This window comes from Pleurodeles waltl, chromosome 2_2 (assembly GCF_031143425.1).
Source record: "Pleurodeles waltl isolate 20211129_DDA chromosome 2_2, aPleWal1.hap1.20221129, whole genome shotgun sequence".
Lineage (NCBI taxonomy): Eukaryota > Metazoa > Chordata > Amphibia > Caudata > Salamandridae > Pleurodeles > Pleurodeles waltl.
Genome location: NC_090439.1, coordinates 243,850,557 through 243,994,735, shown reverse-complemented (window position 1 = coordinate 243,994,735; position 144,179 = coordinate 243,850,557). Strand labels below are relative to the sequence as shown.

At 45.5% G+C, this 144,179-nt stretch overlaps 1 protein-coding gene across 2 annotated transcripts; it reads right to left on the bottom strand.

The window, feature by feature from the left end:
* Nucleotides 1-51,092: 51,092 nt before the first annotated feature.
* On the bottom strand, nucleotides 51,093-129,829 carry MED10 (mediator complex subunit 10). 2 transcript variants are annotated; one of them, XM_069219706.1, is made up of 5 exons: nucleotides 129,610-129,829; nucleotides 104,729-104,812; nucleotides 104,123-104,225; nucleotides 74,243-74,336; nucleotides 51,093-51,694 (listed from the first exon to the last, which is right to left on the bottom strand). In XM_069219706.1, the coding sequence occupies exons 1-4, from the start codon at nucleotides 129,762-129,764 to the stop codon at nucleotides 74,244-74,246; spliced, it is 435 nt and encodes a 144-aa protein (XP_069075807.1). In that variant the 5' UTR covers nucleotides 129,765-129,829; the 3' UTR covers nucleotides 51,093-51,694; nucleotide 74,243. The 2 variants fall into 2 exon arrangements, with proteins under 2 accessions (XP_069075807.1, XP_069075806.1); XM_069219705.1 differs by lacking the exons at nucleotides 51,093-51,694; nucleotides 74,243-74,336 and adding an exon at nucleotides 74,364-74,965 and having other exon boundaries at nucleotides 129,610-129,827.
* Between the last annotated feature and the right edge of the window lie 14,350 nt (nucleotides 129,830-144,179).

Sequence of the window (144,179 nt, the reverse complement as noted above, 5' to 3'; positions counted from 1 at the left end):
TCCGCAGCTTCCAGAGTGTAACATGGCATAAGATGTTTTGATGAAAGTGGCACAAATAATTGGAGATTTTCTAAAAACAAGGGGTTTTGAAAGAAGTGTTGAGCAGTCCATGTAATTCACTGATAATGGGCTTGAAGAAGCCGTGTGGGAAAGTGCACATTGTGCAAGATTTGCAAAAAGTGAATGACATGGTGGTCAAGTGTTGTCCTGTAGTGCCGAACCCAGCAGTAATATTGTTTCAGATTCCATGCGATGCAGAGGGGTTCACAGTGGTTGATTTGTCACAAGCTTTCTTTTCTGTCCCTCTTCATGAGGATAGTCAGTTTCTTTTTAGTTTCAAATTCCTAGACAGAGTCTACAGCTGGTGCAGGCTTCCACAAGAGTATACGGAGTCACCGTCTCTGTTCAATCAGATCTTGAAAAAGAATCTGGAGTCGTTGGAACTACCGTACCAATCGACTCTAGTGCAGTACATTGATGATTTGCTCATTGCATCCAAGACAAGGGATGGGTGTCAGTATGACTCGATTGCCCTGTTGAACCAATTGGGAAAATTCTGACATAAGGTGTCACCTTTGAAATTGCAGTACTGTCAGAAATCAGTAAAATACGTGGGACACCAAATTGAGAAGGAGTCAAGGAGGATTTCCAAAGAAAGAATTACAATGATGTTGCAGAGAAGTCCACCAACTTCACAGAGAGATGTCAGAATGTTTCTCGGAATGGTAGGTTATTGTTGTCAGTGGATTCCAAATGTTGCTGAGATTGCTAAACCATTGCAGCAGCTGACACATAAGGAGGTTACAGATCCCATGACACTAGATTAGGACCAGATGAAAGCGTTTACTGAGTTGAGAGAGAGTTTGTGCAGAGATCCAGCGTTGGGAATGCCTGATTATACAAAGCCATTCACATTGTTTTGTCATGAACGTGATGCTTGTTCTTTGTCTGTTTTGACACAGGTCCATGGAGATGATTATCGCCCAGTAGCTTATTTTTCAGCTACCTTGGACCCAGTCGCAGCAGCCTTACCAGGATGTCTGCGTGCCGTTGCCGCAGTTGGTCAAAGCCTTTCTCAATGTGAGGAAGTAGTGATGGGATACCCTCTAACGGTAATGGTTCCTCACTCTGTTGAGATCATACTGACAAGGACAAAAACAGAGTTTTACTGGTGCCAGACTGACAAGGTATGAGGCGAGCATTCTAGGTGCTCCAAATGTAACATTGAAAAGCTGTACAGTGCTGAACCCAACAACATTACTTCCAAGTGATACTGTTGAAATTGAAAAAGAGGAAGACATTGAGCATGGTTGTCTCAAGGTAACTGAACTGTGTACAAAACCAAGGCCAGACATCAGAGATTCACGATTGGAAGAAAATGACCAAAATGTCTTTATTGATGGTTCTTGTCTCAGAGATGGTACAGGAACATTGAGAGCAGGATATGCTGTATGCACAATTACAGGGACATTAGAAGCTTCTTGGCTTTGAGGTGTATATTCTGCACAAGTGGCAGAATTGGTAGCTCTTACTAGAGTGCGCCATGTTTCTGCAAGATTGAGAGTCACAACCTATACTGACAGCCAATATGGATTTGGAGTTGTTCATGAGTTTGGTCAATTGTTGGCACAAAGAGGTTCCCTGACCTCTACTGGTTTACCAGTAAGAAATGGCGACAGAATAAAGGAATTGCTGTATGCAATACAGTTGCCTGAAGAAATTGCTGTGGTAAAATGCAGTGCACATCAAAAGACACAAGACTACATCTTACTTGGAAATGTATATGCGGATCAAGTCGCAAGGTTCTGCGCATTGAACTGTATATTATTTAAAGATAAGTGGGAATTGATGCCAGAAGAAGATGACCCATGTACAAGTTTTGCATTGAAAGTGATCGATACTTTAGAAGAATTAAAAACATTGCAAAGTAATGTTGACAAGGAAGAGAATCGACTCTGGTCCAAATTAAAATGTGTCCAACATCCTGATAAGATTTGGGTTTCTGTGGAGGGTCAGATGGTCCTGCCCAATAGTTTATTGTCACAAATGGCCCGTTATTATCATGGCCAGGCACACATTGGGAGGGATGCCATGGTTCGTTTGTTCAAGATCGACTGGTTTAATCCCAAGTTTAGACAGGCAGCAGAGGCAGTATGTCATCGCTGTATAATTTGTCAGCACCTAACTGTGGGAAAAGGGACAGTGAATTTGAGCCACATTGGAAGACCAGGAGGTCCATTCAGCAGAATGCAATTGGATTTCATTGAAATGCCTGCATGTGGAGGTTTGAAGTAATTGTTGGTGATTGTGTGCATTTTTTGTCACTGGAATGAAGCATACCCTACAAGAAGGAATGACAGTCTCACAGTAGCAAAGTTGTTACTTAGGGAGTTGATACCACTTTTCGGGTTTCTGATCTCTTTAGAATCAGATAGGGGAACTCACTTCAACAACAAGGTGATTAAACTCTTATGTGTAGCACTAAACATCGAGCAAAAGTTGCATTGTAGCTATCGCCCTGAAGCATCAGGACTAGTGGAACAGATGAAAGGTACCTTGAAATCAAGAATTGCAAAGATGTGTGCAGCAATGAATCTGAAATAGCCAGATGCATTGGCTTTGGTGCTGATGTCGATGAGAAATACACCTGACAGGAAGACAGGGCTGTCGCCCCATGAGATCCTCATGGGCAGAGCAATGAGATTACCAGCAGTTCCAACCAATGCACTTGTAAACATTACAGATTATATGGTGTTGGACTACTGCAAGGGTCTGGCTGATGTGGTTCGCTCTTTCTCTCAGCAAGTGCAGGCACCACCCCGCCACCCATCCACGATTCAGGGCACAATCTGAGAGCCGGAGACTGGGTCATTGTTGGAAAACATGTTTGCAAGATGTGTTTAGAGCCATGCAGGAGAGGTCCATTCCAGGTGGTCCTGACAACTACAGCAGCTGTGAAGTGTGCAGGACTCCCGAACTGGATACACGCGAGCCATACGAAGAGAGTGGTATGTCCGCAGGATCATGAAGAAGTGTTGTTGAGAGCACCAACAACAGCCAAACAGGTTGCCGCACCTGAACCACAAAAAGAGCCAAGACAGCCTGAAATTGAACCAGAGCTTGTGGAAGATGGCTCTATTACACCTGTAATAGACGAGAGTGAAGAATTACAGGAGGGTGCGAAAGAATCAATCTCAATTGATACAGCAGGAGAGTCTAGCTCAGTTGAGGTTCTCCCAGAAGCAGATGCTGCTGAAAAGCAGACGGAGCAAGTGCCAGACCTAGAGGGGGAAAGAGTTTAGATGGATCAAAGTCAAAGTGATCTGACTCCTCCTGAGCCCGTTGCAGGTCAATCAAAAGAAAACGAGAAAGAGAAGAAGAGTCCAATCCTGAGAAGAATATTGCCAAAGGATCAAGAAAAGGAGATAATTGGCCTGAGGCGCAGATAGGGAAGAGAAAGGAATTTGTCATAAATGAAACAATAGAGGAAGAAGTAGATATTACAAGAAAAGAAGAATTGAGTGAAGGAGAACTAAGTGGTGATCGAAAGTTGAAAAGAAAGAGAATAGCAAGTCGGCGTTACGCAGGTCCTGAATGGGCATATGCAACTACTAATGAATGGCAACATGAGTTTATGTCCTTTTGTTTTGATAGAGAAGTTCAGAGTCAGTACTTTGATGTAACCTAAAGGTGATCAAGAAGCTGATTTGTTGAGCTAATCTGGAGAAACCATAAAAAGACTGTTGAAAATAAACCTGGAAGAGACATTGATAATCTGATTTGACATTAAAAACCAGATGTGACAAGCTGCTAATCGATTTTTGACAAAGGAAAAGGGGTTCCTGAGTGTAAGACTGAACAGTGAGAGAAGAAGTTTTCTTTTTGATTTTTACTGCACTTTATATAAGAGTTACTTCTGCTTTCTGATTCTGTACAGATCATGGCTGAGTTAAATAATCAAGGTAGAAATGCTAGGCACTGTAGATATATGAGTGTTGGATTGACAATTATGTGTGGAATCTTGTTTATAGTGGTGATTGTGGGAATGTCTGTTCTTGATGCGAAAGGAGCCATTCATACTTCTGCTCCTGAGACTACTACACTAATGGTTTGAAGACCCACATGCTAATGCTAATCTGGATTAGGTAGGGTTCTTTTGGGTGACGCTGACAGTGACGAATGATTGACGAACGGATTGCTGGACTCTACTATTAATGTTGAGAAATTCATCTTTGTTGGCTTATGGTAAAGCATTAGAACATATGTTTGCTCAAGTTCTAATTAGATTATGTTATTGGTGGCCACTAATGAACTAATTCTGAGCTGATTGTATAAAGTTTGAATTAAACGTATGGATTAGTATTGTAACAAATAGGGAAATAAAAATTGTTAAAATGTATATTGAGTTGTGGTTATTCATGAAATGTTGTCACTATTGACTAATGATAAATGTTTTTTCTTAGTAGTTATTGATTTTTATATTGAATATCAATGATCATCAATTACTACATAGCTTGGATACTCCATGTGAATCAAAAGGTTCATCGGCCTATATGCGTCCCCTTGTAAGTTTACTTACTAAGGACCAGGCGCTCTAGCAGGTGTTTGGGACAAAATAAAAACAGATAGACTTGCGTCACTTGGGTCTGCTCTGCTGCCTTGCAACACAGCACATGAGGGTCTGTACTACCTGGACCTGTTTAGTGTTGATGCAAGGATAATGCACTGGAAACAACAAGAAGCGACTGTTGTCGAGTGTGAATTTACCTTTCAAACAAACGACATCAGGCAACTGGCAAACAGGAACAGTTCGTTAAACTTTATGGCCAGGAGAGCAGTTTCAGAACAGAGGTCTGAGGGCTGTCTCTCGATCTGCATACTTTTATACACTTCTCTGAATACCATCAAGCAATAAAAACATTCCTTTCTTGGTTAAAAATACACAGTTGTAATGGAGTTATAAATTCAGTTCCAGATAATTAATGTAGGTGGGTCTCGACCTTGCATGGACAAAATGTGGGTCAGTGAGTACATGACCAGTTGCCTGGCCTAGGGGACACATGGTTGCTGCGAGTGCTGTGTTCTGATTGGTTAAGTGTTCCTTACTACATGTGGCATCTAACTTCATGGCTTTTTTCGGAATGCACTCACCGCTCAGGCCATGTGTGTTTTATTGGGACAAATCTCTGGGGACTATTGTGGTGTTGTTGCACCTATCTGTGGGACCTGATCTACGTTTTCCTGTTTGTGTGTTTGTCTGCCGGCTAACTTTTATCCCACCTGTAATCTGTCAGTCGGTAACCACAGGCCTAGGTCTCAGAGTCTGCCTGACCACATACCTACGTGTCAGAATTGGCAGAGAGTTCACAACAAGGGAACCTGATGATGATGCAACTTTGTATATATGAATATATCGCTGTGTGCATCAACATTGGTTACTCTAATATTACCATTCTCCCCCTATAGTTGATTTTTCAATGACACCATCAAACACATGCATAATGACAGTCACATTGCTGGAAGCTTGTGGGGCAACTTGCCTTGTATCCTACCCAATTTGAGGACTGTGTTTTTAAAGCAGGAAATCCCCACTTGTAGGAAACCACACATAAACAGTAAAACTATGAAAAGGTGCAACAATGAGGTGCACCGATCGGTCAACTGCCAGGGGAGCCAGGAGTATCAGTTAATGAACCACTCCTGCTCAGTGCCACCTTCCTCTTCATGCATGTCTTTCTGTAGTCGGTGCAATGCTTGAAAGGCAAGAGTCAGGATTCCATTGTCTATGCCATTGCCAGGCATGAACGTACAGCAAGGTGCACCGATCTTTGTGTATACTCTACCCTTCATTGTGGTCATTAAGTCCAACATGTACCAATGTGGCATTATCATAAGGCAGATGGCCCTCAGTTCTTCCTTGATTGCTTTGAGGCAGAGCTCAGTACTGTTCATTATTATGAGATTTTCCACTTGGTTATTGGTAACCAGTGGGCATTTGCTTTTGTATGCAAGATGAAGAAGCGCATGGACCCTCCTTCTGATACTTGGGTGTCAGTGAACAGTCTAAATTCCCCTGCAATGTCCTTGTACTGAGCCCAGCCAAAATAATCAGCAGTTCTTCTGTCTCAAGCCTGATGCAACAGTGTTTTTTTTTTTCCTTAGTGGGTGTTGGTGCAGGTCTGACAGATCCCCTCGGGGGTTGAGGAAGGCTGGGGTATGTATGATGATGAGGGGCTGGGTGTAAGCAAAATCCCTGCTTTGCCAGTAGGTGTCCATAAGCGTGGAGGTGCCCTAATGCATGTCCGGAACATGCAGGATTGTACCAGAGTTTTAATTCGTGCCCAACCAAATTGTTCCTTTCCCTCTGCAACATGAGGAATACAGGGTGCGTTTCCTTTTAATTAGGGGTTTCCCCTTCCCTTCTATCCATTTTTACATACCTATCTCAATGTCCCAGATCTCCTGACAAAAGGTATCTACCCTATTTAACCCTCCCCTACAAGGCCCATTTCCCTTCATCTCATCAAGGTGAATGGCCCTGCACTGAAACTCTATGTCTGGGGTCCACTTGTTGTTTATGAAGACAGCCCCAGATACATTAAGGGCCATCCTGGGACCACAGATGGAAGCAGGAGCAGACGTGTGTGTGCACTGGTTAGGTGGTTTGGCTACCTTCAAGAATCTCTTCTCTGGGAAATCTTGGGGCCAAACAATACCCTCCCTATAGCTCCCTTTCTACACATTCTATCTAGCTCAGTTTGGATATTGCTAGAAGGTACAGCGTGGTTTGGGTTGGTCTCATAGAGAGTCATATTTACTACTACCCTGATCGTACATGGGAAGGGTCGGAAGGAGAAGGCCTTTTGCTTTTTCAGGGGATACCTCTTGGGATAAATAAAGCCTATCTGTGCCTATTGCATGTGGTATCAGCGAACAGGCATGACATGACCCGGCAGATGTCTGTGAATCCATGGTGGTCATGTGCTGATACCACGCGTTGTGTAAACGGTCGCTGTGTAGAGCATGTAGAATGCTAGTGTTGGGTGCTGTGTAATTATAGGTGAAGTGGGAAAGGTCCCTAAGCAAACGCTGTAGTGATTTTTTAATAGACTCCATTAGACAAGGACGCTTTTTGGAAATGCATGGATGGGGTAGCACCTCTAGTCAACAAGGGACGTATAAATGCAAAAACACACATAACTTGTGAAACATTGTAGGTCTTCAGATGGTTCCGGCGGAGAGGTCCGTAATCCTCTAGTGCGGAAAGTTTCTTGGGTGCAAATAGTTCGAAGAATACTTTGGAGCCAGATGTAGTTCGGTATCCTGTTGGGAATATTGATGTGGAAAGTTCTTAGAACAGTTTGTTTTTATTGATCCTGTTGGATTTGAAAGTTCTTGGAGCAGTTTGTGGTTCTCGATCCTGCTGGGGTACTGGTGCAGCTGCTGAGAAGGTGACGACCCACTGTAGATGTGGTGCACTTAATGGCTTGACTGCAGATCTGATAAATGAGAGCTATGTTTGGTTGTTATAAAAGGAAAAAAACATTATATCCTTGCATATCACTAATTATTCCTTAGGAATTCTTGTGTTTTCCATGATTTTAGTAAGGCGCCGGACGGTGGCCCCACTTGGGATGCCTAGTTTGAAAAAAAGGTTTATTGTTTAGGCACTTTGATTTTTATGGGTTGTTGGTCCTCCTCCCTCTCTGTGCCTGATTAAGTGTATGTCTGAAGGTATGCTTTACGGAGTGATTCTTGTGCATGTTGGAATTTTAATTTTTAGCTGGTGCTTTGCTGGCATTGCTAGCCCTCCAGTGCCCTAGTGTGTGCATGGGAATCAGTGTGAGCGGGGATGTGTAAAAGAGGAGGTGTGTGGCACTGAACGTTGGTCGGCGATCGCAACGTGCCCTGAGGTCACATGTGTACCCCTCTAGAGCTGGCATGTGCCTGCAACGTGACTCTCCCAAGTGGCGCCAGGTGTCTTGACTATGCCGTTTTATAGAGACTTCTTTATGGCTAGGTTTGAGATTCTTTTGTTTGGCCTTTGGGAACTTTCCTAGCCACTTGATCTTAACTGTTGTGAGCCGGAGGGGTTCAGAGATTTGCTCCACAGCCCCCATGTGCCTCTAATTTGTGCTGTTCAAAATTGGATTGCTGTTCCCTTCAGCTGGTGTGTATGATGCCTGGTGAGTTAGCTGATTGCTAGGCCTGATTCAGAGGTGAGCATTTAAATCTGCTCGGAGTTTTGATGGATATGTCAGACTCCTTTTTCCTTAGCAGCCCTCTCTCCCTCTGACCACATCTTATTTAGACCTGTGGTTCCCGGCAACTACTTGAAAAACTTTGATGGGAAGAAGGAGGCAGAAATGTCACTGTGTGGAGAGTCTGGGGCAAGGATTTGTTTAAGTTTGCCCGAACTGTGGGAGTAGACTGGGATGGCTGAATGTTGTAGTGGACCCCTACAATTGACTGGGTGCGATGCAGTGCTTTCCAATCTGCCAGAACTTGTGCTTGTACGGTGGGGATTATGGGGTCTTCGCTATCCCAACCGTGCAGGAAGCCTGGCTTCTGACACTGGAGGACAGCTTAGTTTTGAAACCAAAAAGGGAAGCTTCCATTTGGCTGAAGGCCATTAACTTTCTTGGGGCACTACTGCTGCTTTCTGGGGGCACTACATGACAAAGACATTTCAGTTCCGGCTGGGTGCTGAAGAATGGGGGCCTTTTGACTTGGACATTGAAACTCACACCAATTTGGCTTGTGGATACGAGGATCTGGGGCGCCGGCTATTTAAGCAGTGGTCAGAGAGCCGTCCAGCCCTCCTTTGTCAGACTGCCCTTCCCCTGGGTTGTGGCCAGCAGCAACGTGGGGCCTAAGCTCCTTCCTGCACCCTGAATGATGAACTCTAGTGAGGATACCTGATTGACAGCCACAGCAGTAATTCAGGTAGGGGAAATGGTACCACAGTTGTTATTGGGTGCAACCTTGCACAAGGTTGACAGGTGTTGATTCAGCTTTGGAAGGAACTATCAGCACCTCCTGCGAAGAGCCAGAGCAGTGTTTTGGAACTCTTTGGTCTGATGTGGCGTGGCTGTAGGCCCCAGAAACTTGGGTTTTGTCAAAACTAGCTGCATGATCAGCTATGAACTCAGACGGCTTTTGAAGATCAAAAGGTGTGACAAAGCTCCCACATTTGTTCAGGCGAATACCAGTGGAGGGAGGGGGCAAAATACTGCTTCAATATCTTGTGTTTCTTTTCTGACTTATAGGATGATTTGGACTGTGACAACGATTGGCATTTCGAATGGCTATGATGACTCCGGGAACTGGATCAAGCCTTCCCATCGGACCTCAGTTTGTAGTGGCCCCGGCAAATGCTCTTCTTATGCTTGGCAATGTAAATCTTCATCTCCTTGTCCCTGATGGCCTTCAGATTCATTGATGCACAGTCGCTGCAGGCCTTGGAGTCATGATTCCACCACAGGCGTACTTGGTGGGGATCTGTCAAAGACATTTGATTGTGACACACACTACAGGGCTTAAAACCTGTTGTGTTTTGGGGTGACATCCCTTGCACACTGAGAAAAAGTTAGGCAAATGTCTCTGAGAGACACAAAGGGAGCTTCGTATCTGTGTCTGGTGGCACAGAAAGAAAGAAACTGACCTCAGCGTGCAAGGGTGGCACCTATATTGGACCCGCATGCCATTCCTGGATCAGAACAGTGCCAGAGCACAGCAACACAGCACCATCTCATGGCGTGCTTAAGTACTGCTGAAAATTTCGGGATCTAGTCTGACACCTGGGGAATATTGTGGTAGAACTATCAAAACACATTTTTTACTCAATACACCTTTGCTAATAATCTGCCAAGATCTGTACCAGACCTTTCCCCTTCAATCTCTGCCCTGCTGCCGTAACTAGAACATTTTTGAGAGGTGGAGGAATTTCAAATCAATATTTCGAAATTGGAAGCCCTAGGTATTTTGGGCTAACCCAGCATATGAGTGGTGCTTATTATAACACTCCAACGAGATAGACAAATCTGTTAAATACCTCGGCATGCAGCTTTTCCTTTCTCGGCGGACTGTGTATGCATGTATACCTTTGATTTAACTGCTATATTAATTCACCCACCTTGTGCTATTAGTGATTGTTTATGTGCAGGAAGGGACACCTTCCCACACATAAACAATCAAACTCCTCAACGCAGACATCCTTGCACGACAGCGTTGGCGCTAGCAGCTAAACTTAGCGCGAATGCAGGGGACAACACAGGGGTGCGCCATATTCAATTAAATATGGTGCATCCCTGCGTTGTGAACATGACGGAGCACAGCGCTGCCAATTTTGGCGAAGCGTCATGCTCTGTCGTTTTCCCGTAAATATGGGCCTAGGCGTTCCACATCAATTGCAATATTATCAAGCCTCATTGTTTCCGCATATGGTGGAATGGGCCACAGATGCGTTGTGGTGCTTCACAGACCATATGCTAGCAGGGAGCCCATCTAGGAGGCACTCGTGGGTCCTCAAATTGCAACAACAGGTAAATGTACATGCCTCATGTGTCATGAGCACTACACTAAAGGTCTAGCATGCTTTCGGGGGCAACATCAGACAAGCCCCTTTCAGGCCACAATATAGCAACAAGGGCGTTAATCCTAGGTCTAAACAGAATAACCTTTAAAGCATTGACAGAAGGTGTCTGCACTGACTTGTGAAACTTTTTTTTGGCAAAGGTAACAAGCCATATATTTATATAAACCCATATATTTTGGAGTTGCCCACAGTTAGCGGGCACTTGAAAGGGCATTTGGATGATATAGAGACAAACCCTGAAACAATCATTTTAAGGGGACTGCTAAAGGGGACATACCACTTATATGAAGCAATAGAATAAGATGCCTCCCAATTAGTAATGGATTCCAAACAAATTATGCTTCACTTATGGGGCACATCTACTATACCTTTGCAAAACCCTTGGTTGCAAAGTATGCGGTCTCTTCTTTATTATGAAAAACTGCCCAGCGCAAAGACACAGTATACAGAAAAACAAACAAAGTCTTGGGGTTATTGATTTATGAGGCTGAACCTTGATGAAGCACATTTAGGTGAGAGCATCTTCCAATAAAACATTGGTATGCAATTTAATAATGCAGAAGGACGTGTTTTTTGGGGGGAGGGTGGAAGTGGGAGATGCAGTTTCCTTAAAAGATGGCAGACTTTGGTAATGCCTGACAGCTGTGTTCTTTTTCAAAATACTAATATACATTTGCTGAAAACTGAACTGAACTGAACACATTGACTGAGTTCTCAGGTAGGAACACTTTAACAAGACTACTATGAAAGTGAGTCTGCAAATACCTCAACACAACCAGCGCTGGTAAAGCCACCAGGTCTCGCCTGTTGGCTTTGCCAGTATGTTTTAGCCATGATGTACACCGGGGTGGTTGCTGTTCAGCATAGCGGAAAGTTAGTGGGGTAAAGGAGAGTGGCGTGGAGTGCCACAAAGTGGAGTAGAGTAGAGTGTTATTGAATGGCATGGCGTGGCTTAGAGTCGTGTGGTGTGAAGTGTTGTGGTGGGAGCAGAGTACAGTTGAGTGGAGTAGAGTGTCAGTGGAGTGGCATAGAGTGTCATGGAGTAATGTTGAGCAGAGAGGAGTGGAATACAGGCTGTTGCATAGAGTGGAGTACAGTGTCGTAGAGTAGAGTGGTGTAGAGCGGTTATAGATTATCAGAGAGTGGAATGGAATAGAGTTTCGTACTCTAGGAGATTGGAATGGCAGAGTGGAGTAGAGTGTTGTAGAGCTGAGTGGCATAAAGTGGTTTGTCACAGAGAATCAGGGTGGAGTAGCAGATAGTGGAGTGGAAAGGGTGGAGTGGAGTAGTGGCATTGGAGAGTGGCATTGTAGAATAGAGTGGAGTAAAGTGGCATGAGTAGCATGAAAGGAGCTGTGTAGGGCCTTCTAGTTGGAGTAGTGGTTGCAGAAATGCATAGAGGATTGTAGAATGGAGTGGCATGGCATAGAGTGCAGTAGAGTTTAATGGAGTAGGGCATCATAGAGTGGAGTATCAGAGTGTAGTGGAGTAGAGTGGCCTATAGTGAAGTGGCTTAAAGTGCAGAGATGCAGAGCAGATTGGAGAAGAGTGCAGTGGCGTAGAATGCATTTGTTTTGAGTACAGTGGTGTAGAGTGCAGTGACAGAGTTCAATGACAGAGTAGATTGGTGTATAGTGCAGTGGCATAGAGCAGAGTAGAGTGTGGTGGTGCAGAGTAGAGTGGTGTAGAATGGATTTTTCAGAGTAGAGTAAAGTAGAGTGGAGTGGATCAGGGTAGAGTGGCGTGGTACAGGATAGAGTGCAGAGGTGTAGAGTAGAGTGGTGTAGAGTGTAGAGGCATGGAGTGTAGTGATGTAGAACAGATTAGAGTGGTGTGGAGAGTGTAGGGGTGATGAGCATAGAGTAGAGTGGTACAGAGTAGAGTGCATTGGCCAAACTGCAGTGGCATAGAGTGCAGTGTTGCAGAATAGAGTTGCATAGACTGCCACAGAATGGAGTGGTGTAGAGTGCAGTGGTGAATTACGCAGTGGTGCATAGTAGAGTAGTGAAGGTAGAGTGCATTGGCATGAAGTATAGTGATGTAGAGAGGTATAGAGTGGAGCAGTGCAGAGTAGAGTTCAGTGGCGCACTGTGGTGTGAAGTAGTGCAGATTTGAGTGGAATATGCATGGTGTGGTAGGACAACATTTACAAACAACACTTCACCTATTGAAATGACCATTACATTAGTCCAGGCGTACAGTTTTAGTGATAAACATATACATCAAACAAACAATAATGAGGAGAAATGTCATCACATAGTGTACTGATTTGATTTAATCATATTAAAATCTTTGTTTCCACCACACCAGAATTACCATAAAACGTACTTCATTTGTGCTTTTCTAATTCATTTACAGATATTTAAATTTTGTTGTGTGCTAGAAAAAAAATAACATTGTACGTCCTTCTTCAAGCACTCCCCAGTAGCCAGCATGATTGTCACATAAATCCTATCACTCAGACAAAGAAAAGTAAACACCAAGTTACCTGGAAGACAGAGCTTGACATTTGAACCCTCTCTTTGAATGCAGAACAAAAGTGACAAGATAAGAACAAGAACTAAAGGCCTGTTTATGGAAATCCTGAACTGGTGGATGAATACAGTAAATAGGGTTTGGGCAAGGGAAGGGACAAACTCAAGCTGGACAGCCTAAAATAAAAACAGAACCAGCCAATAGAAGCAAGCAAATGTGAGTTTACAAAACGCAAAACCAATGGTAAGCAATGGGAGGAATGCATTCACAGGGAAGCTTTCAGAATGTCCCCAAGATGTCACTAGCAAACCATACAGCTGCGGTCTGGCAGGCTTCGACCTAAAAATAATACATCCATTAGGGAATAATTTACTGTTTTACATCCTTAGATAGTGTTTGAGATATTGTGTAGTCATTTATGATAACGTTGCCAAGGAAATTTCACTATACTGGCATATTTCAATCAACATTAATTTGTGAATTTAGACACAGATATGTTTGAATTTTACAACTGTGCGGAAGTTGGTCTATAAACATCTTTAAATTACTCTAAACTTGTCAGGGTTCGGGTTTAAAAATCAATTCTGAACTTTTCAAGAAGCAATTACAGGTTTTTTTTCCATACTTTAAATCAGGTAAATGGTAGAAAATCCAGTAGGACTAGTTTACAGTTATAAAATGGACCTATCGGCTTTGTCTAATCTACTGGGCATGCTGTCTGCAGGGGCTTGGCAGGCCCATTCAGGCACTCATTATGACATTGGCAGTAAGTCCCACCTACCGCCATGCCAACTGCCGCCAACATACCACGACCGCAGCGGTTTACCGCTACCCATATCATGACCCACACATAGCAATCCATCACTATACAGACACAAACACAAGTCCGCCAGCCCAAAGGTCAGTGATAAAATGGCAGTAGCAAAACCCACACCGTTACGCCAACAGAACTACGCCCACAGCATTATGACACACGAATCACCGTGGCGGACATTGAACTGCTGTAAACCATTTGCGGTACATATCGCCGTGCTCAAAATACACACACACATACAAAACAACACCACATTGGACAATTCAAACTACACACACCTGACACTCAGACACACACCACACCCACACCACTCTGAAACACACGCCCACATCTCTTTACGACTCAAAGAAATTGACAACTGAGAGAGAGAGGTACACCAAGAGCACCCACAGAACCAGAGCCACAGAACACCATCACCCATACACCATCCACGCACCTCACAGAACACACCCTTACACATCACCTCACACACACCACACACACTACGTCCATGACAGCACAAAGACACCTCAGGTTCTCCGAGGAGGAGCTAAGGGTCATGGTGGAGGAAATCATCCGGGTAGAGCCACAGCTATTCAGATCACAGGTGCAGCAGACATCCATTGAAAGGAAGATGGAGCTATGGTGGAGGATCGCGGACAGGGTCAACACCGTGGGACAGCACCCAAGAACAAGGAATGACATCAGGAAGAGGTGGAACGACCAACGGGGGAAGGTGCGTTCCATGGTTGCAAGACACCAGAAGCTGTACAGAGGACTGGCGGTGGACCCCCACCTCCTCCCCCAAAACTAACAACATGGGAGGAGCAAGTCTTGGCAATTCTGCATTGTGAGGGCCTGGCAGGAGTAGCAGAAGGATTGGACTCTGGTACGTCAACTCTTTACTACTTTCACCCCCCTCCCTGCATGCCATCACAAACCCCCACCCTTATCCTCACCTTCACTCCCATCATGCCACCACCTCCCAGACATCCCAAAATCACAACCCACCCATCCCAGTACCCAGCACTGCATGCACCACCAATGCATGGACACTACTCACAGACCTGCATGGACACCCATCACCACAGAATGCACACTAGAGAGAGTCACCTAGTCCACAAAATAACTACTCACACAAGGCAAAGCTCACAGGGCACTCACAACCATACAGGGCAGCACACTCATGCACAAGATTTCACACGCAGAAACAATAACACTGCATTTACATCCCCACAGGTCCCACACCCAACGTCACCGGAGAGGAGGTGCCAGCAACATCCAGTCCCCCCACAGAAGAGGCCCACAGTGATGAGAGCAGCTCTGGACGCCTGGATCAGGATGTCCAACCTGGCCCATCAAGAACCTACGGACAGTCGGTTACCCATCCACAGTCCCATACCACCACAGAGCCTCCCCCCTCAGGAAACACCACCACAGAAGCCACCCTGCAGGCCCATACCACTGTCTCCAGGACACATCAATCAGCAGTGTGTCCACCACCACAGGGACCCCAGGCAACCCCCCAAACACAGGACGATCAGGGACCTGGGGTCAGTGGCAGTGGGCACACGGTTCAGGGGACAGAGGAACAGGACAACAGGGAAGGTGGAAGGACTGCTGTGCGATAGGGGGAGGACAGGCCCAGGGAACCGACTCTCCACAAGGCACTCACCAACATCCTGGGAGCATACCACCATTCCCAGGAGACGATGGGCCAGATACTGGCCAAGCTGAAGGAGACCCAGCGGCTCGAGGAGGGACAGTACCTTGGGATTCAGGGAGGACCTGAGGGACATCCACACCACCCTGGTCACCATTGAAGGGGTGCTGGCAGACATGGCCAACACCATGAGGGAGGCAGTGGCACACCAACAGGCCTCTGACACTAGCCAAAATGATGAACAGCCCCCCACCTCCGCTCATGCTAGTGGACAGGAGGCCCCACCACAGGAGCAACAGGTCACCAGCACTCCTCTCCCTGCAGAAGGAGAACCACCCTGCAAACTGTCCCTGCGATCCAGGCAGAAGCCAGAGAACATTGCCAAGACCCCTGCCAGTTAATAAGACTCTCCTGAATGTCACCCTTGTGTCCCACTCTGTCACCCTGTCCACCTTGAACTGCCATTGCTCCACTTCCTATGCCCCCTTGGACAATGCACCTGTGATACCAAGAGACTGGACTCTATCCTGGACATTCCTCCACCATCACCCTAGCCCATCGCACATTCCTATTAAATTTTCAGCAAGTAAATAAACACCACTTAAAAAAATGCAAGTATGTAGTATGTCAAATGACTTAAGTATGTATTCCTTTTACAACCTGTAGACATTGCAAGTAGACTGTACAGCAATGTATACATAGGTGTGACTTGTATTGTGCTGCAGTCAATACACCAGGAGCCAGAGTAGGGCACAAATATCTGTGAATAGACATGACAAAGGGTACAGTAAGTGGCCATAGTAGTGGGAACAGCAGCCTGCCAGTGACAATTTACAACACAAAACTGAAATGGAAGATGAAGTTACATGTCTTACCTGTGTGTCACTGGAAGTACTGTTGAATGATAGATGTTCTGCTGTCCACATCCTCATCCTCTGCCTCCTCTTCGTCACTGTCCACAGGCTCTACCGCTGCCACACGCCCATCTCCAGCCTCATCTTCCTGCAGAAAAGGCACCTGGCGTCTCAAGGCAAGGTTGTGCAACATGCAACGATAATCTGGCACACCTTCTTGGGTGAGTAGCACAGGGATCCACCTGTTAGATGGAGGCACTGAAAACTGTCCTTCAGGAGGCCAAAGGTTTGCTCTATAATTCGTCTTGTTTGCCCATGTGCCTCATTGTAACGTTCCTCTGCCCTTGGTCTGGGATTCCTCACTGGGGTCAGTAGCCATGAGAGGTTGGGGTAACCAGAGTCACCTTTAAATATCGAGGGATACCTGTTAGCCAGACACTCACCTTTAGGGGCAACCCCACACCCATATACCAACATACACTGGGTGTGGACCATGGGCTCACCTATTAGCCACACCTGGTGCCTCTGGAGTTGAGCCATCACATATGGGATGCTGCTATTCCTCAGGATATAGGCATCATGCACAGACCCAGGATACTTTGCATTTACATGGGAGATGTACTGGTCCGCCAGGCACACTACCTGCAGATTCAGAATTAAAACTCTTTAGATTTCTGAACACCTGTCCATTTCTCCGGGAGGGGGGCTACAAAGGCAATATGTGTACCATCAATTACCCCAATAATGTTGGGGATATGTCCCATTGCATAGAAGTCAGCTTTCACTGTGGCCAAATCCTCCACTTGGGGGAAAACAATGTAGCTGTGCATGTGTTTCATCAGGACAGACAACACTCTGGTCAGCACGTTTGAGAACATTGGCTGGGACATTCCTGCTGCCATGGCCACTGTCACTTGGAAGGAGCCACTAGCCAAGAAATGGAGCACAGATAGGACTTGCACAAGAGGGGGAATCCCAGGTGGCTGACGGATAGCTGAGATCAGGTCTGGCTCCAATCGGGCACACAGCTCTTGTATTGTGGCCCTATCAAGTCCGGGGGCATACATTGATAACTTCGACATCTGTATGTTCCAGGAAACTTGGGCTACTGACAGCATGCATAGGCAGGGGTTTTGCTCTTTTTCTAAAAGAGCTAAACCGTCCCCCCTGGTAGAGCTGCTGGGGGCCTCATCACTTGGGTAAAAATGACGGAGGTGGGTGGGGTAAAGGCATTACAGGTAGATTCCCACAACATCTGGGCCATAATCATACAGCCAAACCCCGGTCCCCTTGTCCTGTGCTTAAATATTTACAACAAACTGGATTCCTCCCACCAGCAGTCTCCTACCATAGAGCTTCTGAACACCATTGCATTGAGTTTTCACCCAACGCACCATATTATTATAGCCGGGGACTTTAATGCTCCAATCGAGCCAAACTCTGCTTTTGCAGAGGTTACACAGATTGAAGATGCTATATGGAACATCCCTACCTATTCTCCTCAGACAAATCCCCCCAAAGCCAGTACTAGGGCCATGCAGATAATTGATCTTATGATACTCAACGGTCTTCGCCCTGGCAGTGGGTGTTTTCCTACTGATAACCCTGCAAGACCGACTTTCTTTAGGGGGCTTTATAGCAGTACATTGGATTTCATCCTTTTTGACCTAAGGGTCTGGCATCATATAAAAGATATGAAAGTGGGAAATCAGTATACTAGTGACCATGCTCCCCTTCTGATAGCATATGACAGACAATTCTCCTTAGGCACTGTGCCTCCCCCTGTTTCCGTATCCTTTGGAGCATTGAAGGTGTCCAGCAGTAGGCGTGTGGTGAGATGGGACTCCTTTCAGAATTCTAACAAATTGTGGGGCAAACTATGTATTTTAGTGTCTAGTCACCAGCTCTTATTTGATCATCTTTCACTTACCCCTACTGAGGTCATGTCTCTTCACTTGGACCTCTTTTCGACTCTTAAAAATGTGTTTTTTTAAATCTGCCAGGGTCGTAGTCCACTCATCTTTCCATCCCAGCAATAAGTGGCTTGACAAAAAATGTAGACAGGCCAAGAGTTCTTTGATAAAAAGCATTTAGAACAAAAGATAGAGAAGAAATTGTCAAAGCTAGACAAAACTATGCCTCCACATGTAAGTCTTTTAAAATGACTGGGAAGAGGAGCTATGGAGAGAACTGGCACAGGCCGCTAGGGTTTCCGACTCCAAACGTTTTTGGTCTCTGGTGGTCCGAAATGTTCAAAATCAGGCACCAAAACCAGAGTGTTACATTCCTCCTGAAGTTTGCCTTAACCACTTTAAGGAACTGTATGGATCACTATCCGACTGTGACTTTTTAAGTCCGGGCAGCCACTATCCCAAAATCTGGCCCTGTCTGTCCTGGCACCCTTCTCACTGAAAGAAACCGAGCTTGCCATTATTGGGCAAAAATCAGGGAAGGCTCCAGGGCCAGATGGCATCCCCTCTGATATGTATAAAGCTGACTTCAACAAATGGGCCCCGTACGTGAACAGGGTCTCAAATGCCGCTCTGGAAAACAGATCATATCCTCCATCTTGGAAAGAAGCAACCATTGTGCCTATACACAAAAAGGGAGAGAGAGGAATTCCAGGGAACTATAGACCCCATAAGTCTTTTAGATAATTTACAGAAATTGTTTTGCTATCAGCTCCTAAATAGATTTAAAAAATGGATAGTGGATAACCAACTGCTCAGCCATGTTCAGGCTGGGTTTAGAGATAAAGTGAGCACAATTGATCAGGTATTCCATTTCCTCTGTGTCAAATGGAAAACAGTTGATGTGAACTCAGGCCGTCTTTTTGTGGCATTTGTGGACCTGAAATCTGCTTTTGATCTTGTCCCACGTCAAAAGTTATGGGAAGTCATGAGCACCACAGGGGTCCCTGATTCCATGATAAACATAATTAAAGATCTTTACACCGATAATTGTGCTAGAATCCGTTGGGGCCCGAATGGTGAGTTAACATCTGAGTTTCCTACAAATTGTGGCATGAGGCAGGGCTGCGTCCTGGCTCCTACACTTTTTTTATTATTTATAAATGCTTGCATCACTTACCTTCTAGAATGCTCCAATGATGCCCCCAGACTGGGAGGGCAAAGGATCTCATGTCTGCTATTCGCTGACGACACATTGTTAATATCACAAACGGACACTGGTCTTTCCAATCTGCTTACGGCGTTCGTCGCTTTTTGTAAAGACCATGGCCTAGAAATTAACTCAAACAAAACTAAATATATGGTATTCGGGGATGCAAGGTACAAGATGAGGAGACACATTTGCCTGGAGGGTACCCTATTGGAAAGAGTGGAAGCCTTTGATTATCTAGGTTTAAAACTGGAAGATTCACATAAATGGCATGCCCGCCTCAAAAAATTAGCAATGTGCCTAAAACAAATTGCGGGTGGGATTGTGAGATTTGCAGCCGGGTCCCCCAGATTTGCAATTACTCCAGCTATAGAAATACACAAATCCCAAGCAAGCGGGGGGGGGCTCTTTATGGAGCCGAACTATGGGGTTACTGCAACCTGGAGGACCTGGAAAGAGTGGAAAACTCCTTTCTAAAGAAGCTATTAAGGGTTCCTCCTAGTACTCCATCTCTGCCAATTCGAATGGATCTAAATCTTCTTCTAATAAATCCGATTGCTGCCCTAAGGCCATTGTTGCACTGGATTCAGATCTGGACCTTGGATTCTCTTTTACCCTTACAGACTTGGGCTGAGAAACTTGGCAAAATTCTTCGAATCAATTTGGCCCTCCCGACTTGGAATTTTAAAAGGCAAACTTTAGCCATTGCCACAGAGAGCAGGCAATGTAACTATATAGCTGTGCAATATAATGCAGGACTAATTGTATAGACTAGACAATGTGTGCCCACACCTACTTATTTATTTAAACCTTTATGTACTTTGATTCGTTCCCTAAATTTTATTGTATTTTCAAGTTTTTTTCTCTTTTCTCTTTTAAAATAATAGATTTTATGTTTTATCTTCTTAAATGTTTTTTTTGTACTGTGCGTTTATGGTATATTGTTAGCGAAATAAAGCGGATGATGATGAAGAAGTCTGTAGGTGAGGCTAATGTGCCTGTCCTCCATTGTTGCCAAGTCCACCAAGGGCCTGTACACGCGGGGATGCCTCCATCCCCTATTCATCCTCAGCAGTTGTAATCTGGGGGGCAAAACGATGAGCATCTGTTCAGTTCTTAACATTTCCTCAATGTATATTGCATTGCATGTTGTGACAGAAACAGTATCTTTATGTTTATTGCCAAAATGTGCTTATGTCGGCTGTGATGCAGTTAGGTGCCGTGGCCTCCCCTCCGAAATGGTAGACGCCTGTCCTGTGTGGGGGGACAGGTGGAAATGAGGTAATGCTGCTGATGTTGTGTGCCGTTGCAGGAGGCGGTCGAGTACCGCCGTGCAACTCCTCATTGGTTATCATTGGGCCTTATGGGTTACAGTGGGCAATGGTGATGTACGCCGGTGGTGACGGTACGCACCGCCGCGGACGTGACTGACATTTTCTATCTGTTCACTCACTTGCTACCTGATCTTTAACAGGAGAGGACCTACACTGCAAGTGCTGCTGTGACGTGTGTCTGGAAGCAACCATAGCTCGAGTCACTAGGGAAAGGGCCCCTGCCTTCACTACTGCGGAGTTGGAGAAACTGATGGGTGGGGTCCTACCCCAGTACCGATTACTTTATGGGCCTCCAGACCAACAAGTGAGTACACTGTAGGCACGATCCATGGGGCATGAATACATGGTGTGATGTGTGCGAAGGCCTCATGTAAGGGGGGTCGGGGAGGGGTCCTGGGCAGTCTGCAGCATGTATGGTGGTCAATGTTTGTGTGTAAGGGGATGGGAGGGATATGGTGGGCCATGGGTGTAACAGGCTGGACGGTATGTCTGATCCCTTTTTCCATTTATATTTTTCTGCAGGTCAGCGCCCATCAGAAAAAGGGTATATGGCGTGCCATCACCAACGACGTGCGGACCCTGGGGGTCTACGGCAGGCGGAGCACCCACTGTCGGAAGGGAGCACCACAGCGGAGACAGGAGGGGACAGTTCTGACAGTGATACCTTCCCCGATGGAAGCTCCCTGCTGGTGGAGGACAGCTCTGTGGCCATCCCAAGTACAGGCACAGCTGCCACCCCCGTACCAGCACTGCCTTCCCAGCAGCCCCTCAGCGAGTTTCCCATGCCCGCTCACCCAGGAGGGTTGGCATCTCCTTCGCCCCAAGCACCTCAGGCCCTGCCCCAGTCACCCCTGCTTCCCTCAGTGAGGAGGCCATTGACCTCATCAGGTCCCTCACTGTTGGGAAGTCTACCATTTTGAATGCCATCCAGGATGTAGAAAGGCAGTTGCAACAAACAAATGCATTCCTGGAGGGCATTCATTCTGGTCAGGCGGCCCTTCAGCGAGCTCTTCAGACTCTGGCCTCAGCACTGATGGCAGCCATTGTACCTGTCTCTAGCCTCCCCTCTCCAACTTCCTCCACCCAGACCCAATCCCCTCTATCTCAGCCTATCCCAAGCACACCTTCAGATCAGCATGCACACACGTCAACACACAAGGGAAGCCCAGGGAAACATAAGCACCACACACCCCACAGGCACTCACGCAAGCATCACACACATGCAGACACACCAACATCCACTGCCTCCACTGTGTAGCCCTCCTCCTCCTCGTCCACCTCCCTCCCAGTAGCGTCTCGACTCACACCTGCATGCACTACATCCTCATCCTCTATCTCCATCACGCCGATCACTACACACCACTCACTGGTAGTCACCACCCCCACATCCATGCACACATCCCCTGTGTCCTCTCCCACTGTGTCTGTGGCCCCTCCTCCCAAAGTACACAAATGCAAGCACTCAGACACCCAACAGCCATCCATCTCACAACAGCATCCAGCCCATGCACCTGCACCTGCACCTGCACCCAAACACAGCAGACAGTCACCTCCTACAACCACTCCCTCTTCCTCCACTCCTTAGCCTTCAACCTCTTCCCACCCCGGTGTCCCTAAGAAGCTTTTCCTCTCCACCCTTGACCTCTTCCCTACCCATCCCCACCCCATCCTTCACTTCGGGCCAGGGTGGACAGAACCCAGGCCAGCACCTCAGCCACCCAGTCCACGGCCACTGTAGTTTCGGCAGCTACTGCAGGTGTGAACTGCTCCAAGGAGACACCCATCAGCACTGGCAGTGTGCCTGCACCTGCTGCCAGGGGCAAGGCCAAGGAACAACCACCAGCTACCAAGGGCAAGAAGGGACCACCAGCTGCCAAGGCCAAGGATGCACCACCAGTTGCCAAGGGCAAGAAGGCATCATCAGCTGCCAAGGCCAATGATGCACCACCAGCTGCCAAGGGCAAGGACGCACCACCAGCTGCCAAGGGCAAGGATGCACCACCAGCTGCAAAGGGCCTGGCCCTGCAGGCAGAAGGGACAGGAGGCCTGGTGTTGTGACAGGATCTGAGCCCCCACCACCAACCATGCGCTTCAGCCATCCATGACTGCAGGGGAAGGGCTGGAGCCTCCCCCACCACTGGCAGCAGACACCAGTACCGCCACCGGCACCTCCAGCAGCATCACCACTGGCACCGCCACCAGCACCACTGGCAGCAGCAGCCCCAGTGGGCAGCCGCCCGAGGCTCCAGGGAAAGGGTTGGAGCCTCCCCCCACCACTGGCAGCACCGACACCAGCACCGCCACCAGCACCAATCCTGCCTCCATGGAGTGTCATGCATCCCGCCCACAGCAAATCTCGTGGATCTGACATCCAGGTAAGAGACTGTGAGCTTGCACTCCCCATGTGCTGCATCACGGGGCAGAGAGCCCCCTCCAGAACCAGTGGAAGAAGGCATCCACTCACCCCCTCCTTGCCAGGATGAAGCACACTGGACAGAGAGCCCCCTCCAGAACCAGTGGAAGAAGGCATCCACTCACCCCCTCCTTGCCAGGATGAAGCACACTGGGCAGAGAGCCCCCTCCAGAACCAGTGGAAGAAGGCATTCACTCACCCCCTCCTTGCCAGGATGAAGCACACTGGGCACAGAGCCTCCTCCAGAACCAGTGGAAGAAGGCATCCACTCACCCCCTCCTTGCCAGGATGAAGCACACTGGGCACAGAGCCTCCTCCAGAACCAGTGGAGAAGCCATCCACTAGAGAGACTGTGATCTTGCACTCCCCAGGACCAAGCAGTGGGCAAACCACCCACCTGAGAGACTGTGACCTTGCACTCCCCAGGAACAAGCAGTGGGCAAACCACCCTATGTACTGATTCTGCCTTGCTTTGATGACGTTGGTACCGCCCCGGAAAAGGTGGCAGATTGGTGTGTCATAATACAGTAGGTGGGACCTTGTCTTCCACCTGGCTGTTGCCGGTTACCGCTGCGGTGCTTGTTGCTACTGCTGTGGCGGTCGGTGTGTTAAGGTGGCTGTCTGTGTTGGCGGTTTCCCCCATGGTCATAATTCAATTTTGTTTACTGCCGGCCTGTTGGCAGTATTACCTCTGCTTTATCTCCGACCACCAGGGTTGTAATGAGGGCCTCAGTCTTTTCGGCAGACAAAAAATTATATGGCTGCTAAGGACGCCAATAGAGCATTCTGCTAATTAAGACCAATAGAAGAACAACCCCTAGGGCATCCCAAGCAATTTGTTTTGCTGTAAAGTGAACCAATGTGAATAGTAGTGAACAAAATAACAAAAAAGATTACCCTTAATACACAGTGCATGTAAGAGAAAGAATTGAATGGAATACAAAAGTGTGATGACTTAGCAAACAGTTCAAATGTACACTAGCCACTCATGCATTCTAATAGAAGCAATACTTAGGAGGTGGATGGATACACCTAAAAAGTCAAGAGATCGACTGTGATTTAACCCTATAGGTGCATATGTTGGCCAAAGGCCCATAATCGGGAGGAATCTAATGGATCCTCCGGTGTGAGCACTGGCTGTAGGAGGCTGGCCTGGCTTATAGTGGGTATCTGATGGTACTTACACCTTGTGCCGGGTCCAGTTATTCCTTATTAGTAGATTAGTAGTATTCTAGCAGCTTAGGCTGATGGAGGTAGCTATAGCAAGTAGCTTAGGCTGAACTAGGAGACATGCAAAGCTCCTACTATACCACTTATATCATATAGGTACTTTATCATAAGAAACACAATACTCAGAGTTACTAAAAATAAAGGTACTTTATTTTAGTGACAATGTGCCAAAATATCTCAGAGTATATACTCCCTTAGGAGGTAAGCAAAATATACACACAATCCAAAATCAGGTAAGTAAACAGTTAGAAAAGTAGTGCAAACACTGTAGAATACAACAGGATGCAATTGGCCTAGGAGCAACACAAACCATATACTCTGAAAGTGGAATGCGAACCACAAATGGACCCCTAGTCTAGTGTAGTGTGTAGAGGGTGTCTGGGAGTGTAAGAAAACACTAAGATTGTCCAAGATACCCCACCCCAAAATCCTGAAAAGTAGGAGTAAAGTAATACTACTTTCCCAGAAACACACTAAATTTCTGATAGAGGATTCTGCAAAGACCACAACAGACTGCAAAGCACTGAAGACGGATTCCTGGACCTGAGGACCTGCAAAGGATGGGGACCCAGTCCAAGAGTCGTGAAAGTGTCCGGTGGGGGCAGGAGCCCACTAAACCCCGGATGAAGGTGCAAAATGGCTGCCTCCAGATGGAAGAAGCTGAAGATTCTGCAACAACGAAAGGTGCTAGGAACTTCTCCTTTGTGCAGAAGATGTCCCACAGAGTGCTGGAGGATGCAGAGTTGTTTCTTTAGAGAAAGACCGCAAACAAACCTTGCTAGCTGCAAAGGTTGCGGTTGAAGAAAAAGGGTGCTGCCCGGGCATTGGAAGGACCATGATGTCGCCACTTGGGAGAGGAGACAGAGGGTACCCTCAGCAACACAGAGAGCCCACGCACAAGAAGGCAACACCTGCAGAAGCCCTTGAACACGGGTTCAAGAAGACTGAGCACTACGGTCGTCTCAACACTACAAAGGAGGGTCCCACGAAGAAGGAGGTCAACTCAGGGAGTAGAGCAATGCAGGACGGAGTGCTGGGGACCTGGACTAGGCTGTGCAGGAAGGATTCCTTGCAAAAGTGCACAGAAGCCCTAGCAGCATCAGTCCACGTGGTGCCCTGGATTACTGTCTGGTGAGGGGAGGCAAGGACTTACCTCCTCCAAATTTGGACAGTTGGGCCACTGGACAGTCTGGGTCACTTGGGTCCACCACCTGTGTTCCAGGGGCCAAGCTCGTCAGGATGAGATGGGTCCCAGAGTACTAGTGACGCTGAAATTTGGTGCCTGCTGGAGTAGGGGGAAGATTCAGTCAACCCACAGGAGATTTCTTCGGGCTTCCAGCGCAGGATGAAGGCAGACAGCCCCCAAAGCATGCACCACCAGGAAACAGTCGAGAAAGCCGGCAGGATTAGGCACTACAATGTCACTGGTAGTCTTTTTGCTACTTTGCTGCAGTTTTGCAGGCGTCCTGGAGCAGTCAGCGGTCGATCCTTGGCAGAGGTCAAAAAGGGAGATGCAAAGGAACTCTGGTGAATTCTTGCAAGTCGTTATCTGAGGAAAAGCCCACTGGAGAGACCCTAAATAGCCCTCAGAGGAGGATTGGCCACCTAGTCAGGTAAGCACCTATCAGGAGGGGTCTCTGACATCACCTGCTGGTACTGGCCACTCAGAGACCTCCAGTGTGCCCTCATACCTCTGGATTCAAGATGGCAGAGGTCTGAGACACCCTGGAGGAGCTCTGGGCACCACCTCTGGGGTGGTGATGGACAGGGGAGTGGTCACTCCCCTTTCCTTTGTCCAGTTTCACGCCAGAGCAGGGACTGGGGGTTCCCTGAACCGGTGTAGACTGGCTTATGCAAGGAGGGCACCATCAGTGCCCTTCAAAGCATTTCCAGAGGCTGGGGGAGGCTACTCCTCCCCAGCCCTTAACACCTATTTCCAAAGGGAGAGGGTGTAACACCCTCTCTCAGAAGAAATTCTTTGTTCTGCCTTCCTGTGACTGGGTTGCCCAGACCCCAGGAGGACAGAACCCTGTCTGTTCAGTGGCAGCAGCGGTAGCTGCAGAGAAAACCCCAGAGAGCTGGTTTGGCAGTACCCAGGGTCCATAGTGGAGCCCCGGGGATGCATGGGTTTGGCACCCCAATACAAGATTTGGCATGGGGTACAATTCCATGATCTTAGACATGTTACATGGCCATATTCAGAGTTACCATTGTGAAGCTACATATAGGTATTGACCTATATGTTGTGCACACATGTAATGGTGTCCCCACACTCACAAAGTACGGGGAAATTGCCCTGAACTATGTGGGGGCACCTTTGTTAGTAACTTTGCACCTAACCTTCACTAAGTGAACTACATATTTCCCCCAAAAAATAAAAAATAAAATAAACAATGTAGGTAGGTGGTCGACCAACTTAGGGGGCCATAGATATGTGTGTGTGATATATATATGTTTATCCAAGTAAAGTGCCACATATCACAAGCACCAAAAACTTGCACTCCAAAGCATGGTTCTGTTGCAAAAACTTGGTGACGCGTTTTGATCTTACAAAGATCTTCCTCACTTTGAGGTGTGTTGCTATTAAAATTGAACCTAGTGATAGCACTGTTTCACGAGAAGCCCACCAGAGAATACAACTGTAGGGCTACTATATGATTGTGTGCTTCTTGAGATCAGAGGTACATTTAAAACTTTGGGTAAATACTTTTATACTGGCAAATGGGCAGCGGCTCCCCCAACAAAGTTCTACATAAGCCATGACAAATGTATGCTGTGATATTAGGTATCTGGCAAGATTAACAAATACTGTGTCTTTTTTATGTCTTTGGAGAGCCTTCAGTTTGAGGAAAGAAGATAAATTAACTTTGTGTTTATTTACTGTTGCACACATCTCTCACAAACACACACACACACCGACTGATTGATTTAGAACAATACTCCTGCCTTCTACGTAAGACAGTGTTTTAGAATTGTGGATATAGCCAGTCAGCAGAGAGAGCACCTTGGTGGATGACTGCTGCCAGACTCTAAAGCGTGTAATGGAGGATAGCTCTGAGGCAGGATCAGAGACTGAGAGAATAAAATGGAGCAAAATCTGGAAGTGATATTTCAGTGAATAAAGTTTAATCCGACAACTCATGTTCTAGCAATTCTGAGGGACATGATGATGCCAGTCGTGCTGTCCCTTCGCAAGCAAAGTCTATGAAGTGAAACGACCTTAGCATGTTAGACCAACCCAGAAAGGAGGCACATTCAGCAATAAGCACTCGGTGAATGCTCGCATGGCAGCCCCTCAATTTAGTTCTGCCCCAAGTTCCTCATTTCACTGGTGACACTGGATGTAGTCGATACAAAAAAAAAAATTGCCAATTGACTACGTCTATTTTTTTGGGGGGGATGTTGACTTACTTGAGCAAATTGCGCAGCAAATACATTTTTGTACCGAATAATTTCTGAGGGAGCATGGAGGCTCTCTAGGGCCTCATTCTAGGACACACAAATGGTCTTGCACTTCACTTGAAGAGCTGAAAATATTTTTGGGCCTTACACTCAAAATGGGGTCAGTGAACAAATCATCCTTGCAGTCCTTCTAGTCTACTCACACGGATAGGGTAACCCCCATCTTACCACCGTAAATGAGCAGAGATCATTGTTTGCCATTGCAGTGTACTGCTTTCAATGACAATTCTGCTGCATTGCCCCACGACCATCCACACCATGAGAGGTTGTTCAAAATTCAGCTTGCTGTGGTACATTTGTGAGATAGTATGCCTTGGATTTAACCTCCTGGAAAGGATATAGCCATTGAGGAGTATTTTATCCTGTACAAAATGTGCCTGCTGTTCAGGCAGTACATTGCAAGCAAAAGAGCTAGCTATGGCATCAGTTGTACACGCTGTGTGATTGCTATACTGGCTATGTGTACAACTGAAGTGAGTATACAAGGAAGAACTCTACTCTAAGCCTTGAAGGGTTGCCCTCCCATGCTAGGAGTCACAGGAAAGACTGCATGGCAGCTTGTCCAACCACTCCTTCACAAAGGATATAACTTTTGTGGACAATTTCTATACGGAGAAGAGTTGTTCAGTGAAATGTACAAAGCTGGCAATGTGGCATGTGGTAAAGTTTTTGTTGCCACAAAGGATCCCCACAGGAGCTTGTTTGTAAAAAGCTTCAGAAATTCCAGAGTACTGCGTTGTATTCCAACTGCTCATAGTCAAGTTGTCAGGCAGGCGTGATGTGTACATGTTCTTTACTACAATTCATGATGAGTGCACTTCCCCCCTGTCATTCTTCTAGGTCAGATGGCCAAAGTTAACAAGCCGACCTGCATCCTTGATTACAACAAGTACATGTGCAGAGTGGATAAGAATGACCAGATTCTTCAGTTTTACAATACGAGTTGTGAAACTCGCACTTGGTATGAGAAACTATTTATCCACCTGATCGAGATGGCAACACACTATGGCCCTCATTATAACATTGGCAGTCCAGCTCCACCATGCTGGCGGTGGCGGTAACACCGCCGACAGCGTGGCGGTGCTGTACTGCCAGATTATGACCACGAAGGTGAACAGGCTACAAAGCAGCCAGTTCACCGCCTGTACCGCCAGGGCAGTCAGAATGCCGGAGCGAAGGTGGACTACCTTTACCCCGGCGGTCCACCATAGACCACCAACAGTATTTGGAGTCCCCTTTCCGCCAGGGATTTACTGGTGGCACCACTGCCAGGAAATCCCTGGCAGAAAGGATACTGGTGACGGAAATTTACATTCCTGTTTCCAGTATGTGACTCCCTCCCAGCACCCACCCACACAGCCACAGTCCCCATAAGCCCGTAGAAACCCCCCCACCCGATCAAAGAATGCACGCACCACACACACACACGCTATCACACATTTACGCACTCATACAGACACACCTACACTCACACACACCCCCACCACCCCATATTCATTCACGCACTCACACAATCAAAATCACACACATACACTCACACAAACACCACCCCTCCAATCACACAAACACACACCCCCGTGCACGCACACACACCACTGATCACCCCCCCTCCCCTATCGGACGGGCACTTACCTTTTCTCAGTGGTCGTCCGAGAGGGGATGGGATCCTTGGGGCCTGCTACGCTGCAAGCACCCCACCACCACAACACCGCCACACCTATTACCAACTCATAATAGGTGTAGCGGTGATGTGATGAAGTGGAGGTGCAAGCGGAGGGGGCTCCACTGCACCGCCGACGGCCAGTGTGGCTGCTGGCAGCTCTCCACCCAAATTCTGGCGAAGAGCCACCAGCAGTCATAATATGGTGGTCTGAAGGCCACCATCCCTGGCGGTCTTGTGGCTGGTGGGACTTCGGCGGTCTACGTTATAGTCCGCCAAAGTCATAATGAGGCCCTATGTGTTAGAATTGGGGTCTCTAGTTGGTAGTCTGTTTGCACCCTGTCCAAGTATGGACCCTTACTCTAGTCAGGATAAGGGAGATACCCGCTCAGATAACCCCTGCTCAACCCCTTGGAAGCTTGGCACGAGCAGTCAGGGTGATCTCAGAAGCAATGTGTAAAGCATTTGCACATAACACACAGTAATACAGTGAAAACACTACAAAAGGACACCACACCAGTTTAGAAAAATAGCCAATATTTATCGGTGTAAAAAAAGACCAAAACGATAAAAATCCAACATACAGTGCTAAAGATATGAATGTTGTAATATGTATCTAAAAAATACAGTTCCTTGAAGTCTACAGCTCCGCTGGGGCTATCACGGCGTTGTGATCAACAAAACCAACTGTTCAGGCCAGCTGCCGTATTGCAGGCCAGCTACGGTGTCTGGAAGCCCCGCAAAACAGTACCTTTGGAATTGCAGGGTGTCGCGATCCTTGTGGTGAGCTCTGGAGAGCAGCATAACTGTCATCGCGGTGTCGGTTCCAGAGGTGGTGTGGGAGTCGTTGGGCCCTTGAAGTCACACACGTGTGGATCGAACTACGGGCTGATGAAGTCAGGAGCCCTTGCGTGGATGGCGTCGGGGCTGCAGTGTGAAGCGGGACGATGCAACATGTGGTGCCAACAGTTCATGGTGCAGGCAGTGACTTGGTGACGCGTCCAGCGGCGTTGGTGAGATCAGGGCTGCGGTGTGAAGCAGGGCGGTGAGACATGCGTTATCACCAGGTCACGGTGCACGCAGCGTCGTTGCTGAAGCGATGTTGTTGGTAGGCCAAGCCAGCGGTGCGAGACGGTGCTTCGTGACCCTTACGAGCAGTATCCACAGGCCACAGTGGAGGCAGGATGACTAGTGACGACACTGGAGTCGATAGTGCTGGCGTCGGTGGACCGGAGCTGCGTGTGGGACTGGATGGTGCTTTGTGTACCTCACAAGTGGTGTATACAGGCCACACTGCGGGTAGCAGCACTGGTGTCAGCAGGAGCGGCGGTGTTGAGGATGCCCAGACAGCGGTGTGAGCAGGCAATGCCGGAGTGCGGGGCCCACAAGTCACGGTGCTAGCAATGGCTCGGTGAAGTCATCCGATGACCGCATCGGTGAGACCAGGTTGTGGTTAGAAGCAGGGCAATGCAACTCTGTGCGGCGTTGGCAGGTCATGGTGCAGACCAGGGGTGTCGTTGGAGGCGGCGTGGTGGTTTCTCCTCTTGAGAAGCACAAAACACACAGTTCCCAGTGCCGCAGGTCGAGGAAACTGAAGTCTTTGGTGTCCCTGAGACTTCCAACGGGAGGCAAGCTCTACTCCAAGCCCTTGGAGAACTTTCTCAAGCAAGACACACAGCAAAGTTAATCGTTTGCCCTATTTTCAGGCAGAAGAAGCAACGGTAGGCCAGTCCAGCAAAGCAACACAGCAAAGCGACAGTACTCTTCCTCCAGCTCCTCAGCTCTTCTCCTGGGCAAAGGTTCCTCTTGATTCCACAAAGATTCTAAATGTCTGGGTTTTGGGCCTTCTTCTTATACCCCTTTCTGTCTTTGAAGTTGGCAAACTTCAAAGCAAAGTCTCAAGTGTATGTGACATCCTTCCTTGTCTAGGGCAGGGCCCAGACACACACCACAGGTTTGGAGACTGCATTGTGTAAGGGCAGGCACAGTCCTTTCAGGTGTGAACGACCACTCCTCCCTCCCCTCTAGCTCAGATGGCTCATCAGGATATGCAGGCTACACCCGCCCCCTTTATGTCACTGTCTAGAGAGGTGCAAAACAGCCCAACTGTCAAACTGACCGAGACAGACAATCCTCAAACAGGCAGTTACAGGATGGTCTAAGCAAGACAATGCCTACTTTATAAAAGTGGCATTTTCAAACAGATGTGTTTTTAAATTGTGAGTTCAGAGACCCTAAACTCCACATTTTTATCTACTCTCAAAGGGAATTTGCGCTTTAAGGATATTTAAAGGCAGCCCCCATGTTAACCTATGAGAGAGATAGGCCTTGCACAGTGAAAATCAAATCTGGCAGTATTTCACTGTTAGGCCATATAAAACACACTAGAATATGTCCTACCTTAAACATACACTGCACCCTGCCCCTAGGGCTACCTAGGGCCTAACATAGGGGTGCTTGACATGTAGTAAAAGGGAAGGTTTAGGCCTGGCAAGTGGGTACACTTGCAAAGTCGAATTGGTAGTTTAAAACTGCACACACAGACACTGCGGCAACAGGTCTGAGGTACGTTTACAGGGGTACTTATGTGGGTGGCACAATCAGTGCTGCAGGCCCACTAGTAGCATTTGATTTACAGGCCCTGGGCACCTCTAGTGCACTTTACTAGGGACTTACCAGTAAATCAAATACGTCAACCACAGATACACCAATGAACAGTACAATTTACACAGAAAGCATATGCACTTTAGCACTGTTTTATCAGTGGTAAAGTGCCCAGAGTCGTAAAGCCAACAAAAACTGGTCGGAAAACTTAGGAGGAAAGAGACAAAAAGACTGGGGTTGACCCTGCAAAAAGGGCCAGGTGCAACACTATGCATATCCCAAGAATCCACAGTTTCTAGGGAACTTTAGTCAGATGCCTTTTGTTCTGATGAGACCCAAAGACTAACTATAGGTTGGAACATCGACATGCCCTCCCTAAGTTGCTTTCAAAACATTTTATGATTTGCCAGGGGATACCATGTATGAACAGACAGAATCTCCGAATAGGACTTTTTGAAATACAATGCTATCAAACTTTGGGATCTGCTATATCTTGTTCTATATTGCTGTCTATAAACTTGTTCAATGTCTGAGCACTGCGTCGTCTGCACTAATTTGGATACATAATGATAAGTATATTGTCTTCATACTAAAGATGTGAAAAAAATCATCTTACAAGATATTGCGTCATGGGTCCTTGATTATGATACAAGTTACTAATTGAGTTTTCACACTTTCACAGTAGAAGTGTTAGTGAATGAGTCCCACAGGACATTTGTTTGGCTTATTGCTTCAGAGAACTTAGGCAGTATTCCCCATAATGTTTGCCTTTGTTTCAAAGGTAGATATGCCTACTCAGGTTGAGGAATGAGGCCTCCGAGGAATACTCGGACCACCCCCAACCTGCATCCACAAACTGGAAGGAGGTGGATTTAGCATAGCAAGTGTGCTGAAGGTGCATGAAAAATGTTTTCTTGAACTTCAAGTAGCTAGCGATGGAAGGTGTTAGCATAGGTTCACTTGACAAGTGTACAGAATTAGTTAGGACTCTGATGAGGACAGACATGAATGGGCAAGGAAAGGTTAGGCTCGGCGTGCTTTCACAGGGATATTGCATAGGTAGAAGAGCGATAGTAAGGGTAGTACAGATACGCAACATCACTTCATCACCTACGGATTCAAACCGATTGGTGCTGCACTCGCTCAGATACTGAATTACTCCTTCACTCAGCTAAGCAAATAACTCCAAACCATACAGAATGCAGCAGGCAGCCTCTCCTCCCTCAACATCCCAACATGCACATACCCGGCACCTGAAACAACTTCACTGACCCAAGCCACAGCACTAGACTATTGTGCAGTCTCTAAAATTAGTGCATTCTGCATGAAGCTGAACACTTGGCTCTTCAACTAGGTTACTTCATGGATCAGCCCTGACTGCTCTTGCATTAGTGGCCGACTACCCTCTTGGGTGAGAGTGTGTTTGAAAAAAGATCATAACATGACAGAGAACTCTGTACCCAATGCTACGTGCACGGGTAAAATGTTTTTCTTGCTTGCTGTGTTCATCCTCCATCAGGACTCAGTATATGTTCAATTTACTGTATGACATGTTCATTACCTCCTGTCCCTCCCTCCCCTTCCTTACCAATGAGGCCCCTTGCCTTTAACAGACACCTCCCTCTCCCCTCCTCCTGTTCTTTTTTGTCTCCATTGGACTTACCTTATTCCATCTTCTCCCTTCAAGGCGTGGCCTGGGGCTGCGTTATTGTCTTCCCTGCTGCGAGCGGAGCTCTGGGCAGTGATTTCCTGGCTGAGTGGTGCTTCCGGTCTTCTGCATGGCGGAGGTTGGAGCACTGCCTGCAGGAGTCATGACTGAATCCGGCAGCCCTGCTGTAGCTGGGGCTGCGTTTCACAGTTGGCGCCTTGCAGGATCTCCGTGCGTATCAGGAGCATAGTGAATGGGCGATAGGATGGGGTTGTGCCCGTTTTTCTTTCTTTGTTGTAATGTTTGCTGGCCTAATGGTTTGTGCGGTCTCTCGGTTGCCTCCAGGTCCCGCTTCTGGTCTTGCTGAGCTCCCCTATGGCCTCTTGCATGGCTGCCACATTTTAGAGTGCTATGGGTGACTTTTTCTTACTTTCAGTAGAATTCTGAGTGTTATTGTCGCAGGTGAGGTCTAGCGACGTAGACAGGGGTACTTTAGTATTCTCATCATTTATTGAGAATCCTCTAACTCACGCTGTTCCCCAGCGACACCTTGTGGCCTTTGTTACCAGCACTTCTCGGGGCTTACTTTGCTGAGTGTGGCCCTGGTACCCCGTTTGTCCACACTTTGGGATGCTGTTTATTTGAGTGTTTCTCTTGGGCATTGCGGTGAAGAGGGCAGATAGCCGGATATGCATTATTCTACTGCAAGATGTGTGACTTTTGGCAGAGCTATCCAGGGTTCAGGTCTCCGTACCTCACACTGCCAGTTGTAGATTCTGGTCCAGGGGTGTCCAATATCCTTTCTCTTCTGTGCTGTCTTTCGGAAACATGGCTGTTGCTTTCTTTCATGGAGGACTGTGTTTGGGTTCCTTTCTTTCACTTCTCTGCAGTTCTTCCCGCAGCTTCGTCCTTGTGCCTGCTTTCTGGCTTTGCATTTGGTGGTTGGCAGTTGCTTTCCCGGTAGCTGGAATGGTTTTGTGGCCGTTGGTTGGGCTTTGGGGGTTCAGTCCCGACCCTCGCACTGCAGCCTGTATGTTCATGTCTTCCGTCACACTGTGTGTTGTAAGTTCTCTTACTAGGGTCTGTGTGGTCCTTTCCCTTCTTTGCGGTGTGTCGGTTGTACGTTCCCTGCTCTTCAGTGGTGCGTACTGTCGCCGGCTTCTGGGTCGTTGAATGTGCTATTCCCCACATCCAGAGCTTGTCGCTCTCTGTGATTTGGATGGGTGCACCTCTTCTGTGGGTGAGTTGTTGCGGGTCCTGGTTTTGGTAGCTGGTGCCTTTGGGCAAGGCCAGCTGCAGAGGCCCTGACTCACACGGTGTGCCTATTCTATTACTGCTTCCCGGCTGCTGTTTTGGGGCACCCTCTACTTCTCGGTGCAGTAGTATGTTTCCTGTATGGCGTGGTGGACTCTTCTAGCACCTGTGTAGGTTTTCTTTTGGGTGTTCTGTCCTTTTTGGCAGCGAGGTATGGGGGCTCTGTTTTCCCGCTTTTCTCTGCTTGCTGGTTTCCCATGACCTTCTGGTTCCTGTTGGGTCCTGGTTCTGTTGATGGGGCAGGTTGTTACTATGCTTCCTTTTCAATCACTTTCTGCGGGTGGGGGGTGGTTACTCCTCTAAACTCTATTTTTGTCTTCCCCGGCTTGGCTGCCTTTGCTCCAGTATGCTGAGCCCTCTGCTGCCATTTTTGCACCGTTCACCTCTGGTTTTAGGGCTGGTACTGCTGGGACACTGGTTTTGTCTGTTCGTTTTTTCTCAGCAGCTTTACATCTCTACTTGGTGCTTGTCTTCGTTTTGCTGGCTGTGGCCTTTTAGGGTGGCTGTGGTGTGCTCTGCTCTGTTGGCTGCTGTGGTACAGTGTGCATGGTTGTTACTGCCATTTAGTTGGCTGGCTTCTTTCTTCCCTGGGGATACAGCTGAGGTCAGGGAGTGATTTTTTGGCTCAATGGTCAGCAGTCCTGTGGGTGGCTGCCTTGCTTTTTCTTCTGTTGTGGGTTGGGCGCTCTTGGTGGGCGAGCCCCTGCCCTGTTCTCCAGGGATTTTCGTGCATGTTTGCTTGACGTGTGTCTAGTCATTGGGTCTGGGTCATTGCGGCCCGTGACTAAGCTGTGGGTTTGGTCCTGTTCTCTCTTCTGTCGGCGGTCTCCGCTCTCCAGTTCTGGCAGCTGTGGCCCTTTAGTTGGCATTCGGGGGGTTGTGGAGATATGGGGACTTGTGTAATATCTGTTTTTGGTCTAGAGGTCAAGGCTTCTTTCCTCCCATTTCTGTGTCTATTGGTGTCTGCAACATTTTTGCCAGCCTGGGTTGTCACTTCTGTCGGTCCCTGGGGGTGTTCTGTGCTATTCTGTGCCACGCCTGAGATAGTATGCCTATACAACTTATAATTATACCGGGTGTTGTTTACATCTGTGGGTCTCTGACCGCTCTGCCCCTGCCTTTTCGCTGTTCCCTTTCTGCAGGAGCGCCGGCTTGCTTTAGGGGGTGGCATGCCTTTTTGGATTTATGTTCTTCCCTGTGGCCTCGACTGGTTACCGTTTGTATTTGTGTTGGTTCTGGCTTTTGTTTACATCAAGGGAATGTTCATTCTTCCCTTTGTCTGTGGTGTGTTAGGGCATTCCCTTTTTTGTACCCCTGTTGGGGGTGCCTATGATGGGGTCCTACAGGGTTTCTGTGGTTTCTTGTCTTGGGGCTCTGTCATCTTGGTTGATCCGTTCCAGCAGGCAGCTCCGGTCTGCAGGGTTCTGGTGAAACGCTGTTGGGGGATGGTGTGATTGTTCTTTCTCTTCCGCCTCTGGTGGTGGTGTCATTAGGTGCCGCTTTCTCTGTGATGGTGCCTTGTTTTGGGTCGATGCCTGTCCTGGAGTTCTGGGTTCCTTGGGCCGCTCGGAGGTCTTCAGCCCTGTGGGTGTTTGGGTCTGTTCTACTGGCTCAAGTTCATTTGTGGATAGGCCTGTGGGGTCCGGTGGTGCTGGTTCAGACAGATGGTCTGGTGCCACAATTTTTCGTCCTTTGGCACAGCGGGGCCTGTTCCACATTCCTTGGTGTGATTGCTCTGGGCTTTTTGTGCCTGTCCTCTGGACTTGGTTGTCTCAGATTGATGTTTCCCTTCGGAGGGTAGCCCTGTCTGGATTTTTTTTGGGGGGGGTACCTTTCCACTCTTGTATATATTTCTCCCTGCACTCCAGCCTGTTCGTTATGTTGGTCGGTGGTGGGGTGTTCTGTTGTTGGGCCTGCTTGATTCTATTGTGTTTGACACAAGGCTTTTGTTTGTTCCAGGGGCCCTTTCTCTCCAGCCAGGGTGCCGGCTACTGGCCTTGACCCTGACCTCGTGGTCAGATTTGACCTTTTACGCCTTCCCTGTTGGTCTGGCAGTTTCTTGTGCAGGGCTGTTTGTGGGGTTTGATGTTTTTGTTCTGCCCCATGGTGGATCTGGGGCAACTTTCACTCGCTTCCCTTCTCCAGTCTCCCCTCTTCTTTCCAGCTCTTCCTCTGGAGGGGGTAAGGGGGGGGGGGTGTGAATGGACCATAAAGCGGTTGGTGACTTAACGCTGCTTTATGGCTCACTTTCAGTAGTCTTGGTTTCGATATTCAGATACTTTGATAAGTATTTGTGTTTTGAAGCTACCTTTTCTGGAGGTGCTAAAACCAACCAGTGGTGGATTAACTTAAAAAAAAAAAATTAGTAGCAAGTTTATATCTGTGGCAATAAGGATTCTCCGTCACAATGGCAACATAGTATCCTTACCGTGAAGATAATAGTATGTCCACCGATATACATGTGGACGGAGCATTGGTGCGACTGTGGGGGAAGACTACTCCATCTGTGGCATGGCTGCACCCCTCCCATGTCCCGACTGAGTAAGGGCCATCTGCAGCTGACCTCTGGGTCTGTCCACCTAATTTAGATGTGCAGACATACAGGTCAGTTTTCACTGCCCGTCACCACCTGGAGAACCATTGTAGTAATGGGCACTGAAACCTGACTAATGCCCTTGTTGCCATAGGAGATAACTCACATGGTGAGACAGGGTTTTTTTTTTTCTAAAAAGAAAATCTGGCTTCTGGATTTTTAAATAACCTTTTTTTCTGAAAAATTGATATGGATGTCTCCATCACATTGATGGAGTAGCGCATTAAACGTATAAAAAGGCATTTACAGGAACCACCATTTTGGCAGCTCCTGTCAATGTTTTTTAATTGATTGCCAGCTTGGAGGTCATTTATAAATTTGGTGGGTGGAGTAGTCTCACCATGGCAGACGTTAAGCCAGGGCGACAGTCTTCTTTGCCAGCCAAAAAGTATATGTGGCACTCACTAATGTCTTTTTTTATGGGTAGCTGGATTTTTGGCCGTAGCTCAGTGGGCACCTACAGAGCAGCCCAACACACAAGTTTGGGGTGAAGCACAACAGGTTTTTGTGTTTATTTTGTCCTTGGGACAAGTAGCCCGAACCCCCTGCCGCACAAACCCTTTAACTCCTAATTTCCAGTATCACATTATGGAGCATGGAAGGGAGTTGTCTGCCGTTGGGGTAATATTTGTGTCCGTATGTCAATGCTGTTCAAACTTGAATTTTTATGGGTCATTAATGCAAAGCCTTTATTATTGGGCTAAGTGCTCTAAATAAAGGCTCAAAGCTCATATTTCACTATTGACAGTGGTTCCAATAAAAACATTGTGTACACACATTTGCAAAGTTTAACAATATAAGGCTCCATTAATGTTCCCCGAATGCTCTCAGATTAGAAGCAAATATTTGCAGAAGCTTGAATGAAAGACTAGTGCTTCTTTGCTCTCAAAATACAATGATCACAAAAATTGCAACTTGGAAAAAACATTTTGCTAAGCTGAGAAATTTTAGGTACCATTTCCTAGAAGCATCATTTAGTAAAATGTGTTGATGCATGCTAGTATTTCCAAAACAGTCATAATGGAAAATCAGTGTAACCAGTTCCAACAAGATTAGGCGAAACAAGAAAATATACAAGCATTGGCAAAGCCATTAGGTCTGACACTGATGGTCAGTCTTTCGGCTTTGCCAATGCAGGTCTTGTTTTGCCATGGTATAGGAAAGTGCCGCCTATGACATGGTTACTTTTACCTGGTACATGTGACTGCGACTGAAAGTGAACTGGGTTCCTGCTAATCAGGTCCCCAATGCCAGATCTCTTTCCCAAAACTGCACAGTTGTTTCCCCAGCTGGTAAACTCTTTAGCACCCTCTGTAAGTCCCTAGTAAATGGTACCCCTAGTACCTAGAGCCCAAGGTACTAAACAGGGGCCCTAAGGGCTGCAGCACAAATTGCATCACCCTGAGGGACACCTCACCAAGCACATGACAGGCTGTCACTGCAGACTGCACGTCTTGGTGCAGACAAAAGTGAAAACATGACATGCCACAAAGCCAGGGTGCCATGTCCCCTCAAAACTGCTTGCAATATATGCAAGTCACCCTCTACAGCAGGCTTGACAGCCCTAAGGCAGTGTGCATTATATTACATGTGAGGTCATATTGGCAAGAGTAGATTATGCCCCCGTCATATTGGTAGATTCTTAGGCATAGTAAGGGTGCCGGGAAGCCATTTTAAAAACATGTACTGGACACTGGTCAAATCAAGTCCTCCAGCTACATGATGGCTTCACTAAAAATAGGGCTGTTTGGTATCAAACATATCATATTGATAAGCCCACAATGATTCCAATGATGGAATTATCAATACCTGCACTCTGAGGGCACTTTGGAGGTGACCTCTGAAAACCTACCAGCCTCTGGGTAGGACCTCCTAGGGTGACAGCCTTTGCTCTTGGCCAGTCAGCTCCAAAGCCTGCCCTGGGAGGGGGTGTTGCACCCCCCCACCCAACAGCATGACCTGCAAATCTACATTCCAAGATGGGATGCATAAAACAAGCCCTCTGTTCTTGGCACGCAGATTTGGCTTTCCTCACAAGGGAAATGCCCCCCCCCCCCCCCGGGCCAATTTGGCACTTGGGCAGGCAGAAAATGTAGTATTCAGGAAGGCAGTTCCATTCCTAAGATGCCTGATGTGGAGAATTTGCCATCTTGGTGTTGGCAGATTGAGGAATTCTGGGGCAGGGTTATGCCCACTTCCTACAGGAAGTGGTCATATGGGGGTGTAGTGACTCAAAGGGTACATAGCCCATTAGCTACTACCCTACACTCCCCAAAACACCCCTATCCAGTAATTAGGGGAGCCCCTGGCACCAGAGAAGCAGATCCTGATGACTTAAGAAGCCCAAGGACACCAAAGAGCCACAAAGGCAGAAGAAAAAAACCAGCTGATTTGGTACCAACTCCACCGGCCTGCCTGCTTACCTTGCTGAAATCTGCACTAAAGTCGACTCGTCCTGAAGCTGTGACTCCAGAACGCCAGGAGGACTGTCTGCCTTCAAAAAAGGCTCAAGACCTTATGAACAGCAGGAATGTTCTCCAGCAAACTCCAAAGAAGGGACTCTAAAGCCTCTGGAACCACCAAAAAAACAGACACCTGAAGTCACCACTGCACCTACTGTCTCCGACCAGAGTTGAAGTGGCCCACTGAGGCCAACAAGGTTCCTCAGCACTTCAGAGTCAGAATCTCCTATGGTTTCACTACTTCTGGACTCCCTGACAACGCCTGCAGCCTCTGTACGCAGCCCCACCTCTACCATGACCGCTCGGGTCAGAAAAACCTGACACCTGAAGACACCTCTGCACCCGTCGCCCCTAAGCTGTGGAGAAAAGGACCAAAGGTGCCCTACCTGTGCCCAAGCATCGTGAAGCCTGAGCCCAGCTGTTTCAACCCGACTGGCCAGAGCCTGCAGCCTCTTTTCGCAGTGACAGATCTCCATTGAAACGCGTTTGGCACCCAACAGCCCATGTGCTTCTGGGGGTGTACTGCTGGTGCTGCCTTGGACCCTGCCCACCACTCACATTAACTCCTGGAGCTTGGTCTTGTAAGTCACTGTAATCTACCCGTTTGCAGAACTTGTTTTTCCTCCTATACGATAACACTGCACTGTGTCCATTGTTTTTAAAGTGAAGTGAATTTATATCTAAAATTGTACTTATCTGAACAATTTTTCTTTAATGCCTAAACATGTATATGTGTGTGTGTGTGTGTGTGTGTGTATATATATATATATAAAAAATGTCACTTACCCAGTGTACATCTGTTCGTGGCATGAGACGCTGCAGATTCACATGCTGTGCATATCCCGCCATCTAGTGTTGGGCTCGGAGTGTTACAAGTTGTTTTTCTTCGAAGAAGTCTTTGAGTCACAAGATCGAGGGACTCCTCCCATTTCGGCTCCATTGCGCATGGGCATCGACTCCATCTTAGATTGTTTTCCCCGCAGAGGGTGAGGTAGGAGTTGTGTATATAGTAATAATGCCCATGCAATGGAGTAAGTATGTATGTACATAATGTGCTTAAAAGCGTTATATTTACAATATTTCAAATGTACAAGTTTAATTACGGTCAACTTAAAACGGCCACAGGCTCCCGGTAAGGTGGGAGGGCGCATGTGAATCTGCAGAGTCTCATGCCACGAACAGATGTACACTGGGTAAGTGACATTTTCCGTTCGATGGCATGTGTAGCTGCAGATACACATGCTGTGCATAGACTAGTAAGCAGTTATCTCCCCCAAAGCGGTGGTTTAGTCTGTAGGAGTTGAAGTTGTCTGAAATAATGTTCTTAGTACTGCTTGTCCTACTGTGGCTTGTTGTGTTGTTAACACATCCACGCAGTAATGTTTAGTAAATGTATGAGACGTAGACCATGTGGCTGCCTTACATATTTCTGTCATTGGTATATTTCCTAGAAAGGCCATTGTGGCGCCTTTCTTTCTAGTGAAGTGTGCCTTTGGTGTAATAGGCAGTTCTCTTTTAGCTTTAACATAACAGGTTTGAATACATTTAACTATCCATCTGGCAATGCCCTGTTTGGATATTGGATTCCCTGTATGCGGTTTTTGGTAAGCTACAAACAATTGTTTTGTTTTGCGAAACTGTTTAGTTCTATCAATGTAGTACATTAGAGCTCTTTTTATGTCTAATGTATGTAATGCTCTTTCAGCTACAGTCTGGTTATGGAAAGAACACTGGGAGTTCCACAGTTTGGTTTAAGTGGAACAGTGATATAACTTTTGGCAAAAATTATGGATTTGTGCGTAGAACCACTTTATGTTTGTGTATTTGTATAAAGGGTTCTTGTATGGTAAAGGCTTGTATTTCACTCACTCTTCTGAGGGATGTGATAGCTATTAGAAAGGCTACTTTCCAGGTTAAGTATTGCATTTCACAAGAGTGCATGGGTTCGAATGGTGGACCCATGAGTCGCGTTAATACAATATTGAGGTTCCACGAAGGAACTGGTGGTGTTCTTGGTGGAATGATTCTTTTTAGACCCTCCATAAATGCTTTTATGACTGGGATTCTAAATAGTGAAGTTGAATGTGTAATTTGCAGATATGCTGGAATTGCTGAGATGTATTTTAATGGGCGAAAAGGCTAAGTTCGATTTTTGTAAGTGTAGTAAGTAGCTTACAATGTCTCTTGCGGACGCGTGTAATGGTTGAATTTGATTATTTTGACAGTAATAAACAAATCGTTTCCATTTATTTGCGTAGCAATGTCTTGTAGTAGGTTTTCTAGCTTGTTTGATGACCTCCATACATTCTTGTGTAAGGTCTAGGTGTCCGAATTCTAAGACTTCAGGAGCCAGATCGCTAGATTGAGTGATGCTGGACTCGGGTGTCTGATCTGTTGTTTGTGTTGAGTTAACAGATCTGGTCTGTTTGGTAGTTTGATATGAGGCACTACTGACAGGTCTAGTAATGTTGTGTACCAAGGTTGTCGTGGCTAAGTTGGTGCTATTAGTATTAGTTTGAGTTCGTTTTGACTCAATTTGTTTACAAGATACGGAAGGAGAGGGGGAAAAGCGTAAGCAAATATCCCTGACCAACTCATCCATAACGCATTGCCTTTGAAGTGAGGCTGTGGGTACCTGGATGCGAAGTTTTGGCATTTTGCGTTTTCTTTTGTTGCGAATAGGTCTATTTGCGGTGTTCCCCAGTTTTGGAAGTAGGTTTGCAGTATTTGTGGATGAATCTCCCATTCGTGGATCTGTTGGTGATCTCGACTGAGATTGTCTGCCAATTGGTTTTGAATTCCTGTGATGTATTGCGCTATTAGGTGAATGTGATTGTGATTCGCCCAATGCCAAATCTTCTGTGCTAAGAGACACAGTTGTGATGAGTGTGTGCCTCCCTGTTTGTTTAAGTAATGCATTGTTGTCATGTTGTCTGTTTTGACAAGAATGTGTTTGTGTGTTATTATCGGTTGAAATGCTTTCAACGCTAAAAACACTGCTAGTAATTCTAGCTGATTTATGTGAAGTTGTTTCTGCTGAGTGTCCCATTGTCCCTGGATGCTGTGTTGGTTGAGATGTGCTCCCCATCCTACCAGGGAAGCATCTGTTGTGATTACGTATTGAGGCACTGGGTCTTGGAAAGGCTGCCCTTGGTTTAAATTTACAGGATTCCACCATTGAAGCGAGGTGTGTGTTTGGCAGTCTATCAACACTAGATCTTGAAGTTGACCCTGTGCTTGTGTCCATTGTGTTGCTAGGCACTGTTGTAAGGGCCGCATGTGTAATCTTGCGTTTGGGACAATGGCTATGCATGAGGACATCATGCCTAGCAATTTCATCACTAATTTTACCTGATACCTTTGGTTTGGGTGCATGCTTTGTAGTACGGTTTGGAATGCTTGTACCCTTTGTGGACTTGGTGGCAATCCCTTTTTTTGTGTTGATTGTTGCTCCTAAGTATTGTTGCATTTGATACGGCTGTAAGTGTGAGTTTTGGTAGTTTAGTGAGAACCCTAGTTTGTGAAGGGTTTCTATGACGTATTTTGTGTGATGAAGACACTGTTTCTGGGGTTTGGTTTTGATTAACCAATCGTCTAGATATGGGAATACGTGTATGTGCTGTCTTCTGATATGTGCCCTTACTACTGCAAGGCATTTTGTAAATACCCTTGGTGCTGCTGTTATTCAGAATGGTAACACTTTGAACTGGTAATGTACTCCTTGGAATACAAACCTTAAGTATTTCCTGTGTGAAGGATGTATGGGTATATGGAAGTACGCATCTTTGAGATCTACTGTCGTCATGTAATCTTGTTGTTTGAGTAGGGGGATTACGTCTTGAAGTGATACCATGAGAAATTGATCTGATTTGATGTAAAGATTTAGTGTTCTGAGATCTAATATACGTCTTAGAGATTTGTCCTTTTTGGGTATGAGAAAGTACAGGGAGTAAATCCCTGTCGCTTTTTGATGACTGGGTACTAGTTCTATTGCCTCTTTTTGTAACAACGCTTGGACTTCTATTTGTAATAGATCCATGTGTTGTTTGGACATGTTGTGTGTTTTTGGTGGCACATTTGGTGGTAATTGTAGGAATTCTATGCAATAGCCATGTTGGATGATGGCTAGGACCCACAAGTCCGTTGTTATTTCCTCCCAATTTTGGTAAAAATCTGTTAGTCTCCCCCCACACCGGTGCTGAGTGTTGGGGATTTGTGACACTAAAGTCACTGTTTGTTTTGAGGGGTCTTGGGACTTTGGAACTTCCCTCTAGTCTTAGGGAACTGTCCCCCTCTATACTGTCCCCGCAAGCCTCCTCTCTGATACTGGCTCTGGTATGTGGGCCTGGTTTGTGAAGTTGAGGGTTCTGTGGTTTGAGCCCGAAACCCCCTTCTAAATGGTGTCTTCCTAAAAGTGCCTCTGCTCTGTGGGGAGTAGAGCGTGCCCATGGCCTTGGCCGTATCTGTATCTTTCTTCTATTTTTAGATAGCAGTGTCCACTTCCGGCCCAAACAACTGCTGGCCATTAAAAGGCATATTAAGCACAGCCTGTTGGATTTCGGGCTTGAATCCTGAGGTGCGCAGCCATGCATGTCTCCGAATTGTCACCGCTGTATTTACAGTTCTTGCAGCTGTGTCTGCTGCATCCATTGCTGAACGTATCTGGTTATTTGGATACTTTGGCCTTCTTCTACCACCTGTTGTGCACGTTTTTGGAATTCTTTGGGCAGATGTTCAATAAAGTGTTGCATTTCGTCCCAGTGGGCTCTGTCATATATTGACAGCAAAGCCTGTGAATTCGCAATGCGCAATTGATTGGCTGCTTGTGCTGCCACTCTTTTTCCCGCTGCGTCGAACTTGCGACTTTCGTTATCGGGTGGTGGTGCATCCCCGGAGGTGTGTGAATTCGCCATTTTCCGTGCTGCGCCAACTACTACAGAGTCCGGTGTCAGTTGCTGCGTAATGTACATAGGGTCTGTTGGTGGAGGCTTGTACTTTTTCTCCACCCTAGGAGTAATAGCCCTGCCTTTCACGGGTTCCTGAAATATTTATCTTGCGTGCTTTAACATTCCCGGTAGCATTGGAAGACTCTGGTACTGACTATGTGTGGATGACAGAGTGTTAAATAAAAAGTCATCCTCGATTGGTTCAGCGTGCAGTGTGACGTTGTGAAAGGCAGCTGCTCTGGACACCACCTGCGTGTAAGCAGTACTGTCCTCAGGTGGTGATGGTCTTGCTGGGTAACAGTCAGGACTGTTATCTGACACAGGCGCATCATAAAGATCCCATGCATCTGGGTCATCTTGGCTCATGCTCGTGTGTGCTGGAGACTGCACCATCGGTGGGCTAGCGACTGGTGATGATTGCGGTGAGCGTTGAGGTGATGGTGGCGGAGTTACTTGTTTTGCCACCTTTGCTTGTGGTGGTTTATCCTTCTCTTGGAAAGCCAGTTTCCTTTTCATCCTTATAGGAGGGAGAGTTCTTATCTTCCCTGTCTCCTTTTGTATATGGAGCCTTCTCTGTGTATAATCTGGCTCCCCTGCCTCTAGTTCCTGTCCGAATCTATGGCTTTGCATTTGTGTGGAAAGCCCTTGCTCTTCCGTGTATGAACTAGTTTTCGGCTCCGAAGCCGGATGTTTCGGGATCGAAACTTTTTCCACCATCTTTTTCGGCTCCGAAGCCACTTTTTTGTGTTTCGGTGTTCCGATCTCCCGTGCCGAGTAGTCTCGGTGCCGATATCTCGATGTCGAGATTGTTCTGACTCGGTGTCGAGTCTTTACTGTGCCGGTATCTCGACCGGAGTCGGATGACTTCGACACATGCGTGCCCTTTTTTGGTGCCGATGGACGGTCACCGAGTTTTTGGTTTAAGCCATTGCCTGCAGGCGGTGGCGTCCCCTGGGCTCTGATGAATTTTCTGTGAGTTTTGGCTGGAGCAGTTTTACTCACGGTTTTCAGTGTCTGTTCTGTTTCGTCCGAGTCCAAGTCAGCGATGGAGAAGGTTTCTTCTTCCTCCAAGTCTTGGTGTCCTGACGGCGCCGATGCTATTTGAAGTCTTCTCGTTCTCCGGTCCCTCAGTGTTTTCCTCGATCGAAACGCTCGACAGGCCTCACAGGTATCCTCTTTGTGTTCTGGAGACAAACACAAGTTACAGACCAAATGTTGATCTGTGTAAGGATATTTGTTGTGGCATTTGGGGCAGAAGCGGAATGGGGTCCGTTCCATTAGTCTTGTCGACGCACCTGGTCGGGCCGACCAGGCCCCACCGGGGAACCGAAACCCCGAAGGGCCACCGGAGCTCTTCAAAATTCGGTGTCGATCTGTGTTAACTAACCCGATACCGAACGCAAACAATACCGTTGAATTTTTCCAATATCTAACTAATCTTCCGAACCGAAACACGAAGCGTAGAGGAACACGTCCGAACCCGATGGCGGAAAGAAAACAATCTAAGGTGGAGACGACGCCCATGCGCAATGGAGCCGAAATGGGAGGAGTCCATCGATCTTGTGACTCGAAAAGACTTCTTAGAAGAAAAACAACTTGAAACACTAGATGGCGGGATATGCACTGCATGTGTTTCTGCAGCTACACATGCCATCGAACATATATATATATATATATATATATATATATATATACACACATATATATACACACACTTGCTATTTTAATAAATTGGTGCGGATCTCCTTTTTGAGTCGTGTGTCTCATTTATTATCCATTGTATGCATGTGTGGAAGTCTTCCACTCCTCTGCATTAAGCCAAGGCTGCTCGAACACCCTACCTCCAAATGCAGCACTTTGGGATTGTATAGCAAGCCCTGTGCATTCAATGGGGAACCCCTAAACTCTTCACACCTTGTATCTATTTACTGGTATACTACATAAAGAGCCAGCTTCCTACACATGGCATTTGTAAAACTTTATTGTTGTGTGGGGTGCTAGGCCCTGACCATTGTAACAAACATTGGCAAAAAGCAAACTGTTTTTGGTCTCATAAACCACATATTGCCACAGTAGTTGCTGGAACTTAACACAATTACTTTGTGTGCAGATATACTCCTTGTGAAAGAGCAGAATGCCATCACTCACACTGAAGCCATCCAATAGGTGAATCGAGAGATGGAATCTTGATGATAAAAAAAAAAGGTCTTTGTTAACGCCAGACTTAATTAAGGGCCTAATTATTGAAGAAAGTGACAAAAGTGCACCCATAGAATATGTATTTGCATTAATGTAAACTTAAGTATTTCATGAATTCACAAGAATTTACAGCAGAAGATCAGGAAATCATACTCCCAGAAAATATTTCTGAACTGTATTTTAGCAAACAAATACGCTTGGGTAGATTAGCTTTTTCAAAAAAATAAAATAAATCTGTTGGGCGTTTACAAGTTCACACCCCCCACCACCACTTTTTTTTCCCGAACCTTGGAAGAAGTTTGACTTCTGCCCTCGCAGTAGCAAATTCATAGCCTTTTTCATGATGGAAGAAAAATAGAGAAGAGCTAGTGAAAACCCTGTGAACATGCAGGGCAGTAGGTTTGCACAGACTAAAAAGAGCATTCCAAACCCAGAACCATTGGATTACTGCTTCCTCCAACCCCACTATGTAGATCTGCAGAAAGGTGGCAAAATAAGGATATTGGTAGTATTCAAGCCCTACTATAGTATTAGCCCTAACATAAATCAGAGAGGCTATTATCAGAGCTCTAATATAATGAGACTGCTGCCATAATTTGTCACCTCACCACATCGCACCAAAGGGACAAGTAGTGTTTTTTTGTTTTTTACAGGACAAGTAGATTCATGAAGCAACCTGTCCCATAGACAAGTATATATATTAATAAATTCCAGACCCCTGTAGGCAACCTGTACATTTTTGGAAACTAGACAACCAGGGGAGTTGAGGGGTGCATGCCTTGCGTGGTTCTCGCCAGGTAATTTTACCCAGAAGCCCTTGCAAACATTAAACTTTGGTAAGAAACACATTTTCCTCACATTTCTGTGACCGAAAAACCTTGAATCTGCAGGGACCCTCAGGTTTCCTACCACCCTGAGATCCCACACATCTTTCAATAAGAATGGTACCCCACTTGTGTGGGTGGGCCAAGAGAAAATGACACAAAAGACCCTAAATTCCTTTGTTGAGAGATAAGCAAGATGGGTAGGTGCTGTATTTGTACAAAGCTACAAACAACAGGCATTTCTGAAAACTAAACAGGTGACTCCAGGGTGATGTTCTTTGCATGGATTCCACAGGGTTTTCTGACCCACAATGTTCTTCACACCTCAAACTCTGCCTAAAATCATGCATTTTTCTTCCATTTCTATGATGTAAACTTCCAGAATCCACAAAATTACTATAACTCTGCACTATCTCACTTGTGCCAATAAAAACAGACCCACATGTGTGCCTGGGCCTAGTGCCTGCAACAAGAACAGCTCAAAAGAAGGTAAATTGAAGCCCTCACCAGGGGACTCCCAATGACCTTGGTTTGAGCCATTTCTGTCATGAGCACCAAGCCTAGTTACGCAAGTGGAGTTCCATTTTTTATCGGGAGACTTAAGTAAATTCCAGGTGGGTGGGCGTTAGTGGCTCCCTGCAGATTCCAGAACTTTCATCACAGAAATGTGAGGAAAGGATGTTTTCTAAGAAAAAAGTTTTAGATCTACAAGGGATTCTGGGAAAACAAAATCTGGTGCGAACCACTCAAGTCACCCCATCCTGGACTCCCCTAGTGTCCAGTTTTTAAAAAAAGGACCATTTTGCTAGGTCTCCCTAGGTACTGGATGAACAAATGTGCAAAATATTCAGCTACCCTGTGAAAGAAAGTGTGCTTTCAGTGAAAAAATGGTGACAGCCACAAAAGTCATACCACCCTAGATTCCCCCAAGTGTCTACTTTTCAAACATCTACAGCCTTGTTAGGTTTCCCTAGGTGGCAGCTGAGTAAGGGTCCAAAATCTATACCCACATTGGAAAAAAAGGGTATGTTTTCAGTGGAAACATGTCATGCGTCCATGTTGTGTTATGGGGCCGTTTCCTGTTGCAGGAACTGGGCTTACCCACATAAGTGAGCTAACATTTTATCAGGAGACCTGTGGGAGCACAGAACAGTAGAACACTTGTTATTAACAATTGGACTTCTCTGCATTTGTGCCTTTCAAATGTAAGCCAGTGTACAAGAAAGAAGGTATTTTGAAAACTACTGTCTAAATCAGGCTTTTACAATGAGTAGCTCGTGACATACTGGTTCCTCTCCAGCTACATGTAAGTAGCTCTCCTATGTGCAGCCTAGCATACTGAAATAAAATATTTTGATTGTTTGAATTACTATGGGAATACCAAAATTGAGAGAGCATATTAGAAACAAAAATGAGTTTATTTTTAGAACTAAAACTGATATTAAGAGGAAAATAGCTGAATTTCCCAAAAATATTTAAAGCTGATATTTGAGTGATAAATCATGTGTCATTGGGGAGAACAAATGACAGTACCTTGGGGCCAGAGTCATTGCAGCTATATCTGTTATATATTACTATGTATGGGCATTCATATTTTTTTACATTACTGAAGGCATTCCTGCCTAATGCACTGAAGTGTTAGTAATCTTGCATACGGTGGCCACAACTATTACAACACTAATAATATCAGTAGCTCTCATAGGTTTCATTGAACACAAGTAATCTCATTACAGAGAAGGTTGGAGACCCCTGTTTTAAATCAGACACAAGTCTGAGTACCCACAAATTCAGAGCTGTACAAGTGACCACTGCTCCTAAACTCCATGTCTGGTGCCCATTTCAGAAATACATAGATTTTTTAAATACCCATTTTTCACTTTAAATGTTTCACTATATAAATTGGTCTATACTCTGTACTCAATGAAAAACCATTGTACGGTGCAGCTCAGTTGCTGGCTCTGGGTACCGTGGGTTCTTGGAGAACCTACAAACCCTTTATTTATCTGCAACCAGAAGGGTCTAGTGGATGAAATGTTAAATTGCTTTTGTAAATCTGCCATTGTGACAAAAAGTTACATGGAAATGTCCCAAATGGCCTTTTTTCCAACTCATTTTCAGTATTTCAACCAGGATTTTACTCGGAAAAAACTTGAGGATGTACACATTTGACCCTTTGCTGAATTCAGAATTGTCTACTTTTCAGAAATCTATAGCTTTCCTGAATCACCCATGGGTCTCACACTGGTTTCCACCACAAACTGGAAGTAGGGCGAGAGCGCAAAAAATAGGAAAAAGGGGCTACCTCTGAATAATGCCAAAACTGGTACAAAATTAGGTTTTACGAATCAGCTCTGCATGTTCCTGAAAGCTGGGAAGATGGTGACTTTAGTACAGCAAACTGTCCATTGATGCCATGTTATAGGGAAAAACAGGCACCTATCTTGAGCACTTTTTCCCCATTTTGCCCCCAACATTCTCAAATGTTTGCTATATTTTGCCTATTATCTCAGTCCCCTGCAGGGGAAACCTCAAACCCTGGTTACTTTTAGAATCCCCAGGATGTTGGGAAAAAAAAAGGAAAAAAGAACGCAAATTTAGCATGGATACTTTATTTGGAAAATAAGTCACAGATCTTTAATTGTGAACTACCCCAAATATCCAAAAAAGGGCTCAAAACGGTGGGGTGTGAACAGGCCAGCAGCTAAGGGGTTAAATGCTCCACGAGGCCATTTCAAGATGTGATTGGCAATATCTGAAGCCAAGGGTTGAACGGCACTTACCTCAAACATGCCAATGGGTTGAAGGGGCTGACCCAAAGCCTTTTCTGTGTGCTGAAAGCAGATACTGGATCACCATACTTATAGAATTCCAACACTGGAACATATTAACAGAGGCAGCTCATCATCATAAACTAGTACTCATTTTATTATTAAAGTACTGAACGAAAACGGACAAACTTGTTCTTTACCTTGTGGCTTGACAACTTAATTTCACAAAAAAGCAGAAAAATATATACATACAAATGTAAATAAACAAAAGTGTATTCGAACATTCAAAATATCCGTTTTTCACACTTCTTCAGCCCTTACAAAATTAACACTGGAAATAATGTCACACATGAGTTTGCAATGTTTACCTCTACCAAAATCTGATAAAAGATCTGGTTTCGAACCACCAAATAAAGTCTATTAGTACAGATAAAAGGGCACTTTTAATCCCATTTTGAAAACTGTGACAAGATGTTCCCTTCAGGTTGAACAGCATCCTTGTTCTGCAATGCTAATAAGAGTAGAGCCTGCACTCCTCCATCAAAGAGAGCCTTGAGGGAAAACCAATGTCCTTTCAAAACAAAAGGCATCTTCCTCAAGCAAATTGAGTCACAAGGGGGTTGAGGTCACTACTGTTTATGACGGAGAGTGATCTTCCCCTCTGATAGTTTTGTACTTTGCCATGTCCTCTGGAAATACTTTACTCAACTCTTGAATCAATAAACTTTTAAATTTCTAGAAAAAACAAAAAACAAAAGCAATATGAGATTAGGTTTCAAAAACTGTACCTTCTGGCCCTCATAACAATTTAAAACGTTTAACTTTTATTGCTATAGTAATATTTCCTCCGTCGTTTATTGGCTAAACCTTCAAGCTAACACCAATTGAAGCTCAGTACCCAAAATGCATTTAATGGCCAAGACCATTTAGAGAAAACAGTTGATGCTTAGTTCTGAGTACATCTTTAGCTGACAGAACTCAGCCAATAAATGCAATCAAGCTTCTGTCCATGGGCACTGATGTCTCTGCTGACCGTCTAAACAAAATTTCAGTGAGCAGCCAGTGTGTCATTGGTCAGCGGTGATCCTTCCGAATGAAAGATTTTAAGCATGGAAACTTCTTGAGTTTTTAACCTAACAAAGTCCTGGAAGATATGATACTTTGATTTCTCGATATGAAGAAAATAAAACCATCTTATCTGTAACTGCAGTTCTTCATTATTAGTTTTCCAATCAATGACAGTTGTTAAATTCATTTTCCAAGGTCAAGTAGGATTTCAGAAAGTTTCAAGACATGAAATAGAAAACGAAGCCGGATTTTAAACAAAGCAAAAAACAAAACAAAAGTACACAAGAAGTCCACTTTGACTTCTACAATGCATATGATCACAAACACTGGAGAAGAGTTATCAGCAGCAAGCTGGGCATTATCGGCTGAAGCTCAACAAGTGGGCCGTCATGGAAGGAGGCTGGACCTATTGTTCAGTGTAACCTCCTGAAGTCGCAAAAACAGATACGATACTCTGGTGCCTCAAAACGCTCCGAGGAAGAAGACTACACTTCCCAATATTTCGCTGCCCTCTCACCCAGAAATAAAAAGAAAGCTCAACTTCATGGTGCCATGGTTCACTAAAGCCTCCATGCCCAGGAAGAGAGAGAGCTTCAACTCGATGGTAAAACAGCAGCCGTAAAACTGTGGTAAGTGCAGACCTCACAAGTCTTCTTCTCCTGGATAACACATGTTCCTTCCTATAATCCTGAAAAACAGATCTGAAGAAAAGCTCACTAGGTCAGAGGGAACAACTGACCTATGGGCAGTGAAGGTGACCTACGTAAGTGAGATCCTATTGGGATAGCACCATACTTACTCACGGATAGTGCTGCACTCAATTTCGGAGAATGTCTTATCTTAACATTCTTCCAATTAAACGTTTATTTTACGCTGCAAATACACCAGAAAGTCTTAAAGAGATTTTATCCCAACAGACGTACGGAGAAACAGCAGTGGGAGAAATTTCTACTCTCCCCTCTTGGCAGCTGAGAACCCACAGAACAGGAATGACCAAGGGCGTTAGGGAAGTAACAAATTCCATATCCTGCACAAACGGAACAGTTAAACCACTGCATGGGCAACTTATTGCAAATGAAACACAAATGAGCACTGCAGCCTGATTTTTTCAGTTAATCCAAATATTTCAGACTTAAGATTGCACAAAAATGCTAACACATAAAATACTATTGTTTTGTATGGTAAGAGTGTCCCTTCTAAAATACTGCACCCATTATACTAGTTTCAACTACAATGGAGTAAAAGCTCTAACCTTATGTAACTCATGTACGAGTCTCAGGATTTCAGAGTGAGAGGCACATTATTTGCTCCCTGATGTACGGGCTCTAAGGGCACCACATGTTGGAACTTGTTCAGAGTTTTTAAACAAGCATTGGCAAAGCCAATAGGTTTCGCCTGTCTTTTTCTATGTAACTGGGGTACAAATACATACAACAAAGTTATAAGAATGTTTGTTTTATTAAATTAAAAACAAACATGATATTTTTCTAATAGTTGTAAGCCAGTTACACAGAAAAAAAAAGACAAAGGCGAAATGTACTGGCATGTGGGAAAGATGTAAGATGGTGGCAGAACACAAGGAACACAAAAGGATGATGGACAGAGTGCTGAAACTTTTCAAATATTTAAACCCAGGTCTGTGACGGGGTAATCAATCATTCTTTTGCTCACAATGCTACTCCAGTTTGGACCTAGCCATATGCAAATCAGTATTGACCCTGTCCCCATGGGAACAGTCCAGCCCGAACTGCCAGGCCTTCCCTGGACCGGAAACAAGCAACCGTCCATCATCCTTTAGTGTTGCTAAAGCCACCGTAAGTGGTCAGGGTATGTGCAGACGTGCATCACTTGCTTACTGTGCCACTGGATTCAAGCTAGCCTGGCTGAAGAGGGGTGATACCCTGAAACCGGTCCCAGGATGCTTGTTTCCAGTCCCAGGAGGACCTGGCAGGACAGTTTGGGTTTCTGTTCCCATGGAGAGCAGGGTCAAGACTTGCATATGATTGGGTCCAAACTGGGGTGGCATGGTGAGAAAACGAACAATAGATTAAACCCAGATCTGTGGCTGAGGGTGTGTGTTTGAAAAGTTTCAGCACGCCGTCCATCATCCTTTTGTGATGCAGAACCCAGAGGAAGACAGCAGAACACAGAGGAAGACAGCAGAACACAGAGGATTGCAGAAGAGAGAACATGAAAGAAGAGAGAAGACGGGGAAGGCAGAAAAAGAGAGAAGACGTGAGAAGACAGAAGAAGGGGGAAGACAGAAGACAGGAGAAAAGAAGACATGAGAAGAATGCAGACGTGTGAAGAGTGCAGACTTGAGAAGACAGAAGGCGGCATGCAGTAAAGAAGACAGAAGACGGTATGCAGAAAGGAAAAAATAAAATAGACGGCTACAAAGATAGAAGACAGAAGAAGGCATCAAAGAAGAAGGCGTCAGCGAAGTAAGACAACAACATTCAGGAAAAAAAAAAAGAAGAAGACAACAACGAAGAAAGAAGACTGAGACGACGTCAGCGAAGAAGGAAGACGTGTCGCATAGACTGTCATTCTAATGAGAATGCTGGATTTTGAGCAGCAGAATCGCCCGCGGCGTGGGAGACGAAGTCTGACCCACTGCGGGTGACACCTGTCGCTCCAATTCGGGTTTTGCTCCAACTAACTAGCAGTGCCTCATCTCTACCCGAGGGCAGGGATGACTGGGCAGCCGAGCGCATGACAATTGCTTTCTCAGGGAAGCCGTGGTCATTCAGGTCTCATCCGTTTCTCTCAGTTACCTTAGTCTCATATATATATATATATATATATATATATATATATATATATATATATATATATATATATATATATATATGACAAACAGAGGCAGTTAATGTTCGAATAAAGATTTAAATAAAACTACTGCATCTTAGATAGCAAAGCGTGAGCTGCAATTACCAGGACGACACAGCATGACATTATTAAAATTTTACGAGGAGAGTGAAGCATAGAAATAACACTATCATATTGTCACTATGGTCAATAGACTAACTCCTACCTCGGCTTTGATAGAGTACAGCATGTTTAGCTCTAAATCTGCCCTTCAGGTTCCCCCAGGGAAGACATCATCCCCTATACCTGAGCAAAGGCCTGCGGTCTGCGTGAGCATCAATAGCGGAGCATACGGCAACCAGCATACAGTCTTGGTTCTCTGGCTGGAATCTCCCTCTAACGTGTAAGGGACAAGGAAGTGTTTTTCTTTTTTTTAAACAACACAGCTGATGTTCTGAGAAAAGGTCCCTATGTAAGGATATGTGTTTTCTAGGAATGTTGGAGACTAAACTTCTACCCAGTTCACCGCCAATGTACTGTGCTGTAGCCTTGGAAGAAGCACAGAGTGAGCAAGAATGTCTTGTTTTAGAACAGATTGCTGGCCTAGGAAAAAACAGTTAGATAAACAGAAAATAAAACAAGACCGTAAAAGTGGCTATTGTAACAATAATAAAATAAAGTCAAATAAAATATATCTAGGTTAGAGTGCAGAGTGGCTTGGCCTAGTGTGTTAAAATAACGTGCATGGAGCTATAGCTAAAACGGCTACACAACAGCAGCACACAAGAAGAAAAAAAGAAGTACCTTTAGTATTGCAGCTAGCAGAAAGGACACTGGCCAGTGTCCAATAGGAAGTAACCGGAAGGCGTACTAGGTTCACAGACAACTCTACAGCAAGACTGGCGAAGAAGACAAAGACGACAGCAGGAAGTGACGTGAAGACGTTGTGCTGGTCAATCCAAAGCAGGTAAATCAGAGCGGCGTTGGAGTGAGCCAATGGTAAGCTCAGGTAAGTAAAGGGGCTGGTTCCAAGCCCCTTTTAAGTTTTTTTACCAACTAAAGATTACACAAGAATGGGCACAAGCGCGCAGGAGAAACCCAAAAAGAGGGATTTGCTACCTAGCAATGAATTAAAGTAGTGACCAAAGCTCCAGCTGGAGTAATGTGGATGGGGCAGGTGTGATACAGAGTTATGCAGCTTAACCCCTTCGCTGCCAGGCCTTTTCCCCCTCCTGTGCCAGGCCTTTTTTTGCCTATTTGGGGCAGTTCGCGCTTAGGCCCTCATAACTTTTTGTCCACATAAGCTAACCAAGCCAAATTTGCGTCCTTTTTTTCCAACATCCTAGGGATTCTAGAGGTACCCAGACTTTGTGGGTTCCCTTGAAGGAGGCCAAGAAATTGGCCAAAATACAGTGAAAATTTCGTTTTTTTCAAAAAAATTGGAAAAAGTGGCTGCAGAAGAAGGCTTGTGGTTTTTCCCCTGAAAATGGCATCAACAAAGGGTTTGCGGTGCTAAACTCAGCAGCTTCCCAGCTTTCAGGAACAGGCAGACTTGAATCAGAAAACCCAATTTTTCAACATAATTTCGGCATTTTACTGGGACATACCCCATTTTTGCACTTTTTTGTGCTTTCAGCCTCCTTCCAATCAGTGACAGAAATGGGCATGAAACCAATGCTGGATCCCAGAAACCTAAACATTTCTGAAAAGTAGACAAAATTCTGAATTCAGCAAGGGGTCATTTGTGTAGATCCTACAAGGGTTTCCTACAGAAAATAACAACTGAAAAAGAAAAATATTGAAATTGAGGTGAAAAAACATAAATGTTTCTCTACGTTTTACTCTGTAACTTTTCCCTGCAATGTCAGATTATCGAAAGCAATATACCGTTACGTCTGCTGGACTCCTCTGGTTGCGGGGATATATAGGGCTTGTAGGTTCATCAAGAACCCAAGGAACCCAGAGCCAATAAATGAGCTGCACCCTGACGTGCGTTTTCATTCTATACCGGGTATACAGCAATTCATTTGCTGAAATATAAAGAGTAAAAAATTGCTATCAAGAAAACCTTTGCATTTCCAAAAAGGGCACAAGATAAGGTGCTGAGGAGCAGTGGTTATTTGCACATCTCTGAATTCCGGGGTGACCATACAAGCATGTGAATTATAGGGAATTTCTCAAATAGATGTCTTTTTTACACACTCTCCTATATTTGGAAGGAAAAAATGTAGAGAAGGACAAGGGGCAATAGCACTTGTTTTGCTAATCTATGTTCCCCCAAGTCTCCCGATAAAAATGATACCTCACTTGTGTGGGTAGGCCTAGCGCCCGCGACAGGAAACGCCCCAAAGCGCAACGTGGACACATCCAAAATTTTGGGAGAAAACAGAGGTGTTTTTTGCGAAGTGCCTACCTGTAGATTTTGGCCTCTAGCTCAGCCGGCACCTAGGGAAACCTACCAAACCTGTGCATTTCTGAAAACTAGAGACCTAGGGGAATCCAAGGAGGGGTGACTTGCGGGGCTCGGACCAGGTTCTGTTACCCAGAATCCTTTGCAAACCTCAAAATTTGGCTAAAAAAAACACATGTTCCTCACATTTCTGTGGCAGAAAGTTCTGGAATCTGAGAGGAGCTACAAATTTCCTTCCACCCAGCGTTCCCCCAAGTCTCCCGATAAAAATGATACCTCACTTGCGTGGGTAGGCCTAGCGCCGGCGACAGGAAACACCCCAAAGCGCAACGTGGACACATCCCTTTTTTTTTTTAAAGAAAACAGTGCCTACCTGTGGATTTTGGCCTGTAGCTCACCCGGCACCTAGGGAAACCTACCAAACCTGTGCATTTCTGAAAACTAGAGACCTAGGGGAATCCAAGATGGGGTGACTTGCGGGGCTCGGACCAGGTTCTGTTACCCAGAATCCTGTGCAAACCTCAAAATGTGGCTAAAAAAACACATGTTCCTCACATTTCTGTGGCAGAAAGTTCTGGAATCTGAGAGGAGCCACACATTTCCTTCCACCCAGCGTTCCCCTAAGTCTCTCAATAAAAATGGTACCTCACTTCTGTGGGTAGGCCTAGCGCCCACGAAAGGAAATGGCCCAAAACACAACTTGGACAGAACATATTTTTTCACAGAAAACAGAGGTGTTTTTTGCAAAGTGCCTACCTGTGGAGTTTGGCCTCTAGCTCAGCCGGGCCCGGGAAGGGGGGGGCCGAAATGCCCTAAAATAAATTTCCCCCCCCAGCCCCCACCCCCCCCCCGGGAGCGGCCCTTGCCTAAGGGGTCGCTCGCCCTGCGTGACATTGGCGCCAAAAAACAAATCCCAGGTGCCTAGTGGTTTCTGCCCCCTTGGGGGCAGATTGACCTAAAATCGGCCTATCTGCCCCCAAGTGGGGCAGAAATGGCCTAAATACAATTTGCCCCCCAGGGGAGCGACCCTTGCCTGATGGGTCGCTCCCCATCTCGAAAAAAACAAACAAAAAAAACAAACACAACAAAAAAATTTGCCCTGGTGCCCTGAGGGTTCTGCCCCCCCCTGATAATAGGCCGATCTGCCCCCAGGGGGGGCAGAAATGGCCTAAAATAAATTCCCCTCCCCCCCAGGGAGCGACCCTTGCCTAAGGGGTCGCTCCCTTTGCGTGAAATTCACGCAAAGAAAAAATTCCCTGGTGTCTAGTGGTTTCTACCCCCTTTGGGGGCAGATTGGCCTCATCAAAATAGGCCAATCTGCCCCCAAGGGGGGCAGAAATGGCCAAAATATAATTTTCCCCCAAGGGGAGCGACCCTTGCCTAAGGGGTCGCACCCCACCAAAAAAAAAAAAGAAATGAAACATAAAAAAAAAAAAAAAAAAAAAAATGGTCCCTGGTGCCTAGAGGTTTCTGCCCCTAATAAGGGGGGGGCAGAAAAGGCCTTCTCAAAAAAATGCCCCCCCTGGGAGCGACCATTGCCCAAGGGGTCGCTCCCTTTTGTCAGTTTCAATAAAAAAAAAAAATCCCTGGTGTCTAGTGGGGTTTCAAAAGCCGGATTGCAAGCAATCCGGCTTTTGAAACCCTCGGAGGGACTTCAAAGGGAAGGAAATACTTTTCCTTCCCTTTGAAGCCCCTCCGGGCCTCCCAAGTGATTGAAAAAGAAATGCTTTTGCATTTCTTTTTCAATCGCGCTCGAAGCAGAGCTTCCAGCGCGACTAGGGAGGCCCCTGTGACAAATCAGCGCACGCTGACGTCACGGGGGGGTGGGGGGGGTCGGGGGTGGAAGGGGAAGGTCTTCTCCTTCCATCCCGACTTGGGGGGGGGGGGGAGGGGAGTGCACGGGGCCGCGCTAGCACGCCCCCAAGTTCCCCTGTGCCATGGACGAGATGATCTCGTCCAAGGCACAGGGGAACTGTAGCCTTGGACGAGATCATCTCGTCCAAGGCACAGAACCGGTTAAGCTTCAGCACAGAGCATTTGATCTGCTCTTCTGCCACTGTCCTAAAAATCTGTGGCACTGCTTGTTTTGTTGTCTGTTGTTGGACTGAGGAGGGGCAAGATTTGGAAGGAATAAAACAACGCAGCCCTTATGGAGGCCTAGTTTCCATCCAATGTTTAAAAGAGGGAAAAAAACAGCCTAAACACCATCTTGCGTATGGATCTGCCAAAAGACCATAACTCGTCATGGACAGTGCTACCTACCTTCCTTCCGTAAGATTTTATAATGGTTGATGCTTATGGACAATATTAGAGAGAGAAAAAGCTTTGAGGGGAAAAAATAAGACCACCATCTTTAAGTCTTGTTTACAGTTTTCCAGGCAGAAACTACATTGTCTAGTAGAGCACCAATGTTATTCAAGTGTACAATTCAAAGAATTTTTAAACATGAAAAGTTGCAGTGTCCAATTACACGCAAACCTTGAAAAGCAAAATAATTTCACTAAACACCCATTCAACAGTTCACCTGTACTCTGCTTTACAAAGCCTAAATCTCAAAGGTTACTTTCATGTTCATTCTAAGCGCCTCTACCTTGGTCGACAATTGAGGAAATAAGGAGAACTACATATAAAATCAACATATGCCTATTCCATCTTGATCAATAGGACTAATGTACAGGGGTGGAGGAATTTATCCACTTTTCTTATAAACCTCTAGTAACTTCAAGAGATCTGTTCCTTATTATTTTCATGTCATATTTCAGCATTTCGTTGATTACAACAGCTTGGCAGATAGCTAAATATGGGCAACACCAAAACCTTTACCTACTATAGTAATCTTTGAGATTCTATCCAACAAAATACCCATCTACAAAATTTAACACACTTATACCAATCCACCCGTAAAGGTAAATTGGCTTGAACATGTGCTAGTCAGGCATGCGGTTTTGTTGTAACTTTTCAAACCAAACAGATGAGGCCTGCGCTTTGATCACTGGCTTATAACCATAGCAAACCCAGTCCTGTTGGAATATAAGCATTTTTGTCAGCAAAAGCCCACAATCTCTGCCCAATCAAATGCTATAATCTCAATCTCTCTCTCAATCTCTCTCTCAATCTCTCTCGTTCTGTTTTTCACAAAGTCTGGTGACAGCTGTGCTATTGTGTCAAACCTGAAATGGAAGGCTAGTGCTGCCCTCGTAACATAGCCGAGGTAGTGTAGGTGATTTAAGCCCTAGTCGCCCCTCGGCAAATAACCGTGGGCCTAAGAAAATACCCTGGGAAGAGCTGCGGGATCAGTGGCAGGAACAGTGGTGACAGGTCAGTATGGACAATATCACTGACCTTAGGTGATGGAGCAAGGCCTAAAAAAAAAAAAAAAAAAAATAGTATATAGCAAAACAAGGCCCTCGCTCCTGGCAACATCAAAACTTTGGAGAAAGTTTCTGAAGGCCCACCGGACACTGTAGTGTGACAAAGGTAAGCAGCTCACGGCCTAGAGGATCAAGGAGCTTTGGAGTGTGCTGGGGGTGGAGTCTGTGTTTCCCTGGGCCTGGCCTGGGAGATGTGGGACCCTGTAGATGTACGGGCGGACCAGCTCCAAGTAACTGTAGTGAGAAATGAGGAGCACGGTTCCAAGTTGCGCCTCCCAGCCCAAAATAAGGAATGAAGAGGTTTGGTGAACGGTTGAAGCCCCATGACAGGCAAAGGTATTAGAGTTATGCGGACAGGAGGCCGCAAACACAGTTTGCTAATTTTTGGACACTTGCAGGAAAGACCTGACAGCAGCAGTGACCAGCCAAGAACAGAGGAGGTGGCAGAAGTATGCTTGCAACACAATAATGTATGGTTCGCCGGTTTGCTGGAGAAAATGGAAGGACAAAGTGTAGATCTATTCCCAGAGAAACAGTCAATCCTAAATATACACACAAGAAAACTCCTTTGACCTTTACTGTGGAAAGGGCATATCTAGTAAAAGGGCACCTGTCCCTACAATCTGCTCCCCCTCCCCCCCAAGAGAATCCTCCTAGACACATGCTGCACAAGCTACTAAATTTTAAAGAGAAATCCTGTAACTTAAGTATCCCAAATTCATAGTCCTTGTACAGTGGACAACAGTAAAGCACACTTCTTCAGAGACTGCACAGCAAAGGTAACTCCTCCTTGAGGTTAAGACAAAACTGAGGCAACTGGGACTTCCAAATGCTCTACTAATTACTGCTAAGCTCGGTGTGATCAAGAACAAGACCTCCTTCACCAGTTGACATGTGGCAGTGGCTAGGGCGAAATGGAACATCTGGTGACAGAAAAGTATGACCAGCAAAAACATGGAACCAAGATTGAAAAGATGTAATGCATGCAGCAAAGCACAAATCTGGTGGAGACCATTGAACCAACAAGTGAAGACTGAGTGAGGAAGGGTGGCTGCCAATGTGGAAAGCTACAAACACTTGCAGGAACTGGCATCACAAGGAATCCCAGAGTCCTCTCGTAAGAGCTTGGACTCAAAGGAGGAAGAGAGAACAGCCCTCCTGAGACAGGGCCCTTTAATGACATCCATGGCAGCAGTAAATGACTTGACTAATGTAATGGCTGTGATATGTGAGGTATTGGGCCTCAGGGGAAGGCAGTTGGCAGCTAATAAGAATATGGCAAAGAAGTTGAATGGTGGACACAAATAATGACGGGGACTGGGAAACAAGATGTGCATTGATTTATATACAGAATTTTCTCAGGCCCCCTCCCGTTAACAAGTTACACACAATGTTTCAATAGGAAATTGGGAGCACTTAGACTTGTTTGGTGGGCTAAGATTAAAAACAAGGTTAAAGGTTCACTATAGGGGTTGGGAAGGCAAAAGACCTTTTTGTAGTTCGCCAAGCAAGTAGTTTCAAGCTCATACTGCGCAAGTAGGGACAAGGGGATAGGGACAATGGAAGTGAGGATGTTTGTTAGCAGACAAGTGGGAGAAAGAGAGCAGAGCGGGAAGCAGGGACAACAGTCACTGGAGGTAATGGAGGGTGGCCTGACCCAGATGTAAGATGGTATTTCAGAGATCCTATGAGACTGAATATTTTCTCATGGAACATCAATGGCCTGGGCAATAAAATCAAGAGGGCGAGTATGGCTCAATATATCAGTGGACATCTGCCTCAATTGAAGAGGACAGAACGTAAAGTCTTGGGAAAAGGCCAATATACTTCATTGGTGCATGCTGGTTTTACCCGAAGGGCTAGAAGAATAGTAACACTAACCAAGAAAAACCCTCCCTTCATTGTTACTAAAACTTGGTCAGACTCTAGGAGGTGTGTTGTGGGAGTATAAGTGACTAGGGGGGAATCTCTGCCTCGCCATAACTAATGTCTGTGTACCGCCAAGACTGCAAAAGGAGGCACTGGAGAACACTAGTTAGAACCTGCTTGAAGTAGAGTTTACCCTATTGATTATAAGGGGGGGACTAAGAAGGGCAAATAACAGAATCCCCCAATGTCTGAGAGCCCAACCAGATGCCACTGGCTCAATGCGTCAGAACATTAGGCCTGACAGACATTGGAGGGTAAAACATAATCAGATAGGCAGTAATCTTATTTCCGTGAGGCGCACAAAACTTTCTCAAGAGTTGACCATGCGTTCTAACCAGCAGGGGAAGCAACACCCCCACACCCCCTCCAACTCTTTCCCCCCTGATAACAGAGGTAGAATATCTGCCACATGGGATGTCTGATCAATCACCACTGATTAGGGTTGAGGGTAAATACTAAAGCTTTTGGGACTAACTGGAGGGTAAATGCCTGAGAGCTGAGAGACCTGGAAACAATGGAGGATATATGGACTGATTATGTTGAAACAGTTGATTATTCGATCCTAGTCTGGGAAGCTCAGAAAACCACGCTATGGGGTAGAATACAAAGCATAATAGTAAAAAAGAAATGGAAGTCCGGGAGACTTAGAACACTGGAGAAGCAGGTACTGGACTTAAAGAGGAAAGTGATAGCACAGCCAGACGTAGATCAGACCTGGGAATTACAGCAATGGTAACAACAGAATATCTAAATGAGGCGCACAACCCATCACTTCTGCATTATCTGATGAGACGGAGGAAGCTGTATGCAGTAGGAGATTAGGCAGGCCACCTCCTAGCCTGGTTGAGCTGGTGGGCAGACTAAGTCGGATGGGATGGGGAAATAATAAATAAAAAAGGGAAGAAAGTGTCACAGGCAATAGAAATAGTGCAAATGTTTACAACTTATTACTGTGATTTCTATAAAGCCAGTAAGAACAAGTCATTGTCAAGTCCCTGAGTTTATTTGTACATTTGTTGGCTTGTGGCAATTAATAGCTTCACTTTGACACATTTGTTTGCACATATTAGTCATTTCTGCTATAGCTAACCAAAGACTTTAGTTTGTGGAGAGAGAGCCAGCAACGCCATGTTTCGTGCTACTGCTACGTAGGGTAGCAATGTACTATATGTATTTTAATTAATCTGAATATATATATATATTTGAACAACAAGCTTAGTAGATGCACTAGCCTGAAAGCATCACTGCCTCAGAAAATAAAGTTAATATTGACCTACATTCATTTCTAACTGTATTTAATCTGGAAATCAAGGCAAATTAGCTTTCCACGTTTTTGCCTGCACATACATTATTCAGGCAAGTGAACACTGAATCCCAGTAGAGCTCACTGGTGGGGCAGCTGCACATCATATGGAAAAATGTTCCCACTTGGCTGCAGTTTCGCAGATGTGGATGCACATGCCTCAAACCATTCATTGTCTTCCAGGCCCTAAGTCGAGTGAAGGTACTTGGGGGCATATTTATACTCCGTTTGCGCCAAATTTGCGTCGTTTTTTTCGACGCAAATTCGGCGCAAAACTAACGCCATATTTATACTTTGGCGTTAGACGCGTCTAGCGCCAAAGTATGAGTAAAGAGCGTCATTTTTTTGCGTGAACGCCTTCCTTGCGTTAATGAGATGCAAGGTAGGCGTTCCCGTCCAAAAAAATGACTGCAACGCAAATGCGTTGTATTTATACTCCCGGGCAAAAATCACGCCCGGGAGTGGGCGGGCCAAAAAAACCCGCATTTGCGCCTCTTTTTAACGCCTGGGTCAAGGCAGGCGTTAAGGGACCTGTGGGCTCAAAATGAGCCCACAGCTGCCCTCCCATGCCCCCAGGGACCCCCCCTGCCACCCTTGCCCACCCCAGGAGGACACCCAAGGATGGAGGGACCCACCCCAGGGACATTCAGGTAAGTTCAGGTAAGTATATAAAAAAAAAAAATTATATATTTTTTTTTGGCATAGGGGGGCCTGATTTGTGCCCCCCTACATGCCACTATGCCCAATGACCATGCCCAGGGGACATAAGTCCCCTGGGCAAGGGGGCATGACTCCTCTCTTTACTAAGACAGGAGTCATGTAAATGGCGTCTGGGCATCGTAAAAAATGGCGCAAATCGGGTGGAGGCGATTTTTTTGCGTCAACCTGACTTGCACCATTTTTAAGACGCCCTAACGCCATTTTTCCCTACGCCGGCGCTGCCTGGTGTACGTGGTTTTTTTCCACGCACACCAGGCAGCGCCGGTCTGCTAGCGCCGGCTAACGCCATTCAATAAATACGCCGCCCGCATGGCGCTTCAGAAAGGCGTTAGCCGGCGCAAAACGTTTTGACGCTAAACTGCGTTAGCGCAGTTTAGCGTCAAAAAGTATAAATACGGGCCTAGGTGAGTTGTTGATTAGCTTACCATAGGTAAGGGAGACTGCTTTTCTGGGCATGTGCTCGTCCAATAATCTATCCGAAGGGATGAGGATTTAGGGAGCTCCTCCGACTTCAGTAATCTCCTTTGCAGTGCATGGTGAATTTGCAAGTACTGGGAGGTTTCAGTGAGTGCCAGTTGGTACTCATGTTGAAGTTCAGAAAACAGGGTCACCCCCTCACCCCTTGTGACCACAGATATGCCTCTCTGGAGAGGACAATAAGGTCCCACCTGTCGAAGCCACACTGGGTCCCCAGTGTGCCCGCTGTGTGGTATCCCAGATGGGAGTGGCCTTTGAAATTATCCCTTGCCAGCCCAAGGCTTTGAGTGCTGCATGCCAGAGAGTGAGTGCGACTGCTGTTGGCGCCAGCAAGGACGCAGTGTATGCTCCACCATGTAGGGCCCTAAGGTAGCCCCCTCTCTATCCATATGGTAGGCCTGTTCTCCCTCCGCGAGATCTACCTAGTGGTTGATGATTAGTTGCGCCGTCCAGCAATATTTCTGTATGTCAGATAGGGCAATACCCCATCATACCAGCTTCTTGTCAAATTTTTAAGAGCTATCCACGCTGGACCCCCATCCAAGAGTAGTGTACGTATTTCAGAGTCAATTGTCCGAAAGTAGGATACTGGGACCAGGTACACCACGATTTGAAGCACAAGGAGAAACCAGATTAGTGCCATCACTTTGAATAGAGCTGCTTTCCCCAATAACGATGCAGGCCGGATTCTCCAATGTTGGACATCTCTTGAGAGGCACACGACTGACAGCTCAAGGCTATGGGTGTAGAAAACATTTGGCTCTGTAATGACTTAAATTCCTAGGTAATGAAAAGCCCTCCTCTGCAATGTCAGATGCACAACCTCGGGTGTGGACCAGGTCTGGGACATAAAGCAAGATATCATCAGCGTAAAGAGAGATCCTGTCCTTCCAATCCTCTGTCCATATCAGTCCTCTTATCAGGGGGTCATGCCTAAATTTAAGTCTCAACAGGCTCCAGAACCAGGATAAATATTAAAGGGTTTAGTCATGTTTTTAGGCACATTATTTTAGCAACTAGGCCTGCCGCTTATGCCCTGTAGCCCAGTTATATTTAATTCCGCTTCATTTTATGCATATGCCACATTTGTGCTTTCCGCAAGGCTGCAGCAAGGTAGAGTTGCCGGCAAAGTGTTACACCGAGTCTCCAACATTCACAGGAACATACACGTCCTTACGTGAGGACATTTTCTCAGAACATCAGCTGTTTTATTATAAAACACTTTTCTGTTCCACACACGTTAGAGGGAGATTCCAGCCAGATGACCACAACCGCATGCTGATTGCCTTCGCTATAGCCGCTTGCTTAGACTACGGGACCCCTGGCCTACATGGGGATGGAGTCTTCCTAGACAACTTGCTCAGGTATGGGGATGATGTCTTCCCTGGGGGGAAACCTGAAGGACGGAATAGGGCTTATCAGGCTGTGCTCTAGCATAGCATAGCATAGGTAGGAACCACATGTATTATGCATAGTGACAGTATGGTGGGACTTTTCCCGTATTTCACTCTCCTGGTCACCCTTTTGCTTTTAGCGTGTTTTACCATCCTAGTGCAGCTAAATCAATAAATCTTATTGAACTATTCTCTGCCTTGGTTTGTCTTTGCATGTGTGAGACTAATGTAACAGAGAAAAGGATGAGATCTGATCCACCACGATTTCCCTGAGAAGTCATTCCTGTCATGTGCAGGGTTGCCACAAATCACTCCTTCTCTTGGGGAGATGAGGCGTTTCTAGTTGGCCTGAAACTGGATTAGGCAGACAGTTGTCACATGGTGTGGGATTGGACTCCGTTCCTCACAATTCAGGTGATTCTGCCCCTCAAATCTAGCAGCCTCATTAGGATAATGAGCGCCTATGTGACATGGCACTGCCAGCGTTTGGTCAGACACTAATTTTCAGATCCTCCTGAGCAGCTCTGGCTCACTACGTGTTAAAGGCACCTCAATACTATAGTAACACAAAAAGATGATGGACGGAGTGCTGACAATGCAAACACTCACCCCCAGTCACAGATCTGGGTTTAATCCATCGTTCTTTTGCTCACCATGCCACCCCAGTTCGGACCCAGCCATATGCAAATCAGTCTTGACCCTGTTCCTCATGGGAACAGTCCAGCCCGAACTGCCAGGCCAGGTCCTCCCTGGACCGGAAACAAGCATCCTGGGACCGGTTTCAGGGTATCACCCTTCTTCAGCCAGGCTAGCCTGATTCCAGTGGCACAGTGAGCAAGGGACCTACGTCTGGGCATACCCTTCCCACTTAGGGCAACATTAGTAACACAAAAATGTCAATACTATATACAGAGACGTCCATGGTATTGAGGATTTCCTCCTAAGCTAGGTAGGTAGTACCTACCCAACGCTGTAGGTCGTTCAAGCTTGAACCTTAAAAGGATCAATCCCAAACTTGGTGTCCTTATCGCTGAACCTGCACATTTACCATGGCGAATCCACAATGGGTAGCAATTGCAGTAAACATGTGACCACCCCTCACTGCTCATTTGCTAGGAAATGGCCTCAGAGCAAAGGGGGGATGGGGGAGTATTGGGGGGGGGGGAGGGGGTAGATGGTCTTGTAACATTTGTAGTTGAGGCTCATCCAGCCCACAGAACAGAAATACTCTACTCTTGGGTCACTTTTCCAGCAGTTGATGGGAACACTAATACATTTCATCACTACACACCTGCACAATACAGTGCTTATGCATACTTAAGATACCGCTATCTTTTCAAGACCATAATAACTGGATTGATGGTGCCCTACCACACACACACAATACTACACGTTAGGTAATCTGTGTAATGATGGTCCTACCTGGCCTTTATTGGCCACATATACACTGCATCCTGATGCAGAAATCTTGGCAGTAGCTGAGGTTCGCCGTTTATACACAGAGCTTCCAACAATTTACAGACTTTTAGTACAGTTTAAAATTTTAGACATTAAATACTCACTGAAGATGAAGGACGTGTCCCTATTCATCATCACAAGCCAGAGAAGCAGTGTATAGGAGTTGCACCCATATTATGAAATGTAAGCCAAAGCCCAGCTTGGCTAGGGCTTCAAACATGAACAGCCATTCAACTGTGTCAAAGGCCATTCATGCATCAAGTAAGAGCACAAGGGCATCTTCCTGAATTCCGGCTGCGTACCCTAGGACTCCTTGCAATCGACGTAGATTGAGGGAAGTACTTCTTGCAGACATCAAGCCAGAATGATTAGAATGGACCAATGTTGGGACCACCCGAGTGGCTAATAGTTTTGCCAAGATTTTTACCTCTGCATTCAACAGTGAGATCGGCCTGTATGACGTACAGTTGTCCAGCAGTTTGCCCCCTTTATGTACAACTACTATATTAGCTAGCCTTTCTTGCTTCTTTTCTTAAAAATAGGCAGGAGATGGGGTGATACCTTAGATGCAGTGAGATTATAGAGTTCCATAGGCAGGCCGTAAGGGCCCATCACATTGCCCAAAGTTAGGTCTCTAATTGCCTGAACTACTTCCAATTCTGTAGGCTCCTGTTCTTGGTGTTCTCTGTCCGACTGGGAAATCCCTGGTAGTGGTATATCCAAAATGGCACTCAACACACTTCAGCTGTGGCAGTGAACGCCAGGGAGTAGATGTGCATGTAATAGCCCACAAAGGTATCTGCCATGTAATCTCACCTGCTCTCCCCTTACAGTCAGTATTTTGAGGACCCATTAGCTAGCTCATTCCTTCTTATCTAGCTAGGCCAAAAGTTGCCCTGCCCTATTACCAACCTTGTAGAAGCGATGCTGGGTCGTGCTGTGGCTGGCCCTAGCAGCTTCCGGAGCCATGTCCCTGTATTGCCTGCTCTAAAGTTAAGGTGTGTTGCAGGATATCTTGGCTGCAGTTGATGAGCCTGGACTATCTCTAGAATCTTCTGTTCAAGTGTCTCCAGATGGCCCTATTTGTCTGCTATGAGCGAGAGGCCCTCGCCCTTAATAAATGCCTTATACGCCCTCATCCAGGGTCTGTGCTGAAGTCATCAAGTCATGATTCTCATCGTAGTATCTCTCTGTGGCTTTGAAGAGGCCCACGCGGATAAGGGATATCTTTAGGTACCAGGGGCTAAGCACAATGTGCTGTTGATTATGGGGATCAAGCAGACCGTAGATCGCCCAGACTACGGGATGGCCAGATATACCTCTGGCAAACTGGTGAACCTCTCTGAAGTGCTGGATTTGACAGGATAGTTTAAAAAATGCAATGTATATGTCAGGCGCTGCTTTGCCCCCAGAGTGGTATGTGTATTGCTGTTTTGTAGGGTTAAGGGAGCACCATGTGTCAACGAGCTCCAGGTCTAAAACAAAGTCCACCAGGGGAGAGCAGGAGTGCCACTCCCGCCTGTGGCGCAGTCTGTCTCTGGAGTCACAAATGGCCATGTTGAAGTCCCTGCCCATCACTAACCCACCGTTGAGGAAGAGGAGAGCGCAGAGCTCTGGGAATACCCCACCATGTCTTTACAGTGGGGTGGGGGGTATAAACAGATGATGTTGAGTGTCTGTTCCTCCCAGCAAGTGCCACGCATTTCCCCTGTGTAACCCTCCAGATCTTCTGTACAGTGAGTAGCAGGGACCTACACAAGAGGATACCTACACCCATCAAGCCCAAAGTACAGCCTGCATGGGCCATCACCTTATACCCCCCACCACCCCCCCATACAGCCAATGATCAAAAGGTGTTTCCCTGGCGATGCATCTCCTGTAGGATAACCACACCTGGAGAGTGTCTCTTAAGGAATTGTAGTACCGCCCCTCTTTTGATTTTGTCACTCAATCCGTAAACGTTCCAAGAGAGTGCTTTGAAGCTCAGGGCAGCTAGTGTGGTTGCCATGGGTGTTTAGGGAAGATGGTCTGTGTGTGAGACAAAGCCCCTGCTGAGGGAGTCCCAGCCGTGTCTGCAACATGGTGTTGCAAACTTACAGTATGTCAAGAACACAATCAACAGAAGACATAAAAACCCCAACAAGACACCCATCTACCTAGTGGACCTGGGACTGCCCCCTCAAAACTCTGCGGAGCGCCTATCGCCCCAAGACAACATGATTAACAATAGGTGGCTAAGTCCAAAGAGCCCTCCATCTGTCCCTCCCCAAATTAGATGAAGGGTTACCAATGATATGTAAGTTACCGCAGAGTCATGCAGTTGCCAATAGAGGCAGCCTTCTCATACGCGCTTAGTCAAATTGACTGCAAAGACAATAGGATGTCTTGATCAGCAGATCAGTCTCAAATGGGGAACTGTCTTAGATGACCCTAGTGCAGACGTTCACAATGTCGGTTGTTGCAGGGAGCCGCATCGCTTCTGCTGGCTACTGTTCTCACTCCGCGGCTCCGGCATGTCAAAGTCTCGTCCTAGCCTCTATGATCATGCCCGCCAACTGTCCTCAAGCTATCTAGCTAGTCCCGTGCATCTTCAGGAATTGAAAAATACCCAGTCTTGCCCTCAGCCGCGACACCCAGTTTCACAGGAAGGGTCTTTGAATACTTGATCCCCCGGTCTCTCAGAGCTCTTTTATCTTCACGAAAAATGTAACGCACCTTTTGGACTTCAAGCGTATAATCCCGGAAGAAGGTAATGGTGGGGTTTTCAAAGTTAAGTGGCAGGGCACTGTAGGTCATCTATAGTATGACACTGTGACCCTGATAATTGAATATCCTGTCTATTATTGGTCTAGTTGGCATTCCTGGATTCGTCTGGCACTAGGGACTCGATGAGAACGTTCCACTGAGTAGTGGGAAAGCCCGCGAGATAGCAACATTTTCAGAACAAGGGCCCTCCACAAACAGATCGACTGCTGGCCCCTACCCCCGTTCACACCCCCCACCACCACTTTTTTTTCCCGAACCTTGGAAGAAGTTTGACTTCTGCCCTCGCAGTAGCAAATTCATAGCCTTTTTCATGATGGAAGAAAAATAGAGAAGAGCTAGTGAAAACCCTGTGAACATGCAGGGCAGTAGGTTTGCACAGACTAAAAAGAGCATTCCAAACCCAGAACCATTGGATTACTGCTTCCTCCAACCCCACTATGTAGATCTGCAGAAAGGTGGCAAAATAAGGATATTGGTAGTATTCAAGCCCTACTATAGTATTAGCCCTAACATAAATCAGAGAGGCTATTATCAGAGCTCTAATATAATGAGACTGCTGCCATAATTTGTCACCTCACCACATCGCACCAAAGGGACAAGTAGTGTTTTTTTGTTTTTTACAGGACAAGTAGATTCATGAAGCAACCTGTCCCATAGACAAGTATATATATTAATAAATTCCAGACCCCTGTAGGCAACCTGTACATTTTTGGAAACTAGACAACCAGGGGAGTTGAGGGGTGCATGCCTTGCGTGGTTCTCGCCAGGTAATTTTACCCAGAAGCCCTTGCAAACATTAAACTTTGGTAAGAAACACATTTTCCTCACATTTCTGTGACCGAAAAACCTTGAATCTGCAGGGACCCTCAGGTTTCCTACCACCCTGAGATCCCACACATCTTTCAATAAGAATGGTACCCCACTTGTGTGGGTGGGCCAAGAGAAAATGACACAAAAGACCCTAAATTCCTTTGTTGAGAGATAAGCAAGATGGGTAGGTGCTGTATTTGTACAAAGCTACAAACAACAGGCATTTCTGAAAACTAAACAGGTGACTCCAGGGTGATGTTCTTTGCATGGATTCCACAGGGTTTTCTGACCCACAATGTTCTTCACACCTCAAACTCTGCCTAAAATCATGCATTTTTCTTCCATTTCTATGATGTAAACTTCCAGAATCCACAAAATTACTATAACTCTGCACTATCTCACTTGTGCCAATAAAAACATAGACCCACATGTGTGCCTGGGCCTAGTGCCTGCAACAAGAACAGCTCAAAAGAAGGTAAATTGAAGCCCTCACCAGGGGACTCCCAATGACCTTGGTTTGAGCCATTTCTGTCATGAGCACCAAGCCTAGTTACGCAAGTGGAGTTCCATTTTTTATCGGGAGACTTAAGTAAATTCCAGGTGGGTGGGCATTAGTGGCTCCCTGCAGATTCCAGAACTTTCATCACAGAAATGTGAGGAAAGGATGTTTTCTAAGAAAAAAGTTTTAGATCTACAAGGGATTCTGGGAAAACAAAATCTGGTGCGAGCCACTCAAGTCACCCCATCCTGGACTCCCCTAGTGTCCAGTTTTTAAAAAAAGGACAATTTTGCTAGGTCTCCCTAGGTACTGGATGAACAAATGTGCAAAATATTCAGCTACCCTGTGAAAGAAAGTGTGCTTTCAGTGAAAAAATTGTGACAGCCACAAAAGTCATACCACCCTAGATTCCCCCAAGTGTCTACTTTTCAAACATCTACAGCCTTGTTAGGTTTCCCTAGGTGGCAGCTGAGTAAGGGTCCAAAATCTATAACCACATTGGAAAAAAAGGGTATGTTTTCAGTGGAAACATGTGATGCGTCCATGTTGTGTTATGGGGCCGTTTCCTGTTGCAGGAACTGGGCTTACCCACATAAGTGAGCTAACATTTTATCAGGAGACCTGTGGGAGCACAGAACAGTAGAACACTTGTTATTAACAATTGGACTTCTCTGCATTTGTGCCTTTCAAATGTAAGCCAGTGTACAAGAAAGAAGGTATTTTGAAAACTACTGTCTAAATCAGGCTTTTACAATGAGTAGCTCGTGACATACTGGTTCCTCTCCAGCTACATGTAAGTAGCTCTCCTATGTGCAGCCTAGCATACTGAAATAAAATATTTTGATTGTTTGAATTACTATGGGAATACCAAAATTGAGAGAGCATATTAGAAACAAAAATGAGTTTATTTTTAGAACTAAAACTGATATTAAGAGGAAAATAGCTGAATTTCCCAAAAATATTTAAAGCTGATATTTGAGTGATAAATCATGTGTCATTGGGGAGAACAAATGACAGTACCTTGGGGCCAGAGTCATTGCAGCTATATCTGTTATATATTACTATGTATGGGCATTCATATTTTTTTACATTACTGAAGGCATTCCTGCCTAATGCACTGAAGTGTTAGTAATCTTGCATACGGTGGCCACAACTATTACAACACTAATAATATCAGTAGCTCTCATAGGTTTCATTGAACACAAGTAATCTCATTACAGAGAAGGTTGGAGACCCCTGTTTTAAATCAGACACAAGTCTGAGTACCCACAAATTCAGAGCTGTACAAGTGACCACTGCTCCTAAACTCCATGTCTGGTGCCCATTTCAGAAATACATAGATTTTTTAAATACCCATTTTTCACTTTAAATGTTTCACTATATAAATTGGTCTATACTCTGTACTCAATGAAAAACCATTGTACGGTGCAGCTCAGTTGCTGGCTCTGGGTACCGTGGGTTCTTGGAGAACCTACAAACCCTTTATTTATCTGCAACCAGAAGGGTCTAGTGGATGAAATGTTAAATTGCTTTTGTAAATCTGCCATTGTGACAAAAAGTTACATGGAAATGTCCCAAATGGCCTTTTTTCCAACTCATTTTCAGTATTTCAACCAGGATTTTACTCGGAAAAAACTTGAGGATGTACACATTTGACCCTTTGCTGAATTCAGAATTGTCTACTTTTCAGAAATCTATAGCTTTCCTGGATCACCCATGGGTCTCACACTGGTTTCCACCACAAACTGGAAGTAGGGCGAGAGCGCAAAAAATAGGAAAAAGGGGCTACCTCTGAATAATGCCAAAACTGGTACAAAATTAGGTTTTACGAATCAGCTCTGCATGTTCCTGAAAGCTGGGAAGATGGTGACTTTAGTACAGCAAACTGTCCATTGATGCCATGTTATAGGGAAAAACAGGCACCTATCTTGAGCACTTTTTCCCCATTTTGCCCCCAACATTCTCAAATGTTTGCTATATTTTGCCTATTATCTCAGTCCCCTGCAGGGGAAACCTCAAACCCTGGGTACTTTTAGAATCCCCAGGATGTTGGGAAAAAAAAAGGAAAAAAGAACGCAAATTTAGCATGGATACTTTATTTGGAAAATAAGTCACAGATCTTTAAGTGTGAACTACCCCAAATATCCAAAAAAGGGCTCAAAACGGTGGGGTGTGAACAGGCCAGCAGCTAAGGGGTTAAATGCTCCACGAGGCCATTTCAAGATGTGATTGGCAATATCTGAAGCCAAGGGTTGAACGGCACTTACCTCAAACATGCCAATGGGTTGAAGGGGCTGACCCAAAGCCTTTTCTGTGTGCTGAAAGCAGATACTGGATCACCATACTTATAGAATTCCAACACTGGAACATATTAACAGAGGCAGCTCATCATCATAAACTAGTACTCATTTTATTATTAAAGTACTGAACGAAAAAGGACAAACTTGTTCTTTACCTTGTGGCTTGACAACTTAATTTCACAAAAAAGCAGAAAAATATATACATACAAATGTAAATAAACAAAAGTGTATTCGAACATTCAAAATATCCGTTTTTCACACTTCTTCAGCCCTTACAAAATTAACACTGGAAATAACGTCACACATGAGTTTGCAATGTTTACCTCTACCAAAATCTGATAAAAGATCTGGTTTCGAACCACCAAATAAAGTCTATTAGTACAGATAAAAGGGCACTTTTAATCCCATTTTGAAAACTGTGACAAGATGTTCCCTTCAGGTTGAACAGCATCCTTGTTCTGCAATGCTGATAAGAGTAGAGCCTGCACTCCTCCATCAAAGAGAGCCTTGAGGGAAAACCAATGTCCTTTCAAAACAAAAGGCATCTTCCTCAAGCAAATTGAGTCACAAGGGGGTTGAGGTCACTGCTGCTTATGACGGAGAGTGATCTTCCCCTCTGATAGTTTTGTACTTTGCCATGTCCTCTGGAAATACTTTACTCAACTCTTGAATCAATAAACTTTTAAATTTCTAGAAAAAACAAAAAACAAAAGCAATATGAGATTAGGTTTCAAAAACTGTACCTTCTGGCCCTCATAACAATTTAAAACGTTTAACTTTTATTGCTATAGTAATATTTCCTCTGTCGTTTATTGGCTAAACCTTCAAGCTAACACCAATTGAAGCTCAGTACCCAAAATGCATTTAATGGCCAAGACCATTTAGAGAAAACAGTTGATGCTTAGTTCTGAGTACATCTTTAGCTGACAGAACTCAGCCAATAAATGCAATCAAGCTTCTGTCCATGGGCACTGATGTCTCTGCTGACCGTCTAAACAAAATTTCAGTGAGCAGCCAGTGTGTCATTGGTCAGCGGTGATCCTTCCGAATGAAAGATTTTAAGCATGGAAACTTCTTGAGTTTTTAACCTAACAAAGTCCTGGAAGATATGATACTTTGATTTCTCGATATGAAGAAAATAAAACCATCTTATCTGTAACTGCAGTTCTTCATTATTAGTTTTCCAATCAATGACAGTTGTTAAATTCATTGACGGAAGCGCGTCAAGAGGTGTGTCCAGGGGCAGGAGCCCTTTAAATTTCAACAGCGCTCCCGCCGTCGCGGGAAGCGCGTCAAGAGGTGTGTCCAGGGGCAGGAGCCCTTTAAATTTCAACAGCGCTCCCGCCGTCGCGGGAAGCGCGCGGGCGGCGCCCGGGCAAAGCCCGGGCCAAGGGCGGGCCCGTCCTTGCCAGGAAGAGGCAGGGCAGGGCCACCCCCCTAACTTTCACATCAAGACACTCGGCCTAGGCAGCTCATAAGTAGCTGGCCGTCTGAAGGTACTGTGCCAAAAAGGTCCTTTTATAGAGGGCCTTAGGTTGGAAGCAACCCTCTCCCAGCAAAGTGCTTTTCTTATTATTACCTGCTAGATTTGAAGTGGGTCCGGGCCGGGTCGCTGTCTCTCTACTGTATTACAAGAAATGTACTTGTAATTTTTGAGTGTTAAACCTTTACTTAAATACCTGTCATATTCATTGTTAGTATTTATCATTTAGGCTTACCCCCACTAGACTTATTTCTACTCTTGTCCATAAATACATATTTGTCCTCGGGTTTCATTAGAGCTGAAGTATCATATAGGTGGCTCAAAGCATGGGAAAACGTAAGGCATCAGAACCCCCAAGGGGAAAAGAGAAATCTACAAAAAAACTCAGGAATGCGGGCGAGAATTGCACTATAGACGAAATTGATGATCTTATTGAGGAGGTAGAGTCATTATTATGTAGTAGGGCCACTGTCCGGGAGGGACCTGATAAAAAGATTACCTCTTACTACACAAAGAAAGTTGAACTAAAGGAAGATATAGTGATAGACACTATTAGTCACCTAGAGGGGGAGGTATCACCCGATATTAGGTCTGGTAGCCCTAAGGATGCTACAACTCGATCCAGACATCCATGCTCCATAGATAGTACTAGGATGAAGGGCCACATACAGGAGTGTGAAGTTGTATGTTCCAATAAATATGCAGTCTTGGCAGAACTTGATAGTAATAAAGAACAGAATACACAAGAGGGAGAATTGCTGAACGAGTTATACCCAACTATTCCAATTGTACAGGTACTTAGAGAGAGGATCTCTCCATGCAACTTAGAACCAGTGAATCCCCCAAAACATAAAACAAGAACTATAGCAGACCTCTATGACCTACTCTCTGGATTAATACAGGAAGTTAAGGACCTGAAACTTGAAGTAAAAACCCTATCAGATATTGTGGAAAAGGAGGGGGGTAGGGGTACCCACAAAGCTCAGTGCGAAAAGGAGACCCCCCCTATATCACTTCAGCCACAAGGTAGACCCACACGTTCTCAAAATTTGACTACTAACCCCAACCCTACCCCAGCTATAGCCAAGATTTTTCAGCAACCGCAGGGATATACGAGAGGGGTAAACGGGGAAAATACTGGCCCACGCAATTACCCTAGAAGTAATGCTAGTGATCTATGCCAAAAAATAGGGAATCCACGAAGAGAATCCCGTTTGGTAAAAGGGCCCCAAAAGGGGAATGTGGAGCTTACCCAGATCACCCATCCCCAAGCATCTCATGACCGTAACTATTATACTACATGGAATCGGCATTCTGTGGGGGATAGGTTTCCCATTAGGAACAATGTTGTATATCTATTAAATGTCCCAAAATTGGCCATAGATAGTAGTGAAGACGAAGATTCCTTAAAGAATAAGCTTACACATTGGATTAGGACCAAAAGACACTGTCTATCCATAATTCATTCAGATATTAAGAGGGCAGAAAGAATCTCAGGGGGGTTGGGGCAACATGATGTTATTGCATTAACACTTAAGGATGGAAGCTTATCCAGAGGCCTGATCGACATGGAACAGAGAACCGCCGCCCCCACGATCAATGCCATGAGGTTCAGTTCGGAACCTTACACTACCAAACCCCTAGTCCCGAGGCCTAAGTATAATGAAATGGAGGGACTGCAAAATAGAAACTCCGATTCCAATCTTGAAAGAGTAGATTGACTACTCCAGATTGATCAGGCACAAGTGGGACTAATTGGGGACCCAATAGTAGGTGAGCCCCTCATAGGGTTTGATCCTCATGTAACAGGGGCAGGGAATATAGTGGAGTCTCTGCCCCGTAGGATAGATTCGACAGCATATTTGAGCCCTACTTCTAATGCTATTACCCCAATCGGGAGGGGTCCTATCACTATGATCTCCTGGAGTGTAGCAGGCTTAAAAAATAAGCTTACAGACCCGGAATGGCAGGACTATATTGATCAATATCATGTCTGTCTCTTTCAAGAAACTTGGCTTAAAGACCCACCGTATAAGCTAGGATATAAAACCTACTTTATTAGTGCAATTTCAGCTGCCAGAGGGAGACCGTCGGGGGGACTGGTTGTCTGGGTGAAAATCTCACTAAATGTTGAGATACGTATGCAAGACACAGAGTCAGATGACATTTTATGGTTGGTAATGGGGGGAGAAAATAAGATAATATCCCACTTATTCAATGTATATATAAGACCTAGAAGGACAAACTTGGAGTCGCCTGAAATAACTTTATTAGACGATCTGCTTAAAATGATCCCAGGAGGAGAGACAATTATGATAGGGGGCGACCTTAACTGTAATTATGAACCCATAACTGGATTTGAACATCTAGCAGAAGAAGAGGATAGAGCCAGAGCAATTCCTTATTTAACAATAGAAAAAACCGTCCCAGGCACAGTGGCTGCATTGCAACTTATGGGCCTTACATTAAAACATGGACTGAGGGCATGTAATGGTAGAGTGGGTGAAGGAGGCCTTAATTTGGATACCTTCCAGAGAGGCAACTCTACCTCGAAAATAGATTATATTTTACATAGTATAAGTACATGGGGAAGATTAGTGACTTTTAAAATAGATAAAAGAAGGGAAAGTGACCACTTTCCGTTAATAATTGAACTTAGCGCCCACCTCCTAGATTTGGATTTGGAATATGCAGAACATAATAAGGTGGAGTTACAACCTTCCCTCAGTAACAACAGACGGGATATAAAATGGCCTGCAATAATAGGCAATCTGGAGACTATGACAAATATTTACCATACATATTCTAATCTCCTAGAGCCTTATGTTGAAAATGAACTTACTGATATCCCCATCACGGCCATCCACCAAGCAATGAGTATTGCACTAAGACCCTTCCTGACCAAACAGCCACGGTACAAGCCCAAAAAGGAGAAGGTGCAGATCACCCCAAGCAGCCCATGGTACACTATTAAATGTAGGGAGAGGAAAAAAATAGCTGATAGAGGCTCTAAAGCAAAAGAACCAATTGGCCATACAACAGGCAAGGGCCAGCTACAAGAAAACACTGGCAACTGCCCAAAGCAACTGGGAGGATCAAAAATGGCAAGATCTCCTGGAAGCAGCAAAAACCAGTGACGCTAGGAACTTCTGGAAAATAGTTACCCATGGTAGTAAAGAGGGGATAATTTCTACTGATCATCATATAGATCCCAATACATGGGTTAACCATTTCACTCACCTTTATTCTGACCCCCCCAGCCTTGATTTCTATCCCTCAAGACATATAACACTAGCTACTCAGGGCATCTTACCCGAGTTACAATTTAGCCTGGAGGAGACGGTGAACGCCATTGAAGCAATCAAGCTGGGGAAAGCCCCCGGTTTGGACAAAATCCCGGGGGACCTGTTCAAACATAGTTTAGAAATTTGGGCACCCTATCTAAATCTTTTAAGTAACGCTATAGCAAGGGGAGGTCTTGTCCCCGAGACATGGAAAGGGGCAGAAATAATCCCAGTCTTCAAAAAAGGTTCCAGGGATGAACCAGGGAATTATAGACCAATTAGCCTCTTAGATGTCACGCAAAAAGTATATGCTAGACAGCTGCTGAATAGGATTAACAGCTGGATAGATGGAAACAGCATACTGACCATATACCAAGCCGGCTTTAGACACCAGACGAGCACAGTCGATCAGGCCTTTAGGCTATTGACGATAATGTGGAAATATACTAGACTAACGAAAGGCCATCTCTATATCGCATTTGTGGATCTGCGCGCAGCCTTTGATCTAGTGCCAAGGGACTCCCTATGGGCTGCGTTAGGGAAACAGGATATGCCAGGGAACCTTTTGAGCCAGCTAGAGAGACTACATGAGAATACATTTGCAAAGGTTCGGTGGGGGCCAAAGGGAGAGTTGACAGACCCAATACCTATTAAGAGGGGGGTGAGACAGGGTTGTGTGCTTGCCCCAACCCTCTTCTCACTATACATTAATGATCTGGTTCATTTTCTGAAACAAAGCAACCATGACTCACCAAGATTGAACGGTGATCCTGTCCCCGCCCTCCTCTTTGCAGATGATACTATCCTATTATCTCAAACTCCCATGGGCTTGCAAACTCTATTAGATACATTTAGCGAGTATTGCAGCCTGAAGGGATTAGAAATTAACACAAACAAGACCAAATACCTGACTGTTAACCCTCATAAAGCACTCAAGGGAAACATTCGGATTAGAGGGCAGGCATTGGAACGAGTAACAAATTTCAATTATCTAGGGATACTCCTTGATGCCAAATTGTCATGGACACCGCATGTTAATAAAGCTGCTATTTCCTTGGCGCATAGCTCCATGGCAATTAGCAAAAATTACAAATGCTCAAGGTCTAGTATTGTTTCACCAGTATTTGAGATCTATAGGTGCAAAGCACAGGTTGCTGCTCTATATGGTGCTGAACTCTGGGGATTCATAAATCTAACCCCATTGGTTACCCAGGAAAATAATTTTATGAGGGGGGTACTCTGTCTCCCTCCATCTACTCCACTGATTCCTTTAACCTATGATATCAACATGAAACAAATAGGTAAATTGGCAGCCTTGAGGCCCTTGCTTTACTGGTGTAGACTTTGGTCTAACCCTGAATTAATCCATTATAGGCAAGCGCTAATTGAGATTATAGACTTGGACAAGGCAATTTCCCTCCCGTGGCTCCATTATATAAGACAATGCTTTTACACTCTTGGCCTAAAATTTTACTGGGAAGAACCATACACACTAACAAAACAATCTAAGATTCAACTAAAACAAGTATTTTGGGACTTTACCCTAAACAGCCCTCTCTACAGCAAGGATCTAGGTAGACTCACTTTAAGTTTCCTGGATATGAAACCATTACCGTATGCTGAGGAATGGATAGATACTATCCAACCTAGACGAGCAAAAGTCTTATTTATGAAGCTTCGATATGGGACTCTCCAGGTTAAGGCTTTTACTTCTAAATGGGGCCCCTTCAATGGGAGAACACAAGAGGTGATTTGTGGGCTGTGCAATATGGAGACTCCTGAAACTACGGACCATGTCCTTTTAAACTGCAATGCCTATGATAAACCAAGGAGGAAATGGCTTCGACCTATCTGCAGGAACGTTGGAATCAGGAACTATAATGAAGCAGCAAGATTCTTGAGATCTAGTACGATACCATATGTTGTCTTTGGTTTAAGCCGGTTTTTACTAGCAATTTCATTTATTAGAGACAAGGCGGGCCTAAGGCTCTAGGATTCAGTTATTTATTCACTTTATTTAAATAGTCCTCCCCTACCTAAGCAAAATAAGTGCCTGATGGCACTGGAGGCAAATTCTAAGGGTTTTATAAAAATGTAATACTGTAATTGATTCTTATTTATAGCTTTTAAGATTAATATTCCCTTTTATCCAGACAGTCGGCTTTTAGTAGCCAAATGAGTGTTAATTGCTGATGGAATAATGTGTCTTTTGTAATACTTGATTGTTTGCCTTTTATGGCTTTCAGCCGAACATAGGCATGTATGGGAAAAGAAATCGTTGGGCATTAGGGATTCCCTTTCAGCTCTTAAAAACTAGTAAAACAAGACCACATGCGATGGTGGAAGGCACATTGCCAAGATTCTTAGAGGCACTTTGGTATGCTAAGGACAAATGTCCTACAAAAGAAGCACGAAATTCTATTCTTACAATGGTCATTATTTGTGCTTACTTATAGTCCTAGAGACCAAGTGAACTTTCTTGCCAGTACACAGCCATAGCTATTAACAGTCAGATATCAATCCCATTTGCTTTGTGCACACAGATTGTATTTATGACCACTCTATAATATTCTTGGTGATTTGTAAAGTGATGTGTACTGTGTATTTTTATAATGTTTTAATCGATCAATTACTTATTCCTTTTCTTTTATCTAACTGTACTGTATGACCTAGGGGGAGTCCTGGATTTTATTTTTTTCTTCTTATAATCTTTTGATGGGTCTGGTTTTACTGTTTTTACCAAATTGCTTTTGTTTTCTTTTAGAAATGTATGAATTGTGTTGGCATGCTTTTATGGTATTGTTTTACCGAAATAAAGCTGAATTGAATTTTCTTTAAATTCATTTTCCAAGGTCAAGTAGGATTTCAGAAAGTTTCAAGACATGAAATAGAAAACGAAGCCGGATTTTAAACAAAGCAAAAAACAAAACAAAAGTACACAAGAAGTCCACTTTGACTTCTACAATGCATATGATCACAAACACTGGAGAAGAGTTATCAGCAGCAAGCTGGGCATTATCGGCTGAAGCTCAACAAGTGGGCCGTCATGGAAGGAGGCTGGACCTATTGTTCAGTGTAACCTCCTGAAGTCGCAAAAACAGATACGATACTCTGGTGCCTCAAAACGCTCCGAGGAAGAAGACTACACTTCCCAATATTTCGCTGCCCTCTCACCCAGAAATAAAAAGAAAGCTCAACCTCATGGTGCCATGGTTCACTAAAGCCTCCATGCCAAGGAAGAGAGAGAGCTTCAACTCGATGGTAAAACAGCAGCCGTAAAACTGTGGTAAGTGCAGACCTCACAAGTCTTCTTCTCCTGGATAACACATGTTCCTTCCTATAATCCTGAAAAACAGATCTGAAGAAAAGCTCACTAGGTTAGAGGGAACAACTGACCTATGGGCAGTGAAGGTGACCTACGTAAGTGAGATCCTATTGAGATAGCACCATACTTACTCACGGATAGTGCTGCACTCAATTTCGGAGAATGTCTTATCTTAACATTCTTCCAATTAAACGTTTATTTTACGCTGCAAATACACCAGAAAGTCTTAAAGAGATTTTATCCCAACAGACGTACGGAGAAACAGCAGTGGGAGAAATTTCTACTCTCCCCTCTTGGCAGCTGAGAACCCACAGAACAGGAATGACCAAGGGCGTTAGGGAAGTAACAAATTCCATATCCTGCACAAACGGAACAGTTAAACCACTGCATGGGCAACTTATTGCAAATGAAACACAAATGAGCACTGCAGCCTGATTTTTTCAGTTAATCCAAATATTTCAGACTTAAGATTGCACAAAAATGCTAACACATAAAATACTATTGTTTTGTATGGTAAGAGTGTCCCTTCTAAAATACTGCACCCATTATACTAGTTTCAACTACAATGGAGTAAAAGCTCTAACCTTATGTAACTCATGTACGAGTCTCAGGATTTCAGAGTGAGAGGCACATTATTTGCTCCCTGATGTACGGGCTCTAAGGGCACCACATGTTGGAACTTGTTCAGAGTTTTTAAACAAGCATTGGCAAAGCCAATAGGTTTCGCCTGTCTTTTTCTATGTAACTGGGGTACAAATACTTACAAAGTTATAAGAATGTTTGTTTTATTAAATTAAAAACAAACATGACATTTTTCTAATAGTTGTAAGCCAGTTACACAGAAAAAAAAAGACAAAGGCGAAATGTACTGGCATGTGGGAAAGATGTAAGATGGTGGCAGAACACAAGGAACACAAAAGGATGATGGACAGAGTGCTGAAACTTTTCAAATATTTAAACCCAGGTCTGTGACGGGGTAATCAATCATTCTTTTGCTCACAATGCTACTCCAGTTTGGACCTAGCCATATGCAAATCAGTATTGACCCTGTCCCCATGGGAACAGTCCAGCCCGAACTGCCAGGCCTTCCCTGGACCGGAAACAAGCAACCGTCCATCATCCTTTAGTGTTGCTAAAGCCACCGTAAGTGGTCAGGGTATGTGCAGACGTGCATCACTTGCTTACTGTGCCACTGGATTCAAGCTAGCCTGGCTGAAGAGGGGTGATACCCTGAAACCGGTCCCAGGATGCTTGTTTCCAGTCCCAGGAGGACCTGGCAGGACAGTTTGGGTTTCTGTTCCCATGGAGAGCAGGGTCAAGACTTGCATATGACTGGGTCCAAACTGGGGTGGCATGGTGAGAAAACGAACAATAGATTAAACCCAGATCTGTGGCTGAGGGTGTGTGTTTGAAAAGTTTCAGCACGCCGTCCATCATCCTTTTGTGATGCAGAACCCAGAGGAAGACAGCAGAACACAGAGGAAGACAGCAGAACACAGAGGATTGCAGAAGAGAGAACATGAAAGAAGAGAGAAGACGGGGAAGGCAGAAAAAGAGAGAAGACGTGAGAAGACAGAAGAAGGGGGAAGACAGAAGACAGGAGAAAAGAAGACATGAGAAGAATGCAGACGTGTGAAGAGTGCAGACTTGAGAAGACAGAAGGCGGCATGCAGTAAAGAAGACAGAAGACGGTATGCAGAAAGGAAAAAATAAAATAGACGGCTACAAAGATAGAAGACAGAAGAAGGCATCAAAGAAGAAGGCGTCAGCGAAGTAAGACAACAACATTCAGGAAAAAAAAAAAAGAAGAAGACAACAACGAAGAAAGAAGACCGAGACGACGTCAGCGAAGAAGGAAGACGTGTCGCATAGACTGTCATTCTAATGAGAATGCTGGATTTTGAGCAGCAGAATCGCCCGCGGCGTGGGAGACGAAGTCTGACCCACTGCGGGTGACACCTGTCGCTCCAATTTAGGTTTTGCTCCAACTAACTAGCAGTGCCTCATCTCTACCCGAGGGCAGGGATGACTGGGCAGCCGAGCGCATGACAATTGGTTTCTCAGGGAAGCCGTGGTCATTCAGGTCTCATCCGTTTCTCTCAGTTACCTTAGTCTCATATATATATATATATATATATATATATATATATATATATATATATATATATATATATATATAAATATATATATATGACAAACAGAGGCAGTTAATGTTCGAATAAAGATTTAAATAAAACTACTGCATCTTAGATAGCAAAGCGTGAGCTGCAATTACCAGGACGACACAGCATGACATTATTAAAATTTTACGAGGAGAGTGAAGCATAGAAATAACACTATCATATTGTCACTATGGTCAATAGACTAACTCCTACCTCGGCTTTGATTGAGTACAGCATGTTAAGCTCTAAATCTGCCCTTCAGGTTCCCCCAGGGAAGACATCATCCCCTATACCTGAGCAAAGGCCTGCGGTCTGCGTGAGCATCAATAGCGGAGCATACGGCAACCAGCATACAGTCGTGGTTCTCTGGCTGGAATCTCCCTCTAACGTGTAAGGGACAAGGAAGTGTTTTTCTTTTTTTTTAAACAACACAGCTGATGTTCTGAGAAAAGGTCCCTATGTAAGGATATGTGTTTTCTAGGAATGTTGGAGACTAAACTTCTACCAAGTTCACCGCCAATGTACTGTGCTGTAGCCTTGGAAGAAGCACAGAGTGAGCAAGAATGTCTTGTTTGAGAACAGATTGCTGGCCTAGGAAAAAACAGTTAGATAAACAGAAAATAAAACAAGACGGTAAAAGTGGCTATTGTAACAATAATAAAATAAAGTCAAATAAAATATATCTAGGTTAGAGTGCAGAGTGGCTTGGCCTAGTGTGTTAAACTAAGGTGCATGGAGCTATAGCTAAAACGGCTACACAACAGCAGCACACAAGAAGAAAAAAAGAAGTACCTTTAGTATTGCAGCTAGCAGAAAGGACACTGGCCAGTGTCCAATAGGAAGTAACCGGAAGGCGTACTAGGTTCACAGACAACTCTACAGCAAGACTGGCGAAGAAGACAAAGACGACAGTAGGAAGTGACGTGAAGACGTTGTGCTGGTCAATCCAAAGCAGGTAAATCAGAGCGGCGTTGGAGTGAGCCAATGGTAAGCTCAGGTAAGTAAAGGGGCTGGTTCCAAGCCCCTTTTAAGTTTTTTTACCAACTAAAGATTACACAAGAATGGGCACAAGCGCGCAGGAGAAACCCAAAAAGAGGGATTTGCTACCTAGCAATGAATTAAAGTAGTGACCAAAGCTCCAGCTGGAGTAATGTGGATGGGGCAGGTGTGATACAGAGTTATGCAGCTTAACCCCTTCGCTGCCAGGCCTTTTCCCCCTCCTGTGCCAGGCCTTTTTTTGCCTATTTGGGGCAGTTCGCGCTTAGGCCCTCATAACTTTTTGTCCACATAAGCTAACCAAGCCAAATTTGCGTCCTTTTTTTCCAACATCCTAGGGATTCTAGAGGTACCCAGACTTTGTGGGTTCCCTTGAAGAAGGCCAAGAAATTGGCCAAAATACAGTGAAAATTTCGTTTTTTTCAAAAAAATTGGAAAAAGTGGCTGCAGAAGAAGGCTTGTGGTTTTTCCCCTGAAAATGGCATCAACAAAGGGTTTGCGGTGCTAAACTCAGCAGCTTCCCAGCTTTCAGGAACAGGCAGACTTGAATCAGAAAACCCAATTTTTCAACACAATTTTGGCATTTTACTGGGACATACCCCATTTTTGCAATTTTTTGTGCTTTCAGCCTCCTTCCAGTCAGTGACAGAAATGGGCATGAAACCAATGCTGGATCCCAGAAACCTAAACATTTCTGAAAAGTAGACAAAATTCTGAATTCAGCAAGGGGTCATTTGTGTAGATCCTACAAGGGTTTCCTACAGAAAATAACAACTGAAAAAGAAAAATATTGAAATTGAGGTGAAAAAAACATAAATGTTTCTCTACGTTTTACTCTGTAACTTTTCCTTGCAATGTCAGATTATCGAAAGCAATATACTGTTACGTCTGCTGGACTCCTCTGGTTGCGGGGATATATAGGGCTTGTAGGTTCATCAAGAACCCAAGGAACCCAGAGCCAATAAATGAGCTGCACCCTGACGTGCGTTTTCATTCTATACCGGGTATACAGCAATTCATTTGCTGAAATATAAAGAGTAAAAAATTGCTATCAAGAAAACCTTTGCATTTCCAAAAAGGGCACAAGATAAGGTGCTGAGGAGCAGTGGTTATTTGCACATCTCTGAATTCCGGGGTGACCATACAAGCATGTGAATTATAGGGAATTTCTCAAATAGATGTCTTTTTTACACACTCTCCTATATTTGGAAGGAAAAAATGTAGAGAAGGACAAGGGGCAATAGCACTTGTTTTGCTAATCTATGTTCCCCCAAGTCTCCCGATAAAAATGATACCTCACTTGTGTGGGTAGGCCTAGCGCCCGCGACAGGAAACGCCCCAAAGCGCAACGTGGACACATCCAAAATTTTGGGAGAAAACAGAGGTGTTTTTTGCGAAGTGCCTACCTGTAGATTTTGGCCTCTAGCTCAGCCGGCACCTAGGGAAACCTACCAAACCTGTGCATTTCTGAAAACTAGAGACCTAGGGGAATCCAAGGAGGGGTGACTTGCCGGGCTCGGACCAGGTTCTGTTACCCAGAATCCTTTGCAAACCTCAAAATTTGGCTAAAAAAAACACATGTTCCTCACATTTCTGTGGCAGAAAGTTCTGGAATCTGAGAGGAGCTACAAATTTCCTTCCACCCAGCGTTCCCCCAAGTCTCCCGATAAAAATGATACCTCACTTGCGTGGGTAGGCCTAGCGCCGGCGACAGGAAACACCCCAAAGCGCAACGTGGACACATCCTAAATTTTGGAAAAAAACAGAGGTGTTTTTTGCGAAGTGCCTACCTGTAGATTTTGGCCTCTAGCTCAGCCGGCACCTAGGGAAACCTACCAAACCTGTGCATTTCTGAAAACTAGAGACCTAGGGGAATCCAAGGAGGGGTGACTTGCGGGGCTCGGACCAGGTTCTGTTACCCAGAATCCTTTGCAAACCTCAAAATTTGGCTAAAAAAAACACATGTTCCTCACATTTCTGTGGCAGAAAGTTCTGGAATCTGAGAGGAGCTACAAATTTCCTTACACCTAGCGTTCCCCCAAGTCTCCCGATAAAAATGATACCTCACTTGTGTGGGTAGGCCTAGCGCCCGCGACAGGAAACGCCCCAAAGCGCAACGTGGACACATCCAAAATTTTGGGAGAAAACAGAGGTGTTTTTTGCGAAGTGCCTACCTGTAGATTTTGGCCTCTAGCTCAGCCGGCACCTAGGGAAACCTACCAAACCTGTGCATTTCTGAAAACTAGAGACCTAGGGGAATCCAAGGAGGGGTGACTTGCGGGGCTCGGACCAGGTTCTGTTACCCAGAATCCTTTGCAAACCTCAAAATTTGGCTAAATAAACACATGTTCCTCACATTTCTGTGGCAGAAAGTTCTGGAATCTGAGAGGAGCTACAAATTTCCTTCCACCCAGCGTTCCCCCAAGTCTCCCGATAAAAATGATACCTCACTTGCGTGGGTAGGCCTAGCGCCGGCGACAGGAAACACCCCAAAGCGCAACGTGGACACATCCTAAATTTTGGAAAAAAACAGAGGTGTTTTTTGCGAAGTGCCTACCTGTAGATTTTGGCCTCTAGCTCAGCCGGCACCTAGGGAAACCTACCAAACCTGTGCATTTCTGAAAACTAGAGACCTAGGGGAATCCAAGGAGGGGTGACTTGCGGGGCTCGGACCAGGTTCTGTTACCCAGAATCCTTTGCAAACCTCAAAATTTGGCTAAAAAAACACATGTCCCTCACATTTCTGTGGCATAAAGTTCTGGAATCTGAGAGGAGCTACAAATTTCCTGCCACCCAGCGTTCCCCTAAGTCTCCCGATAAAAATGATACCTCACTTGCGTGGGTAGGCCTAGCGCCGGCGACAAGAAACACCCCAAAGCGCAACATGGACACATCCCTTTTTTTTTTTTAAAGAAAACAGTGCCTACCTGTGGATTTTGGCCTGTAGCTCACCCGGCACCTAGGGAAACCTACCAAACCTGTGCATTTCTGAAAACTAGAGACCTAGGGGAATCCAAGATGGGGTGACTTGCGGGGCTCGGACCAGGTTCTGTTACCCAGAATCCTTTGCAAACCTCAAAATGTGGCTAAAAAAACACATGTTCCTCACATTTCTGTGGCAGAAAGTTCTGGAATCTGAGAGGAGCCACAAATTTCCTTCCACCCAGCGTTCCCCTAAGTCTCTCAATAAAAATGGTACCTCACTTCTGTGGGTAGGCCTAGCGCCCACGAAAGGAAATGGCCCAAAACACAACGTGGACAGAACATATTTTTTCACAGAAAACAGAGGTGTTTTTTGCAAAGTGCCTACCTGTGGAGTTTGGCCTCTAGCTCAGCCGGCCCCGGGGAGGGGGGGGGGGGGGCAGGAATGCCCTAAAATAAATTCCCCCCCCCCCAGCCCCCACTCCCCCCGGGAGCGGCCCTTGCCTAAGGGGTCGCTCCCCCTGCGTGACATTGTCGCCAAAAAACAAATCCCAGGTGCCTAGTGGTTTCTGCCCCCTTGGGGGCAGATTGACCTAAAATCGGCCAATCTGCCCCCAAGTGGGGCAGAAATGGCCTAAATACAATTTGCCCCCCAGGGGAGCGACCCTTGCCTGATGGGTCGCTCCCCATCTCGAAAAAAACAAACAAACAAAAAAAACAAACACAACAAAAAAATGTGCCCTGGTGCCCTGAGGGTTCTGCCCCCAGGGGGGGCAGAAATGGCCTAAAATAAATTGCCCTCCCCCCCAGGGAGCGACCCTTGCCTAAGGGGTCGCTCCCTTTGCGTGAAATTCACGCAAAGAAAAAATTCCCTGGTGTCTAGTGGTTTCTACCCCCCTTGGGGGCAGATTGGCCTCATCAAAATAGGCCAATCTGCCCCCAAGGGGGGCAGAAATGGCCAAAATATAATTTTCCCCCAAGGGGAGCGACCCTTGCCTAAGGGGTCGCTCCCCACCAAAAAAAAAAAGAAATGAAACATAAAAAAAAAAATGGTCCCTGGTGCCTAGAGGTTTCTGCCCCCAGGGGGGGGGGCAGAAAAGGCCTTCTCAAAAAAATGCCCCCCCTGGGAGTGACCCTTGCCCAAGGGGTCGCTCCCTTTTGTCAGTTTCAATAAATAAAAAAAAATCCCTGGTGTCTAGTGGGGTTCCAAAAGCCGGATTGCAAGCAATCCGGCTTTTGAAACCCTCGGAGGGACTTCAAAGGGAAGGAAATACCTTTCCTTCCCTTTGAAGCCCCTCCGGGCCTCCCAAGTGATTGAAAAAGAAATGCTTTTGCATTTCTTTTTCAATCGCGCTCGAAGCAGAGCTTCCAGCGCGACTAGGGAGGCCCCTGTGACAAATCAGCGCGCGCTCGCGCGCTGATGTCACGGGGGGTGGGGGGGGGGTCGGGGGTGGAAGGGGAAGGTCTTCTCCTTCCATCCCAACTTTGGGGGGGGGGGGGGGGAGGGGAGTGCACGGGGGCCGCGCTAGCACGCCCCCAAGTTCCCCTGTGCCATGGACGAGATGATCTCGTCCAAGGCACAGGGGAACTGTAGCCTTGGACGAGATCATCTCGTCCAAGGCACAGAACCGGTTAAGCTTCAGCACAGAGCATTTGATCTGCTCTTCTGCCACTGTCCTAAAAATCTGTGGCACTGCTTGTTTTGTTGCCTGTTGTTGGACTGAGGAGGGGCAAGATTTGGAAGGAATAAAACAACGCAGCCCTTATGGAGGCCTAGTTTCCATCCAATGTTTAAAAGAGGGAAAAAAACAGCCTAAACACCATCTTGCGTATGGATCTGCCAAAAGACCATAACTCGTCATGGACAGTGCTACCTACCTTCCTTCCGTAAGATTTTATAATGGTTGATGCTTATGGACAATATTAGAGAGAGAAAAAGCTTTGAGGGGAAAAAATAAGACCACCATCTTTAAGTCTTGTTTACAGTTTGCCAGGCAGAAACTACATTGTCTAGTAGAGCGCCAATGTTATTCAAGTGTACAATTCAAAGAATTTTTAAACATGAAAAGTTGCAGTGTCCAATTACACGCAAACCTTGAAAAGCAAAATAATTTCACTAAACACCCATTCAACAGTTCACCTGTACTCTGCTTTACAAAGCCTAAATCTCAAAGGTTACTTTCATGTTCATTCTAAGCGCCTCTACCTTGGTCGACAATTGAGGAAATAAGGAGAACTACATATAAAATCAACATATGCCTATTCCATCTTGATCAATAGGACTAATGTACAGGGGTGGAGGAATTTATCCACTTTTCTTATAAACCTCTAGTAACTTCAAGAGATCTGTTCCTTATTATTTTCATGTCATATTTCAGCATTTCGTTGATTACAACAGCTTGGCAGATAGCTAAATATGGGCAACACCAAAACCTTTACCTACTATAGTAATCTTTGAGATTCTATCCAACAAAATACCCATCTACAAAATTTAACACACTTATACCAATCCACCCGTAAAGGTAAATTGGCTTGAACATGTGCTAGTCAGGCATGCGGTTTTGTTGTAACTTTTCAAACCAAACAGATGAGGCCTGCGCGTTGATCACTGGCTTATAACCATAGCAAACCCAGTCCTGTTGGAATATAAGCATTTTTGTCAGCAAAAGCCCACAATCTCTGCCCAATCAAATGCTATAATCTCAATCTCTCTCTCAATCTCTCTCTCAATCTCTCTCTCAATCTCTCTCTCAATCTCTCTCTCAATCTCTCTCGTTCTGTTTTTCACAAAGTCTGGTGACAGCTGTGCTATTGTGTCAAACCTGAAATGGAAGGCTAGTGCTGCCCTCGTAACATAGCCGAGGTAGTGTAGGTGATTTAAGCCCTAGTCGCCCCTCGGCAAATAACCGTGGGCCTAAGAAAATACCCTGGGAAGGGCTCCGGGATCAGTGGCAGGAGCAGTGGTGACAGGTCAGTATGGACAATATCACTGACCTTAGGTGATGGAGCAAGGCCTAAAAAAAAAAAAAATAGTATATAGCAAAACAAGGCCCTCGCTCCTGGCAACATCAAAACTTTGGAGAAAGTTTCTGAAGGCCCACCGGACACTGTAGTGTGACAAAGGTAAGCAGCTCACGGCCTAGAGGATCAAGGAGCTTTGGAGTGTGCTGGGGGTGCAGTCTGTGTTTCCCTGGGCCTGGCCTGGGAGATGTGGGACCCTGTAGATGTACGGGCGGACCAGCTCCAAGTAACTGTAGTGAGAAATGAGGAGCACGGTTCCAAGTTGCGCCTCCCAGCCCAAAATAAGGAATGAAGAGGTTTGGTGAACGGTTGAAGCCCCATGACAGGCAAAGGTATTAGAGTTATGCGGACAGGAGGCCGCAAACACAGTTTGCTAATTTTTGGACACTTGCAGGAAAGACCTGACAGCAGCAGTGACCAGCCAAGAACAGAGGAGGTGGCAAAAGTATGCTTGCAACACAATAATGTTTGGTTCGCCGGTTTGCTGGAGAAAATGGAAGGATAAAGTGTAGATCTATTCCCAGAGAAACAGTCAATCCTAAATATACACACAAGAAAACTCCTTTGACCTTTACTGTGGAAAGGGCATATATAGTAAAAGGGCACCTGTCCCTACAATCTGCTCCCCCTCCCCTCCCCCCCAAGAGAATCCTCCTAGACACATGCTGCACAAGCTACTAAATTTTAAAGAGAAATCCTGTAACTTAAGTATCCCAAATTCATAGTCCTTGTACAGTGGACAACAGTAAAGCACACTTCTTCAGAGACTGCAGAGCAAAGGTAACTCCTCCTTGAGGTTAAGACAAAACTGAGGCAACTGGGACTTCCAAATGCTCTACTAATTACTGCTAAGCTCGGTGTCATCAAGAACAAGACCTCCTTCACCAGTTGACACGTGGCAGTGGCTAGGGCGAAATGGAACATCAGGTGACAGAAAAGTATGACCAGCAAAAACATGGAACCAAGATTGAAAAGATGTAATGCATGCAGCAAAGCACAAATCTGGTGGAGACCATTGAACCAACAAGTGAAGACTGAGTGAGTAAGGGTGGCTGCCAATGTGGAAAGCTACAAACACTTGCAGGAACTGGCATCACAAGGAATCCCAGAGTCCTCTCGTAAGAGCTTGGACTCAAAGGAGGAAGAGAGAACAGCCCTCCTGAGACAGGGCCCTTTAATGACATCCATGGCAGCAGTAAATATTGTCAGAATGACTTGACTAATGTAATGGCTGTGATATGTGAGGTATTGGGCCTCAGGGGAAGGCAGTTGGCAGCTAATAAGAATATGGCAAAGAAGTTGAATGGTGGACACAAATAATGACGGGGACTGGGAAACAAGATGTGCATTGATTTATATACAGAATTTTCTCAGGCCCCCTCCCGTTAACAAGTTACACACAATGTTTCAATAGGAAATGGGGAGCACTTAGACTTGTTTGGTGGGCTAAGATTAAAAACAAGGTTAAAGGTTCACTATAGGGGTTGGGAAGGCAAAAGACCTTTTTGTAGTTCGCCAAGCAAGTAGTTTCAAGCTCATACTGCGCAAGTAGGGACAAGGGGATAGGGACAATGGAAGTGAGGATGTTTGTTAGCAGACAAGTGGGAGAAAGAGAGCAGAGCGGGAAGCAGGGACAACAGTCACTGGAGGTAATGGAGGGTGGCCTGACCCAGATGTAAGATGGTATTTCAGAGATCCTATGAGACTGAATAGCGAGTATGGCTCAATATATCAGTGGACATCTGCCTCAATTGAAGAGGACAGAACGTAAAGTCTTGGGAAAAGGCCAATATACTTCATTGGTGCATGCTGGTTTTACCCGAAGGGCTAGAAGAATAGTAACACTAACCAAGAAAAACCCTCCCTTCATTGTTACTAAAACTTGGTCAGACTCTAGGAGGTGTGTTGTGGGAGTATAAGTGACTAGGGGGGAATCTCTGCCTCGCCATAACTAATGTCTGTGTACCGCCAAGACTGCAAAAGGAGGCACTGGAGAACACTAGTTAGAACCTGCTTGAAGTAGAGTTTACCCTATTGATTATAAGGGGGGGACTAAGAAGGGCAAATAACAGAATCCCCCAATGTCTGAGAGCCCAACCAGATGCCACTGGCTCAATGCGTCAGAACATTAGGCCTGACAGACATTGGAGGGTAAAACATAATCAGATAGGCAGTAATCTTATTTCCGTGAGGCGCACAAAACTTTCTCAAGAGTTGACCATGCGTTCTAACCAGCAGGGGAAGCAACACCCCCACACCCCCTCCAACTCTTTCCCCCCTGATAACAGAGGTAGAATATCTGCCACATGGGATGTCTGATCAATCACCACTGATTAGGGTTGAGGGTAAATACTAAAGCTTTTGGGACTAACTGGAGGGTAAATGCCTGAGAGCTGAGAGACCTGGAAACAATGGAGGATATATGGACTGATTATGTTGAAACAGTTGATTATTCGATCCTAGTCTGGGAAGCTCAGAAAACCACGCTATGGGGTAGAATACAAAGCATAATAGTAAAAAAGAAATGGAAGTCCGGGAGACTTAGAACACTGGAGAAGCAGGTACTGGACTTAAAGAGGAAAGTGATAGCACAGCCAGACGTAGATCAGACCTGGGAATTACAGCAATGGTAACAACAGAATATCTAAATGAGGCGCACAACCCATCACTTCTGCATTATCTGATGAGACGGAGGAAGCTGTATGCAGTAGGAGATTAGGCAGGCCACCTCCTAGCCTGGTTGAGCTGGTGGGCAGACTAAGTCGGATGGGATGGGGAAATAATAAATAAAAAAGGGAAGAAAGTGTCACAGGCAATAGAAATAGTGCAAATGTTTACAACTTATTACTGTGATTTCTATAAAGCCAGTAAGAACAAGTCATTGTCAAGTCCCTGAGTTTATTTGTACATTTGTTGGCTTGTGGCAATTAATAGCTTCACTTTGACACATTTGTTTGCACATATTAGTCATTTCTGCTATAGCTAACCAAAGACTTTAGTTTGTGGAGAGAGAGCCAGCAACGCCATGTTTCGTGCTACTGCTACGTAGGGTAGCGATGTACTATATGTATTTTAATTAATCTGAATATATATATATATTTGAACAACAAGCTTAGTAGATGCACTAGCCTGAAAGCATCACTGCCTCAGAAAATAAAGTTAATATTGACCTACATTCATTTCTAACTGTATTTAATCCGGAAATCAAGGCAAATTAGCTTTCCACGTTTTTGCCTGCACATACATTATTCAGGCAAGTGAACACTGAATCCCAGTAGAGCTCACTGGTGGGGCAGCTGCACATCATATGGAAAAATGTTCCCACTTGGCTGCAGTTTCGCAGATGTGGATGCACATGCCTCAAACCATTCATTGTCTTCCAGGCCCTAAGTCGAGTGAAGGTACTTGGGGGCATATTTATACTCCGTTTGCGCCAAATTTGCGTCGTTTTTTTCGACGCAAATTCGGCGCAAAACTAACGCCATATTTATACTTTGGCGTTAGACGCGTCTAGCGCCAAAGTATGAGTAAAGAGCATCATTTTTTTTGCGTGAACGCCTTCCTTGCGTTAATGAGATGCAAGGTAGGCGTTCCCGTCCCAAAAAATGACTGCAACGCAAATGCGTTGTATTTATACTCCCGGGCAAAAATCACACCCGGGAGTGGGCGGGCCAAAAAAACCCGCATTTGCGCCTCTTTTTAACGCCTGGGTCAGGGCAGGCGTTAAGGGACCTGTGGGCTCAAAATGAGCCCACAGCTGCCCTCCCATGCCCCCAGGGACCCCCCCTGCCACCCTTGCCCACCCCAGGAGGACACCCAAGGATGGAGGGACCCACCCCAGGGACATTCAGGTAAGTTCAGGTAAGTATATAAAAAAAAAAAATTATATATTTTTTTTTGGCATAGGGGGGCCTGATTTGTGCCCCCCCCCCTACATGCCACTATGCCCAATGACCATGCCCAGGGGACATAAGTCCCCTGGGCAAGGGGGCATGACTCCTCTCTTTACTAAGACAGGAGTCATGTAAATGGCGTCTGGGCATCGTAAAAAATGGCGCAAATCGGGTGGAGGCGATTTTTTTGCGTCAACCTGACTTGCACCATTTTTAAGACGCCCTAACGCCATTTTTCCCTACGCCGGCGCTGCCTGGTGTGCGTGGTTTTTTTCCACGCACACCAGGCAGCGCCGGTCTGCTAGCGCCGGCTAACGCCATTCAATAAATACGCCGCCCGCATGGCGCTTCAGAAAGGCGTTAGCCGGCGCAAAACGTTTTGACGCTAAACTGCGTTAGCGCAGTTTAGCGTCAAAAAGTATAAATACGGGCCTAGGTGAGTTGTTGATTAGCTTACCATAGGTAAGGGAGACTGCTTTTCTGGGCATGTGCTCGTCCAATAATCTATCCGAAGGGATGAGGATTTAGGGAGCTCCTCCGACTTCAGTAATCTCCTTTGCAGTGCATGGTGAATTTGCAAGTACTGGGAGGTTTCAGTGAGTGCCAGTTGGTACTCATGTTGAAGTTCAGAAAACAGGGTCACCCCCTCACCCCTTGTGACCACAGATATGCCTCTCTGGAGAGGACAATAAGGTCCCACCTGTCGAAGCCACACTGGGTCCCCAGTGTGCCCGCTGTGTGGTATCCCAGATGGGAGTGGCCTTTGAAATTATCCCTTGCCAGCCCAAGGCTTTGAGTGCTGCATGCCAGAGAGTGAGTGCGACTGCTGTTGGCGCCAGCAAGGACGCAGTGTATGCTCCACCATGTAGGGCCCTAAGGTAGCCCCCTCTCTATCCATATGGTAGGCCTGTTCTCCCTCCGCGAGATCTACCTAGTGGTTGATGATTAGTTGCGCCGTCCAGCAATATTTCTGTATGTCAGATAGGGCAATACCCCATCATACCAGCTTCTTGTCAAATTTTTAAGAGCTATCCACGCTGGACCCCCATCCAAGAGTAGTGTACGTATTTCAGAGTCAATTGTCCGAAAGTAGGATACTGGGACCAGGTACACCACGATTTGAAGCACAAGGAGAAACCAGATTAGTGCCATCACTTTGAATAGAGCTGCTTTCCCCAATAACGATGCAGGCCGGATTCTCCAATGTTGGACATCTCTTGAGAGGCACACGACTGACAGCTCAAGGCTATGGGTGTAGAAAACATTTGGCTCTGTAATGACTTAAATTCCTAGGTAATGAAAAGCCCTCCTCTGCAATGTCAGATGCACAACCTCGGGTGTGGACCAGGTCTGGGACATAAAGCAAGATATCATCAGCGTAAAGAGAGATCCTGTCCTTCCAATCCTCTGTCCATATCAGTCCTCTTATCAGGGGGTCATGCCTAAATTTAAGTCTCAACAGGCTCCAGAACCAGGATAAATATTAAAGGGTTTAGTCATGTTTTTAGGCACATTATTTTAGCAACTAGGCCTGCCGCTTATGCCCTGTAGCCCAGTTATATTTAATTCCGCTTCATTTTATGCATATGCCACATTTGTGCTTTCCGCAAGGCTGCAGCAAGGTAGAGTTGCCGGCAAAGTGTTACACCGAGTCTCCAACATTCACAGGAACATACACGTCCTTACGTGAGGACATTTTCTCAGAACATCAGCTGTTTTATTATAAAACACTTTTCTGTTCCACACACGTTAGAGGGAGATTCCAGCCAGATGACCACAACCGCATGCTGATTGCCTTCGCTATAGCCGCTTGCTTAGACTACGGGACCCCTGGCCTACATGGGGATGGAGTCTTCCTAGACAACTTGCTCAGGTATGGGGATGATGTCTTCCCTGGGGGGAAACCTGAAGGACGGAATAGGGCTTATCAGGCTGTGCTCTAGCATAGCATAGCATAGGTAGGAACCACATGTATTATGCATAGTGACAGTATGGTGGGACTTTTCCTGTATTTCACTCTCCTGGTCACCCTTTTGCTTTTAGCGTGTTTTACCATCCTAGTGCAGCTAAATCAATAAATCTTATTGAACTATTCTCTGCCTTGGTTTGTCTTTGCATGTGTGAGACTAATGTAACAGAGAAAAGGATGAGATCTGATCCACCACGATTTCCCTGAGAAGTCATTCCTGTCATGTGCAGGGTTGCCACAAATCACTCCTTCTCTTGGGGAGATGAGGCGTTTCTAGTTGGCCTGAAACTGGATTAGGCAGACAGTTGTCACATGGTGTGGGATTGGACTCCGTTCCTCACAATTCAGGTGATTCTGCCGCCCAAATCTAGCAGCCTCATTAGGATAATGAGCGCCTATGTGACATGGCACTGCCAGCGTTTGGTCAGACACTAATTTTCAGATCCTCCTGAGCAGCTCTGGCTCACTACGTGTTAAAGGCACCTCAATACTATAGTAACACAAAAAGATGATGGACGGAGTGCTGACAATGCAAACACTCACCCCCAGTCATAGATCTGGGTTTAATCCATCGTTCTTTTGCTCACCATGCCACCCCAGTTCGGACCCAGCCATATGCAAATCAGTCTTGACCCTGTTCCTCATGGGAACAGTCCAGCCCGAACTGCCAGGCCAGGTCCTCCCTGGACCGGAAACAAGCATCCTGGGACCGGTTTCAGGGTATCACCCTTCTTCAGCCAGGCTAGCCTGATTCCAGTGGCACAGTGAGCAAGGGACCTACGTCTGGGCATACCCTTCCCACTTAGGGCAACATTAGTAACACAAAAATGTCAATACTATATACAGAGACGTCCATGGTATTGAGGATTTCCTCCTAAGCTAGGTAGGTAGTACCTACCCAACGCTGTAGGTCGTTCAAGCTTGAACCTTAAAAGGATCAATCCCAAACTTGGTGTCCTTATCGCTGAACCTGCACATTTACCATGGCGAATCCACAATGGGTAGCAATTGCAGTAAACATGTGACCACCCCTCACTGCTCATTTGCTAGGAAATGGCCTCAGAGCAAAGGGGGGATGGGGGAGTATTGGGGGGGGGGGTTGGGGGGGAGATGGTCTTGCAACATTTGTAGTTGAGGCTCATCCAGCCCACAGAACAGAAATACTCTACTCTTGGGTCACTTTTCCAGCAGTTGATGGGAACACTAATACATTTCATCACTACACACCTGCACAATACAGTGCTTATGCATACTTAAGATACCGCTATCTTTTCAAGACCATAATAACTGGATTGATGGTGCCCTACCACACACACACAATACTACACGTTAGGTAATCTGTGTAATGATGGTCCTACCTGGCCTTTATTGGCCACATATACACTGCATCCTGATGCAGCAATCTTGGCAGTAGCTGAGGTCCGCCGTATTTACACAGAGCTTCCAACAATTTACAGACTTTTAGTACAGTTTAAAATTTTAGACATTAAATACTCACTGAAGATGAAGGACGTGTCCCTATTCATCATCACAAGCCAGAGAAGCAGTGTATAGGAGTTGCACCCATATTATGAAATGTAAGCCAAAGCCCAGCTTGGCTAGGGCTTCAAACATGAACAGCCATTCAACTGTGTCAAAGGCCATTCATGCATCAAGTAAGAGCACAAGGGCATCTTCCTGAATTCCGGCTGCGTACCCTAGGAATCCTTGCAATCGACGTAGATTGAGGGAAGTACTTCTTGCAGACATCAAGCCAGAATGATTAGAATGGACCAATGTTGGGACCACCCGAGTGGCTAATAGTTTTGCCAAGATTTTTACCTCTGCATTCAACAGTGAGATCGGCCTGTATGACGTACAGTTGTCCAGCAGTTTGCCCCCTTTATGTACGACTACTATATTAGCTAGCCTTTCTTGCTTCTTTTCTTAAACATAGGCAGGAGATGGGGTGATACCTTAGATGCAGTGAGATTATAGAGTTCCATAGGCAGGCCGTAAGGGCCCATCACATTGCCCAAAGTTAGGTCTCTAATTGCCTGAACTACTTCCAATTCTGTAGGCTCCTGTTCTTGGTGTTCTCTGTCCGACTGGGAAATCCCTGGTAGTGGTATATCCAAAATGGCACTCAACACACTTCAGCTGTGGCAGTGAACGCCAGGGAGTAGATGTGCATGTAATAGCCCACAAAGGTATCTGCCATGTAATCTCACCTGCTCTCCCCTTACAGTCAGTATTTTGAGGACCCATTAGCTAGCTCATTCCTTCTTATCTAGCTAGGCCAAAAGTTGCCCTGCCCTATTACCAACCTTGTAGAAGCGATGCTGGGTCGTGCTGTGGCTGGCCCTAGCAGCTTCCGGAGCCATGTCCCTGTATTGCCTGCTCTAAAGTTAAGGTGTGTTGCAGAATATCTTGGCTGCAGTTGATGAGCCTGGACTACCTCTAGAATCTTCTATTCAAGTGTCTCCAGATGGCCCTATTTGTCTGCTATGAGCGAGAGGCCCTCGCCCTTAATAAATGCCTTATACGCCCTCATCCAGGGTCTGTGCTGAAGTCATCAAGTCATGATTCTCATCGTAGTATCTCTCTGTGGCTTTGAAGAGGCCCACGCGGATAAGGGATATCTTTAGGTACCAGGGGCTAAGCACAATGTGCTGTTGATTATGGGGATCAAGCAGACCGTAGATCGCCCAGACTACGGGATGGCCAGATATACCTCTGGCAAACTGGTGAACCTCTCTGAAGTGCTGGATTTGACAGGATAGTTTAAAAAATGCAATGTATATGTCAGGCGCTGCTTTGCCCCCAGAGTGGTATGTGTATTGCTGTTTTGTAGGGTTAAGGGAGCACCATGTGTCAACAAGCTCCAGGTCCAAAACAAAGTCCACCAGGGGAGAGCAGGAGTGCCACTCCCGCCTGTGGCGCAGTCTGTCTCTGGAGTCACAAATGGTCATGTTGAAGTCCCTGCCCATCACTAACCCACCGTTGAGGAAGAGGAGAGCGCCGAGCTCTGGGAATACCCCACCATGTCTTTACAGTGGGGTGGGGGGTATAAACAGATGATGTTGAGTGTCTGTTCCTCCCAGCAAGTGCCACGCATTTCCCATGTGTAACCCTCCAGATCTTCTGTACAGTGAGTAGCAGGGACCTACACAAGAGGATACCTACACCCATCAAGCCCAAAGTACAGCCTGCATGGGCCATCATCTTATACCCCCCGCCACCCCCCCATACAGCCAATGATCAAAAGGTGTTTCCCTGGCGATGCATCTCCTGTAGGAGAACCACACCTGGAGAGTGTCTCTTAAGGAATTGTAGTACCGCCCCTCTTTTGATTTTGTCACTCAATCCGTAAACGTTCCAAGAGAGTGCTTTGAAGCTCAGGGCAGCTAGTGTGGTTGCCATGGGTGTTTAGGGAAGATGGTCTGTGTGTGAGACAAAGCCCCTGCTGAGGGAGTCCCAGCCGTGTCTGCAACATGGTGTTGCAAACTTACAGTATGTCAAGAACACAATCAACAGAAGACATAAAAACCCCAACAAGACACCCATCTACCTAGTGGACCTGGGACTGCCCCCTCAAAACTCTGCGGAGCGCCTATCGCCCTAAGACAACATGATTAACAATAGGTGGCTAAGTCCAAAGAGCCCTCCATCTGTCCCTCCCCAAATTAGATGAAGGGTTACCAATGATATGTAAGTTACCGCAGAGTCATGCAGTTGCCAATAGAGGCAGCCTTCTCATACGCGCTTAGTCAAATTGACTGCAAAGACAATAGGATGTCTTGATCAGCAGATCAGTCTCAAATGGGGAACTGTCTTAGATGACCCTAGTGCAGACGTTCACAATGTCGGTTGTTGCAGGGAGCCGCATCGCTTCTGCTGGCTACTGTTCTCACTCCGCGGCTCCGGCATGTCAAAGTCTCGTCCTAGCCTCTATGATCATGCCCGCCAACTGTCCTCAAGCTATCTAGCTAGTCCCGTGCATCTTCAGGAATTGAAAAATACCCAGTCTTGCCCTCAGCCGCGACACCCAGTTTCACAGGAAGGGTCTTTGAATACTTGATCCCCCGGTCTCTCAGAGCTCTTTTATCTTCACGAAAAATGTAACGCATCTTTTGGACTTCAAGCGTATAATCCCGGAAGAAGTTAATGGTGGGGTTTTCAAAGTTAAGTGGCAGGGCACTGTAGGTCATCTATAGTATGACACTGTGACCCTGATAATTGAATATCCTGTCTATTATTGGTCTAGTTGGCATTCCTGGATTCGTCTGGCACTAGGGACTCGATGAGAACGTTCCACTGAGTAGTGGGAAAGCCCTTGAGATAGCAACATTTTCAGAACAAGGGCCCTCCACAAACAGATCGACTGCTGGCCCCTCCCCCGTTCAGGCACTCCAATTATACAAATGTTTTTACGGCGTTAACGGCCTTCGTAGTGCTCCAGTCGAGCCTCTAGGGCTTTGGTGGTGGTTCGCAGTTCACCTACCTGGGTTTTCAAGGCCATCGTGTCGACCTTGAGGCCAGCTGCAGGGTCCTCCACTTCCTTTACACAAGCTCTCATGTTATGCAGACCTGCCTTCAGTAGTGTGGCTTCCGTTGTAACCGAGCAGATTCTGGTCTCAAGGGAGCTGCGTAATCCTTGAACTGCTGCCATTATATCTTGAAGCTTGGGTGATGTGTCCCCCCCCCCCCCCCCCCCCCGGGACACCGGTTCTACTGGCACCTGTGCATCCGGACTCCCAGACTCCCACTTCGCATGGGCATCTCCTTAGGTAGCGCATATTTGTTAGCTTTAGTCTGGTGCGCCCCCCCCCAAGCTCGTTTGCCCCCATCTTTTGAGAGTGCCCCCACAAACTCCTCCAGCCGGTTGTCTTTGGGCCAGGTATCAAGGGAATTGGAGGGGGAGCCAGGGTCGACAGTAGTACTCACCGCCGCCTGCTATGGGGCACTGGGTGTGCATCCCAGTGCCTGTCGGTTTCCCACTGTTTATTCCTCACCTCTCCCTGATGAGACTACTTCTGCCGTGGCTTTCCTTCAAGATGCAAATTCAATAGTCCCTCAGACCAGGAAAGTGTGCCCCTCTGCAGAGCTCAGCCAGCAGTGTGTGTGCACACCGCGGTCCATACCGGTCTCACAGTAGCGCACCACCAGGCCGCCCTTCTCCGATACAGGGCTCCAATGTCTGGCTGCTCCTAGTGTTCTCCCATCATATGGGTAATGGCAGTATTGCTTGTCACCACTCCCCTCCCCACCCAGGGCTCTGGAGGAGTGGGGCACTCGGTTGTAATACACTGAAAATCAAGGGAGGCGCCTCGGGCCCAAGTCCCTTACAACCTAGTACCTCGTCAGCAGCCTTGGCAGCGGCAGGAAACTCTTATTGGCAGCCCCACTGTTGCGGGATCACTCTTTCATATGTCCTTCACATCGTATTTCATGTACGCTTCTGGGCCACAAGTCTGACAGCGGGCCACACTAGACCACCAGGGTTCTCACCCTTGTTAGAATGTCAGCCAATCAGTGAAGGGCTCAGTGGCTGTCTGCCAGAGCCACCGCCACCTTCCAGTCCGTTGGGGTGGGGTCAGCTCCACTATTAACCCAGACTGCTAGGGCAGGGAGGTGGCCACACAGTAACTTTCTTGCTGCCAACCGCTTCAGTTGCCTCCTCACTCCCTGAAGGCTGCAAAGCAGTCTCGATGGATGAGTGCATTCTCTTGAATCACTGATCTGATTGGGGGGCCCGGGCTTCAGTGCGACGGCCTCACACTCTCCCCGGTCATCTCAGCTGCAGGCCATCCTTACGCACAGCAGGGGCCTTGTTGCGCTGCACAGGTCTCACCATTGTTTGGCCTTAGGAAAATAAAAAATATTGCAATGGCATCCCACTGAGGATTTGCATGCAGGTCACGGGCTGCCCGCCAGAAGACGGATGATTCTGCAGCTTGAAGGATGGGGTTGGGGGGGGGGAGAATTACAACAATGGCTGGCAGCGGCCATCTTCCACGGTGGTTGGAATTCCCTAGAGCCTAGGTTTTAATTAATTATTTATCTCTTGCATGTGATAAAAGGATTAGCCTTTAATAGGGGAACAGTACCTAGAGGCAGTTTTACAACAAGACAAAACTGCAGTATAAGGCAATAAAAACTATTATTAATACACAATTATTTTCTCAAAAGCAGCACAGTAATGCTAGTGAACATTATGCACACTATTATAAAATGATCACCCCTTTAGTTTTGGTGAACTAAAAATCAGCATTTCTAATTTTGTGTAATTAAAAGTAAACAAACAAGAGCACAACCGCCAAGTACTAGTTTAAATTCAGGAACAACAAAAGAAGCATACCTGCTCACGTGAAGGCAACAGGTGCGATCTGTTGACCATGAAGCTATGTTGCTACAAACTGCTTGGGGTGGAGGCAAGGGTTGACTAAGTTCAGACTACTATGGACAGGCAGGGAATCCACCAATTCTGTCGCTTTTGGGCTTCTCAAAGCACGCAAAAAAAAAAAATCAGATCTCACTTCCTACTTTCCTTGTGCAAACCTCATTGCAAAGAGTTTCTCAACAAGTGGCAAACAATGACAGGCTGTTATAATCTGGAGTTCACTATCTAAGAGTACATGATGCCGATGCGAAAGGTGTTGGAGGCACTCTGAGCCAATCTCCAGGGAATAGTCTGCCACATGTTAGAGTCAACATTTTCCCTACAGAAAAATTTGCCCCAAAACAAGGCAACCACATTTCAAAACACATTCAGTTAATACAGTAGCTGTCACTACAAGATGGAAACCTTACCTTCATTGTATCAATTTTGCCCTTCACTTGTTCGTTTTTAGCCAATGCCCTTTCCAGGCACTCTTTGGTGTAGAGCTGGGGATTACGTCCTTGATCAATGTATCTGTAAAACCAAAGAAATTCCATAGATTAAAGTAAAAATAAACAGATGTTGAGGTGTATGAAAGGATGGGGGCAGGTTACTGCATCCACTTCATTCTTTTATTTTTTAGGTTTAGATGTTATATTTCTTTCAAAAGGGTGCAGCTAAAGATGAATGAATATATATCCTGAAAAGAAAGAAGTCTCCTCCAAACCAAGAAGCTATTCACTTGAAGAAAACACCTACTTCTATATTCTCTCAAATGGGAAATTAACCTTTTTACAATTTTAATTACAACAGGTAATGTTAAGGTTGTAATTAACAAGTGTGAGAATACAGAGGGCTGTGTTTCACTGATCCAAGTGTCAAATAAGACAACCCAACCAGTTCTTGCATGTAAATCACTGAGCAGTTCAGAATTCACGTCTTATAGTGTGACAACAGGCATTTTTTTAAAACCGTACAAAGAGTCATAGAAGGAATTTAGACATATAAGTATATAAAACAGCAACAACTATACTTACTCAAAAACCTCCAACGGCACACTGATATCATGTAGTTGTTGCCGGCATTTATCAATATCTTGCAAACCCGAAACCATGAAATTCCTACAAGTAACATAAAATTAAAGAAAGTTACATGTCACTTGTCTGAAAGACTGTGTTTCAATAACATGGTTCTTTAAAAAATTATGGCACCAAGAGCAGTAACTGGAGAACGAGGCAAAGAGCTAGAAAGTGAGGATGGGATAGAGTTAAAAGGGTGGACTGGAGAATGGCCTCCAGTGTTGGGAGATGGGAAAGAAACCAGTACTGGGTCAGCTGACTGCTGTCCACTACACACAGGAGTTTCCTCTAGGATACAGCGGGAAAAGCCGCCAGGGTTGAAAGACCAGCAGTTATGGATGCATGGTGGCGAAGTGAAGTGGTGGCATTGGGGACTAGACAAAATATCAGTGGTTACCCTATGGCGATTTAGGCAAGTGGTAGGGGGTTGTGGAGCGATGTGGGAGGAGTTTGAGTAAGAAACCAGGGAGCACTAAGGTGATATGGTCACATCTGAAGTGGTGGCCCAATAGGGAAACTAGTAGCAGGGGTGAAAAGCCAGGAAGAGAAATGTTGGAGACATGAGTGAAAACTCAGTGAGAAGCAAAAGTATCATTGTACTTGTTGCAACGTACAACTAGCATTTTTGCGACCAATAAATATTTTGACACTGTCCTACAAGATTGGTTTGTAAAATTCATAATCTGTGTTGGCCACATTTGACTTATCTAATAAAAATTAATCAGATAGGCTGCAAAACAAAAATTGCAACTCCAACTGGATACAATCACAGGCATGGCGATCTGCTGATTTTTGCAGACCACTATAACTGCGAAAGCATTTAAGTAAAGAAGATGTATTTTAAGCAGCCTAGTTTCTTTATTGAGAAAGAAAAAAAAAGGTCTGAGAGAGGGCAGTGCTCCTGTGGACCCCTACTACTCCCCAAAACTTTTTCAACAATGCACCCCCTTCACTTTTGCGAATGGGTTATCACCCCAAACTTAGGAGTCAGTAACTTTTCAATAAATAACAAATGGGTACCAGATTTGTAAGTGGTTTGCAACAAGATTTCCATTTGGTATTTGGAAGACGCCCTAAACAAGCCTCTTCAAAACAATGAATCTGTATTTAGGCACAAACCAATTTTAGAAGGCAGTAAAACCTTAGTGACTACTAAATGGCTTAGGTAAATGGCCAAACATTTTTTTGTGGTCGCAAAATTCCACTCTGAGTACTTGTGACTGCAAAGAAGTGTTTCAGACATCTGGCCCACCTTTGATACACAGGAGGTAAAATGACTAATGGGAGAAGATTGGATACCACTGGGTCTTAGTCTGCCAGTTGCATCAACTATGCAAGTTGCCATTAATGTGGTGTGATCTTCAAGGACAGACTTTGTCTGGACTGTTGTCACAGACTGATCTTCAAAGGAAAAAAAGAGGGATGTGTGAGTTTAATAAAAGTTTAAAACAAACAAGTGCATACACCGAGCAAAACACATTGAATTGCACATAGTCTGTTACTATAATTGTTTCTGAATAGCTAAATCAAAATAACTCCTAAGAAGCCAGATTTCGAGAACTTTGCGATAGGGATTGGCACAGTGGCATGGTTCAACATTAGCATTACATAAAGAGTCCCTGATTCCATGAGTATACAAGTGGGTCCCAATGCTGGTCCTATGCGGATATGCCTACATTTCCTTCTGTTACACTTGACAGGGGCTGAAATACAGTTAAAAAAAAAAAAAAAAAAGTACACATATATACATATACATACACACACAAAAGTTCTCTCATGAGGCAACGTCAAAACGTAGTAGTGTGCGTTAACTGGAATATGGTGTGATGAATAGAAGCATTAAAAATTCAACAACAAAAAAACCTTGTTGTAATAAAAAAAAAAAAACGAGTACAAAGAGCCAGAAGCTCACTTATTTTTCTAGATGCAGAGATAGCCTTTATGAATGGAAAATTCCAACGTCATTGAATTTTTGTCCCCCTGAACTCCAAAATGTTTGATCCATTAGAGACTCTAGCATTAGGCAAATGAAAGCTATTTAATGCCATAGAGCAGTGGTTCCCAACCTTCTGACTTCTGTGGACCCCCACTTTATCATTACTGGAACCTGGGGACCCCCACTGAATCATTACTGGAATCTGGGGAACCCCCCCCCCCACCCCACTCAGGCATTACTGAAAGCTGGGGACCTAATCTGTCAATATTATTTATTTGTTTAAGTAGTCGTGGACCTCCAGAGGTCCCTGGACCACAGGTGGGGAACCACTGCCATAGAGCCCAAATGGAAAGAGACCCTTGTGAATAAGCTTTTTCACTGTGACATTTCTCCTAAATAGATAATAGCTTGCCCTCAACAGAAATAACACATTTGTTCTTTTTGTATCAATCACTCTACAAAGTACTGGATGGTCTGTGCTGGGGTGAGAAGATCTGTCAGCAGTGTTGCTGATATCCAAGTCTTGCAGTCTTTTATCACCATCAAGTTCAAAGTAGTTTGGTGCTGCAAGTATACCTGAGCAGATAATCATCATGACGATTCTCTACATGTCTCTTTATGGGTCATTCTTTGGATTATTTGTGACAACGAAAGGGAGTGATTTCTAAAGAGAAAAGGCCAAGGATTTTACGTTCTATCTTTGGTGTTTGTCATGACTGTCTCACCTCACTATCAACTCATTAAAAGCTGTGGCACTAACCAACTCAAAATAAGTGTTTGGAAGCACAGATAATAGCATCCACACAAAATTTCTTCTCTAAAAGTCTCTTAGAAATCTTTTTCTGTCTCGAAAACAACTCAACAGGCTGGTTCAACAAACCCATTGGCAGCAGATATAATAACAGAGGATAGCAGTGATTCCGGCAGCTCTCAGCGATCTGGAATACTGTGTTTCCTAGGATATTCATCCTCTTGTTTTCTTTCTCCAGTAGAAATGTTGATGTTAAACCCTGGGCATTACATTTTGCTTTGGCCTTTGTCGGAATTAGAAACTTTGGAAGGGTATTTTTTCAAAGGAGCTTTATGGGAAGATGTTCTCACCAATTCTTCCATCATCTTTACAGGACACAGAGAAGATGGGGTGAGAAATGTGCCCATAAATGGTCAATAAGTACACAAACCAGAGGAACCTTTGGTCATCAGTTTACGTAAGCAGCAGATTTCGTAAGCCTGTGAAACAACAGTGCAAGTCTCGGTAGTCACTTTTCATACTACCTACTAGAAACGTCAGTCTGCAACTTCATCACCCACGTATAAATAGATCTGTGGAGGGACTGAATTTTGTCACAAGGGAGAGTGGCCTCTCCAATCAGTTTGAATCTGTATCAGTACATGATGTAGTGTTAGAGGGGCAAGGACGTCGTGGATAATCAGAAACATTAGAAAGTTCTCGCCTGAGAAGAGAGTGATCATACCAGAGAGGGGTCACATTCAAGATTTCATCACCCTGGTCTTCCCTTATCCTTTTACATGTTGGTATTTTAATATCATGAGGATAATGAAAGTGATATATGATATGATTGTCTGGACATACCTTTTTCTGGCACAGTTTCAAAGGCCACTCTTCGGTTGTAATGTTTCCTAAATTAAGCCAGCAGATAAAAGCAGACTCTTTCAAAAGCTACTTTATTTTGCAACAAGAAACACTACTGACTTCAGACATGAGTAGAAATTCCAGCTGTTATGGATTGGGCCAAAAAGAATTAAACTGTGACAAATATGAAATAAATACCCTTCTGGATCAAGATCAAGTAGTTGGTTTCAGGCAATGAGCATCAAGATTCCATTGGTGAACAGTTGTCTTTTATGCAAGAAAGAGGAACTGTACATTTGCCAGTAGGTCCTTCTCAATAAGGTGTGCATGTGCCAGCAGAGAAGTATGTCAAACTAACCAAGGCCATTCTTGTGCAGGAACAGCCCAAAAGATCCATTTTTGAGCTTCTGATCTACCTAGCCCACACTACTATTTGCGGGTCAGAAGTCACCTGCTCAGCTGCAAATTGACGGGACATTAAGGGTAACCAATTAGCAAAATTATTTATTGTAATCAGCAATAACCATATATTAATATTTAAAAAATAAAATAAAATAAAAAACACATTAGGATATACCAAAAACCATAACATACTTAAAAAACAGCTTGCTTTTCGAAAAAGCATTACAATCAATAATTCACATATCTAGAATAAAACAGATTTTTTTTTAGAATTACTTAATTCACCTTAACAGAATAAAAAAATACAGAAACTATCTATCACACTGTTACAACTGTGACTACAAAGAAATGCTAAACATTTAGCAGTAGGTCTTCAAAGTAGCAGCTTGAAAGTTGACAAGAGATAGTGAGGAAAATGCTAAATGATGATTATAACTTGGGTCATTGCTTGTTTGAATTTTATAATTGATGATGCTGTGTGGCAGATGTTTAAAGAAAATCCATTATATCTGCTACTTTCAGGCGGTATGCCCATTGTCTGACTTGATTAAAAATAGGAACATCTAACTGGTGGTCTCTCGGTTTGTACCTCCACTAAGTTAAACTGTAAATTACAACGTATTGCTGTAAACGTAGGTTCCAATATTTCTATCTTGTGAGATTATCAGGAGTAAGCAGATAAATAAAACAGATTGTCATCTTGTTTTGCTTCACTAATGACCGAGCTGAAACACTCATGCACTAACAAAAATCTCTGGAATGCGCTTCTTAGTCCCAAGAAGACATTTATTATTTCACTATGCAAGGTTCCTAAAAGGAGATTAGCATGCTGAAAGCACACGCTTAAAAATGGTCACAGCAATGAAATGAAAACATGTACAAATGATTCTCCACTGCAATATAAACAGCAAATATATGTATCTATATTATAATGCATAGCAGATAATGAATAAAAAAATATGCGTCACCATGAGGCAAGGGCAAAATGGCTTCATCGCCATCCTATTCAGCATCAGATCACCAAATCCCAGAATCGATTGAGGAGAGAGAGAGAGAGAGAGAGATCAATTATCCTCACGGGAAGGATGACACACTCCAGCATCCTGGATATGCCCAAGATCTGCAAACACTCTCTGTCCCCAGTCCATCTGGTCTTGGCCTCTTATACCTTGATCAAACAAGAGAGGAAAAGTCTAGAACATCCCTCTCACTGCAGAAGTTTCTTTATAAAAAAATTGCTGATTGCTTTAGGCCAGCTTTGAAAATAACACTTCAGGACTTGGCCACAGTCCCTAGGTGCCAATTCAAAACAAGACCATTCCCTGCCATCTGAGTACATTCTTATCAGCCTAAGCCCTTCGTGGGAAAGAACAAGAAGAATAAAAACATGTGAACAACTACTTTCAGCTTTTAACGTGGCAGTGTATAATGCTAAAATAAAGTCAATAGGCAAAATGAAGCTCGTGGTCACTAGTGTGATGGTGTACTGCTAGGCTAAGTGCAACGTGGAGTCAGTGGTCAAAACTCACATATCACTACACATCTTGAATGTATATATATATTGCACTGTATTAGTCTTCAGAGGTGCAAGTATTATGGGAAGCATAAGTGAGTTGTTTGATCTGTATCACAGGCACAGTAGATACTTCTAAATCATGTGTTAATTGTCTGTGGCAATTTTAATATATTTCCCTCACTACATTTTATAGGAAGTAAGGTCATTAGAGGGCACTTATGGGGCATTCTTAATCCAGTACTAAACTGGAGAAGAATCAATTAAAAAAGGAAATGTTTTACATTACTCCAATTACATTTTGAATTACAGTTTGTAAATGACCACCCATATTCGATTCACTTGCGCAAGATACATTTAGATGTAGTAATAACGGCAGCCTTATTGACTACTTCTTGATCACTATTCAAGTATGGAATGAGTCAATGATATGGAAATCAATAAAAGGTTTGAAAGTGATGAGCAGAGGTTAAGAGAAGTGCCATTTGAAAGGCTATAATAAAAATCTGGGAGATTGCCACCTATGTTAAGTAGAGGGAGCTAAAAAGCAAAAAATTAACTTTGCTTTATCTTAAGTGCAGTAAATCCGCTGAGAACAAGAGAATGATTAATAGGGTTCAGTGTAATTGGTTTAACAAAACTACTTGTACCTTGACAACACTGATGCCAGAGCTGGAGAGGGCAATATTGTGCCAGAAAGCTATTGAAGCCCATGGTGCAGATCTTGTGCCTACAGATTTATATTGTGCTGAGCCAAAAATGTGATCTTGCGTACTAAGTATTGTAATGCAGTAGTAACATTTAATATAATTCCATCTTCTAGGCACTCAGCAGTTCTGGTTGCTCTGAACAAGAAAGGTAGGTGCCCCTAGAGACTGGGGCAATTACAGGTGTATTTTGTTACTAGGTGAAGCCACCAAAATATATGGTAGGGTGCTGCTAAACCAGCTGCAGTGATAGGCTGACTATTAAAGTATTGTGAAAGATGCTACGGCTAGTTTAGAAAGGAAATAGGAACCACTGACCAAGCCTTATGGCTCTACATGATTTGTATGAAAGATATTATAATTCTAAAGTATTCTATATACATGTCCTTTTGTTGATCTAAGTCATTTTTTAGTTTAGTAAATCAAGATAAACTATAATACTCACTGCTTATCATGCCCTGGTGACTGCACTGAAAGGTATACACGGAGGTAAAACTGCTAGTCTGGTAGGGTCCATTTGGTGAATGCAGTGGCAGTTTTGAAATCCCTAGACATATCCAACAAAGCTGTGTACTTGCACTGGTTCTATTTAGCTTGTTTCTGAATGACGTGGTTGATTATTTAATGGAATCTGATAGTGATTTACCTGAAATAGTTAATATAAAAATGGCAATCCTACTTTTTGCAGATGATGCCATTTTATTTCAAACACAAAACTGAATGCACAAGCTATTAGAAAGATTCAAAAGGTACTGCAAGGAAGACTTGTTTATTCATACTCAAAGAAAATATGGTACATTATTAAAGCCCCTCTTGCCATTAAAAAGCCAATATTGTGTGTAGGAATGTAACCAATTTTGATTTACATATTAATTTTTACCAGCACTTTAATCTGTATGCAAGCTTAAGAAAAGTCCAAAGGTTCACTATTGCAAATCTCCAATGCTGTATAAGAATAAGGCAGGTAGCCAGTTTATTAATCCATCCCTTCAAGTGAACAGGCAAAAGGCAGATGCAGCTGCAATTTTTGGGACAGGATTATGGGACTTTAATAACACCAAAGAGCTGCAAGTAGTCAAGAAGAATTTTCTGAGACCATTGTTGAGATTAGATCCCAGGACATCACCAATCCCAATGTATTTAATAACTGGGAATCTGGCCCCATCTCCAACACTATTGCCTTATGCCCTTTATCATATTAGTTGTGTGTGAATCAAAACTCTCATGCAGCCTCATATTTGCAATCTATATTGGAGGTAGTAATGTATGTAGGTTCAGGATGAAACCGCTGGCCAATACATGTTAAAATAAAACCAACACTATGTGATCTATGTGATCTTACAACCAGGTAGTATCTGGAAAAATCCCAACTTATTTGGACTACAAGCTATTGGACTGATTGAAGCTGTCTTCAGTCACAGCACCAGGGATTTCAGTTGTGCCCCAATATGACCACTCTCCTACAACCAGAACTCACCTTGACACCAAAATGCGAGTCAGGTCACATGTACCATACAGTCTTTGGAAAACCAATAGCTCAGCCTTTTAGAGCCAAGAGCTCTTAGCGTTACAAATATATGGAAATTTCCAATTAATCACAATACAAAATTGTACTAAAGCAAGTAGAGTTTAAAAACGTTAAAGTCTTTATGCATGTGAAATTTGCAATGTTTATACAGAAACGTATTGCTAAAATCATTGACAAAGCCAGTAGGTCCCAAAGGTGAGACCTATTGCTTTGCCAGTGTTACATTAAAATGCAGATGATCTGCAAATTTTGGCCATGATGGTGTTAAAAATAGTAATCTCACCCAACTACTGTGTCAAGATAATAGCGGTCTAAGTAAGGATGTCTTTTGACCTGGAAGTGGGCAGTTGTAAGGATGCAAACAGTTAGTATCACAGTACATTGAGCTTTGATCTACGCTGTTCACAATGTGTGGGCAAAGTCTGCGATCCCTTCCCCTTTACCTTTTAGCTAAATACTGTGCTGTGACTGGAGAAAGTTTCAATCAGTGAGTCAGAACAGTGTTCAGATTACATGTTCATTCATTTGTTGACATCTCCTCTGTGCGCACATGGTAATACACACATACATACTTTAAATCACCTTAGCAACAACTACAGTTTCTATATATTCACTACTTAGATCCTTGGCACAGCAGCATACTTGGGATTCAATGGAAAGTGTCTCGAGAGAGTACACAATTATATTATCACCCTTTTTTCTTGCCTTACCATTTTCCCTTTCAGGATTCTGACAGCACTTGCACATCCTCATTATCAATCAATATATACTCAGCTACTGCACAGTCTTAGCACTTTACACCTTCACTCCCTTTTGACCAGCATTCAAATTTTTGAGGACCGCATTATTTAATACACAGTAAATATTTTGGAATTAAGCACGGTTATCCTATTAAGACGTCTGTGTAAGGAGTAAAAAATATCTATGAGTGGAGGTTTAAGTCACCACATTACTTGCTCCCTTGGACCTAGACAGTACTTGTAGTATTATCATCATCTTTGTAAGGACTGAAATGCTTTTGAGGTAATAAAATCTTAAACAATTAGTTTCTATGACTACTACATTGTACAATGCTGAATCTTCCGACTGAGGGTACAACTTATGTTCACCAATCATGTTTGCATTTAGTTTGTTTGTTTGTTTGAGAACTACGGAGTCTATAAGAGAGGAGCTAGCTAATGGCAAGGTTGCAGGTAGTAGAACAGTACAGTGAAGCAAATCCTTATTGGCTGGAAAGTCATTATCGTGACTATTCACCTTATTTAGGCAGTTCCTCGCCGTGTGACTGTCTGCACTAAACGTCTTTTGTAGAAACTTGGTATATCACCCCAGAACTTATATCATGAAGAAGATTAGCAGTCACAGTAGCATTAGTTCCCCCCACAGTGGAGTTGGCAAACTTCGTTTGTTAACAAAATACTCTGCATTTAACTTTATTTTTGAGTTCAGCAAGAAACTGGTTTAATATCAATGTCAAGATACTGTTGAATCATTTGAACCTCTTCTACAATTCGCTTTAAACCTTTAGGGAGGGAAGCAAGTAATCTATTATACACCCTTAGAAATCTTCTAGGCCCTAGAACTATTGTGAAAAATGTACATGTTGTCATGACCTAAAGACCTATGCTTATCAGAACTTATACTTATTTCACATCTTGTCAACCTGTTCTTAACCCCTTAACTTTTCGATCGCAGAGTTGATCCCTTTTTAGAAAGGCATTCATGCTAAATTTGAACAGCCTCCCTCCCCTCCTCCTCCTCCTCCTCCTCTCCCCCCCTGATGTCAAGTGGGCTTTCTGAGACTCCACCTCCTCCCATTCCACCCCACCCCACCGGGTGGATGGAGGTCAGATTAAACCTTCAATGTACTTCCTGAGGCCAGAAAGACTGTTTGTCCTTTTTTGGGGTGGGTGCATGGCCAAGCCAGTCCCCGTCCACCCCTCTCTTTTTCTAATTGTTTATTATCCATGGTGTCTAGTGGAGCAACCCCTTGCCTAAGGGGTAACTCCAACAAATCTCTGGTGTATAGAAGGTGGATTCCTGCTTGGGATCGCTCGCCTGTGGCAATCCCCAAGCAGGGATCCACTGGGCAGAGATACCATTGGAAACTGGGGATTCTTCCCTTAGATATTATTGGAAAATGGAGATTCTCCTCTTCATAATGATACCTCCATGCTAGGACGAGGGGCTGAGATATGCCATTGGGCGACACCCACACTAAAAGGGTTAATATACAAGGCAGTTATCACTATTTCATTAAGGTACACCAGTGGTCAACATTCAGAGGATACATAAGTAAATAGAACACTTGTCAGATAGGTAGAAAAATAATCCACTAAGGTCAATAGACATTAAGTCAGTAGAAAAGTTATACAAATGCCAGAGGTCAAACTGAGCAAAACACAATATCATCTCAAAAGTGAAGCATCTAACTCTATGGTTGTTGCTAACAGTGACTACAACTGCCCAGCCCCTTTCTGCAACAAGGCGTCTAAACGAGAATCTTTATTTGAACTCCGGTCCAAATTATTGCATAATGAAGCAGTCAAAATTTATTCTCTTGTTCATGTGCCCTCAGTCATCAAGGAACTCAAATTACAAGTAATTTACCAGCTTGACAAGGACTTCAACAGTGAAGGCCATCAGACATTCAAATCACATACATCACCAGCATATCTAATTTCTATTTTAGAGTCATCACATAAGATACAGAACTTGACGATTTAACTGCTAACTAAAATCCACCACCTCCCTCGCGCATAAATATTTCTTGAAAGTGATCTCACTGCACTATGAGCCATTCTAAATGTTCTTAATAAAGAAACCATTGGGAAGAAGACACGTGACAACCATGAGCTTGTGGACAAACGAGACATAAGAAGAGAAGGCAAAAAGCAGTCGCACAACAATCCGACAACCCTGAAATCTATCAGTCACAGTTAGCTCATCACAGAATAGAAAGCGACCTATTACAAGACTCGTCAGCATGACCTTTAACAAAAGTAAGAGACTACGTAGAAAATCAAGCATTGTATGCACTCTATGTTAAACCACCGCCCCCATACACTAAGAACAAATGTGCAGAATTATCATGAAACTCTTCAAGGACAAGATCCAAAACTAGAGTGACAGTCCAGCACCCAACATCGTTTGATGATCTCAGCCAGTGACAGCAGTAACAAATCATTCTTTAGAACACTATCTTCTGATGAGAAACAAAACCTACTCTAATCTCTAAAAGCCACTGTGTGCGAAGACTATACCATTCCATCAATAACAGTTAATGAGATATCTAGTGAAACCCTTACACCTCTATTGTACCTCCATCGATCCACCATTTTCAAGAGATGTCTTCATAGAAGCCCAAGATACAGCACATTTTACCCATCTGGAATAAGCATTGGCAAAGCAAATTGGTCTTGCCTTTATAAAGTGAATGCCAATCTGTTGGCTATGCAAATAATTGTTCCATCTTCAAAAAAGTTAATGGAAAAGCTATCTCAAAATACTGGTGGGAAAGCAAACATATTATAGTATGTCAAAGCTACATTCAATGTGTTCCATCTTTATAAATTGAATGGAAATACTTTTCATTCAGGAAAACCTGAAATTAAAAAGAATATGGCAGTGCCAGAATGTAAACTGAAACTGCACAGCCTCTTATTTTCCACAGGATTCAGCCATGTGCTCCTCTGTGGTAGCTCAGGGACCGATGTATGAGCCTCCCAGAGACGCGTCATGCTAAGTAAACTTTTTGCCTCCGACACCCCTCCCCACGAGCCAGTGTAGGAGATGGTCCTTTCCCTAGTACTGTGAAAGCCTTTTTGTGCCAAAGCTTGTGCTTTCATGCATTATGTGGAATGCAGGTGATAAATCAAAAACAACCCATCAGTTATACCACAGCAAAAAAATACCAGTTGCTGTGTTTTACAGACGTTGGAGGGAAACAGAGCTGGAGTGGCATTTGAGGGAAGAAGTACAATATGGGGAAGAGAGCTAGAAAACATGGGCCGCAAAAAATTGTTTTTATAAAAATGTTACTAGACCTACAGGTCTAGTAAGTAGAATAATCTACTCAACCTAACTGTAATGTACTTGACCAGTAAACGGGTCACAAAGTGTGTAATCCTAGGCATATTTTAACAAGTCACCTTTTTTTCATTCTGACATATGAGTGCACCTTCAAACATGAGTTCAGCATTTCTGCCGTACAAAAAAAAAACCATCTGATTAAACAGACTAAATGTCTGCTCCATGTATATAAAAAAAATACTAGCCCACATATAGGGTAGACATGATCCATGACTTTCCTTTTAGTTTACTAACTGCATTGCCATCAGGAGGGGTTAGTTTATGTTTAAACACTCACTTTTATGAATTTTATTTCTAAAGCAAGATGTGGTTGTGCAATGTCATTTACAGACAGGAGATTTCCAAGAAATGTTCAGAAACCTGCCCACTAAAGTGCAGCTTTACTAATAAAACAATGTAGTGCATTAAACATAATCTGTGAAAATAGGGTTTGGTTTCAGAAAACATATTTATGATTTGTAGATCACCAAGTGTTCTGATTTGTTTTCATCCTATTAAAATATTTTTTCATCTTAAGTACACAAAATGAGGTTTTGCAACTAATGAAATATTTTGAAATGTTTGCACAGTTTACTTAGGTTTTTCTTAACAAGCAAGATTTAAATAACAGACACCCTACAGCCTTTCATTTCACACTCAGTACAGAATGTCAGACAGTCCACCTTACAAAATCCTGGAACTCTGCAGTCAGAAGGTAAAGTAATGTAAGAAGACAAAATGACTTTTGACCTCTGTCTCTGAACACAGAGCAAATGTGACAAGAACACGATTTAAAGGTGTCTTTATTGCTCCTTCACTTTCTGAGTAGCTGTTCTTTGTCAACTTGCCAGAAGGGGCAGGTACGTCCTAAAAATAGCTCAACCTCATAAAATATGATTTGTCATAGCGAGTAGATGTTTCAAGGCCTGAAACACAAGCACTCTGATGGAGTGCTGGCTGAATGAAAAAGAAAAAAATAATAGTTCTCTAATGTGAGAAATGGAAGGATACAAGTAATCCAGTCAAAATGATTGCAAAGAGTCTGTGCTCCTGGGGAGGGACAAACACAAGTATAGGAAGGCAAGTCATTTGAATAAGAAGCAAGCAAATGAAAGTGACAAAGCCAATCCATAATAAGCAACGGAAAAGGTAAAAGCCTACTCTAAGTACACCGTAGATCCTTCACAGACGGTACCTAAAAATGATTATCAGACAACCGTGCCATGGTTGAGCAAGCACAGCTAGGTACAAAATGTATGCTGTTAGTAGGTAAGTTACAAGATTGTGGGTAGGTTTCAAGTTCCATAAAGAATGATTAATATATAGATCCCAAAACAAGACGCAGAGGTTGAACACAAGACAAATGCTCTGGAAGACAGGACTCAAGGTTCACAATGTTGACACCTTGACATGAAGGCAGTGAATCAAACTGAAAATTAACTATTGAAAGACACACTTGGGCAAGGGTGTCCAATGTATGCTCAGACCAGTGTAAACTTTTCAGGAAAACTACTCAAGATCAACCTAGGTACAACTTACATAAATTAAAATAATGCTGGTATCCTAAAAATTTGACATGTGCTCAGTCATCCTTGAACCATGTTGGACACACCTGGCTATTAACTTAGATAACAGCAGAAGGAACAGGAGGGCAAGGAACCGGCTTGGGGATACTATTCCAGTAATATAGATGGGGAAGAAGGAGGAAAGCTGCACAGTAATCAGTTTCTGGTTATTTGAGGTTACACAGCAGTAGGAAGAGCTGCTGCCAGGATCAAGGGGAAACATTCAGAGCACAATGACAGGCATATGTTGGTCAAGACAAGGAGCCTCCTTGGTTGGGCTAGTGATTCTTTTAAACGTGATAAAGCAGCCATTTTAGCCTTTGTGATAAGACAAAAAAGAGAATGCTATGCTAAAAGATTATGCAGGAAAAACAGGTTTGGCTTGGCTGAAATATACTAAATAGGAACAAGAAACAGCTTCACAATTACATTTTAGTACTGATCTAAGGCACCATGAAATAGATCTGGAATGATGTATGCATCATTTGCTATATAACATTCAACAAGGCTTCTCAAGGTGCTTAACTTCATGCATCATATTGAAGTTGTTTGCTACCGTGACCTCACCACTAATCCCAGAGATTTCTAGCACAGGTCTAGCTTTTCTTGTAGGAAAGCACACACAAGGCAAAATGGGAGATTTGGCTTGGGCATGGAGTAGGCTGTAACCGACACTGTCTCAGTAGAAGGTGACAAGACAGACAGTTGGAGAGAAGGGAACAGGGAACAAGAACAACAGGAGGGTGGGTGGAAGTGAACAGGCAACAGGGCAGTACAAAAGCAGTACGACGCGGACAGCACTGGCCGCGTCAAAGTACTTTATTTCCTTATAAGGTGGGGAGAAAATGAATGTGGAAGAGTAAGAAAAGCAACACAGAAAATGGGGGTGGGAGGAGGAAGAAGCAACACTGACAACTGTGGATGAGAGAGAGAGAGAGAGAAGCAGCAACAACAACAGACTACAGCAGATAGAAGAAAGGAACAGAGACAAGGATGGCAAGGGGAAGAACAAATAGTACCCCGATCACAGAACGAATAGCGGAAGGACACTAATCAAAATGAAGCAATCAGCAGTTTGTCGATGCTCCAAACGAAAGAGGAGGAAGTGAAGACAGCACAAGCTGGCTAATTAGGAGGCACCAAATAAGAGTGCAAATGAAACCAAAGATGGAAGGCAATGGGTGGGGTCCAAGCCCCTTGTAGTAAACAATCTCTTTTGCAAGCGACAGCACATGCATACTGTCTTAGGTGAGACCTAAAATGAACTCTCCGAAAGCCACCCGAGTGACATAGGGGCAGTTATTATCTATTCAATATATCAAGACTGGATTTCCCAAACAAAACTCGAGGAGACCATCTGAAATACTAAATTTGCACAGGGAAAATATGCAAGAAAATTATTTTTATTTCCTAGGATCTCCGTAAGCATCGATTCCCAATGAATTCAGATTCTGTACCAATGTCAGAAAGAAATTACTTTCCTCCGGTTTGCAACTCCATTCCATCAATTTAATGAGGTTCTGCAGACTGCCCATGGACGTCACCCTTTTTTAAAATTTATTTATTTTGGCATTTATAGAGAACAACATCAGACAGACACATCTGAGAGGTCATAGACCTGGATCATGGCCAAATACAAAATAAGTAACAGTAGAGTCTTGCATCCAACCGCCCTAAACGCGCTGGGGCAGCAATCAACGTTATAGATCACCATTATTGTCCAAAACGCATCAATGCGACCCCTCGATGTGTGGAAGAAACAACATACAGACGACCTCCACCGAGAGCATCATGCAACCCTTCTGAACAGCGGGGAGTCCGTCGCCTCCACAACACATCGCAACCCTAAGCTTTGCCAGCAGCATCAACAGTCCGCTCAGTCTCCAGTATGCAACGGGGAGTCCCTCAACACACCCCAAGAGGGCAAGCCTCGGGGTATGCGGTAGCTGTATCCCAGGCATCTTCTCAACCGCCCGCATCACCTCTAACCAGTACTCACTCAGCATAGGGCAGCTCCATGACAGATGCATAAAGTCAGCATCAGGGGACATGCATCTCTCAACACGCCTCAGTCCGGAAGCCCATTTTTTTCAGCCGAAGAGGGATGTAAAATAGACAATGCGAAAAATTGAAATTAATGAGACGTATACATACATACAGCTTAGTTATAAGCCAGCGTGGGGACTGTGCCTGATACATAAGCGTCAGTGCTCAAGACGCCGCAGGCATTTCTGGGAAGCAAGGGTAGCGTGCACGCAGCATGGCGCAGATTCTAAGAAAGAATAGTCGATGTAGAGCAGTATCACGTGTGTCACCAAGCACTGCTGAGTGTGTAATAAAATGCTCATCAGGGAACCAAGCCCCTAGGGTAAGCAATCCAGATTCACGGATGAACTCACGTACCCGTGCATCCTCCGCCAACTGCATGTCACCCACGTCCAAGATCGGTATCGAAGGGGCAAAGGCCTCCCCCTAGGTGCGCGTTTCAGTAGCGCCGTCCACGCTACTGTGTCAACCCCAGGTTGCTGGCTGGGCCAGACCAGCAACCTCGGTAATCTGTTGTGCCACACGGCATTGCTCTCAGGCACCAAGTGAAGTAGGTAACGAATATGGTGGAGCCAGAAATGCACAAAATGGGCTTGAGCACACTGGTAGTATAATGCAAGATCAGGGACCGCCAGCCCACCACGGTCAAACAGAAGAGTCAGTTGTTCCCATGAAATTCTAGGGCACCTGCCCACCCAAGCCAGAGTAACAAGGGCGGATCTAAGCTTTTTTTAAAAAAAACTAGTGGTAAGAACCAGAAGTAAATTAATAAATAGGTATAGAAATTTTGTCAGAATAACCATCTTTGCTATTGCAATGCACCCAGTCAGCGAAAGCGGAAAGGAACACCACCCTTCTACTTTTTCTTCCAACCACATCATGGCTTTTACCATAATTAGCTGACCACAGCGTATCCACATCCCTACTTAGATATATATTTAGATATATATCTAGATATCGCACCGGTCCATCAGCCCAGCAGAGGGGATATCTAGAGGGGAACGGCAATGTGACCTCAGAGAGGGGCAACACCACAGATTTGGACCAGTTGATAGTGTTCCCAGAAACCTGGCAAAAGCACACAATCTCATCCAGTTAAAAACATCAAGGTGGAGCCGCGGATCGCATACAGAGGGCGACATCATCCACATACATGGAAACCAATATAGGGCGCTGCCGGAAAGCAAATCCCCTGTGAATATGATGCTGACGCAAGCGAGCTGCAAGCGGTTCCATCACAATGGCAAAAGGTAACAGAGAAAGCGGGCACCCCTGACGAGTACCTCTAGCAATCGTGATTGGGTCAGTAAAGACACACCCACTGACCCTCAACGGGCAGACGGCCGCGAGTACAACAGACGAATCAGCTGAATAAACCGAAAGCTCAACCCCAACCGAGCAAGCAGCACGAACATATAATGCCATGCCAGAGATTCGAAGGCCTTAGTGGCGTCTAGAAACACCGCTGCCACGCTATCGTCTGGACGAATCGCACTTAATATTGCAAAAAACGTTCAGAGATTATATAGGGTGGATCGCCCTGGCACAACCCCGACTGATCCGACACCACCAACGAAGGAAGCACAAGTTGTAGACGAGCAGCAATAAGCTTCACCGGGATCTTATTGTCAATATTGATCAATGAGAGAGGCCTGTAGGACTCGCAGCGGCACGGATCTTTCCCAGGCTTCAAAATTGTCACAAGGAGAGCCTCACGCAGCGAGGGCGGAAGGAGTCTGGTCTCTAGAGCTTCCTCACAAACCTCAAAGAGGTGAGGAGCTAATATATCAGAATATTCCTTATAGAAGGCCAGTATACGACCATCCGGGCCCGGTGCTTTATCCCCTGGTAAGCTGCATATTGCCTGAATAACATCGTCCGCCGAAAAGAGGACATCTAAATACTGCCTATGTGCATTCTCAAACCACAGAAGGCTTATATCCTCGAAATAGTCAACTGCAGCCTCCAGATGAAACCCCAGGGGTTCAGCATATAGAGCGGAGTAAAAGTCAGTAAGGATTCGTGTGATCGCACCCGTGCCAGTGCGACACGCTTCAGACGCGTCATTCATCTCCACAATGTATTTACTAGCCCACGGCTTGCTGAGCATTGCGCCCAGCGTACGGCCAGCTCTGTCACCCTCACAGTATCGCTCTGCCGCAGCGTGCTTCCCCAAGAAGCATACCTCATGCAGGGAGGTCTCTTCAAACTGAGTCACCTTCTCCCGCAGGGCCGCCAAAAGGTCCTCCAACCAGTTCAAAGCTAAGCATTTTTCAAGCTCAGCAATCTGGGTCTCCAGTTCAGCCAACTTGTGCTGTAACATCTTCAGCACAGCGTGCTGCTTAGAGAGACAAATCACACGGATCACCACCTTAAAGGCCTCCCACAAAGTGCTGGCAGAGGCCACTGACCCCCGATTCTCAGCTAAGTAACGAAGTATAGTGTCACAGACCTCATCCCTGAATACCTGATCCCGGAGCACGCCATAAGAAAGCACCACAAGGCTCACCCGGAACAGCCAGCTCCAACATGACCGGCGAATGGTCCAACAAAGTATGGGCTTTATGCTCAATGGCCACCGTCCAAAGCTCCACATCCCTGGTGCCGAGCCATCCATCTATACGGGACCAACTGCCATGTACATAATTAACACAGGTACCCTCCCTGTTAATCCCATGTGTCTTCCTACATAAATCCACCAAGGCCCCCTCCTCCATCACCGGCATCAGAGCTCTAGCAGCCGCCACATGCTGGGGTACAGCGCAGCTCTCGCAATCTAACTCAAAGTCCAACACCACATTAAAGTAGCCACCCCATAACAGGGACCCAGTGCCCAGCGAGTCGACCTGCCTCCCCAAAGAATTCCGGGTCGTCTGTATTTGGGTCATATAGTGCTACCAACCTACACGGCCTATCAAGCAGCATTACATAGCGGCCATTAGGATCTACCAGTACCCTCGCAGTGCGCCACGGAAGACCCTTTCGGATCAGAATTGCCACACCTCTCGCACAGTGCGAATTCAGCGCAGCATACCACTCACCAATCCAGCTAGCCTTCAACCGGTGCTTAGTGGTCTCCACGAGGTGAGTCTCATGCAGATGTCCACCGCATGTCGCTGCATATAAGCAGATATCAAACATATCTTGCGCCTGTCATTTAACCCGGTGTCATTTTCTTGCGCCACAACCACCCCTTATGCAAACATACATCACCCCCAGTATCACAAACAAGGCTACCGCGACTAGCAGGAGTAGGCATAAGCACAGAAAAGAAGAAGCAGAGTAAGTAAACCAAGCATACAGCAGTCCCAAACTCCACCCACGCTGACCCCCCCCCCCAAACGGGCCAGAGCTTTAACCCCACCCATCCCCCAATGCATTTCCCCCAACAAGATAGCAATAAATATAAATGGACTCATCCAGTGGGGCATCGATAAGGCCATCCGAACCCATCCCAGGCGGAATGAAAGGGCAGGGGGGACCATCAAATAAAGGAACAGACACCAGAACCTCCCGCCCCAGCCGCAACAACCAAGAAATGAACAGAGCACACTGCCCCTGATACGGTCAGGGGACCTGGATAGAACAAGAATAAATTCAGTCATTGTCACTTAGCGAGCCATCGTCACCACCAGCGGCCCGCGGGCTCCCAGACCGCGCCTTCTTAGGGATTTAGCAAATTTTGCGGCCAGCTTCGGGTCAGTGAAGAAATATAACTTGCCCCTATGTTGGACCCGCAGCTTAGCCGGGTAGATGAGGGAGTATTTCGCTTCAGTCTGCCTTTGTCAACTTTTTTAAAGATGCTGAGAGGCATTAGCAAAAAACAAATGGTAGCGAAAAGATGTAAGGATGAAAATACTTCAATATGCACGCATTAGGCACGATGCAGCTGCCATAATTATTTTTTATTTGTTGTTCAAAGACGGCAGACACCATTTGGAGCAGGAAAAAAAAAAAAAAAACTAAAGAAAAAGAGGGTTGGCTAAAGCACTTTTCAAAAACAAAGTGACCAAACTGCAAATGGCTACTCCCAGGCCCTCAAAACAAAAAAAAAGAAAGAAAATAGAAATAGGGGAAAAAATGAACCTACTACAACATCTTTGACTGGTCAGACACGGGTGTGATTGATAGTCTGGAACTCAAGATCCATGGTACCCTGAACAGAAGCAAGAAGGATATTGTGTCTATCTTGGTAGGTGATTTTAATGTCTATTTATGCGATTCGGAACTATTAGGCTGTTATGGCATTACCGAAGAATACGATTGCTCCATTCAGCATTTCAAACATTCTACTTATGGGAATGCGTTAAACCGACTTATGACTGCTAATATGTTGACATTTCCAACCCTGGAAGTCAAGGGGATTCCTACGTTTACAGGGGGCAGTGCTCAATCGATAATTGACTTTATAGTTTATTCTAAAGATCTCACCCCCTTTGCAGGGAAGTTTAGGGTGATTCCAAACTGCATGAGCAATCATAACCTTCTAACCCTAGAGTTTAGGCAAGGTGAGGATAAGGGTTCTGATGGCGAGTCACAGCAGCCAGCTTTGAGTTTTAATAGGCACAAAGGTGAGATAACCAAGTGGGGTAAGGTAGATAAGAACTGTTTTCATATAGATTTGATGAAGAACAAGAAGGAAGAGATCATGACCGCCTTAGGTGAACATGCCCCGGTACAAAATATTATTGAGGCCTTTTCTACTATAACAAATTATACGGCTGATAAATTACAGCAGTCAAGTATTAATAGAAATAGAAATTCCTGCTGGTTTGATCATGCATGTACATCTGCTGTCACAGATAAGAAGATTACTAACTCTGTACCACGCAATCAATCTGATATTAAAAAGCCCAGAAGGATTTATAAGGTCACTCTTGCTGCTAGGAAGAAAGAAATGAGGGACCTTGCCTGGGATGAATTAATTGAGGCCGGTAGTAGTAAAGCTACAAAGGCTTTTTGGAAGGTGGTTAATTCCACCCCTCTTGGGGAGAAAGATTCGATAATAGGCACTGTTGGCCCCTCGCAAGTTTGGCTGGAGCATTTTTCCAAAATGTTTTAAATAGAAGCTAATACTTTGCAGAGAGATCTGACTGGGTTTGTTAAGAGGGGGGGGGTGCATTTATAACAACCCCTCATAATTTACTGGAGGTTTCTGAGGTATTTCAGGCTATTCAAAACTGCCCCTCTGACAAAGCTCCTGGTCCAGATAGAATTCCAGCTGATATATATAAAGCTCTGCCCAAATTTCGGGGCCCCTCTTCTCATTAATGTTTTGAGGGCTGCTATGATGGGCCCCTTGGTAGACACCTGGAGTAAGGCAATAAATTGTGCCCATTTTCAAGAAGGGGGACAGAGCAGATCTGCAGTGTTATCACCCAATTTCTCTCTTAGACAGTTCTGTCAAGATTCTAGGGCGTGTGCTATTAATAGTGTGCTATTAAGTTAGAACACTGGGCTAAGGAGACCAATAGCCTATAGAAGGTCCAGTCTGGGTTTCGAGCGGGTCAGGGCACAATTTAACAGACTCTCATCTTAACACGGATAGTAAAAAAATACACTAATGCTAAAAAAAGACTGTCTCCATCTAGCCTTTATGGACCTATCCTGTGCCTTCGACACAGTTGATAGACAAACTGTGGTCTGCCATATCAGATATGGGAATTGTTGAAAACTTGACCTCCTTACTCAGTAGAATTCATGCCCGCACTACCGCTCAGGTCCATTTTAGCCAGAATTCTCCTCTTTGAGGGGAGTTAGAAAGGGGTGCGTGTTGGCCCCTTTTCTTTTTCTGCTCTATATCAACGGCTTAGAAGATTTTTTGTATGTAAGATGAGGAAGGAACCCCCCCCCCCATTATTAATTCTCAGCCATTACCAGTATTACTCTACGTGGATGATACTGCCCTTATTTCAAGGACAGCAAATGGCCTGAAATCCCTATTAGACACTTAATATTTTTATGGGAAATCTTGGCCTTAAAATTAATAGAATAAAATCATATGTGATGAAGTGTGGCCCAAAGTCATCAAAAAGCAAAACTTTTGTTTTGGAGGGTGCAGAAATACTTAAGGTCCCTAATTTTACTTATCTGGGGGTCTCAATTGATGTTGATTTTAACTGGAAATCTTTAATAAATGTTCGTATTCTGCAATTTGAAAGAGCCATTGACGCAGTTTTTAGGTTCTCAAAGAAACTAGCACGTAAACCAGTTAAGGAAATTATGATAATTTTTAAAAGTAAATGTCTTTCAATTGCCACATACACGGACTGTTCAAGTCTACAGGTAGTGGAAAATACGTTTTTAAGAAGGCTGTTAGCAGTCTCTCAATCCATGTCAGCTACTTTTTGCCATGATAAACTGGGGCTGAAGGATACAGCCAATCATAAGAATGCAACCTTTACTGCTCTGGCTAAGACTATGGCTAAATCCTAAAGCCCACTTGTGCAGATCTGTGATCAGGGACTGTTTGTCACTGATGATCTCTATGGATATTCCTTGGATTAGATATGTTAATTCCATGTTCTCATGTCTTTGGGCAAAGGAATATTTCCAGGATCCTACCTCCTTGCCTGGGAGTTATACAGAGAACTAGGGATCTATACTTGCACTTTAATCATAATCCGGATTTAACTGATAATATGTCTGGTGCTCGGGAGCGTCTGTCTCTAAAGCCATTACTTCCCAAGTTATATGTATGATCACCTCCGAACGGCACAGGTTTTTATTCACTAGATTTCGTCTGAAAGCCATACATGTTTTCTTGGCATTTCCTACTCAAAGGTACCTGGTTCAAGAATCTGCCCCCAAGTGGTTGTGAAAGTAGAGCGCATCAAAGGACCTTCCACTTTATCCTCTTTTGTAATCTATACAGAGTCCCCAGAAGAAGGGTTTTACACCTGGCCATTCTTCTCTCGGGTACCAGATGCAGTTATCCTGCCTTTTCTTATTTACAGGATTTGGGTAGAGAGGAGACAATAGAGTCGGTGCTAAATTTCATTAATGCTGCTATCCGAATTCATAACCGTTATTAACTGTTTTAATATTTGACATTTATTTTTATTTATTATGTTTTTTCTCATTATGATGTTTTTAACCGACTGCGTCTTTTATGACTCTTATGAGCCGAATAAAGTACTTTGACTATAAACCAAAGGGAAAAGAAAAAAGTTAAAACGAAGGGTCTATGGAAAGAAGTATGCACAAATTGTGTAAGGAGGCTAACAAGATTGATGGTGTGGGGTGATAAAATGGGTGAAAGGATGGATAGATGGAAGGAATAGCAGAAGGATATATGGGTGAAGGAATACATAGAATAAGGGGTTAACTGAATAAGGTAAAGGATGAACGAGTGAAAGAAAGGATGGACGTGGGAAAGAATGAATGCATGGAAGAAAAGAGAATGGATAAAATAGATAAGTAAAAGGATAGCTGATAGAAGGGATGAAGAAGGTTAAAAGGATGGCTGTACGGAAGTTTAAAAGTAACTTTTTATGTAGGTTTGGTCTTTGCTCATGTAGTGCCATTAAAGTAGCAACCTAAGGAAAGAAGAAAAAAAAAAAAGTACCTTAATAACCGAGCCAACAGCTGAGGGACCCTAATCAAGATGACGCAATCTGTACTTGGTACATGCTCCCAAGGAAAGAAGAGGAAGTGAAGCTTGCAAGCGCTGCCCAATTAGGAGGCAGAAAATAACAGTGACAATGAAGCCAATAAATAGTAAGCAATGGGTAGGCTCCAAGCTCCTTGCTGTAAAAAATATCCCTCACAAGTATAAGACAGGCAAGACCACAGAAAAATATATATAGCACCTGCAGAAGAGCGTGACTACTGGCATTGCACTGGTCATGGATGGGAAGCTGTAAATAGTCCATCCTCCACATAAGGGACAAACACACGAAGTAAAAGCAAACTGGCACACGCTGCCCAATGAGAAGCAAGGGAATTAGAGTGACAAAGCCAACTGATGATATGTAACGGACGGGCTTTAAGTCCTTTGTAAGTTTTTTTTTTTTTTTTTTTTTTAAACACACGATCCTGAAAGAAAAGACTACCCAGAACATAACTTGCAAATTAGTGCATGTTCACAAATCTGTTGTCCCTAGGAATGATCGTTGAGAAGGCAGTTGCAAGTCAACTACAAAAAAGAAAAAAGGAGAAAAAAAAAAGAAGCCCATGCTATCTTGCAGGATCAGTGGACACCAGGCTTCAGAGAGACACCAAGCTCCGCACTGGGAATCACACTGCACACACAACAAAGGCTGTCTTCTACTGCCCTTAAGAGTGAAGTCCTCCCTGACAGACTTAAGAACTGCTGACCACACATTGCTTCTCATCCACTTTAATGGTAGCAGGGCACTAATTAGTGGCATTCGCAAAATTCCTCTTACACCCCTGAAGTGTGTTCTGTATTCTGCTCATCTCATTAAAAGTCTACACAAATATTACACCAACTCCCAAAGTAGTATGCTGGCTTACTACGCATACCCATGTCACCTTACAACATGCTGCTTCACCTCTGAAGTTATTAACATGGCAGTATACAGTACCTGGTTAAGAGTAGGCGTCTGGGAGTAAGTGACTGGTGTCACGCAGCTAAACAGGTATGCTAAAATTCAAATTTTGCAAGAAGGGAATCATCAACTGTCTATCCTTCTCCTATGAAAACCCCATCCCTCCTCCAATTCTGAAAAGAACTGAAGACCCTGATCTTCAAGAAATACATGGATGATAAGTAGCCCTGATTTGCAGTCTCTTTTTATGAGAAACCCCTTTTCCACTTCCTTCACTGTTTTTATTCGCCCACTCTCATCCATCCCTGTGCAGACTTCACAATCCTGTCATATTTTCGACGTTCATTTTGGTCTCTGTGTACATGGATGTAGGTGTGTCGGTGTCTGTGTTTCCCCATGTATGTGCTGTTGTCTCTGAAGAATGTCAGCTTGGGGGGGGGGGGAGTTTATAAAAATGCCAAACCGTCAGGCTCTGTCAGTGCTAGTTTAAAAAGAGGGTAACTCCAACCACACGCTATATACGTTAAGAACAGTATAACAATATATCTCATTCGGTATTTCAAGTCTATTGCACCTGCCACCATCGGATCCTGCAATGAGGAAACAGATATTTCTAAGACTAAATGGTGGGGTCAAGGAACACAGACTAAACCGTGAGAAGTTGATGTGTACTCCGTTATGCTTTCAAAGGTGGGGGCGTGTAGGCCGGTAGGGTAATAATTTGCAGGCTGGTGGCAGTGTCCCTCAAGCCCCAGGAAAGGTTCGCGTTAGTCACTGAAGCGAGTGTGGTGTGGGTGGTCAGGGAAAATGGGTGAAGCGAGTGTGGTGTGGGTGATCAGGGAAAATGGGTGAAGCGAGTGTGGTGTGGGTGATCAGGGCAAAATGGGTTATCAATGCTAAAGAGAGTGATACTTCGCCGTTTCCATTCTACATGTAGGAGTGATCCCTGCCTGGCGGCACTCACAGCTTCTGGTTGAGTCCAGCTTGGCTGCTGGGTTGGAAGTCGCTGACTATGATCCCCAGTTGCCTGATATTCTCCACGAATTTCTCGAGCTGCTCCTCCAGATTGTCGAATTTCTCCGCCATGTCGGTCGCCTCTCCTCCTGACCGACCGAACATCTCCCCGAGGTCCCAGTGCAGCCAATCAGCAACAACCTTGAGCCAGGAGAAAGAGAAGAAGGACGCCAGCTGTTCTTGTTGACTAAGATCGGGAACGCGCGCGCTCAGGCTCCGCCCTTAATAGGAACGTGCGCCACTGTGGAGAGATGGAGCACGTCATGAGCCTATCGATGCGTACGGGGAGGTGCTTCTTGCACATGCTTTTTTCACTACCTGCGTAAGCTTATTTCCATGTCCTTGGTTGACTGTTCCTGGATCGTGAACGCAAGAGACAGATCCGAAAGTATGGCTATATAAAACAGAGCAGCATACTTCGTGCTTTAAATTCATTACAACACGAATTATTATTTTTAGCACTTGGGTACGCAGTATGACAAGTTTAATGTCTGTTTTCACAGCTATACACTCACTACACTTGGGGCCATATGTACTAAAGCATTTTCCGATAGACACAGAATGGGTGAAATCCTTTGGTACATGGGGCCCTTGATGTAGTCTTAACCTTTGGTAGAGTCCCCTATGTCACTGAAGGTCACCATAGTGTGACAGTTGATAGAGTGTACATTTATTGGCTGGTGTCACCAAAGTCATCAAACTGACTAGTTCATGAGAGAAGAACTAACAAAAGCTGCAGTGACATTTTTAAATGCATGCTTTGCTTGTATTTCAAAGTTTGACATAGGTGCCATTTTGATTAAATCAAATGCTAGAAGGTTTTGACTTTCTTGTGTTTAATAAAAGATTGACTTTCAAGATGTTCAAGTGAGAAAAAGTGCAGTTCTCTGTTATACCTAATGTAATGCATAACATCCCCTTTTCCCATTTATATAATGTATATTGTACAAAATGTTTTACTCTTATTGATGAAATATTGAATGTGATGAATTTATAAGTTTGCATAATATGTGTTACTAGAAAGTATTAATTAAGTGCATTTTATATTTTTCCTTGTGTTTGAATAACTGTGGCCTACAGAGCGTGCATTTTGCATTCATGTAAGTGTTGAATTATTTATCATAACGTGAAGTCTTCTTTTAGATTTTGTCCCCATGAGAAGCAAAGTCCCATTTGTAATAAGCCTGTTGATTGACAGTGGAATGTCATACATATTTGTCCTTGAGAACTTTGTAGTGAAGGAACATGGACTAAGATCACATACGTTTGCTTCAGCCTCTTTGGAGTCACCTGGAAAAGAGATGTTCCTATGACAGATTTTGGAAATTGTTTAACTGTTGCAACCTGCAGTAAAAATTAAAAAAGTGATATGAACTGACACCTTTGGCAATTTCCAACGCTTTTTGTGAATTGATATACCAACAGATAAACTTTGTTCAGAGCAGAAGCAGTCTTGTCCTAATCAGACTCTTTCTTAATCCTTTCAGATGCCTTGCTGCCAGATGCATTGCTGATGAATATTCCCTTTGTGCTGTATCCCTTGGAGAGGTAGCTTCCTTTCTGCCATTTACCACTCCCCATTGAAATGCCCTTATAAGTTAGACACAACAATATGCTGACACTTTATTTTTATTTTAGTTAGTGACCTGTAACCTAAGGTATTATTTTTCCAAATTATTTTTGCCCATTTTGAATCTTGCCTGCATTTGTTCTCCCCACCACATTTATTTCCCTAATTTGGTTAGCTGTAGGGCTGACCTGTGCACGGCCAAAGATTATTGACTCTGCTAAAATTGAACTTGTTAGACCCGACAGCCTTAGGGTAGTCACCACCCCCAACTATTTGTCTGTTTCCCTCTGCCTTTCTGATACTGTTTTTGCTGGTTTTAGGAACCTGCACACTTTACCACTGCTAACCAGTGCTAAAGCGCATGTGGTCTCTACAATATTCATGGTAACATTGGTTCCTACCCATATGGCCTATTTAGTTTACTTGTAAGTCCCTGTATAGTGCACTACATATGCCCAGGGTCTGTGAATTAAATGCTTCTAGTGGACCTGCAGCATTGATTGTGGCACCCACATAAGTAGCCTCTTAACCATGTCTCAGGCCTGGCATTGCAAGGCCTGTGTGTGCAGTTTCACTGCCACATTGGCTTGACATTTAAAACTACTTGCCAAGCCTTAAGCTCCCCTTTTTCTACATATATGTAACCCCTAACACAGACCATCGGAAACCCATAGGGCAGGGTGCTATGTAAGTAAAAGGCAGGAAATGTACCTGTGTGTTTTATATGTCCTGGTAGTGGAAAACTCACAAAGTTTTTTTTCCACTACTGTGATGCCTGTTCCTCTCATAGACTAGCATTAGAACTACCCTCATATACTTTTGAGTGGTAGATTATGATCTGGAAGGAGTAGCCAGGTCATATTTAGTATGGCCAGAATGGTAATAGGAAATCCTGCTTACTGGTGAGGTTGGATTCAATATTACTGTTTTAGAAGTGCCACTTTTAGAAAGTGGGCATTTCTTTGCACTTACTGCCATCTGTACCTTACAGCCGGTCTCCAGTCCACGTCTGGTCTGTGCTTGTTGACAGCTACTCTTGTGCATTCCACCCAGACAACCGCAAACACAGGACACTCAGTCACATTTGCTTTCATCTGCATACTGAATGGGTCTTTCTGGGCTAGAAGAGTGGATGGGCTCTTACATTTCAAAGGCCAGTGGCCTGGCGTCACACAGAGGACTGATAACCACCCAGAGGGTCCCTGGCAGACATGACTGGGCTGAAAGGGGAACTTGTGCACGGCAAAACCACTCTTTGAAGTTCCCCCCACTTTAAAGGCATTTTTGGGTATATAAACTGGGTCTCTGACCCCACCAAATCAGACAATTCTGGACCTACACATGGACTCTGTCAGAGAGACTGCCTGGCTTCCCAAATGACTCACCTGGACTGCTTTGCAAAAGGACTGCTTTCCTGTTTGTTGCCCTGCTTCCTGGTGCCCCTGACTCCGCTTGAAGGATTCTGCCTTTCTCTAAAGTGCTTTCCAAGGGCTTGGATTGAGCTTACAGCCTGCTTCTGAAGTCTCAGGGCCAACAAAGACTTCAACCCTTCAGGACATCTTTGTGCATCACAAAAATAGATGCAACGCCTGGCCCATCATGGACCTCCGGACAGTCTGTTACCCAGCCACAGTTCCATACCACCACAGAGCCTCCCCCTCAGTAAACACCACCACAGCACCCACCCAGCGGGCCCATACCTCTGTCCCCAGGACACGTCAATCAGCAGTGTGTCCACCACTACAAGGACCCCAGGCCACCCCACAAACACAGGACGATCAGGGACCTGGGGCCAGTGGCAGTGGGTACACAGTTCAGGGGACAGAGGCACAGGACAACAGGGAAGCTGGGAGGACTGCTGCGCGACAGGGGGAGGACAGGCCCAGGGAACCGACTCTACAGGAGGCACTCACCAACATCCTAGGAGCATACCACCATTCACAGGAGACGATGGGCCAGATACTGGCCAAGTTGCAGGAGACCCAGCGGCTGCAGGAAGGACAGTATCTGGGGATCAGGGAGGACTTGAAGTCCATTAACACCACCCTGGTCACCATTGCAGGGGTGCTGGCACACATGGCCAACACCATGAGGAGGCAGTGGCACACCAACGGGCCCCTGACACTAGCCACACCGATGAACAACTCCACCTCCGCTGATGCTAGTGGACAGGAGCCCCCCCCCCAAAGGAACAACAGGCCACCAGCACCCCTCCCCCTGCAGAAGGCGAACCACCCCGCAAACGGTCCCTGAGTTCCAGGCAGAAGCCAGAGAACATTGCCAAGACCCCTGCCAGGAAATAAGACTCTCCTGATTGTCACCCTTGGTCCCACTCTATCACCCTGTCCACCTTGAACTGGCATTGCTCCCCTTCCTATGCCCCCTTGGACAATGTACCTGTGATACAAAGAGATTGGACTCTATCCTGGACTCTCCTCCACCATCACCCAAGCCCATTGCACATCCCCATTTACTTCTCAGCAATTAAATAAACACCCTTTGAAAAAATACAAGTATGTAGTATGTCAAATTATTTAAGTATGTATTCCTTTAACAATCTGTAGACATTGCAATTAGACTATACAGAAATGTATAGATAGGTATGACCAGTATTGTGCTGCAGTCAATACACCAGGAGCCAGACTAGGGGACAGATATCTGTGAATAGACATGTCAAAGGGTATAGTAAGTGGCCATAGTAGTGGGAATAGCAACCTGCTAGTGAAAATATATAACACAAAACTGCAATGGAAAGTAAATTACAGTGTCTTCCCTGTGTGTCACTGGAAGTACTGTCAAATGATAGATGTTGTGTTGTCCACATCCTCATCCTCTGCCTCCTCTTCGTCACTGCCCACATGCTCCACCGCTGCCACACGACCATCTCCAGCCTCATCCTCCTGCAGAAAAAGCACCTGGGTCTCAAGGCAAGGTTGTGCAACATGCACGATGATCTGGCACTCCTTCTTGGGTGAGTAGCACAGGGATCCACCTGTTAGATGGAGGCACCGAAAGCTGGCCTTCAGGAGGCCAAAGGTTCTATAATTCTTGTTTGCCCATGTGCCTCATTGTAACATTCCTCTGCCCTTTACCTGGTCCTCACTGGGGTCAGTAGCCATGAGAGGTTGGGGTAACCAGAGTCACCTGCAAATATCAAGGGATACCAGTTAGCCACACACTCACCCTTAGGGCCAACCCCACACCTCTTAGCCACACCTGGTGCCTCTGGAGTTGAGCCATCACATATGGGATGCTGCTATTCCTTAGGATAAAGGCATCCACAGACCCAGGATACTTTGCATTCACATGGGAGATGTATTGGTCCACCAGGCACACTATCTGAACATTCATCGAGTGAAAGCTCTTTTGATTTATGAACACCTATTTATTTCTCACAGGGGGGGACAAAGGCAATATGTGTACCATCAATTGCCACGACAATGTTGGGGATATGTCCCATTGCATAGAAGTCAGCTTTCACTGTGGCCACATTCTCCACCTGGGGGAATACGATGGATGCTGTGCATGTGTTTCAATAGGGCAGACAACACTCTGGTCAGCACGTTTGAGAACATTGGCTGTGACATTCCTGCTGCCAAGGCCATTGTCACTTAGAAGGAGCCACTTGCCATGAAGTGGAGCACAGATAGCACTTGCACAAGAAGGGGGATCCCAGTGGGCTGACGGATAGCTGAGATCAGGTCTGGCTCCAATTGGGCACACAGCTCTTGTATTGTGGCCCTATCAAGGCTGTAGGTGAGAATAATGTGCCTGTCCTCGATTGTTGCCAAGTTCACCAGGGGCCTGTACACGGGGGATGTCTCCATCTCCTATACATCCTCAGCAGTTGTAATCTAGGGGGCAAAACGATGAGCAACAGGTAAGTTTCCGACATTTCCTCAATGTACAATGCATTGCATGAAGTGACAGAAACAGTATGTTGATGTTTAGTCCCAAAATGTGCTTACGTCTGCTGTGACGCCGCAGTTAGGTGCCATGGCCTCCCCCCCCCCCGAAATGGTGGACGCCTGTCCTGTTTGGAGGGACAGGTGGAAATGAGGTAATGCCGCTGATGTTTTGCGCTGTTGCTGGAGGCGGTCGAGTGCCGCCATGCAACTCCTCATTGGTTATCATTGGGCCCTATGGGTTACAGTAGCCAATGGTGATGTACGCCGGCAGTGACGGTACGCACCGCTGCGGACGTGATCACCATTTTCTATCTGTTCACTCACTTGCTACCTGACCTTCAACAGGAGAGGACCTACACTGCAAGTGCTGCTGTGACCTGTGTCTGGAACCGCCCATGGCTCGAGTCACTGGGGAAAGGGCCCCTGCCTTCACTGCTGCAGAGTTGGAGAGACTGGTGGATGGGGTTCTACCCCAGTACCGATTGCTGCATGGGCCTCTAGACTAACAGGTGAGTACACTTTGTGCATGACGCATGGGGCATGAATGCATGGAGTGCTGTGTTTGAAGGCCTTGTGTAAGGGGGGGTGGTTGAGGGGTCCTGGGCAGCGTGCTGCATGTATGGTGGGTAATGTATGTGCTTAAGAGGATGGGAAGGATATGGTGGGCCATGAGTGTAACAGGCCGGATGGTATGACTGATACCTTTTTCTATGTTTCTTTTTCTGCAGGTCAGCGCCCATCAGAATAATGGTATATGGAGTGCCATCGCCAAGGACGGCAGGACCCTCGGGGTCTACGGCAGGCGGAGCACCCACTGTCACAAACGGTGGGAGGACATGAGTCGCTGGGCAAGGAAGATGGTGGAGGCCCAGCTGGGGATGGCCTCCGAACGAGGAAGGGTGCCTGTCGAACCCTGACCCCCTGATGTTTCGTATACTGGCAATGGCCTATCTGGAGCTTGATGGGCGCTTGAGGCCATCACAGCAGCCACAAGGGGGAGAGTACAGTTCCCAATATACTACTTGCGCGTGGAGGGGTGGTCTCTGGGTGGGGAATGTGCACCTGTTGGTGCCCCTAGGCCAGGCCGGACATTGCAGGGTAGGTTCCATGTTGGGCAGGGGCTGATGCACTCCACCACCAAACAAGCCAGTGGACATCCACAACTGGGCAGGGATTTGTGGGTCTCAGGTATGCTGCAACTGGCGTTAGGTATTCCTGTCCACGGCCTGGTGACTAGCATTGTAACTGGTAGTGCATCGCCTAGTGCGTAGGGCTGTCCCCTGTGTGTTGTGTACGCCAACGGTGGTGCTGTTGCTGGCATTGACCAAGTGTATCCTCTGTCTCTTCCCCTCCTTTTTGTTTTGCCACCTTGTCCTTCTGTGCATTAGCATCATCTGGTGGAGGAGCAGAAGCACCCGCGACGGAGGAAGCTGCATCCTACAGGGCCCAGGACACCGAATCCACCGACGGTGAGGGCACCAGTGGGACGGAGGGCAAGGGGAGCACCACGGCGGAGACTGGAGGGGACAGTTCTGAAAGTGATACCTCCTCCGATGGAAGCTCCCTGGTGGTGGCGGACACCTCTGTGGCCACCCCAACAACAGGTACAGCCACCCCCAGTACCAGCACTGTCCTACTAGCAGCTCCTCAGCGAGTTTCCCGTGCCCGCTCACCCAGGAGGGTGGGCATCTCGTTCGCCCCCGGCACCTCAGGCCCTGCCCCAGTTAGCCCTGCTGCCCTGAGTGAGGAGGCTATTGACCTCCTGCAATCCATCTCATTTGGGCAGTCAACCATTGTGAATGCCATCCAGGGACTGGCAGGGCATTTGCAACATACAAATGCATTTCTGGAGGGCATTCACTCTGGCGTGGCGGCCCAACATAGATCATTCCAGGCTCTGGCCTCCTCCCTTATGGCAGCCATTGTCCCTATCTCTAGCCTTCCCCCTTCAACTTCCTCTACCCAGTCCCATTCCCCTGAACCCCAACCTATCCCAAGCATACATTCAGACCAGCATGCACCCAAGGCAACACACAGGAGTGGCTCAGGCAAACACAAGCACCACACATCATCCCACAGGTACTTACACAAACACCATCCAGAAGCAGACACACCAACTTCCACTGCCTCCACTGTGTCCCTCTCCTCGTCGTCGTCCACCTCCCTCCCAGTAGCGTCTACACTCACACCTGCATGCAGTACATCCACACCCACTGCCTCCATCACCATCACGCCTATCAGTACACGCCCCTCATTGGCAGTCACCACCCCCACATCCATGCACACGTCCCCTGTGTCCTCTTCCACTGTGTCTGTGCCCCTTCCTCCCAAAGTACCCAAACGCAAGCACTCAGACACCCAACAGCCATCAACCTCACAACAGCATCCAGCCCATGCACCTGCACCCAAACACAGAAGACAGACACCTCCTACAACCACTCCCTCTTCCTCCACTCCCAAACCTCCACCCTCTTCCCGCCCCAGTGTCCCTAAGAAGCTTTTCCTCTTCACCCTTGACCTCTTCCCTACCCCTCCCCCCTGTCCTTCACTTCGGGCCAGGGTGGGCAGAACCGTGGCCAGCACTTCAGCTACCCAGTCCACAGCCACTGTAGTTTCAGCAGCTACTGCAAGTGTGAGAGGCTCCAAGGAGACACCCATCAGCACTGGCAGTGTACCTGCACCAGCTGACAAGGCAAAGTACTGGGAGGCACCACCACACGGCAAGGAGGCACCACCACACGGGAAGGGCAAGGAGGCACCAAGAGCTGCCAAGGGCAATGGCAAAGGGCCTGCTCCTGCAGGCAGGAGGAACAGGAGGTCTGTGCTGTGACTGGATCTGAGCCCCCACCACCAACCATGGCGCTTCAGCCGTCTGAGGCTGCAGGGGAAGGGCTGGAGCCTCCCCCCACCACTGGAAGCACCGCCACCAGCACCGCCACCTGCACCAGCACCACTGGCAGCAGCAGCAGACCCAGTGGGCAGCCGTCCGAGGCTGCAGGGGAAGGGCTGGAGCCTCCCCCCACCACTGGGAGCACTGCCACCTGCAACTCCACCTGCACCAGCATCACTGGCAGTAGCCCCAGTGGGCAGCCGTCCGAGGCTGCAGGGGAAGGGCTGGAGCCTCCCCCCACCACTGGCAGCACCGCCACCTGCACCAGAACCACTGACAGCAGCAGCAGCCCCAGTGGGCAGCCGTCTGAGGCTGCAGGGGAAGGGCAGGAGCCTCCCCCCAGCACTGGCAGCACCGCCACCTGCACTGCCACTAGCACCACTGGCAGCAGCCCCAGTGGGAAGCGTCCGAGGCTGCAGGGGAAGGGCAGTAGCCTCCCCCCACCACTGGCTGCTCCGACACTAGCACCAGCACTGCCACCACTGTGCAGCCATTGCCGCCAGCGGATGGACTGTAGTCCTGCCTCCATGGAGTGTTATGCATCCTGCCCACTGTAATCCTTGTGGGTATGACACCCAGGTGAGATGAGAGACTGTAACCTTGCACTCCCCAAGATCTGCAGCACAGGGCACAATGCCCCCTCCAGAACCAGTGGAAGAAGGCATCCACTCACCCCCTCTATGCCGGGATGAAGCACACTGGGCACAAGGCCCCCTCCAGAACCAGTGGAAGAAGGCATACACTCACCACATCCTTGCCAGGATGAAGCACACTGGGCACAAGGACCCCTCCAGAACCAGTGAAAGAAGGCATCCACTCACCCCCTCCTTGCCAGGATGAAGCACACTGGGCACAAGGCCCCCTCCACAACTAGTGGAAGAAGGCACCCACTCATCCCCTCCTTGCCAGGATGAAGCACACTGGACACAAGGCCCCCTCCAGATCCAGTGGAATAAGGCATCCACTCACTGCATCCTTGCCAGGATGAAGCACACTGGGCACAAGGCCCCCTCCAGAACCAGTGGAAGAAAGCATCTACTAGAGACTATGGTCTTGCACTCCTCAGAACCAAGCAGTGGAGAAACCACCCACTTGAGAGACTGTGGCCTTGCACTCCCCAGGGCCAAGCAGTGGGCAAACCACCCACTTGAGAGACTGGCCTTGCACTCCCCATGACCAAGCAGTGGGCAAACCACCCACTTGAGAGACTGCGGCCTTGCACTCCCCAGGACCAAGCAGTGGGCAAACCACCCACTTGAGAGACTGTGGCCTTGCACTCCCCTGGACCAAGCAGTGGGCAAACCACCCACTTGAGAGACTGTGGCTTTGCACTCCCCAGGACCAAGCAGTGGGCAAACTACCCACTTGAGAGACTGTGGCCTTGCACTCCCCAGGAGCAAGCAGTAGGCAAACCACCCACTTGAGAGACTGTGGCTTTGCATTCCCCCAGGACATTGCAGAGGGCATGTTACCCCCTCCAGGACCAGTGGCATTGTACCATCTTCCGGCTGAGGTGCCCCCCCATTCCCCTTCTCCCTGAGGTGCCTGTGTATTTTTGACATGATGCCCCAACAGTGTTCTCTCCATGTTGAGGCAGGAGTCAAGTGGGGCCTTGTCCCATGTGATATGACCCTGTGGCTCACGGACATTATGGACTGGGCAGTGTCCCTCCATTTGTATATCTGTAAATACTGTTTTGATTTTTGAGGACGTATTTCTTGTATTTTATCTTATTAGACTCACATAAATCACTTCCTTTTGTCCTTGCATTATTCCTGAGGGGTACGGGGTGGATTTGTGATATTGTTGCATCTGTTTGTGTGTATGGTGTTGGGGGCGGGGGTGTTGCGTGTATGTGTCACGCTCTTTTTCTTCCCCCCTCCCCTGTGTGATAGACGGCAGTACTCACTGTGGTGGTTGTCATCGGCATTGGTATTCCTTGTGTAGGAGGAGATAGACCAGCATGGGGAAGATCTGCAGTTCAGGCTCCATGGTGTCGTTGTTCTTCCCTGAGTCGCCATAGGTGAGTCCTTTGCATTCTGTGTATTGTTTTCGCTGTGCTTTTGATGTTGTTGGTACCGCCCCAGAAAAGGTGGCGGATAGGCCAGTTGTAATATTGTGGGCGGTACATTGTCTCCTGCCTGGCTGTTGGCGGGTACTGTCGCAGTGCTTGTTGCTACCGCCGTAGCCGTCGCCGTGTTAAAGTGGCTGTCTGTGTTGGTGGTTTCCACTGTGGTCTTAATTCTATTTTTCTTTACCGCTGGCCTGTTGGCGGTATTACCACCGACCTCCAGGGTTGTAATGAGGGCCTATGTAAATTGATAATTAGGTTTTGTGCATTGTCCACATGACTTTGAGCTTGCGTTTGTAATAAAAAAAAATTAACTTTGTTCCTGATTGGAGTTTTTCTTCCATGGCCACGTTGGTCATGGTGTCTAAATTGTTTGGTCGGTCTTGAAGTATTGGTGATGGTTCACCACACATCTTTCTGGGTCCAAAGGTTCATAGACCTTGTTGCACGTTGATTCCTGTGAAGGATGAGAAATGCGTCCACAGTTCTGGGAGCAGAGGATAGTTTTGTCCCATAAGAGTGGAACCATATTTCAATTCAGTAGTAGGGAGTTAGGATTGATCCCATGTCATTGTCCAGTCCAAGAACTATCCACTATGTAATTCGTGTCATGGTCCGTTCCAGAGATTGATGAAGTTCCAGTGTTGTGATTACAGGTGACGTGTTGCGTGAGTATAAATAGGGTTTTGAGCTTGCAATGCTTTTTATGCTTGAAGGTTGTGGTGAAGTGTGATGTTGTGGATTGTTTTGCAGAGTCATCTTACTCAAAGTGATTGTGGTGCTTTGTGCTCAAATATGTCAACGGTTGTTGTTGTTGACGGGTCAGTTGTGGCCTAAGATCTCGGGATAATGCACAAGTGTAGAAGACACTTGGTTAGTTTATTGTCTGCAGTGAGGTACTTGTCATGAGGCAACGTTGACAGTGCTATTAGTTTTCCTTGAGTGAGTGTGAGTTGTGGTTGGTATTTAGTGACTTCTGAGTGCACTTCGATGATCTATATCAACCGGAGTGAGATTTACTGGTCAAGTTGTACTCATTGTGTAATTGAGAAAGCCATAGTCAAAAGTGTAGCCCATACAGCTTTCGGAGTGTTTGAATTCCTATCCATAGTGTGTAGACTGTTTGGTGGGTTTTGCCCGCAGTATTTTGCTGTAGGTGTGAGTGTGCAATTGTGTGAGGGACAATTGCGAAGCAATTGCAGCTGTTGAGAGAAGTGAGTGACTAATTCTGCATTGTGCTGGTATAGATCAGTTAGTGTGCAGCTGAGCTGGTATTGGTGGACACTACTGTGTCACTACTGGTTGAGAATAGCTTGCGAAAAAGATTGTGGAATTGAAGTTACTTCCTGATTTGACTGAAAATTGTTGTGTTTAATTGCATTAAGAAGTGTGCTAAGGACAAATGTGTTTATTTCAGTTAGAGAGTGTAAAAATGCTGTACCTGAGGGAACCCCAGCTTATGAAGTGTCAGAAATAAAAGGAGTATTGACAGGCATATTACTTAAATAATGGTGTAAAATAACTGAGAGAGAGGGTTCATTAGCTTTTCTTCATTATGTAACCTTTAATTTGAGAGTGTTAAACAATTTGAGGAGAGTAATGTGCGAATTAAAGCCTCGTCCAAGACCCGAACAATTTGAAGTCCTTGCTATTTGGAACTTATTGAAAGACAGAACGCAACGGCAACATTTGAGAATAGAATACAGAAAATAGTTAAGATATTAGAGGAAGTTAGATGGGATGCAGGACAAAAAATGTGGAGAGCAGAGATTTGAGATGAAGTGAGAATGTTTCCAGCTTGTAGGGAACTGGGTTCTGGTTGCAGTACCCGCAACGTTTTGCCTGTTTTTTAGATGCAACTTTGGAGTGCACACTGTTTCTGCTTACCATGTCCCTAGTGCCAGTGTTCCTTCCCTATAACAAAATACCTACCCACATGATTCCCAAATGACCAGGCCTTTCAGCCCCCTATAAGTCCCTAGTAAATGGTATCCCTGGAACCTGGAGCATAGGTACTCAAGAGTGCCCATCAGAGCTGCAGCACAACTTGTGCCACTCTGAGGGACTCAGCACCAACCTTATACAGACTGCCATTGCAGGCTGCATGACGAGAAGTTCCTAAAACTGAAAGCGCGATATTGCACATGGCCTGTGTACCATGTCACCTAAACACTGCATGCTATTTATGTAAGTCACCCCTCTAGCAGGCCTTACAGACCTAAGGCAGGGTGCATTATATTACATGTGAGGGGATATATGCATGAGCAGGTATGCCCCTGCTATGTCTCTGTCGATTCTGAGACATAGTAAGTGAACAGGGAAACCATTTTAAATGCATGTGCTGGACACTGGTCATTACAAATTCCCTAGCTACATGATGGCTTTTCTGAATCCGTGGATGTTTGGTATCAAATATCTCAGAACAATAAACTCTCACTGACCCCAGTGATGGATTTATTAAAACATGCACACAGAGCTCCTGAAAACCTACCAGCTACCAGTGGCTGCTGCCACTCCACATGGGTAACGGGAGACGGGGTAAAAAAAAGCTTATCTGTGGATGAGTCATGTTTGTCTCCCCTCCGTTCTCTTCCTGGGTGCAAACAGTCTCCAAGCCAATCACGGCGCTGCTGTCACCAGCATGACAGCAGCGTTGTGACTGGTCTGAGCGGCCTGCTTTGCCACTAAGACTTGGAGTGGGAGCCTGGGCATGTTCTCCACTTGGCTGTGCAATACGGCTGGGCAGAGGACATTCAAAGTACTCATGTCTGTTTGGCTGGCCCAACACGGCCAGCCAAATAGACATGCACACTTTATAGTGCACATACCCCTCCTCCAGACCCCTCCCTCCAGCCCTGCCCCTTCTCCCAGGAAAAATAAAATGATAATAACATAGCGTTAGTATCATTTTATTTTCCATTCCCCACAATCCAGTGGGGCGCTGCTCCTCCGCCTTAGCGGAGGAGCCACCCCTGCAAGCTACTATTGTGCGGACTGACTGGTCCTGACCAGTTCAGCCACCACAGATGAATTTCTGGCCCCCTAAGGTAAGAGCCAGCGCCAGCGCTCTCGAGGGCCTGAGACAAATACTTGCTCTTGGCAGAGGTATGAGCTCTCCCAGGCAGGATGGACAATCCAGGGCAGCGAACTTCAAAGGCCTTGCTGCCTTTGTAATGCAACCCAGGTCTCTCTAAATGGCAGAGATGACCAACCCCCCTGTGTTCCCCTCCTCATGCCAGTCCCACCCCTAAGGTGGATGTGCTGAAGTGGACACTACCTTTCAAATTCCTACATCTTGCTTGTAAAGAATTAGGCCACTAGGGTTAGGGTTATCCCCAACAGAAGTGGTCATAAAAAGGGTGTAGTCAACCTAAAGGTGGTCAGCCCATTGGCTACAGCATGGCATTCCCTGTAACACCTATAAATTGACTATTTAGGTGGCACCCCTAAACCCTAAAAAGCAGATTGCGACAACCGAAGAAAACTCAAGGAAGAATCAAACCCACAGAAGAGGAAAAAAAGAAGCAGCTGATCTGGAACCAGCCCCTCCGGTGTGCTTGCTGACTTTGAAGGATCCTGTACAAGAAGCCAACTCATCCTGCCTTCTCGTCCAGGCTTCAATAAAGACTCAAGTCTCCCATGGGCAGCAGACTTGCTTTGCAAGAAGAAACTCCAAAGAAAGGACTGCAGATGCTGGACCCCAGAAATCCGACCCCAGAAGTGACCACTGCACTCGACATCCATGACCAAGGTGAAGCCAACCACCAGTGGCAACGCGGGTCACCAGCTGCCCTGAGACCGAGTACAGTGTGGTTTCACCTATTTTGGACTCTTCCGAGACACCTGCAGCCTCTGGCTCTCCACATGACTCCACAGGCTTGTGAAGAGAGAAAATCCGACATTTCCAGCAACCACTGCACCCCTGACCCCATCTGAGAGCCATCGACTTCCCCCAGCTCCCAAGAGCTTGATTCCACCTTCGGTCCACCCATGCCGGACTCTCCAACAACACCTGCAGCCTCAATACACAGGACCCCTTGACCCTGAGTGCTTTCGGACGTGAACACCCTACGCCAAAATG

What these genes read in the sequence shown, in the direction of transcription:
- MED10 (XM_069219705.1), bottom strand. Translation starts at nt 129,764, where the DNA reads ATGTTCGGTCGGTCAGGAGGAGAGGCGACCGACATGGCGGAGAAATTC. An exon ending in GCTGGACTCAACCAGAAGCT is followed by an intron (nt 104,813 to 129,609) that starts GTGAGTGCCGCC and finishes TGTTACTTGTAG; the next exon opens with GAATTTCATGGTTTCGGGTT. An exon ending in GTGCCGTTGGAGGTTTTTGA is followed by an intron (nt 104,226 to 104,728) that starts GTAAGTATAGTT and finishes TTGGTTTTACAG; the next exon opens with ATACATTGATCAAGGACGTA.